The 141,434-nt window shown below is 50.8% G+C and overlaps 2 protein-coding genes across 2 annotated transcripts; one reads left to right on the top strand and one right to left on the bottom strand.

Moving 5' to 3' along the window:
- The first annotated feature begins 20,756 nt into the window (after positions 1–20,756).
- Positions 20,757–25,660, top strand: HSP90AA1 (heat shock protein 90 alpha family class A member 1). The gene is made up of 11 exons (XM_049769802.1): positions 20,757–20,923; positions 21,210–21,371; positions 21,517–21,883; positions 22,006–22,139; positions 22,575–22,892; positions 22,977–23,142; positions 23,243–23,433; positions 23,722–23,869; positions 23,991–24,259; positions 24,485–24,818; positions 24,931–25,660. Exons 2-11 carry the CDS (start codon positions 21,210–21,212, stop codon positions 25,038–25,040), a joined length of 2,199 nt encoding a protein of 732 aa, XP_049625759.1. The 5' UTR covers positions 20,757–20,923; the 3' UTR covers positions 25,041–25,660.
- A 21,891-nt stretch (positions 25,661–47,551) lies between these two features.
- DYNC1H1 (dynein cytoplasmic 1 heavy chain 1) lies at positions 47,552–125,212 on the bottom strand. The gene is made up of 78 exons (XM_049769915.1): positions 124,858–125,212; positions 109,019–109,106; positions 102,863–103,036; positions 101,655–101,910; positions 100,651–100,837; positions 99,352–99,623; positions 99,012–99,239; positions 95,009–96,085; positions 94,602–94,781; positions 93,514–93,663; positions 87,606–87,752; positions 86,426–86,566; positions 85,973–86,149; positions 85,754–85,864; positions 85,549–85,668; positions 84,447–84,686; positions 82,759–82,914; positions 82,513–82,626; positions 82,265–82,375; positions 81,953–82,162; positions 81,704–81,850; positions 81,455–81,621; positions 81,176–81,349; positions 80,600–80,765; positions 80,328–80,516; positions 80,048–80,242; positions 79,235–79,517; positions 78,594–78,694; positions 77,339–77,498; positions 76,829–77,072; positions 76,438–76,621; positions 76,028–76,240; positions 73,711–73,949; positions 73,390–73,546; positions 69,873–70,100; positions 69,157–69,387; positions 68,887–69,027; positions 68,551–68,784; positions 68,265–68,471; positions 67,828–67,949; positions 67,567–67,732; positions 64,670–64,833; positions 64,134–64,263; positions 63,303–63,436; positions 62,819–62,933; positions 61,856–62,017; positions 61,551–61,765; positions 61,250–61,454; positions 60,566–60,739; positions 60,364–60,483; positions 59,455–59,575; positions 58,357–58,552; positions 58,142–58,259; positions 57,850–58,065; positions 57,468–57,680; positions 57,163–57,290; positions 55,933–56,086; positions 54,339–54,485; positions 54,081–54,231; positions 53,634–53,887; positions 53,413–53,547; positions 53,050–53,144; positions 52,789–52,963; positions 52,626–52,701; positions 52,170–52,330; positions 51,964–52,075; positions 51,818–51,878; positions 51,580–51,703; positions 51,386–51,499; positions 50,774–50,944; positions 50,448–50,665; positions 50,265–50,368; positions 49,074–49,285; positions 48,840–48,993; positions 48,483–48,625; positions 48,214–48,382; positions 48,004–48,131; positions 47,552–47,915 (listed from the first exon to the last, which is right to left on the bottom strand). The coding sequence occupies exons 1-78, from the start codon at positions 125,120–125,122 to the stop codon at positions 47,787–47,789; spliced, it is 13,950 nt and encodes a 4,649-aa protein (XP_049625872.1). The 5' UTR covers positions 125,123–125,212; the 3' UTR covers positions 47,552–47,786.
- Positions 125,213–141,434: the final 16,222 nt, after the last annotated feature.

Raw genomic sequence — 141,434 nt, 5'->3', positions numbered from 1 at the left:
GCCTTTATTTTTTAGGTGTTTTAGGAATGAGAGGCTCTTGCTTGACTTCCCACCTAACTAGACTTGATCTCCAGCACCTCAAGGGTCCTCTGAACCCCACTAGGAGTTTTGCCTGTACACTCAGAGCCAGGTATAGTTTTGAGGATTGCAGGATGTAGCCTAAATAAGAAACAAAAATAAAATAAACCTAGGTGAAGGTCCAGAATGTGACTCAGTATTACCTCACTCATGTAAGCCTCTGCATTGATTTCGGGCACTGCTAAAAATATAAAATAGTGGTTTGGGAGCCAGAGCAGGTAGGGTATTTGCTTTGCCTGGGGCTGACTGGGGTTCAATCCCCAGAATCCCATATGGTCCCCTGAACCTACAGGAGTAAGCCCTGAATGCCGCCGGATGTTCAGGGATCCCAAAACCCAAAATAAATAGATTAATAAATAAAGTCTCCTTGGAAACCACTATAAAGCCAACACAGAGGGAGGGAAATGTCAGGAAGCTCAGGGGACCCTGAAATTGAGGGCCCTCTACCTGTGTGTGGGAAGAGGTGGCCCATGAGGCTGCTGAAATCTAGCCTGAAATCTGTCTCTTTTATGAAAATAAAATGTATTTGTTAACTTTAACAGCATTGTGCTCTCCAACCTCTCTCTTGTTGAATTTCTTGATAGATTGGCCCGGAGAGATAGCACAGTGGCGTTTGCCTTGCAAGCAGCCAATCCAGGACCAAAGGTGGTTGGTTCGAATCCCAGTGTCCCATATGGTCCCCCATGCCTGCCAGGAGCTATTTCTGAGCAGACAGCCAGGAGTAACCCCTGAGCACCGCCGGTTGTGGCCCAAAAACCAAAAAAAAAAAAAAAAAAAAGAATTTCTTCATAGAAATTTTACAAAATTCTTTATTTTGGGGGGTCACATTTGGCAGAGATTATTTCTTGCTCTTTCCTCTGTACTCAGGAATACTATTGGTGTTCTTTTTTTTTTTTTTTTTTTTTTTTTTTTTGGTTTTTGAGCCACACCCATTTGACGCTCAGGGGTTACTCCTGGCTATGCGCTCAGAAGTCGCTCCTGGCTTGGGGGACCATATGTGACACCGGGGGATCGAACCTCAGTCCGTCCTAGGCTAGTGCTGGCAAGGCAGACACCTTACCTTTAGCGCCACCGCCCGGCCCCACTATTGGTGTTCTTAAGAATCTTGTGTCGTATTGAGGATCGAATCTAGGTTTGTCTTGTTCTAGCAAGCACCTCGCCCTCTATAATATCCATCACAAGCTTAATAAATTATTTAATGCAGTGATTTCTTCTTCAGAGTCTCATGGATACAGGTCAGAGGAAGTTCGAAGTTGGAAATTGTTATCTTTGTAAAAACATAATCCTAAATTTGAAACTCTGTCCCTTATTTGTGGCCTGTCAACTAGTCCTACTTACTATTTTTCTTTTGCATGGTTTGACAGGTATTTAAATATTGTATTACTTGCCAGGCCCTATTCTTTATAAAGTAGGAATTTGGTTTTAAATTGTGGTTAAATGTCAGTGATGTGCATGGCTTACTTCTTGCACACAGTATTTACATCTGTATGTGTTTGAAGACCCTTATGGGCTGTCAAGAATACAATCCTGGCCAGCCAGGTGCTGTATAATGTTCTACCCATGTGCTCTCTGTCCCCAAAAGCAGCATCTAAATTTTTGATCTCCTTCTTAAAAGTCATTATTTTAAGAATGGAAAAATCCAATCATAGTTATTTTCAGTGTTATATTATTATAGGTCCAATTTTTTTTATAAAATTACTTTGAGATAAAGATTTGAAAAGTAGTTGATATTTGATTTTTGTCATACAATGTTCCAACACATCCCTTCAGCATTATTTTCTGACAATCATTTTCCCAGTTCCACTCTGTCATCCTACCACCCTTAACCTCCTTCCTCTATGACAGATACTTTTTCTGTTTCTCTTCCTCTAGATCTTTCTCACTCGTTCTTTCTTTTTTTTTTTTTTTTTTTTTTTTTTTGGTTTTTGGGCCACACCCTGTGACGCTCAGGGGTTACTCCTGGCTATGCGCTCAGAAGTTGCTCCTGGCTTCTTGGGGGACCATATGGGACGCCGGGGGATCGAACCGCGGTCCGTCCTAGGCTAGCGCAGGCAAGGCAGGCACCTTACCTCCAGCGCCACCGCCCGGCCCCCACTCGTTCTTTCTTACTCACTTTCTTAAACTCTCTTTCACTTTTCTTGCTCTTTCTCTCATGCTTTTTCTAGATCCTTCTCACTCTCCCTCTAGCTCTCTTCATGAGCACGCATGCATTCTCTCTCTAATTTCACTCATGACAATCTGACTCTCCACATATAAGCAAATGTCCTTACCTAATTTTTCCCAAAAGCTGCTCCCTTAGGGGATTATTCCCATCTGGTGGGCAAGGCCACCATTTTGTACTCAGCCCTCACAGATTAGGCCACCACATGGGACTCAGTGTGCAAGGCAAGCAAGCACCTTACTCTCAATAGCAGTGCTATTGCTCTTGCTTGATGGGCTTGAATCTCCTAGGGCTGGGCTCACCGCACCTCCTGCTCCTCCTCGGCCCCAATGTCAGGACAGGCCTATCTTTCCACACCTGGACTTCACATCAACACCTAGTCCTGTTCTTGACCTCATGATGTGCCTTGTCCTTTAAAATGACAAGCTTTGTGGGCCAGAGAGATAGCATGGAGGTAGGGCATTTGCCTTCCATGCATGGTGGTTTGAATCCCAGCATCCCATATGGTCCCCCGAGCCTGCTAGGAGCAATTTCTGAGCGTAGAGCCAGGAGTAGCCCCTGAGCGTTGCCGGGTGTGACCCAAAAACCAAAAAAAAAAAAAAAAAAAAAAAAAAAGAAGAAGAAGAAAGAAAGAAAGAAAGAAAGAAAGAAAGAAAGAAAGAAAGAAAGAAAGAAAGAAAGAAAGAAAGAAAGAAAGAAAGAAAGAAAGAAAGAAAGAAAGAAAGAAAGAGGGAGGGAGGGAGGGAGGGAGGGAGGGAGGGAGGGAGGGAGGGAGGGAGGGAGGGAGGGAGGGAGGGAGGAAGGAAGGAAGGAAGGAAGGAAGGAAGGAAGGAAGGAAGAAAGAAAGAAAGAAAGAAAGAAAGAAAGAAAGAAAGAAAGAAAGAAAGAAAGAAAGAAAGAAAGAAAGAAAGAAAGAAAGAAAGAAAGAAAGAAAGAAAGAAAGAAAGAAAGAAAGAAAGAAAGAAAGAAAGAAAGAGAAAAGTAAAATGACAAGCTTTGGCTAACCAGGTAGACAGGGGGGTGGTGAGGTATCTGGCTGCACTTGGGGTCAGTGGTAACAGAAAAAGTGTACTGCATAAGGGGTGGGTGTTCCACATGGTAGCACTGGGATTCGAACCTGCCCAACTTCACACCTGTGTTTTTCATGGTCATTCTATTCACGAATTTCTTTGGAATAAAAGAAAAATACAGCAGAGCGAGGAAGGGATCTTGAGACTCTTATCAGCATCTGAAGCTGAATCGTCATGCTCCAAGTCCAGTACATTGGAGAGATATAGGTCTGGAAATAAACGCTGATGCAGGAAAGAATCCACACACAGTTAAAGAGGTGAAATCAGTTCAGGAATTTCACATGAAAGCCTTCCACTCCTAAAAGCAGATAGCTCAGTGATGGAAAATCAAAACCAAAAATGAGGCTTTTTTCTGAGACCTGGGGTCTTTCTTGGAAGCACCAGACACACCAGTTCAGTGGAGAACTGGTGGTCTAAGGCACCAGTCCAAAAAGTGCTTCATACAAAGGAGCCCCCGACCAATGAGTAACAAACATGTATGGAATAGGGTGGAATCGGGTAATCCAACATCTCCCCTTGATATTCCCCAGAAATATGAGGTAAAAGAAAATAATTCCCCTCCCAAGGTTCTAAGAAAAGGATGGATTCCTTTAACTAAAAGATGAAAGAGCTGGCAATATTTTTCATAGTTTCAGGAAAAGTTGGAAACATAGAAAGAATAACTTTTGGCCTAAAAACAGAGTGTCCCTACCTGATGAAGGAGTAATACTTACCCACAAAGCTTTGTGCCATAAGACCAACTACCAGCTCCAGGAACACTAATTTGTCTAATCCCAAAGTCTTTCTTCATAGTCCCAGGAAAGGTTCCCCTCAATCAGTTTTCGTTGTCAGGCTTCAGTAATTGAAGATCTAGGTGTTAGTACATATCCTATGTCGAAATCAAGATATCTTGAGGCATCTCCTGGTTTCATCTCACCATTATGTCTCGAGTCAGGGAAATCTATCTTCAAAGCAAATCAAGTCGTTGCTGATTTCCAAGTCATAGTAAGGGTAGCCTGTGAGTCCACACTGAGGCAAATATGTACCAAGGCAGTTCCAAGGCCTGTTTTGGTAGAAGGTCAACTCCTGCTGCAGGTGAGGAAAACCAGGCCAGATCTAAAGATGAGACCCAAGGTTTAGGGGTGATTGGCTGATATCCAAGTGACAAAAGCCTAAGTCAAGTCACTATGGCAAATGTTCAGTGTAGAAGGCCCTCTGCAGCAATATTTCTGAGTTTTTATCCCTAATGTATCATCCTCATTGTATTTAGTATTTTTTCGATTTTAATGTGCCCATGCGAAAAGAACAGTGCCACAGGATACTATTAGTACCTAAGGGGAAAATAATAAAAATCAAGGAATCCCTATAACTTAGTTCTATCAAAAATACAAAACTCCAAGGGTACTATCTATACTATCTTCTAAGAATTGCTACTAGCAGATCTAAAAAGAAGGGGGAGGCTATAACTACATAATAAAATATACAATTAAGAATATACATGTTGAGGCTGGTCCGATGGCAGTGGTTTATCAGAACCTATTAACAGCATCACAAAAGTTGGTATTCTTTCTTTTGTATGAAGCACCAGTCCAAAAGGTGCTTCATACAAAGGTGCCCCCACTACTCAACTTGACTAGCTTTAGAAGAGAAAAAAAAAGAATAAACATGTTGAGGGGCTGGAGAGATAGCATGAAGGCAGGGCATTTGCTTTGCATGCAGAAGGACAGTGTTTTAAATCCCGGCATCCCATATGGTCCCCCGAGCCTGCCAAGAGCGATTTCTGAGCGTAGAGCCAGGAGGGACCCCTGAGCACTGCTGGGTGTGACCCAAAAACAAAAACAAAAAAAAAAAGAGAGAATATACATGTTGGAAAAATACACTTAAGTATACAAAGAAGATAAAAAAAAAAAGAAGTATACAAAGGAGGTATACATATCTCCTATAAGTCTTTTGAAATGGTCTGAGTAGAGGATAATTTCTGGATCACAACTTCAGCCAGCAACATGGTCTTGTGGAGTCTGAAAAAATGGCTCATAGCAGTCACGGATCAGGAAATGTCCTAGAGCTGAGGATCTTTAAAAAGGCAAAACCAGTTGTGAGCAACAGTCTATGATGAAAGTAAGTGGCAAAAAAGTGACCACTGAGAACACAGCATCCAACCAGAGCAATGATATAAAACAAGAGGCCTCCATGCAGGACGAGCCACTGGAGAGGACCATGAGCTGTGGAAAATACATTAGATAGGGGCTGGAGGATAGCATGGATGTAGGGCATTTGCCTTGCATGCAGAAGGACAGTGGTTCGAATCTCGGCATCCCATATGGTCCCAAGCCTACCAGGAACGATTTCTTTTTTTTGTTTTTGTTTTTGTTTTTTTTTTTTTTTGGTTTTTGGGTCACACCAGGCAGTGCTCAGGGGTTATTCCTGGCTCCAGGCTCAGAAATTGCTCCTGGCAGGCACAGGGGACCATATGGGATGCCGGGATTCGAACCAATGACCTCCTGCATGAAAGGCAAACGCTTTACCTCCATGCTATCTCTCCGGCCCACCAGGAACGATTTCTAAGCATAGAGCCAGGAGTAACCCCTGAGCATCACCGGGTGTGGCTCAAAAACCAAAAAACAAAAGAAAGAAAAAACACATTATCACAATGAACACTGTAATAGGAATACAACATAATATAGCACTTGTATCACAAAACTAGGGCATCCAAACTATCTTGCCATGGATCACTGTGAACAAAACATTAAAGGTTATTAAAACCATAATAGAATAGAAATTAAGACACTAAAGCATTCTGCTAATGAGCACTCAAGTGGAATTCTATGTCTTCCAAAGCATCCTGCAACTATTCTCCTATTGATAAAAACATTTAAACATTATTATAGACATCTCTAAAAGGTATTAAATTAGACATCTGCTAATTTAAATAGATGTATTAGTTGTAAAAGGTCTATTTGGGCCATTGAGGTGGCGCTAGAGGTAAGGTGTCTGCCTTGCAAGCGCTAGCCAAGGAAGGACCATGCGGTTCAATCCCCTGACATCCCATATGGTCCACCCAAGCCAGGGGCAATTTCTGAGCGCTTAGCCAGGAGTAACCCCTGAGCATCAAACGGGTGTGGCCCGAAAAACCAAAAAGAAAAAAAAAAGGTCTATTTGAAGTATATAAAAAAGAATAAAAGCTGCTGAAGCTGTTACAGATGAATTGGAGATTTCTGAAACTCCTTGATCATTAAATTTAAACCAATGTTGTCTATAAAAACCACCCCATAAGGTCTGAGAGATAGCACAGCAGTATACTTTAAAGCAACCTTGCAACATGCATTTATCTGTGGATGTCAAAGGCAAGGATAAATGAGTAAAGATCTTCAATGTCCGAGATTCATAGTGGCAGATAAAGCATTGAATTGTGAATTTTAGCTGGCCTTGTAAGTGTGTAGCAGTAATAGACTCATTATACTTTTTGTGTCTCTGCCAAGCTTGTTTTACAGTTTTTTTTTTTTTTTTTTTTTCAGGAAGAATCATCTTTATTTATGCCCTAGCCACCACAGGTGTGTGGCCTATGTCAACCTTTTAAGCATTCAGCTATATTTTGCTAGCCCTGCATCTTATCTCCTGTTAGCCATCTTCCCTTTGGGCTCCATGCGGCCCAAAGATCCAAAAGCCAGGAAGCCAAGCCGGGCCAAGAGAGAAACGGCAAAAGGCTGTTTTACAGTTTTTAAGTCAACAATATAATCACTATTTTCCACTATGTGTCTATTCTGCCTATCAACTTTGTTCAAATCTTATGAAGAGCCTCCATTAAGTGTAGACATAGTTCATGTAGATCCTGTTGATTGTCTCCTATAAACTGATTATTTATCTTTCCAATGGTCATCTTAAAGTCTTTTGGACTGGGGCCGGAGAGATAGCATGGAGGTAAGGCATTTGCCTTGCATGCAGAAGGTCTGTGGTTAGAATCCCAGCATCTCATATGATTCCCTGAACCTGCCAGGAACGATTTCTGAGCATAGAGCCAGGAGTGACCCCTGAGCGCTGCTGGGTGTGACTCAAAAAAAAAAAAAAACAACAACAAACAAACAAAAAGTCTTTTGGATTGACATACCTGTGTTGTCCTTCCCACAGGCTTTTATAATCTTACCAAACTCTCCTGCCATAATGCCTTTATGTCCCAATGGATTTGACCTGTTAATGTCCTCCTTATAATGGTTCTGGTAAAAGTAATCAGTCAAACTGGGAATATTATACAGACATTGTAGTACTGAGTTCATGTAACAAGTGTTTCCTAAATTATGAAGTCCAGTGAAAACAAGACCAATTCCTTCATCTACAGAACCAAGATTCTGGAATTGGTCATTTCCACACTCAATAGCCTCTGTCTCATTATGTGGTGTCAACTTATGGACACCATTACTTGTTGAGGTCGCAGTTGTTTTCTGCTCTTGTCCTTTTGAATAATATGTATTGGTTCTGAGGAAGGTATGCAATTTTTTTTTTTTTTGGTTTTTGGGTCACACCCAGCAGTGCTCAGGGGTTCCTCCTGGCTCCACACTCAGAAATCGCTCCTGGCAGGCTCAGGGGACCATATGGGATGCCGGGATTTAAACCACCGTATTCTGCATGCAAGGCAAATGCCTTACCTCCATGCTATCTCTCCGGCCCTGAGGTTTGCAATCTTATCCTGCATTGTGTCTGAGTTTTTTCATTTGTGAGAATCCTGCTTCTGACAAGGCATAACGGGACCAAAAGTTTCTTGCCAGGGTTGCAATCTGCAGAAACATTAGCACATCCTTTTTCTCAAATGAGATTACCAGCAATCCATTCATTATCCACTTTTACCCAAATAGGTGAATTAATTATTTTTGTACCTGAACATTTTTGGGGGGTTTTGAGTTTTGGGTCACACCCAGCAGAGCTCAGGGGTTCCTCCTGGCTCTACACTCATAAATTGCTCCTGGCAGGCTCGGGGGACCATATGGGATGCCAGGATTCAAACCACCGTCCTTCTGCACGCAAGGCAAATGCCTTGCCTCCATGCTATCTCTCCGGCCCTAAACATCTTTAAAGTATCTTTCTGCAGTAGGTTGGGGGAATTCGATCCTCTGCCTGCTGCCGTTCCCCTTCTAATGGAGCTTTCTTTCTGGTTTCAGTGACCTCTATAAATTTCTGCAGATTGGGAGGCTGAGGTCCTTGGAAAAGGCGCCTGTAGTAGAAGCAAAGTAGGGGGCCTAGGCCTCTGAGGGGTGCTCCAAGTTTTCAGCTCTCCCCACTTCACTGCTTGTTTTCCTGCTTGAAGGAGTCTCCATATCATTAGAACCAGCACCTCTAGCCCCTTCAGCAGACAGGTCTGAAGAGTGCAGGGTAATGATGGATAGATTAACTCACAAGCAGTCAGAGTTTCTTTGGAGTCAGCTTGCTTTATTCCAAGGCCCTAACTGCCATATGTTTTTCTTTACATGGCTTCTATGTTATAAGCTCTTTCTTCCAAGGAGCTTCTTGTCTGCTCCTCCTCTAGCTCTCTGCCTCTTTTTCTACCTTTCCTTCCCCCTAGCCAGACTTTTCCTTTTCTTTTCTTTTTTTTTTTTTTTTTTTTTTTTTTTTTGGTTTTTGGTTTTTGGGCCACACCCGGTGGTGCTCAGGGGTTACTCCTGGCAGTCTGCTCAGAAATAGCTCCTGGCAGGCACGGGGGACCATATGGGACACCAGGATTCGAACCAACCACTTTTGGTCCTGGATCAGCTGCTTGCAAGGCAAATCCAGGCCTGACTTTTTCTTTTCCTTCTTTAAAATACCTGCCCCAACCCCAGTGTGGGCGGGTCTCATTCCCCAAGTGGAATAGACATCAACAAAAAGCCCAGGCAAGGGAGGAGGGAATTGGCAACATTATTATTTTATGATCAAAACCTAACAGGGAAGCTGCTCTGAGCCTTGCTTTGACAATAAGAGTAGCAACCAGTTCCAAATAAGGCACTGGTTGTTGTGTAAATAAACCCATTCTAGAGGTCCAGACAGCTGAACAATAGCATCCATAGGAGAATGAAGGGTTGCAAACATTAAAAGCCACATTTTCTCTCCAAGAATGAACCTGACAAGATAGTACTTTTTGAACCAGTCCATGGAAATTCTAATTCCTGTTGGGCTTTTTGAGTTAAACACCTGTTGTTATTTAAGTCTGAGATTTCCTTCCAACATACTAAAAATGTTACTGAGTTGAGTTTGGAATTTCAAGGGAGGGATGGATCTAATTTATATCACTTAAAGGTTTTTGAAAGTCATTAAGAGCCCTTAGATTTTTCTGATAAACAGATCTTTTGTTGACACACTGAAGTGTGCTCCAGTACGAATCTCAGGTATTGAAATAGAGGCAAAGTCTGAATTTTTCTGTGGCTATTGTTAAATAAACACCCTGCAAGCAGCTAACAACAAATTCATAAATACATTCCAATCCTTTGTGAGTAGTAGCAGACACTAAAATGTCATCTATGTAATGCACCAAATATACCTGGGAAACTTTATGCATGTGGCATAAAATCAGATCAACAAAATATTGACACATGATGCCTTGAGAAAAAAGCATCCATTGAAATCGCTGCATAGGAGCCCTATTATTAAGAGAAGAAATTGAAAAAAGCAAAGCACTTTCTGTCTTTTGGGTGTATGGAAATTATAGTTTAAAAAGTCTTTTAAGGGGGGCCCGGAGAGATAGCACAGCGGCATTTGCCTTGCAAGCAGCCGATCCAGGACCAAAGGTGGTTAGTTTGAATCCTGGTGTCCCATATGGTCCCCATGCCTGCCAGGAGCTATTTCTGAGCAGACAGCCAGGAGTAACCCCTGAGCATCACCGGGTGTGGCCCAAAAACAAAAACAAAAAAAAGTCTTTTAAGAGGCCGGAGAGAGAGCATGGAGGTAGGGTGTTGCAAGAGTCCCGAACTCTATCCATGGCATCATTCATCCCTAGAACACCACCGGCTGTGGCAAAAAAGTAAAAATATTTTCAAAACTCCTTGCTCCTAGAATCCTAAGATTTCTTTGTAATTGCAAAATTAGTCAGCTTGGGGTGGGAAATCATGTTGAGATGTGGTGCGGGACGCCCTCGTGTGGCTACCTCTGGGCACTGCACCCATTGCCTTTCTCGGTCCTTTAGGGAGGCAAAGGGAGGAAAGAGATAAAATCCAGGGCTAGGTCTCTGCAGCCCTACTGGTTGCCTTCAACCACACACATATGTGCGAGCCTTTCCTGAACCATTTTCTATTGTTCCTTTTCATTCTTCCAGCTCTGATATATTAAATCCGTTAGTTAACTCTTTTATCTTTAGTTATTAAATCCTCATTAACCCCCTTCATGCATGCTGCTGGTGAGATAACCCACCTCCAGCCCAGCTCCTGTTTCCATCACAGGAAGGCGATGACTCCACAGCTGCAAACAGCCCACTGCTTGGAGAGCAGGGCTTGGGCTGCATCCCTGGTGTGTTGTAAACCTTCCCCCAACTTCCTATGTCTCTCACCTGATGGTCAGACCAGCCCACATTTAGGAAGGGTCTATGGAAGGTAACAAAGGGGTTGCCTCAGGGGCAAGGGGAGACTTTAGACTCAGTGCTTCTCAATTATTTTCTGCCACGCCCCCCTAAGAAGAAGAAAATATTTTTCGCACCCCCCATGCAACTGTAAATAGTATCTTTATTTTAAAAAAAAAACTTTAACCTGCAAAACAAAAACATATAAAATAATTTGAGCTGATTTTTTTGGGGGGGTTGGTTTTTGTGTCACACCTGGCAGCACTCAGGGGCTACTCCTAACTCTAGGCTCAGAAATGGCCCTCGGCAGGCTCGGGGGACCCTATCGAACCACTGTCCTTCTGCATGCAAGGCACACCCTACCTCCATGCTATTTCTCCGGCCCTTGAGCTGATTTTTTAATCAGAGGTGATGTCTGGATTAATGGCTACAATAAGCACGTTTTTCGAAGCGGGGTTTGAAGCAGGACACAGCAACTCTCAGCTTCAGAGACATACAGAGACATAAACACGGGGCTTAGCTTGTTATGACAGTGTTTGTCGAGGTCAAACGCGCCCCCACTATTTGAGAACCACTGCTTTAGAGGAAGATTCAGAGAGGGATTGAGGAGGGGATTCCAAGAAGCCTGAGCATCAAGAGGCCAGATGAGGAGATGAGAGGTTGGGTGCAGAGAGGCCGTTTAGCTTAGAGGTAACACAGGGTGGCTAGGGCCTTTCATAAAGCTGCATGTTTCTTTTTTTTTTTTTTTTTTTTTTTTTGGTTTTTGGGCCACACCCCAGGGGAGGGAAAAAAAAAAAAAGAAAAGAAAGCTGCATGTCTCCTAACTTCAACTGACTGCTTGTGGATTACTTCTTCTTAGTTATTCAGAACCTTCAGATCCGGCAGCTGGAAGGAGGTGCAGGCGCCTGGCCTGGCTGAGAAAGGCCTCTCCACACATCCAACCATCCAAAATTCTTATTAATTTAATTATTACTACAGTGTGTGAACTGCTCATGGTCCTTTCCAGTGGCTCGGCCCACATGTAGGTTTTTGTTTCTATCTCATCACTCTGGCTGCTGATGCTGTTGGAATCACTCAAGGCATTGGGCTGTGAGTCATTCTCAGAGAAGAAAGCAGGCACACCTCTATTCTGATGTGTTCTTGGTGATGGCCTTTTTGCCACTTCACTTCACCATAAGATGTTGCTCACAACTGATTTCAGCTTTTGAGAGATCCTCGGCTTTAGGACATTTCCTGATCTGTGGCTACTGTGAGCCGTTTTCTCAGACTCCACAGACTGAAGTTCTGACCCGGAATTTATACACTCATCAGACTATTTCTTAAGACTTATAAGGGATATGTATATCTCCTTTGTATTTCTCTCCAATCCCATCCTTTGTATACTTCTTTTTTTTTTTTTTTTTTTTTTTTTTTTGGTTTTTGGGCCACACCCAGTGTGCTCAGGGGTTACTCCTGGCAGTCTGCTCAGAAATAGCTCCTGGCAGGCACGGGGGACCATATGAGACACCGGGATTCGAACCAACCACCTTTGGTCCTGGATCGGCTGCTTGCAAGGCAAATGCCGCTGTGCTATCTCTCCGGGCCCCTTTGTATACTTCTTAAGTGTATTTCTTTAACATGTATATTCTTTACTATTTATTATGTAGTTACAGCTTTTCCCCTTTTCTTTAGATTTGCTAGTTAAAAAAAAAAACATTAGGGGCCACACCCAGCCATACTCAGGGGTTACTTCTGGCTCTGTTCTCAGAAATCACTCCTGGTGGGGCTGGAGAAATAGCACAGCGGTAGGATGATTGCTTTGCAAGTAGCAGATCCAGGATAGACAGTGATTCTAATCCCGGCATCCCATATGGTCCCCCGAGCCTGCCAGGAGTGATTTCTGAGCACAGAGCCAAGAGTAACCCTCAGCACTGCCGGGTGTGACCCAAAAACAAAAAAAGAAAAAAAAAAGAAAGAAAGAAAGAAAGAAAGAAAAAGGAACCAGAGAGTTAGCATGGAGATAGGGCATTTGCCTTGCATGCAGAAGGATGGTGGTTCGAATCCTGGCATCCCATATGGCTCCCCGAGCCTGTCAGGAGCAATTTTTGAGTATAGAGCCAGGAGTAACCTCTGAGCGTTGCTGGGTGTGACCCAAAAACAAAACAAAACAAAAAAGGCATCAGGGCCAGAGAGATAGCACAGCAGTAGGGCATTTGCCTTGCAAACGGCCAACCCAGGACCAATGGTGGTTCGAATCCTAGCATCCTGTATGCTTCTCTGAGCCTGCCAGGAGTGATTTCTGAGCAGAAAGCCAGGAGTAACCCCTGAGTTCTGCTAGTTGTGACTCAAAAAAAAAGAAATAAAAAAGAAAAAGAGGGGCTGGAGAGATAGCATGGAGGTAAGGCGTTTGCCTTTCATGCAGAAGGACAGTGGTTCGAATCCCGGCATCCCATATGATCCCCTGTGCCTGCCAGGGGTGATTTCTGAGCATAGAGCCAGGAGTAACCCCTGAGCACTGCCAGGTGTGACTCAAAAACCAAAAAAAGAAAAGAAATTGCCTCTGGCAGGCTTGGGGGATGCCAGGAATTGAACCTGGATCTGACCCAGGTTGGCCGCATGCAAGGCTAATGCCCTCCCACTGTGCTATTGCTCCAGCCATAGAATAATATTTTAGACAATAGTATAGATAGTATCCTTGGAGTTTTGCGTTATTTATAGAACTAATTTTGGGGATTGTTTGGTTTGTTGTTATTTTCCCCAATAGTATTCTGTGACACAGTTCATTTTGCATGGGCACATTAAAATCAGAAAATATTACATACTAAGAGGAGTTATTATCCATTAGGTATGAGAACTTAGTAATTTTCTGTTAGGGGGGATTTTCACCCTGAAAATTAGCCATAGTAACTTGACATAGGCTTTAGTCACTCTCAGCATCAAGAATAGTTCTGGAAATCAGAATCTCTTCCAACCCTGAAGAGGTATGGGACAGACTCCCTCCTACTAGGATGAGAGGCCCAAGGACACCTTCTGGCTCATCATATAGACTTGACTTTTGCATCATTACATCAGCCACACTGGGTATCCCTGATGTGAAAGGATGCAGATTGGCCCAGGGAAATTGGAGACTATCTGGAAATGACTGGAATTGCCTTGGTACATACTTGGGATATACTAACTTGACTATGGCTTGGAAATTAGCAACGTCTTGTTCTGAAGGTAGATTTCTCTGCCTAGCTACATAAAGGTGAGATGAAACCAGGAAATGTCTCAGGACAACCTAACTTTGACATAGGATAGGTGCTAACACTAATAGTTCCAATTACTGACATCTGATAGTGAAAACCATGATTGAGGAAAACCTTTCCTGGGACCTTGAAGAAAGACTTTGGAGTTAGAGAAATTCGTGTGCCTGGAGCCTATAATTGTTTTTATGACAGGAGCTTTGTGGGTAGGAACATCTTGATTTTTAGGCCAAAAGATTTTCTATTTGCTGCATCTATGCAAAATTGTGCCATTCCTTTGATCTTTAATTTAGAGGCATCTGCCCTTTCCTTAGAAAATTCCCTTTCCTGGGCCAGAGAGATAGCATGGAGGTAAGGTGTTTGCCTTGCATGCAAAAGGACAGTGGTTTGAATCCTGGCATCCCATATGGTCCCCGAGCCTGCCAGGAGCAATTTCTGAGCACAGAGCCAGGAGTAACCCCTGAGTGTGGCCAGGTATGACAAAGGAAGGAAGGAAGGAAGGAAGGAAGGAAGGAAGGAAGGAAGGAAGGAAGGAAGGAAGGAAGGAAGGAAGGAAGGAAGGAAGGAAGGAAGGAAGGAAGGAAGGAAGGAAGGAAGGAAGAAGACCCGGAGAGATAGCACAGTGGTGTTTGCCTTGCAAGCAGCCAATCCAGGACCTAAGGTGGTTGGTTCGGTTCGAATCCCGGTGTCCCATATGGTCCCCCATGCCTGCCAGGAGCTATTTCTGAGCAGACAGCCAGGAGTAACCCCTGAGCACGCTGGGTGTGGCCCAAAAACCAAAAAAAAGAAAAAAGAAAAAAGAAAAGAAAATTTCCTTTCCCTTGGAATGCGTATTACTTTATTTTACTCATATTTCTGCATTTTTCTATAAAGGCAATTGGGGGAAATGTGGGATTAATTAGATCCCATCCGGGACTCAGTGTATGCCTTGTTACACATTGGTTGGAAATATCTTTTGAATATAGTACCTTGGATTGGTGTTTAGACTATTTAATCTCCACATCTGGGTGTGGTCTGATTCTTCCTAATAAATACCCGGAGTCTCAGGAAAATGGTCTCTTGCATTTCTGGACTTCCTACTGAGCTTCCTGCTTCTTTGAAACTGAAGGCTTACGTGTTGGAACTCCTGACCCCGTTTTACCCTCTTGAGTGTGTGTGGATTATTTCCTACATCAATGTTTGCTTCCAGACCTGTGTCCCTCCAGTGTCCTGACTTTGGAACTTGAGGCCTGATTTAACAGGCTTGTGTTAAATGACTTTGGCTTAGTTTGAAGGAGGTTCTTTCAATTCCATGTTGTTGAGAGTTTTTATCATGAATGTGTGCTGAATGTTGTGAAATGCTTTATTTCCTTTCACTGATATTGTGCTTTATATAGATGGACTTCACTATTGTAAAACATCTGTGCATCTCCTAATCTATCCTACAGTCTGCTTTAAATATCAAGGTGATTTTAGCTTTATAGAAACCCTTAGTGTTTCTGTTTCTCTAATTTCCTAGAAGAGCCCAAAAATGATTGGTGGTAGGTCCCCTTTAAAGATTTGAAAGAATACACTAGAGAATCCGTCTGGATCTGGGCTTTTGTGTTTGTAAGCCTTTTGACTACGATTTTTCCCCTCAATTATGATAGGTCTGTTCAGGTATTACAGATCATCTTGGTTCAACCTTAGGACAACATAGTAGTTCAAAAATTATGAAATTCTTCCAGAAAACTCCTTTTCCGTGGCATAAGGATTCTCAAATAAATTCTCTGATTTTAATTCTCAAATTATCTGATTTTCCTTGAAATTATGTAGTATCTGCTGTGACACCCCCATTTCATTTCGATTCAGGGTTTTGGGTTTTTTGTTTTTGGTTTTTGGTTTTTGGTTTTTGGGTCATACCCGGTAGTGGTGGCAGAGGCACTCAGGGGTTACTCCTGGCTCTTCACTCAGAGATTGTTCCTGGCAGGCTCAGGGGACCATAAGGGATGCCGGGAATCGAACTGGGGTCCGTCCTGGCTTGGCTGCATGAAAGGCAAATGTCCTACCACTATGCTATAGCTCCGGCCCTTCTGATTCAGTTTGTTAAGATTCTCTCTCTTGGGGCCCGGCGAGATAGCACAGCGGCGTTTACCTTGCAAGCAGCCGATCCAGGACCAAAGGTGGTTGGTTCAAATCCCGGTGTCCCATATGGTCCCCCGTGCCTACCAGAAGCTATTTCTGAGCAGACAGCCAGGAGTAACCCCTGAGCACCGCCGGGTGTGGCCCAAAAACCAAAAAAAAAAAAAGATTCTCTCTCTTTTTTTGGGGGGGGGCCCACACCCGGCGTTGCTTAGGGGTTACTCCTGGCTGTCTGCTCAGAAATAGCTCCTGGCAGGCACGGGGGACCATATGGGACACCGGGATTCGAACCAACCACCTTTGGTCCTGGATCGGCTGTTTGCAAAGCAAATGCCACTGTGCTATCTCTCCGGGCCCAAGATTCTCTTTTTATTTATGAGTCTTGATAATGAATTATAATCTTGTGTATTATTCTAAAGAATCAAAATTTCCTTCCATTGATCTTTTTTTTCTTTGCATGTCAATTCATTAAGAGGTAAGGTATCTGCCTTGCCAGCGCTAGCCTAGGATGGACCTTGGTTCAATTCCCTGGCGTCCCATATGGTCCCCAAGCCAGGAGTGACTTCTGTGCATATAGCCAGGAGTAACCCCTGAGCGTCACCAGGTGTGGCCCAAAAACCAAAAAGAAAAAAAAAAGAAATCTACCCATGCTTCTATCTCTCTGGCTCCTTGCCTTCCACTCTTACCTCTTAGTAACACTTTTTGTATTCCCTAATACCTGAAGATATTTGTTTTTTTGTTTTTTTGTTTTTTTTTTTTGGTTTTTGGGCCACACCTGTTTGACGCTCAGGGGTTACTCCTGGCTATGTGCTCAGAAATCGCCCCTGGCTTGGGGGGACCATATGGGACGCCGGGGGATCGAACAGCGGTCCGTTCCTTGGCTAGCGCTTGTAAGGCAGACACCTTACCTCTAGCGCCACCTTCCCGGCCCTGAAGATATTTGTTAACCTCAATAAAAGTTCCCCTATGGGTTGAAATGTAAGTTGATACAGTTTTGAGCTTAGGCAGAATATTTCAAAATGGGCCCGGAGAGATAGCACAGCGGCGTTTGCCTTGCAAGCAGCCGATCCAGGACCAAACGTGGTTGGTTCGAATCCCGGTGTCCCTTATGGTCCCCCGTGCCTGCCAGGAGCTATTTCTGAGCAGACAGCCAGGAGTAACCCCTGAGCAACACCGGGTGTGGCCCAAAAACCAAAAAAAAAAAGAAAACAAAAAGAATATTTCAAAATGTTTAGCTCACAGGAGGGAGGAATGTTTAGTTTTCATATCCTTAATTCCAGCAGTTGTGCTTGAGTTTATTTATAGTTTGATACACAGCACAATCTTTCTGCCAAAGAAGACAAAATAAAAAACTAAAACAGGGGCCAGAGAGATAGCACAGAGGTAGAACCTTGCCTTGCATGCGGCCGATCTGTGAGGGACTCAGTTCAATTCCTGGCATCCCATATGGTCCCCCAGTCTACCAGGGGCGATTTCTGAGTACAGAGCCAGGAGTAAACCCTGAGCAACACTGGGTGTGGCCCCAAAACCAATCAATCAATTAATAAAGTTTTAAAAATTATTATTTTTTTTTCTTTGTTTTTGGGTCACACCCGGCAGTACTCAGGGGTTACTCCTGGTTCTACGCTCAGAAATTGCTCCTGACAGGGGGCCCTATGGAATGCTGGAATTCGAACCACTGACCTTCTGCGTGCAAGGCAAACGCCTTACCTCCATGCTATCTCTCCGGCCCCAAAGTTTTAAAAATTATTTTAAAAATAAATTTAAAAAAATCCTTAAAACCACTGAGTTTGGGGCCGGAGAGATAGCATGGAGGTAGGGCATTTGCCTTGCACGCAGAAGAATGGTAGTTTGAATCCCAGCATTCCATATGGTCCCCAGAGCCTGCCAGGAGCGATTTCTGAGTGCAGAGCCAGGAGTAACCCCTGAGCACTGCCGAGTATGACCCAAAAAATAAATAATAAATAAATAAAATAATTCAAGGATGTATTTGGTTTTTGGCCCACAACCAGATGGTACTCAGGGTTGCAAGGCAAAGCCCTACTATGCTATCACTCCAGCCTATATTTTCTTCCGTTTCTTCCATTTGTTTATCATCCTTTTATTTTGTGTGTGTGTGTGTGTGTGTGTGTGTGCGCGCGTGGTTTTTGGGTCACACCCGGCAGTGCTCAGGGGTTACTCCTGGCTCCATGCTCAGAAATTGCTGGGCCCGGAGAGATAGCACAGCGGCGTTTGCCTTGCAAGCAGCCGATCCAGGACCAAAGGTGGTTGGTTCGAATCCCGGTGTCCCATATGGTTCCCCGTGCCTGCCAGGAGCTATTTCTGAGCAGACAGCCAGGAGTAACCCCTGAGCAACACCGGGTGTGGCTCAAAAAACCAAAAAAAAAAAAAAAAAAGAAATTGCTCCTGGCAGGCACAGGGGACCATATGGGACGCTGGGATTCGAACGGATAACCTTCTGCATGAAAGGCAAACGCCTTACCTCCATGCTATCTCTCTGGCCCAATCCTTTTATTTTCTATTTAATTCTTGGTGGCGGTCAGTATTTTGCCTTCTATATCTCTGATATGGTCCTCTACATTTGAACTCGGTTATTATGGCTGACTATTGTATATTTTCACATTTTTGACTCCATCTGTATGGACTCTATAATAACCTGTGTCTTTCAGTTGATGGAATAGTTCTTTTAATGATTTCCCTCTTTCCTTGGCATTGCATGGAGTGTTGCTTTAATTTCCACATGGAAGAGACTTAAAGCTTTATTTGAGCTCACTGAATGGACGGGATTAGTGATCCTGCCTATGAACATATGAAGTCTTTTGTTTCTACATTAATTTTTAAAGATTGTGGATGCTGATTTTGAGATTCAGATTCCCAAAGGCCTGAGATCTGAACTATTACTTTCTAACCACTTCTGTGCCTTAAAAATGCCATTTTAGTGTTTCATATAGGGGAATAAAACAGTCAAGGAGGATGAAGGCAGAGGGAAGTTACGGATATTCAAGGCATATCAAAACCAGAATAATTGGATCAGAGGGGTGAGGTTGTAGCTCTGAAGCTATAGTGCTGCCATGAACAGTCTCCCAGGAACAGCCCCTGACACCCCATCCTTCGACCACCCTTTCTCCACCAGGACCCCCAGGTTTGCGGAGCAGGATGGGGATCAAAAACTGAGTTAGTGGCGAGGGGTGGGTTGGAAATAGGGCACACCAAGGAACCTTGGGCTACTTTCTCTAGTTTGTCTGAATTCCAAAGCACCAGGATTGACAGCATTTCTCATGGTGGGATTTCAGAACTAACACCGCTCGCTCCACCACTGGAGGGGGGAGTTTCCTTGGAGGTGGTAGGCCCCACAGTTTCACCGCTAGTCTCCAAAGCAAACACAGATGAAGGGGGGAGAAAAAGCTGATCCCCTGGTGTGTGTGTGGGGGGGGGGGGTCGAGGGGCCAGTAGGGCCAAGATAAGAGCTCAGAGAGGGCACGCCCCGGCCCCCCTCCCCCACCCACCCACCCCCGGCCAGGTAACAGCAAATCTGAAGCTAGTGGGGGTGGGATGTGTGGGGGTGGATGGAGCCGCAGCTGGAGGAAGAGTCCCAAGGACCTTCCATGTCCTTGGCTGGGGGTGGGGAGCTGCAGTGGGAGGAAGAAACCTCGGAACCTTCTAGATCTTCCCTCCGGCCCTGCCATGGAAGGGGAAGTGGGAGGGGAGAGCCACTGGCTGGGAGAGACCTAGGAACCTTCCAGACCCTGGGCAGCTGGAGAAGAGACCAAAGAACCTGGGCCACACCTGAGCTTGTTCCCAGGAGGGGTGCACGCCCCCCCCCCACCTTCTGAGGATGCTCTTACACTCTGGCCTCTGTGGCGAGTGAGAAGCCAGGCCATGAATTAAACACACTTTATTCTAGAGAAAGCCTCCAAGGGGTAGAAATGGAGGGGGTGGGCTGGCTGCTTGGCACCCCGCTGGGTGGGGAAGCTGAGCGCGGGGGTAGGGGGGGCTCTCTAAACCTCAGGCCGGCAGCCACTCGGAGCCCCTCAGAGAAGTGGCGCGGTTGGGGCTGTCTGTGGGGATCAGGAGGGTGCCCCGTGCAGAAGCGGGAGGCGTTTGGGTGTGCAGCAAAGGAGGGAAATGCATCCCCGACCCTAGACTCCAATGGAGCCCCTTATTCCCGGGGGTGGGGTGGGGAAGTTCTCCCTTCTGCAACGGGGAGGGCCGAGCTCCCACAAGGCGCCTTCAAGCCCTTTAATCAGACCACGAACTCCAGAGGGGGCAACAGGGGCCACCCAGGGTCCGGGCCTGGGAATCACACAAACAGTAAACACTACCGGGGGCGCGGGGTTCGAACCCCCAACTCGCCGGGTACGCGCCAATGACGCCAAGTCCCGGAGCCCGCCCGCAGCTTCCACAGAGATGCACCAGCTCCGCCCCCGGCGCGCAGAGGCGGGAGAGGGAGAAGAAAAAAAAAAAAAAGGAGAAACAGCCAAAAAAACGCGAGAACTCGCGAGATTTTGCGAGCCGCGCATGCGCTTGGGAGCCGACTGAAGCCAAAGAGGCGGGGCTCCAGGCCGTTCGTTCCCGGGCTTGGGCGGGGCGGCAGGACGCAGACGCAAGCGCGCGGCGGCGGCGGCGGTGGCGGCGGTTGGGGCGGAGCTTCCGGAAGGTTCGGGAGGCTTCTGGAAAAGGCTCCGCGCGCTGGGCGGGCCCGCTGCTATATAAGGGCGGCGCGGGGGCGGCCGGCCAGTTGCTCCGGCGTCCGGGTCCCGCGTGAGCTCGAACGATCGCAGACGGTGCTTTCGCCAAGGTGAGCGGCGCCTACCGGGCCTGCGGGGGAGGGAAGATGGGGTGCGGGGTGCGCCTGACTGTAGGCCTCAGGGGGGCCTGGGGCCTGGGTGCGGGGCTGGGGCTGGGTTTGGGGGCGGCGTGGCGGGGTCGTTTCCGAGGCGGCCGCGACCCCCGGGGGTTAGTGGCGTTGAGAAGGGGAATGAACGAGAAGGAGGGTCCCCTGCGGCTGCGGGGGGACGGGGGCGGTAAGGTGAGGTCATCCCTTTGTCTGGAGGGGCCCGGGCCTCATCTTGATCCCCCCGCAGATGCCGGAGGAGACGCAGATGCAAGAGCAGCACATGGAGGAGGAGGAGGTGGAGACGTTCGCCTTCCAGGCGGAGATCGCGCAGCTCATGTCCCTCATCATCAACACTTTCTACTCCAACAAAGAGATCTTCCTGCGGGAGCTCATCTCCAACTCGAGCGACGTGCGTGGAGGGGCTGGGCTGGGGTGGGGTGGGGTGGGGGGCGCTCAAAGTAGGCCAGGGTGGATGGAGGGAAGGGTCCTCACCGTCCCCCTTTGTTGCCACTTAACCCCCCTTTTTTTTCCTTCCCCCCCCCCCCCCGGAGTAGGCCCTGGATAAGATTCGCTACGAGAGCCTGACGGACCCCAGCAAGCTGGATTCGGGCAAGGAGCTGCACATCAACCTGCTCCCCAACAAGCAGGACCGCACGCTCACCATCGTGGACACGGGCATCGGCATGACCAAAGCCGACCTCATCAACAACCTGGGCACCATCGCCAAGTCGGGGACCAAGGCCTTCATGGAGGCGCTGCAGGCGGGCGCCGACATCTCCATGATCGGCCAGTTCGGCGTGGGCTTCTACTCGGCCTACTTGGTGGCCGAGAAGGTGACGGTCATCACCAAGCACAATGACGACGAGCAGTACGCCTGGGAGTCATCCGCCGGTGGCTCCTTCACAGTCCGGACTGACGTAGGTGCGTGCGCCAGGGCGGGAAATGGGGTGGGGTGGGGGTGGGTCCTGGCTCCCCCCAGCCCCAGGCCTTTTGTTGGCTTTGCATCTCAATGGAGAACCCCCCCACCTTCACTTCCGGCGCAGGTGAGCCAATTGGCCGTGGGACAAAGGTGATTCTGCATCTAAAAGAAGACCAGACCGAGTACCTGGAGGAGCGCAGGATAAAGGAGATTGTCAAGAAACACTCCCAGTTCATCGGCTACCCCATTACTCTATTCGTAAGTGCTGACGCTCCAGGGAGCTGGAAGAAAAGAGCTCGAGGTCGGTGGGGGGGGGGGGGTGGCTTCTGGGCTGATGTGAAATTCTGTCCTCTCCTCACTCTGGTTGCACCAGGGGCAGTTGACTAATGCATCAATATTTGATGCAGAGCTGTGAGCATCGACTTGATACAGCTTTGCCAGCTGTTGGCAGCTCAGTTTAGGTGAACACACACCCATCCACAACTTCGGGCATGTTAGTCCTAGAATAAACAGGTGATGGGTTATTTTTTGTTTGTATTTTATTTTTTGGGTAACCTGGCAGCACTCTGGTTACTCCTGGCTCTGTGTTCAGAAATCGCTCTTGGCATGCATGGGATGCCAGAAATCGAACCACATCCAACCTGTCCTGGATCGCTCTGATGTGTTTTTTATATGTTATCTTGTCTGTTGAAGGTGGAGAAGGAACGTGATAAGGAAGTCAGTGATGATGAGGCTGAGGAGAAGGAAGAGAAAGAAGAGGAGAAAGAGGAGGAGGAAAAGGAATCTGAGGACAAGCCTGAGATAGAAGATGTCGGTTCTGATGAAGAAGAGGAAGAAAAGAAGGAAGGGGACAAGAAGAAAAAGAAAATTAAGGAGAAGTACATTGACCATGAAGAACTGAACAAGACAAAGCCTATTTGGACCAGGAACCCAGATGATATCACTAATGAGGAATACGGGGAATTCTACAAGAGCCTGACCAACGACTGGGAGGACCACCTGGCAGTGAAGGTGAGGGACCCTCGGACCCCCCCACACACACCATACCCAGCTGTGTCCCCAGGTATGCATTAACTCAGGTTCATTCCGTTGCAGCACTTCTCAGTTGAAGGACAGCTGGAATTCCGAGCTCTTCTCTTCGTCCCCAGACGTGCGCCCTTTGACCTTTTCGAAAACCGAAAGAAAAAGAACAACATAAAGTTATATGTCCGCAGGGTCTTTATTATGGATAACTGTGAGGAGCTGATCCCAGAATATCTGAGTGAGTTCTGGGCTCCCAGCCCTACTGGTCATTTTGCTTTCAGGTTGTTGGGGATTTTTGTCTTCGGAACTGAAGTTGATGTTGACTTTCCTCTTTTCAGATTTCATTAGAGGTGTCGTGGATTCTGAGGATCTCCCTTTAAATATTTCCCGGGAGATGCTGCAACAAAGCAAAATATTGAAAGTTATTAGAAAGAACCTGGTCAAAAAATGCTTAGAGCTCTTCACTGAACTGGCAGAGGATAAGGAGAACTACAAGAAGTTTTATGAACAGTTCTCTAAAAATATTAAGGTTAGTAGAAATTGCCTTCTAATGGGTGGTTCAGAGAAGAGTTTGCTTTGCACCAAGCTGGCCTGGCCCAGGTTTAAACCTCTGCTTGATAGAGCTGCTGGGTGTGGCCTGGCAAGCACTGCCTGCCCCCCCCCACACACACACACACACACACACAATGGTTTTCTTTTTGGGCCCACCTGGAATGCCTGCATGAGACCAGAGTTGAGTCAGCTACTGTCCCTGGGGTTCCAGCCCCTTGTGGTTTTCTCAAAAGAACTGTCTTTAATACTGCTGTTCCCCCTCCAGCTTGGGATCCATGAAGATTCTCAGAACCGGAAGAAGCTTTCTGAGCTGCTTCGCTACTACACATCCGCCTCAGGAGATGAGATGGTTTCTCTCAAGGACTATTGCACCAGGATGAAGGAAAACCAGAAACACATCTACTACATCACAGGTAATGGGCTCCATTGGTACCTGCAGTGACTGGGGGAGGGGGGGCTCAGGCATGCCTCCTCCCCTCCTTAGCTGGAGGGAGTGGAGCCACACTCCAGCTGTGTGACTCGACCCCACACCAGGTGAAACTAAGGACCAAGTGGCCAACTCGGCTTTTGTGGAGCGCCTTCGGAAGCATGGCCTGGAGGTGATCTACATGATTGAGCCCATCGATGAATACTGCGTACAGCAGCTGAAAGAATTTGAAGGCAAGACACTGGTGTCTGTCACCAAGGAGGGCTTGGAGCTGCCAGAAGACGAAGAGGAGAAAAAGAAACAGGAGGAGAAAAAGACAAAGTTTGAAAATCTCTGCAAAATCATGAAGGACATCTTGGAGAAGAAAGTGGAAAAGGTAGGTGACTCCTCCTAGCCTGGTTCCGGTGCTGCTTGAACTCAACTGCACTCTTATACGGGTTTTCTCATACTGAGATTTGGGGTGCTGGAGAGCTCCTGAGGACTGAGTAAAGCTTGGTGCTAGGCCGGAGACCTAGGACTTGGCTTCCTTGGATTCACATCACAGTAATGCAGGAGCTCGGTCCTCATGCCCCACCCCATTAACCTGCTGCTGTGCCCACAGGTGGTTGTCTCCAACCGGCTGGTGACGTCCCCGTGCTGCATAGTCACGAGCACATACGGCTGGACGGCCAACATGGAGAGAATCATGAAGGCGCAGGCACTGAGGGACAACTCGACCATGGGCTACATGGCAGCCAAGAAGCACCTGGAAGTGAACCCTGATCACTCAATCATCGAAACCCTGCGGCAGAAGGCTGAAGCTGACCAGAATGATAAGTCGGTCAAGGACCTCGTGATCCTACTCTATGAGACGGCGCTGCTTTCCTCGGGTTTCAGCTTGGAGGACCCCCAGACCCATGCTAACAGGATCTACAGGATGATCAAGCTGGGGCTTGGTGAGCCAGGGGGAGGAGGTGGTGTGTGCCCGGGTTCTCAGATGGGGGCCTGGCCTGCACAACTTCCATGGCAGTTGACACCCTGTGAATAAAGAATCTGGCTTCTCTGCAGGTATCGACGAGGACGACCCTGCAGCTGATGAGAGCACTGCCACTGTCACCGAGGAGATGCCCCCACTTGAGGGGGACGATGACACCTCCCGCATGGAGGAGGTGGACTAAGGGGCCCCTATAGGTCCCCTGCCCCCCCCCCCCAGCCCTGGCTCAGTTTCCGTACCCTCCCCATTCATGACAACTTTCTTTATTTTTGTTAAGATTAAAAACAGCTGTATGGCATGGCCTAAACTACTGCTTAGGGAGGAGATAAGATTTCTTTCGACTTCTAAGTGTGATACTGTGACCTCTTAGCTTAGCAGCTAGAGCAAACCTAGTGAGTTTTGTGTTGGCTTCTTTTCCCAGAGCGTTATAAGATGTAAGTATGTGATCTAGTGTTCCTTTGTGTTCTAAAGCAGTGAGCGACCAAACAGATTCCTTAACTGACCAAACCTTCTGTGACTGAACTATGGAGATCTGTATCTTCATGTTAGAGGGATTCTTCTGACCAACCATAGACCTTTGTCACCTGTCCCTGTTGTTCAACTGCATGTCCCGGGCCTCTAGAAATGAGTGTTATTATTGCGCTGGCCCAGCCATAGAGCTTGTTTCCCAAAGAAAAAGACTGTTGAGCGCAACGCCACATCCCCAGGCATGTTGTAAAGCTGTTTGCAAGCAGCTCCACAATTGTTGATGGAAATACAGTGTCTTGCTTCAAGGGGCAACAATACAAAGGAATTAAATTAAAATGCTTCTGGCCTGTCATTTGTCTCTGGGGTAGTGGGACAGATATGGCCTGACCAGGCCTGAATCAGGGTTCTCGTGGGGTGGTGGGCACCATGTCGCCTAGGAGGTTTTCGGAAAGAAAGTATATGATGGGGGCTGGAGAGGTGGCGCTAGAGGTAAGGTGTCTGCCTTGCAAGTGCTAAGGAAGGACCACGATGCCCTGGCATTCCATATGGTTCCCCCAAGCCAGGGGCAATTTCTGAGTGCTTAGCCAGAAAACTGAGCATCAAATGGGTGTGGCCCCCAAAAAAGAAGAAAGTGTATGATGCATGTACGCAGTTTTTTCTTTTTTTTTTTTTTTTCTTTTTTTTGGGGGGGGTTTTGGGCCACACCCCAGCGGTGCTCAGGGGTTACTCCTGGCTGTCTGCTCAGAAATAGCTCCTGGCAGGCACAGGGGACCATATGGGACACAGGGATTCAAACCAACCACCTTTGGTCCTGGATCGGCTGCTTGCAAGGCAAACACCGCTGTGCTATCTCTCCGGGCCCTTTTTTTTTTTTTTTTTTTTTTAAGCACTGGGATTTACTGGAAATTACTTCCTTAGCAAATAGATGGTGAATATAGTTGAACCTTAAAATCCTGACCGGGTGAATTTTAACATTACTAAGGGTAACCGGTCAATACGCAAAACCCTGTTGGATTTGAGAAAAAGGGAACTTTAAATGGGGTATACCTAAGGTGCAGAGATTATCCTGGTACTCTGACCACCCTGTTAAAATGCTTTGAAGCATGGTGGGGAGGGCACTGACCTTCCACAGCCCACCTGGGTTCCATCCCTGGTACCCCACACAAGTCCCCTGAGCAGAGCCAGGAGTAAGCCTTGAGCACAGCTGCGTTGATTTGGAAGGTGAGGGAGAGCACAAGGACCGGCTTGTGCCCCCAAAACAACTGCCTGGTGGGCCCCCCAAATAAGTCTGGGGGCTGTTGATGTTGCTCAGCTGGAGATGACAGCCTCTGGATGAGGTCAGAGTTCAGTTCCCAGAACTACAGGGAAAATTTTGCTTTAAAATTAACGAGAGAGGACAAGGTTGGCTGAGTCTCTGGGGACAGCAGATGATGGGGTGTCTGGGAATCAGAGCCATAGTGCAGTGGGAAGGCTTAGCACACAGCAAAGCCAGGTTCGATCTCCAGCACCCTGTATGATCCTGAACACTGATGGGTTATGGTCCAGAAACAAAACCAAAAATTGTCCCCAACAGGATGGTAGTGAACCCCAAATAAAACAGGGTCTTTGCTGCCTTAGTGCTTTTCAGAGCTGAGGCACTTGCCTAGCACTACTAAGAGTGACCCATGAGCACTACTGTGTGGTCCCAGAGTTAACATTTTAGCTTCAATTTACATCTTTTTTAATTTTGAGTCACACCTGGCAGCACTCGGGTTCCTCCTGGGTCTGAGCTTTAGGAATCACTCCTGGTGGGCTCAGAGGACCATATATATGGATACCAAGGATCACATCTGGGTTGGCCATGTGCAAGGCAAATGCCCTACCTGCTGTGCTATTGCTTCAGTCCTTTTTGGTTTGTTTTGACTTTGGACACACCTACCTATGTTCTGGAACTACTAACTTCAGGCAAGACAGGTCCTTGTGGTGGAGTCAGCTCAGGACTACGGCCAGCTGCAAAGGTCAAAGCACGTCTCCATCATGAAGACCCCCATGCACGCAGCCCACTGAGCAACACAGCCCTAGATTACAAGTTTCCCCATTTTGTTTGTTTTGCTTTAGGGCTACACCCAGCAGTGTTCAGGGCTTACTCCTGGCTCTGCACTTATTCTTGGCAGTATGCTTGGGGACCTTATGGGACACCAGGGACTGAACCTGGATCAGCTGCATTCAAGGAAAATATCCTACCTACTGTACTGACCCCTCCTTAGCTGATGATTTCCAATTCCTCCTTGGCTCTTCATAACTGTGTTAGGAGATTTACAGAAGACACGGGAAGAAGAGGCTGATGATCATAGGTGTTGGCCGGAAGAGACTCAAATCGACCCAGGACTGACACGGGTTTGATCCTCTATGGCAGGGGTCTCAAACTCAATTTACCTGGGCCGCAGGAGGCAAAGTCGGGATGATCTTTGAGTGCAAAGTCAGTAGTAAGCTTTGAACATTGGGGGATGTGACCCAAACAACTAAAACAAAACAAAACAAAAAAAGATTCATCTAGGGCAGGGCCACAAAATGTACGGAGGGCCGCAAACGGCCTTCGGGCCTCGAGTTTGAGACCCCTGCATGGCATCCTTAGCCTCCAACTCCTACCAGGAGTAACCCCTGAGTGCTGCCAAGTGTGGCCCACCCCTCCAAAAAAAAAAAAAAAAACAACTAATCATGGGGCTGAAGTGATAGCACAGCGGTAAGGTATTGCCTTGCACATGGCTGCCCGGGATGGATGTGGGTTCAATGCCCGGCATCCCATATGGTCGCCAAGTTAGGAGTGATTTCTGAGCACAGAGCCAGGTAGAACCCCTGAGTACCGCCAATTGTGGCCCAAAACACAAAAAAGTAAAAAAAAAAAAAAAAAAAAAAAAAAAAAAAAAAAAAGGTCAGGAAAGGTCTCACTTATTCATAACATAAGGCTGTTGATGGTTTTTTGTTTTTGGTTTGGGTTTTGTTTTTGTGTTGATTTTATTTTTGACTGGTTGTTTGTTTTGTTTTTGTCACACCAGCAATGCTCAGGATTATATCTGACTGTGCTTGGGAAACTATTTGGGGTGCCTGGAATCAAACCCCGTCAGCCAAGTAGGCAAATGCCTTCCCCGATGCACTCTTCTGGTCTCCAACCCCTAGACAGTTAATCTGAAGATGTAGAACAGACAAAGGCACCCTTGGGACATGCTTTACAAAGACCCAATTTCTTTTTGGAATGATGAAGAAAGTATTGAAAACTGCAGAGGCTTGAGTACAAATGTCAAACCCCCAGCACTGTATATGGTCACCACACCCAGCTCCCTGAGCACCACCAGGTGTGCCCCCCCCCCCAAACAGGAAACAAAAAGCAATAGGGGCCCAGAGCGATAGAACAGCAGGGTGGGCTTGATCCCCAGGATCCCACATGGTCCCCAGAGCCTGCCTGCCAGGAGTAATTTCTGAGTGCAGAGACAGGAAGTAACCCCTGAGGGCCACCCAGTGTGACCGGAAAACCAAAAGAAAATAATAAAGGGGGCCGGAGCGGTGGTGACACAAATAGTATTCAAGGTGCCAGCCCGCCTCACTACTGTGGCCACTACCTTCCACTTCCCCCAAGTCCTGCCCCCATAAAGTGAGGCACCTGGACACTCATGCCCCTGCTCCCTTGAGTCGCCTTTTCTGCCCCGCTGCCCGACCTACCCTGCTCCTGAAGCCACCCATGAGTTCCATCTCCCTCAATGCTCCTAGCCCCAGGTCAGTGGGCTGAGTCAGGCAGGACTGTAAACAGCTGGATTTCTCAAATGCCATGGGGCTGACAATTTGTTCACATACTTTTGTAGGATTTGGGAAGCTTTAGGGCCCTTTCCTAAGTATCCAGGATTGACTCCAACCTTTAAAAGTGAAAGAGATTGTAGATTTTTCTCCCACAGGAAGGCCCTTCCCTTGCCTCCCCGGGAAGAAAGTTCCAGGAAACAAGTTTTAGTGATTCATATGTATTAATAGTACCCTTGAAACTGGAACAAAGATTCCAGGAGCCGATGAGCACAGCATATTCTGCCTGGAACACGCATCGTATTCCTAGGAAGGCACTTGCAGTACTCCAAATGCCTTCCAAGTACTAAAGAGAAAAAGGCTCCCTAGAGCAGCCCAGGAGCTGGCTGTTAGAACCCCAATTAAAGGGCCGGGAGAGATAGCACAGTGGCATTTGCCTTGCAAGCAGCCGATCCAGGACCAAAGGTGGTTGGTTTGAATCCCGGTGTCCCATACAGTCCCCCGGGCCTGCCAGGGCTGTTAGAACCCCAATTAAAGGACCGGGAGAGATAGCACAGCGGCATTTGCCTTGCAAGCAGCTAATCCAGGACCTAAGGTGGTTGGTTTGAATCCCCGTGTTCCATATAGTCCCCCATGCCTGCCAGGAGCTATTTCTGAGCAGACAGCCAGGAGTAACCCCTGAGCACCGCCGGGTGTGGCCCAAAAACCAAAAAAAAAAAAAAAGAAAAAAAAAAAAGAACCCCAATTAAAGATGTAACTGGGACCAAGAGTGAGAACAGAGGGGAAGAAGCTCACTGAGTGGGGGGACCCCTGGCACTGTGTGCTGCTCTGCACAGACCCAGGAGTAAACCATAGCACTTCTAGTTTCCGTTCCCTTCCCCTCCCAAATATCTGTTTTGTTTTATTTTAATGGATTATGCTTCCTTTTATCATTGACATAATTTTGTATTTGCATGTGTGGGAGCAAAGTATTGGGTCACTCCACCCAGTGGTACAAAGGACTACTAGCACTTCTTAGAGAGAGGGATGAGTGGGTAGCATAGCAGGTAGGGTTCTTACCTTGCATGACCCCAGGTTCAGTCTACAGCATCCCTTATGCTCTTCTGAGCACTGTCAAAAATGATTCCTGAATGCAGAGCTAGGAGTAAGCCCTGTGCACTACCGGTGTTCAATTGCACAATTGCAAACTCAGTGACCCAGGGAAGAGTTCTTGTGGCTGTTCTTCTCTGCACTGGAGGCCACTGTAGTCAGGTGTCACAGGGTCACAGAGAAGGGGACCTAAGCCCTCCCAGCTGAGCAGAGGTGATAGTCATGCTAAAGTGACATGATCTTGGAGAGAAGGAGCGAGCACAGGCTAAAACCAACCGTCTCAGGGCTCTGGATAGAAGACCAAAGGCAAAAGGAGCTGAAGAGATGGTCCAGGTAAGGGACATTCACACCGTGAATGTACTTCACTCTATTCTAATTCTGGGGACCCCCACACCAGGAACACCACCAGGAGTGACCCCTGAGTAAGCCCGGAGCGACTCCTGAGTAAGCCCTGAGCACCTGTCATGTGTGACCTAAAATTAAAATTTTAGTCTAGTTTGTTTAAAAAAAGAAAGGCTTTGGGGAGAAAAAATATGGGTAAGGCCTTTGTCTTGTATATGGCTGACCGGGTTCATTCCTATGAACACCATCAGGCATAAGCCCTGAGCATTGCTGGGTGTGGCCCAAAAACAAAACAAAAGAAACACAAAAATACAAAAGTGGGGCCGGCGAGGTGGCGCTAGAGGTAAGGTATCTGCCTTGCAAGCACTAGCCAAGGAAGGACCGCGGTTCGATCCCCCGGCGTCCCATATGGTCCCCCCAAGCCAGGGGCAATTTCTGAGCGCTTAGCCAGGAGTAACCCCTGAGCATCAAACGGGTGTGGCCGAAAAACCAAAACAAAAAACAAAAATACAAAAGCAAAATAAAAAAGAAAGAAGAGTCAAGAATAACCCCTGAGAGCCACTGGATGTGACCCAAAAAAACAAAAACAAAAACAAAAACACCTATAACAAAATAATTAATAGGCCAGTCAGCCTTAGGTGGTGCATGGGCAGAGGCTCGGTTCCAGCCCTGAAGGCGAGCTCAAAGGCCTTTGCTGAGAGCCAGGGAAGGCTGTAGGATAGATAGAAGGTGGGATCAGAAAGAACTGGAGGGCCCGGAGAGATAGCACAGCGGTGTTTGCCTTGCAAGCAGCCGATCCAGGACCAAAGGTGGTTGGTTCGAATCCCGGTGTCCCATATGGTCCCCCGTGCCTGCCAGGAGTTATTTCTGAGCAGACAGCCAGGAGTAACCCCTGAGCACTGCCGGGTGTGGCCCAAAAACCAAAAAAACAAAAAAACAAAAAAAAAAAAAAAAGAAAGAAAGAACTGGAACTTTGGGGGTTTAATGGGGCACACACAAAAGAGGTAGGTGGGCAGGACCATGAGGTGTGCATGGGCATTGGGTGAGGATGGGAAGGCAAGGGAGCAGTGGGCGGGACTGGGGATGTTGTGGGTGTTGCAAGTCAGCCCCTGAAGAGGTTGACTGATGGAGGGATGAAGCTCGCAGACAGTCAGGCTTGTGGAAATATTAGCTTTATTCGGTGGACAAGACTGAAGTCCAAAGCCTCAGCATCAGTTCCAGCCAAAAGCCCCTCGCCTTCCACAGACCCTTGTTTTTATCCCCCAGAATCAGGTGGGAGTAGAATCAGGTACCACCCTAGGGTGGGAGCAGAATGCCAGATCACACACAACAGTGGGTGGGGGCTGAGAAAGTATGGGGTGATGGGCGGGGCTATGATGGGAGGGACACGGGGACAGTGGCAGGGCCAGGGATGAGGGATGGTGGGCGGGGCCAGAAGGGATGGGGTGGGAGATGAGGAGGGGCTGTGCAGGCATGTGTGGGTGGGGCTGTGGCAGCATTGTGGGTGGGGCCTGGAGGTATGTGGGCGGGGCCTTGAGTGTGGGCGAGGCCTGTCAGTTGCTAAGAGGTGCCTATGACATCGCATAGTTGGGGTGTTTGACCAACCATGGGAACTCTGAGCAGCTTCACTCTAGGAGAAATGGATTTGCCGTTAAGCAGGTGAGTTGCTAGGCCACCTCCAAGCCTCTGCCTGGGGCCACCGCACCACTGGGCACCCAGCCTGCATGGTGACCCCACAGAGAGCCTGCACTGCTCTCCAGGGCCAATGGTGGCCATGGACTGTGTCTGTAGGTGCTTCCCCTGCAGCTAAGCAAGGGTGGGCTAAGTGGGGTCCTTCAGCAAGGAGAGGCCTGTGCGGAGGTCCCTGCCCCATGGAGCGAGGATGGGATCCCCAGTTCTGAAGTCCCTCGAAAGTTCTCTGAGGAGATGCACCCCAAACAAAGTCAGGCCTGCAGGCGGCTATGAGATTCTGGGGGACTAGGAGCTAGTATGGGGAGCATCATCTACTCCAGAAGGAGGACTGAGATGTTACGTGGGGCTTTGCCCAGACCCCTCTCCCCCAGAGTGGGGACTCCCCCCTGTAAGGACTCAGGAGACCCAGGAACAGATGAAACTTCGTGAGGTTCCCTGCAAAGCTCCCCAGATCCCAAAACTGTACTTTCTCTAGAATTTTTTTTATTTTTTTTTTAGAATCAGGAGAATGAATTGGAAGGCAGAAGAGGGTGACTGGAGAGATAGTCCAGTAGACAGGGCATTTGCCTTGCTGTGACTGACCCTGATTTAGTTCCCAGCACCCCACCCACATGATTCCCCCAAGCATTGCCAGGAGTGACCCCTGAACACCTCTGGGTGTGGTCCCCAAACCAAAAATAAATTAACTTAATTTCTTGGTCTGGCTAGAGTACAGAATGTAAAATACTTGCCTTACATGCAGCTGACCCAGGTTTAATGCTCAGCATCCCATATGGTCTCCTGAGCACCTCCAGGAGTGACCTCTGAACTCAGAGCACCGGAGGGTGTGGCCCCAAAACCAATAAATAAATTTATTTGTATCAGTAGCTATTTGCTTTGTACACCAATTGCATATTCTTCTATGCCTGGGATCAATAAAAATTTCTCAGGCTAAAGGGGTCATGAATTGAACAAGTGTAAGAAACTGGTCAGTTTATGGCCAGAGCAATAGCACAGAGGGGAGGACATTTGCCTTACTTGCACGTAGTCAACCAGGGTTTGATCCCTGGCATCCCATAGGGTCCTCTGAGCCTGCCAGAAGTGAGTTCTGAACACAGAGCCAGGAGAAACCCCTGAGCACTTTTTGGGTGTGACCCAAAAACCAAAAAGAATAAAAACTGCTCCAGAATGATATTTCAGGGGTTGCATATTCCAAGGAAGGGGCCAGAGCAATAGCACAGCAGGGAGGAAGTTTGCCTTATTTGTTTTGCCCAAGTTTGATCCCACCATCCTATAAGGTACCCCAATCCTTCCAGGAGTGAGTCCTGAGCTCAGAGTCAAAGACATAAGAATAATCCAAGGGACTAAGGGACCAACCAACAGAGAAAACGAGGTGGTGTGGGGTGGCAGAGGAAGGACAAACCCCTAAGCTTCATCTTCATCTGCCGGTTGGTCCTGGACACCACCTGTCAGTGAGCACTGAGCACTGTTGAGGGTAGCCCCAGGTAGCCTCTTCCTGGAGGGAGAGGAGGGAGCATGGAGCCCCCTGGCCTTCTCGGCTTCCCAGGCCATTTTCTTCCGATGCAGGAGGATGTGAGCTGCTGGCTGTTGGGGGAGCCCAGGTCCTCCGGAGAGGCTGCACAAGTACAAGGTAAGGGAAGGCTCCGATCAGCCACTCTGCTCCCTAAGTCCCCACAAAGGCAGAGTGCTCAGCTGGAGGCAGGACTAGGGGAGGGCTTTCCCCAGGCGCACGTGGTGGTGTCTGCTTGGCTCCCCATAAGTGTTTGCCCTAAAGACTGAGCCTGAGAGGCTGCTGGGTTACAGCACTTGCCTTCGATGCAGCTGAGCCCAGAGCCAGGGATCATTCCTGAGCATGGAGCCAGGAGTAGCCTCTGAGTACCCTGCCAGGTGCTGAACCAAAATAGCAAGAATACGGGCTAGAGTGATAGATATCACAGTGGGTAGGGTGTTTGCTTTTTTTTTTTTTTTTTTTAGGGTGTTTGCTTTGCTTGCAACCAACCTGGGACTGACCCAGGTTTGATCCTCAGCATCCCATTTGGTCCCCTGAGCCTGCCAGAATCAATTTGTTTAGCACAGAGCCAGGAGTAACCCCTGAGCACTGCCAAGTGTGGCCCAAAAACATAAATAAATAAATAAATAAATAAACAAATAAATAAGTAAAATTAAATGCAGGGCTGGGGCAATAATAGCACAGCAGTAGGGACTTGCCTTGCACAAGGCTTGCGAAGAGCCAGTGAGCCAGTAACTCTGAGCGCCGCCAGGTGTCGCCACAACCCCCAGTAGCACTAATAATAACAATAAATATTTAAAAATTGGAGCTGAAGAGATAGTACAGGGCTTCTAGTTCCATTGCTAACATTGCAATGAGCTGGGGCTGGTGAGGTGGCGCTAGAGGTAAGGTGTCTGCCTTGCAAGCACTAGCCAAGGAAGGACCATAGTTCGATCCCCCAGTGTCCCATATGATCCCCCCAAGCCAGGGGCAATTTCTGAGCGCTTAGCCAGGAGTAACCCCTGAGCATCAAACGGATATGGCCCAAAAAACCAAACAACAACAACAACAACATTGCAATGAGCTCTGAGCTCCACCAGGAATGATCCCTGAGCACCGCTGGGCATGGCCCCAACCTCTCCCTGCAAAAAAAAAAAAAAAAATGTAATCCTAAAAGCATTCAACAGACTGAGCAGGTACAGGATTGGAGCTGGCTTAGCAACAACATATGCTCCCCTGGGCACAAACCTGGAGCAAACCTCAAGCACTGAGCCAGGAGTAGCTCTGAGTATCACTGGGGGTCAGGGAGATACTCATGTATGCTAGAAGGTTGGGTTCTACCACTGCACCCCATGATCCTCTGAGATCTTGGGGTGTGATCCTCTGCAAGTCCCTAGCATTCAGTGGCCAGCCTGAACTCTGAGCCCCAAGTCTCAAGTGTCCAGGCAGAATCGCCAGAAGTGGCTGTGGAGCTGCCCTCTGTGCACTGTGTGTGTGTGGGGCTCTTCCAGGGAAGGGATCTGGGAAGGGAAGGAGCTGGAGAGAGGCTCGGAACAGGCCTCTGCACTACACAGCCCGGAGTACTCACCCTGTACTGCTGGGTGTGGCCCAAAAGCCAAAAAGGGAAATGGTGAGGCTGGAGGGAGAGCATAGCAGGGAAGGTGTTTGCATTGCCTGTGGCTGGCTGACCTGGGTTGGATCCCCAGCATTCCATGTGGTTCCCTAAACCAGCCAGGAGTGGTTCCTGAGCACAAAGACAGGAGTAACCTTCCAAGCTCTGCCAGGTGTGGCTTAAGAACCAAAAAAAGGAAAAAAAAATCCAGGCCAGGTGGGGGTAAAGAGGCAACAGTCTGGGGGTAAAGAGGCAACAGTCTGGGGCTCAGGCTCTGCAAGCAGGGACTTCCCAATCGATCCCAGGCACTGCGGGGCCCCAGAAAAGTTTGCTGAGTGTTGAGCAAATCTTCACAATGTTTCTTGGCAGCGGACATGCAGACCTGAGGAGTCCAGACTAACACCTGAGCCCTTGAAGTCCGTCTGCAGGTGGGTGACTTACCTCTGCCGGCCCTTCCTGGGCTCGGCTCAGCACCCTTTTCCCCTCTTTCAGCCCACCTGTGACTCCAAAGCTTCTAACACTGAGCTGGAACACTCTCCTGACCCTACTGAGTCCCTACCATGCACTCTGGGGCCAGACACAAAAGTTTGGCCTAGGTCTCTGAGATGGGGAAGCCAGCAGGTCCCAGGACCATGGGCATTTGGGACCAGCCTGGTGCTACCTCCTCCTTTTTTTTTTTTTTGGTTTTTGGGCCACACCTGGTGGTGCTCAGGGGTTACTCCTGGCTGTCTGCTCAGAAATAGCTCCTGGCAGGCACGGGGGACCATATGGGACACCGGGATTCGAACCAAGCACCTTTGGTCCTGGATCGGCTGCTTGCAAGGCAAACGCCGCTGTGCTATCTCTCCGGGCCCACCACCTCCTCCTTTTGTTTTCACTATTATTCTGGGGTCATCATAGCTCTGCTGCTCCCCACTCTCTGTGGGCCACCAGGATCACCTCAGCAGTGCAGGCACCCAGCAGCATTGGGGCTCAAACTCAGGGCTCAACCTCTGCTATACACTTCCACCTTAGCCTTGGCTCCTTAGGTATTGTCCAGGTGGGATGGCCTGAGTCCTTAGGAGGTTGGTTGTCCAGGCAGATGGAGGTTGTCCAGGCTGTCCAAGCCTGGAGAGATTGTCCAGGCAGGCTGGCCCAAGCTTGCAGGAGGTCATGGGCGAAAGGTTCTTTCCATTCTCTGCTCTCCCCTCTCAAGGCAGCACCAATGTGTGGTCCCCATGGTAGCCATTCTCCCAGGCCCCTCTCAACTTTTGGGTGCCCAGGACCCCAACTCATGGGGGATCCTGCCTCCATCCTTTCCCAACACCCTCCTCCCCTATGTGCTTCAAATCTCCTTGGAAGGGCCCCCAAATCCTGTGTGGTTACATTCATGATGACATCTGCAGAGACCCTAGTTTCACATGAGGTCTGTCAGAAGTTCTGGGGTGTAGAATCAAATAATTAAAGATTGAGCTGGATGGTGATGGATGGAGGTGGATTTCTCTTTGCCATCCCAGGCCACGTGGCTCCGCAACCCCCATTCAGCCGGCGGGTCCCAGGTTAGGTGAACGGCGGAATCAGACTCATCCAGAGACAGGCATCAGGAAGCATCAACTTTATTCATGCCCTATTCACCACATGTGTGTGTCCTATCTTATAACCTTTCAAGCATTGCTATTCTTAGCTAGCCCTGCATCTTAACTCCTTTCAGCCATCTTCCTTTGACCTCCATCCTGGTCAAAGACCAAAAGAGGCAGAGGCCCAGAAGCCAGAGAGCCCAGCAGGGCAGACTCCCTAATCCCCTGGCTCAAAGGCTTATCTACCTATTCCAAGACCCCTCCCAGGAATGGGCGGGGCCTTGCAGGTAAGGTCACACATAATATCTGGTTCCCAAGACCCCTCCCAGAAATGGGTGGGTCTCAGGTAGCTACACCTAAATCCAGGGTGGAGTTACACTGGGGTTCTGGGGGAGACACCTTTAGGGGCACCATAGTATGGGATTTTGGGAAGGACACTTGCTTTGTGAAAATATTGGCCTGTGGGTTTCTGCCCTGTGATCTGGTTTAACATTATCCATTCCCAGGGCTGGATAGATGGCTAGTGGGCTGAGACCTCCTTTGAGTGCGGGAAACCTGGGTCAGTCCCCAGCACTGTGTGGCCCTGAGCATTCCAGGAGAGTGGCCCCCAATCTATGAGACTGGAAGTAGCCTCTGAGCACGTCTGGGTGTCACTTCTGAGCCCAAAGGGATAAAATAGAGCTGCAGTGATAGTACAGTGGGAAGTGTGTTTGCCTTGCACACTGTCGACCTGGGTTCAATCTCCAGCATCCCACATGGTTTCCTGAGCACCCCCCAGGAGTGATCCTTAAGTGCAGAGCTAGGGATAACCCCCAAGCATTATTGGATGTGCCCAAAAAATAAAACCAAATAATATTAAAATGAGTTAAGTCACTTATTGTCCAAGGAGGCCTCTGGGGCTTGAGGGGCTATTAAAGTGTCAGTGTTGGGGTCACCAGTGGCCACTGGACTAGTGCAGCCACACACTGTGCCCAGTCATGGCCACACCCTCAGATGAGTACTCTGGGCTGTAGGAATGTGTGGCATTGGCTGGAGCTGGGCCAGGCTCCTAGACATGAACCTTCAGCTCCACAGGTCACTCTGCACTCTGCTTCCTGCCTCTTGCTGGACAAAGGCATCCTTGGGAAGTGAATTCACCTTGGGACATGTCAGTGAGTCACGGGCACATGACCACCTTCCAGCCCGCCAGCAGACATGGAGCGCCACTTGCATACCTTAGCAAACATGGAACGCTGCCTGCTTAGCCCAGCAAACATGGAGTGCCTTCTACATGCACAGCGACACTGCCTGCATGCCCAAGCAAACATGGAACACCACCTAAATACCTTAGCAAACATGATGCGCCACCTGTATACCCCAGCAAACATGGAGCGTTGCTTGCATAGCCCAGCAAACATGGAGCACCTTCTACATGCACAGCGACATGACATCACACTTGGTCCCTGAATTGAAGGTGCTGTGTGTGCCCTTGGGAGTAGGTGTGTGCAGTGTGACAGAGTAACCAGGCCAGGTGGACTTTGTTCTAAGCCTCAGTTTCTCCAGCTAACCAACTGCCTCTCTGCCATCTGTGAGTTCCCATAGGTTAGCTGTGGGGTGGGGAGAGAGAGGGAGAGAGGGGAGAGAGAAGGAAGAGGGGAGAGAGAGGAGAGGGGAGAAAGGGAGAGAGAAAGGAGAGAGAGAGAAGAGAGAGAGGGAGGGAGGAGAGGGGAGGGAGGGAGGGAGGGAGGGAGGAGAGGGGAGGGAGGGAGGGAGGGAGGAGAGCGGAGGAAGGTAGGAAGGAAGGGAGGAGAGAGGGGAGGGAGGAGAGAGGAGGAAGGAAGGGAGGAGAGAGGGGAGAGGGAGGGAGGAGAGAGGGGAGAGGGGAGAGGGAGTGGACAGGGGAGAGGGAGGGGGAGAGGGGGAGGGAGGGAGAGGGAGGGAGGGGAGAGAGGGGAGGGAGGGAAGGGGGAGGGGGAGGGGGAGGGAGGGGGAGAGAGGGGAGGGAGGGAAGGGAGGGGAGGGAGGGAAGGGAGAGGGGGAGGGAGGGGAGAAAGAGGGGAGGGAGGGGGAGAGAGGGGAGGAAGGGGGGAGAGAGAGGGGGAGAGAGAAGAGAGAGGAGAGAGAGGGGGAGAGAGGGAGAGGAGAGAGAGGGGGAGAGAGGGGGAAAGAGGAGAGGGGAGAGGGAGGGAGAGGGAGAGAGGGGGAGGGAAGGAAGAGGGAGAGGGGGAGGGAGGGGAGAGGGGGGGAGGGGAGAGAGGGGGGAGGGGAGATAGAGGGGAGGGAGGGGAGAGAGGGGAGGAAGGAAAGAGGGGAGGAAGGAGAGAGGGGAGGGAGGGGAGAGAGAGGGGGAGAGAGAGGAGAGAAGGGAGGGAGGGGGAGAGGGGGGAGAGAGAGGAGAGAGAGGGGAGAGAGAGAAGAGAGAGAGGAGAGAGAGAGAGCAGTTTGGCACAGAGCCACACCTAAGGGCTGTCCAGGGAGAGTATGGTGGGGTGTGGGGCCTTTGGCTGGTGTTTTAGGGGACATGAGAGATTGTGAATGAACAGCTTTTTGGCGGCACTATGAGTCCTCCCCAGACCCCATAACCCTGCTGCACTGCTGGTGAGGTGTAGAGAGCAACCTTTTGTAGGCTGACACCCAGCTATTAACCCAAAACAAAGGTGTTCCCCCAACTTCCTCTTTCCTTTAAACTTTTCCCTTTGATATGTAAAACCCACCTGGATAGGTGTTTTTGTCTCTCTCAACCTTCCCCTCCTGGTAAATTGGAACTGGTTTAATAAAGAGCAGTTCTGGCTTAGGACTCAGAGAGAGATACCACAAGGCTTGTAGCAAACTGACTCTCCATGACTCTCCTGACTGGCTTGGTTTATTAATTCTTCGCGTCTACAATACCTGCTTCGGACCCGTCTTCCTGGGGCGAAAACATGGCATGTAGTAATTAATTTCACAATGTGGGATTTATTTTATAACCTTCCAGAAAATTTAATACAAATTTAATAAAATTTAATACAATTATGCATATATATATATTCCCCCCCACACACACATCCAGCAGTGTTTAGCAGCACTCTCCTGACTCTGCTCAAGGGTCACTACTGGGGGCGGAGAAACCATAAAGAGTATTAGGATTGAACCAAGGTTAGTCACTCATGTGACAAACTCCATCTCCTGTCTGCCCTGTGCTCAGGCCCAGTCTAGATGCCCCCAGTTCACATTTGCCTGAACTATGCAATGTTAGTGAGAAAACAAACACCATGATATGCTTTAGATGTCTAAGCTCACATCGGCCTAATCACACTCTGAAATTTTAGTTAAAACAAATTAAAATGTACAGCATAATTGTTTATTGGTTCTCAAGTGTTTTACCTCTAAGTACTAACATTAAATGAGTGTGAAAAATTGTCAGTCATCTAGTCTAAATCCTAAATCTCAGCTTTCATAAATCCCTAAAACCGTTGTCATTCCAACTTTTCTATCAAAACTCTTTTTGCTGGTTTTCGGGCCACACCTGGCAATGCTCAGGGCTTACTTCTGGCTCTGTGTTCAGGAACTGGGTGGGCCCAGTGGACCCAATGGGATGCCAAGGATTGAGCCTGGTTCAGCCACATGCAAGGCAAACAACCTCCCCATGTGCTATCTTGGGTCCATATGACTCTGGAAACTCGAATCTCCTATCTCAGGGGTGGCCAACACGCGGCTCTCAAGCCACATGCAGCTCCCAGCCAAAATGAATGCGGCTCTTTGCCTCTTATCATTATTTTGTCTACTGTGGCTCTTTGCCAAGTTTGGATTTTGTTCTGCTGCTTCTGAGGAGGGACCTCTGAGGAGATATCTCCGAGCGCGCGTAGTCCTGCCCCCAGGCTGCATCATCCCGCCTCCCATCCCTCGGCAACAACTGCATGGGCCAGCGAGCGGGGCACCCGTGTGGCACATGTTGGGTCACATCTTGCCGTTAGTTCTTAATGTGGAGGACGCAGCACACCCTCTCCATCACTGCAGGATTTTCACCTCACTCAAAATGGCCAAATGCAATATGTGTTTAATAGTTTATTGTTAAAATTAGATGCTTTTGTGTGTTTGTCTGTTTTGGCAGGTCACTGCGTGGTGTGGCTCTCTGACTCTCACAGTTTAAAATTTTGGCTCTTTGTGTCGAACTTGTTCACCACCCCTGTCCTATCTCATCTGACCTGTGATATACCCTCTGCTACACCAACAGCTCCTTTCTTCCTTCGGCATGAATCTTGCCTCCACCTTATCCCTGCGCTCATTGTGGGGCCTAAAGAAACAGGGTGTGGTGTCCTGCTCCTTCATGTGCTGTTTCACTTTGGGGTGCTTCTTCACTGTGCAGTGGACATGGAAAAAAGACAACCCATGGGGTAGGCTCCAGAAGGCGGTGGGACAAGAGTGTCAGGGATAAGCAGCTCCTGAAGGTGAGGGGCATGGCCATGGATCTGTAACCCAAGGAGTAGCAGCTGGGGGAGCCCATGTCAACAGGGCTAGGATGAAGGGTGGGGAGGGGAGCCCCAGACCTCCTGGTCATACTCCCCAATTCCTCTGGTCTAGGCTGGCGGAAGCAGGGCAGATCAGAGGAATGTGGGGCCAGCAGGGACTCTGGGATTCACTTTGAGTTCATACAGGACTCATAGCTTAGCAGTGAGGACACAACCCAGGCATGGCCTGGTCAGAATTCCATTCACAGCTTGCCCAGCACGGCCCTGAGCTGTTGGGGTGTCTGTACCCCATTACCTCTGCCTCAGCAGACTGCCATAGACTGACCCTTGCACGGAGCCTCTGACTTGCCTGAGAACCAACGCGAGTGTCCCCCCCCCCCCCAGCATGTTTTGTGTGTGTGTGTGTGTGTGTGTGTGTGGTTTTTGGGTCACACCCGGCAGTGCTCAGCCTCTGACTTGCCTGAGAACCAACGCGAGTGTCCCCCCCACCCCCGAGCATGTTTTGTGTGTGTGTGTGTGTGTGTGGTTTTTGAGTCACACCCGGCAGTGCTCAGGGGTTATTTCTGGCTCCAGGATCAGAAATTGCTCCTGGCAGGCATGGGGGACCATATAGGACACCGGGATTCGAACCGATGATCTCCTGCATGAAAGGCAAACGCCTTACCTCCATGCCATCTCTCCAGCCCCTCCCCCTGAGCATGTTTAAGGTGCCCCCAAACCAATGGATTTTGTGTCTTGCTGGGTTTGTGTCTTGCTGGGAACTTTCAGGAGGTGCCCCCACCCCATGTCTTGGAACTGTTGTTTCAGATGAGAGCAGTGGCCCGGCTTCCTTCCTGCTCTGTATCAGCCAGGAAGCATCTGTCCTTCCGTCTGTCCATCCATCTGCCCACTCCCAGCCATGGCAGGGCCGAGGCATGGCCGCCCCCACTGCATCAGGGCCGCCTTCAGTGCCAACACCTGTGCTGGCAGCAGCCGAAGTAGCAGGGCTGCATTCTACAAGAGACCCTGGAGCAAACTCCGCCGAGTCAAGGTAATGGTAGGGTTGATGGGAGTGACCTGAGGGAGGATCCCCATGTGTCCCCCATGTGGTCCCCATGTGCTGTGCCAGCCTTAGAGGCCTTGAGTTCCCAGTTGTTGCTTCTAAGCTCTAGGGCCCATTCCTAACTTTTTTTTTCTCTTGGTTTTTGGGTCATACTCAGCAGCGCTCAGGGGTTACTCCTGGCTCTATGCTCAGAAATCGCTCCTGGCAGGCTCGGGGACCATATGGGATGTCGGGATTCGAACCACCATCCTTCTGCATGCAAGGCAAATGCTTTACCTCCATGCTATCTCTCTGGCCCCCATTCCTAATTTTTATAAAATCCCTCCACCCCCTTAACCCAGTCTTTTTATTATAAACTCCCCCCCCCCCAAAAAAAATGGAGATAAGTGAGGTCAGTGCATAAGGCACAGCTTTGTGTGTCTGACCCGAGTTTGATCCCTGGCATCCCGTATGGTTCCTGAATACTATGAGGAGTGATTCCTCAATCCAGAGCCAGGAGTAAACCCTGAGCATCGCCAGGTGTGGTGGCCCCAAAACCAACAAAAAGGTTGCTCTAGCTAGTGGCCTGGAATTTGCGGGAAGGTTCTGTAACATCTGGTGTATCCCTCTGTCCCATCTATGGGGTGTAGTAAATATACAAGTTGTGAGATCACCCCAGGCACGTGTTTTTCTTTTTCTTTTTTTTTTGGTTTTTGGGCCACACCCGGTGACGCTCAGGGGTTACTCCTGGCTATGTGCTCAGAGGTCGCTCCTGGCTTGGGGAACCATATGGGACGCCAGGGGATCGAACCACAGTCCCTCCTAGGCTAGTGCTGGCAAGGCAGACACCTTACCTCTAGCTAGCGCCACCAACCTGGCCCCTAGTTACGTGTTTCTAAACCCAGAGTGTGGAGTCTGAAAAAGCAGTGTAGCAGCAAAGAAGCCAAGCCAGAGGAGAGCCAATCTATGCCTGGGGTATTTCTGAGTACCAAACCAAAACTGACTTCTTTATTATACCAATATGTATCCACTGGGAGGGGGAAGGTCTAGAGTGAGACAAAAGTACCTATCCAGAGGGCTTTAACATATCAAAGGAAGAAGAGGGTTAAGGGGCCAGAGAGATAGCATGGAGGTAGGGCATTTGCCTTTCATACAGAAGGTCCTCAGTTTGAATCCTGGCATCCCAAATGGTCCCCTGTGCCTGCCAGGGGCAATTTAAGAGCGTGGAGCTAGGAGTAACCCCTGAGCACTGCTGGGTGTGACCCCCCCAAAAAAAAAAAAAAAAGAAGAGGTTTAAGGAAGAAGTTGGAGAAAGACCAGTTTGGGGTTGATAGCTGGGTATCATCTTACACTGGGGAAATTTTAAAGGACTTTGAGCAGGAAAGCCCCGCTTCTGTCCAGGAGGATGTAGGTTGTCTGGGACCTTCCACCCCAGATGTGTCAGGCTGCCTTGCTCAGCCCACCTGTCCCGGCTTGGCCTCTCCTTAATACCCTCTTTCAGGGGCTCTCATGAAGGCTCCTCCAGATAGTTTTTGTTTGTGCTACACCTGTTAGTGCTCAGAGATCACTCCTAGAGGGACTCTGAGAACAACATGACATACTGGGTTCTGGGGCTCAAACTGGGTCGGTCATAAGGCCAGCACCCTCCCCTCAGTACTGTCACCCCAGCCCTCTTGTTTGTTTTATCTCCAGGCCAGTCACATAAAGAACTTCGTTGAAGGTTTCTGGAGAGAGGTGAGTCCGGCTTGCTGAAGTCGGGAAAAGCCCCAGGTCTGGATCCAAGGATAGAGGCTTGGCTGTGTTGCCAGGTCGTGGTGTAGAAAACCCATGCATATTTTCACTTTTATTTTCTTCCTTATTTTGGGGGCCACACATGAGTGTTATGGGTTACTCCTGACTGGAGTTTCAGGAATCACTCCTGGTGGGGTTCAGGGACCTTTGGGGTGCTGGGGGATCAAACCGTGGTGGCTGTGTACAAGTGTCCTCCCATGATGCTATTGCTCAGTCCCATGTCACTTAATGTTCTGCTGTTCTCCTGGTGAGGCTGAGCTCAAACTCGGTTCCTGGGCAGAGTTGTGCTCCAGCCCTATCAGCTCTTTTTCCAGTAGCCCAATTGAAAAATGATCTATTTTGAATTTTGGCATCACCAACTCCTGGTGACTAGGATCAGGTCAAGGGGGGCTCGTGATGTTGGGACTCATACCGAGGTTGGATGTGGCTGACCAGCCACACCCTTTGGACTCATTTTGGCCCAGTTGATGCATCCAAAATTCAGGTGTTGGCTCGAGAACTGATGAGCCCAGAGGTGACGTGGGCCATCCATCTTGTCCCTGCTGTGCTATAGCTCAGGTGGTATTGAAGCATGGAGTGCCTGCTGATAAGTCCTGCCCTGAAACGGGGGCCAGGTGCCCATCTGGCAACTCTGATACCACTGACTCCTACCCCCCAAGTCCCATTCTGAGATCCTGGGTCCCGGAGAGTAGCCTGGTGATCTAACTTTTTTTTTGGGGGGGGGTATCATACCTAGCATGTTCAGGGGTTTCTCCTGGCCGTTCTCAGGGATTACTTCTGCTGTTAAGAGGAACCTATGGAGTGCTGGGATTGAATATGAGGTTGGCCATAAGCAAGGCCAGTGCTTTAGCCTCTGTACTATTTCTACCATCTGTTTGGGAGCCACAGAGTGATGCTCAGGGGTTACTCCTGGCTCTGTGCTCAGGACTCACTTCTTTAATGCCAGAGATTGAATCCGGGTTAACTGCGTGCAAGGCAAGCACCTTCCCTGCGTGTTGTCTCTCTGACCCAATCCCCGGTAGTTGTGACCCCAAGGTCTGAGCTGGGAGCTGAGTCATTCGATTTCAATTCTCTGGGGACGACAAGTTTATTCCCATGTGCCCCTGTGGGACCAAGAGTGTCGGGGAAGAGAAAGACAAGACCATGCTTGTCTCCAGGTGAGTGGATCAGGGTAACTGGGGCTCCCTTCGAGCTGCCCTTAGGCTGGCACATGGCCAGCCATATAAGGCATCGAGTGGAGAATTGTTGGCACCTGTACAGTCCTTCCGCTGACCCATCTCTGCACTGGAAGTGAGCACAGCTGCTCACCCAGAGTGACACGGGGTGCCTTAGAGCACTTTAGTCATTCTCTGCACAGAACACAGAAAAGCAGAGACAGGCAGTGTGGTGGGCAGCGGGGAAGGTGCTGCATACAGTCCCTCAGTCACCAGGCTTTGGTAGCAAAGGCAGTACTTCTCTAGGCTCTCGAACATACGACACCCAGATTTGCTGTGGGGACGGAGTGCTGTGGCCAGAGAGCTCGGCCTGGACCTCAACCCCTGGCAAGGGTGAATGCTCAGGATTTTGAGGTGCTGGGCATTTGAAGCAAAGGTTTGTAGGTAGAAGATGGGACTCTGCTATGTGCAGGGGACACACCTTACTGTGGGCTCACAGGGCCATGTGTCCTCAGTTTCTAGATGCTTCTGATGAGGAGGCAGACAATGTCTCGGGCCCTCTGCCTCGGAGCCCGGGGCCTCTCCGTGGAGCAAGTGGCATCCAGCCTTCTCCCAAGGCCAGGGGTGCAGAGGTGACCCCAGAGGAACTTGTTGGCTTCAGGCTCCCTGACCTGGTCCCCAGAGGTGACATGGCAGATGTGGACATGCAGCCAGTGGAGGCCTGGCCGGGCAGCTCTATGGACGTGGTCATGGCAGAGGAACGCATGGAACTGGATGTGGGCAGACACATGCAGTGCAGGGCAAGGGTGTCACCTCGAGTGTCAACCCGGGCACCTCGGCCCCTCAGGCTCGGGGGTGAGAAGGACAAGGTGTTCAGGCTGGCTCGTTCCAAGAGGAAGCTGGAGCTGCTGCTCGGGGAGCCCGAGAGAAGGAAGGGGAAGAAGCTGCGAGCCACCTAAGGGTAAGGCTTGGAGTGAGGGTGGCCCAACCTCCAGCAATCCCCTAGGCAGGGAACATTTTCTTTTGGTTGGTGCTCAGGAACTCTGCTGGCAGGCTTGGGGACCATCCAGTACTTGGGGTACTGAACCCGAGTTGGCCACATACAAAGCAAGAGCCTACTCCACTGTACCAGTGCTTCAGCCTTTTGGGGGCCAGGGGATGGCTCAGCTTCATCATGACCCAGGATCCCGGGGGACCACGAACTCAGTAGTGCAGGGGACTGAGTCAGAGCCAGCAGAATGAACCCCTGTGCTCAACTGAGCCAATGTTGATGAATTACATGAGTGCATGTGTGACCAAAATGTCTCCCTTTCCCAGAGCCGTACCGAGTTTAGCCACAGGGCTGTGAGAATGTAACTCCCTTTCCCCCTGGCAGACAAGACAATTCTAAAAGGATAGACAATTGAGCAGGCCTCCCCCTGCACCCGAGAGACTCCTTGCCCAGGCTGCAGGGTGCTCATGAGCTTCTACCTTTTCCAGGAGCTTTTGGATGCGGCTGCAGAACCAGGCCATCCCCTATCCAGCCTGATACCCCTTGACTGTGCTGAGGAATAAAGCAGCCCACGGGGCTTCTGGTTGCCATTCTATGCTTCTTGGTCCAACTCTTCCTGCTGGGTGTGGGGGTATGGAGGTGTGGGAGACATTCCAGGGGGCCAAATGCTCTGGGATGGGCATATGGGGCCATAGAGGCAAGAGGCTTCTTAGCACTTGCCTGTGCTCAGGCAACAGATGCTTTGAGTTCTTGTTACTGGTCCACAAGTTTAAAATGGGACCCAGGAGCCAGAGAGATAGCACGGAGGTAAGGTGCTTGCCTTGCATGCAGAAGGTGGTTCGAATCCCAGCATCCCATATGGTCTCCCGAGCCTGTCAGGAGCAACTTCTGAGCGTAGAGCCAGAAATAACCCCCGAACGCTGCCAGATGTGACCCAAAAGCCAAAAAAAAAAAAGGGGGGGACCCAAACTGCAAATTCTACCTGATGCTACCTATGCTACCTGGCCATCTACACTGATGGAATGTTCTAGAATGCAGGCCCTGTTTCAAGTCTGATAACTCCAAAGCCATGATTGGTGCCCAGGAAGCTGGTGCAAGGGACATGAGCTATGGTTCCCTTACCCATAGCTGGCACAACCACAGAAGGTACCAAGTCCTCCAGACACCCAGGAGAGGCATCCCAGTTTGCCCTGTGGAGTAGGGGGTGAGACAGAGCTGACATGAGCCCTACCTTTGAGACCCCCCACCCCAGGCTCCACAATCCCCCGAAGTTCTCAATCCACAGACACAGCAGCTCGGTGCTCACTCATGCTTAGTGTTTTATTCCCGGAACAGCCACACATGACCCTCAACTTTGCACTTATGCCTCTGCCTCTGTCCTTCCTTCCAAAGTCCCACTCGGTCCTTCTCTCTGACTGCAAACCGCCGACTTTCCTCTGACCATCCTGACCTGCCAAACCTCCGGGCACTAGGTCACCGTCCATAGGAGCTTTACCATGAGGGGTTGGAGGTGGGGTGGGGGCACGGGGCTCACTCTGTACACAGCACCGCCACACCGCGTTCATAGAAGCTGCGTGGGTCTTCCTTGGTGGCAATCTCGAAGTCGACAGTGAAGATGAGGTCCGCACGGGTGAAGTTTAGGTACACAGGTAGTGTCACCTATGGGGAGATGGTGTGTTGGACAGTGCTGGGTGCAGCACCTGTGGTGTGTGGGGTACAGGTGCAGGGGTATGGGGCCGGCACCTACCACGTTTGCCTTCTTCTCAGCATTGGTCTGCTTCACCCATCGCAGCTGTGTCAACGGTAGGACGGTGGAGATAGCGTTGGAGAGCGACAGCTTATTGTTCCCACATGTGGCACCCTGGAGCTTCAGACCTAAGGGGCACAAGGCCAAGCTGCTGTGCCTGCCCCTGCCAACACAGCAATGAGCCTGCTGCATAGGAGGCACCTGACTCACCTGTGACCCCGAAGCTGCATGCGTCCAGGGAGGCACCCTGAGACGTGGTCACGTTCACCTCCAGGCACAGCTCCTCCAAGGACCAGCTGTTGGCCTGGGCCACGTATTGCCGTGTGGCCGTAATGTAGGCCTCGGGCACGAACAGGCCACCCAGGCACACGTGGATATTCTGCGGGGAGGGTTAAGAGTGAGCCTGCGGGGGCCCCAGCCACCCTCCAGCCTGCAGGGGGGCTGTCACCATCCCAGCCCAAGGTTCGCCTGCTACCCACCTTCAGCTCCTTGGCGCCACCCGCAGCCGCAGCCTGCGAGATGCTCTGAAGCTGCTTGATCCTCTCGCTGAAGTCGGACACCCATTGGATGACTGTCATGCCAGCCGGCACCGTGTAGTGGGACCAGCTGCGGGGCAGGATCCCTGCGGGCGTCTGGGCCTCAGTTCCCGAAATCTCACCCAGGCGGGACCACCCCTGGCATGTGCCCCTCCTGCTGAGTTCAGTGTGCAGAGACTCGGGGCTCAGGTCAGCACACAGGAAAGGCAGCAGGCCCAGGCATGCCAGGCTTTAGAGGCGCTGGGTCCCCTGGGGCCCCAAGCAACGAGTCCCCCAAATGAGAGCCTGGTGAGGCATTACCTTTCACCAGCTCATTGATGAGCGTCCGCAGGTAGTTGGTTTGTTTCTTCTTTCCCTCACACACCTGTACCACGTCGGCCAGGTCCTGCCGCACGTCCTGCAGCAGCTTGGCACCCATCTTCACCTCCCGCTCGAAGAAGCGGAATAGTGGGTCCTGGAGCCATCAATGGGAGAAAGTCAGCCAGGCCCCAGAGTCAGGACTGCGGGGTGGGACAGAGCAGGGTGGCTGCACACCTTGATATTGTCCACTGTGCGCTTGAGGTGGCCAAGCGTCTGTGGGATGAGCTGCAGCCAGTTGCAGGCAGTAGTGTGCAGGGTCCGCATCCAGGTGGGACGGCCGTCAGCTGTGGAGTCGGTGCGCGTCTTCTTCTCCGTCTCAGCATAGGCCAGGTCATCCTCGTCTTCCAGCATCTGCATCTTCAGCATCTTACTGATCATGTCCACACCTGTGTGGAGCAGCGCTCAGTGTCCAGGGAGGACTCTGGGGCTCAGTCCTGCTAGCTCTGGGCCTGTGACCGCACATAGAAGCCACTGCAGGCCCTGAACCCCATTCTATAATGATCAACTGCCTGACCCTGAGTGAGCCTTAGGAAACACCCCAATATAAAGCACAAAAATGGGCAGAGAGAGGGGAGAGGGCGAGAAAAAGACAAAGGAGGGGGAGAGAGGAGCAGGGGAGGTGAGAAGAGGGGTGGAGATAGAGAGAGGTGAAAATGAGGCTTTAAATTAGAGGGAGGGAGGGAAGGAGGGAGAGAGAGAGGGAAAGGAAGAGAGGAGAGGGGTGGGGAAGGGGAGGGGACAGGAGAGGAGGGGAGGAAGGGAAAGAAGAGGGGAAGAAGGGAGAGGAGAGGGGGGGAGAGGGGAGAAGAGAGGGAGAGGAGAGGGAGAAGAGAGGGAGAAGAGAGGGAGAGGAGAGGGAAAAGAGAGGGAGAGGAGAGGGAGAAGAGAGGGAGAGGAGAGGGAGAAAGGGAGAAGAGAGGGAGAGGAGAAGGAGAGGAGAGGGGAAGAGAGGAGAAGAGAGGGGAAGAGAGAGGAGGAGAGGGGAGAGAGAAGAGAGGAGGAGGAAGGCCTTAAATCACTGCTTGACTCCAGTACTTTTTGGGGCCCCACAGAGGTGCAGGGCTGAAACTGGAACTGGGCTGTCTACAACTTAAGCTGGTGCATATTCTTCCCCACGCCCCCTTCCCTGGCACTCTTCACGTAAGGGAGACTAGGGTCTAAATGACGTTTTAGCCTCACTCAGGTGATCTTAGTCCAGCAGTTGGGTTCATCCCTGGAGGCCTGCGCCCAACCCTGCTGCAGCAGGGTCACACTGGACCACAGGGAATGGACCCTGAGGTTGGCCTGGAGAAGCCCCTAAAGAAAGAACACCCCCAAACTCCAGCCTAGCCAAGTCTCTCCCCCTCCCCCAGTGCGTTCACCCACCCTGCGTGGTGAGCAGGACCCGCTCAGCGTTGTTGGGCAGCCCCAGCCAGGAGGGCGTCTGGGCATCAGGCAGCAGCTCCACCCACTGCACAAACTCCTCGCGCCTGGAAAGCAGACGGGTGTCAGGTCACGGGTGTCATGGCAAGTCACGAGAGGGGGCGGCCACACGCCCAGAGACCCTACCTGATGCCATCGGGCATCTGAATGTCCTTGTGGCCATCCACTTTGCAGGCCAGCTTGAACTCGCTGTCAAAGCTCTTGGTGGTGAAGAGACGCTCCAGGAAGGTGTTGAGCAGCCGTTGGTCAAACTCGTTGTCCACGCGGCCACCATAGATGGACTGAGCCATTAGGGTCTTCAGGGCTGACCAGGGGATCTTATCCGGGGAGATGTTCTGCCTCCCCTGGGGGGGGGGAGGGAAGAACTCGTTGGCGCCTGTGCACCCAGTGGAAAGGGGCCCTAAGGGGCCTGAAGCCCACAACTCAGCAACCTGGCTGCACCGTTCACTCACCTTAGCGGTGTCGTCCAGCCACGTGTCCACCGTGTCGCAGGCCGACCGCAGATCAGACTCCCCAAACTCGTACTTCTTGGACCATCCCAGGGGTGCGTAGCGCAAACGCTCTTGAATGACAGCATGGAACCAGGCCAACAGGAAGTAGAGGCGGGCCCGCTCGTTGGGGGACTAAGGAAGCACAGGCGGGGAGTCAGAGCCACAGGAAGTGACCACGAAGGAATGATGGGACACCACGGCGCCAACAGTATATGTCACTTAAGACGGAGCACCAGTGACCCCAGACATACTCCAGTTACAAAGGGAAGGATGTGAGTGTCCAGAAATGAGGAGAAATCGCAGAGCATAAACTGCTGTAGACAAGACGTCTGTCCAGGAGCCACAGTGACAGGGCCTGAGGCACCCTGTATGCGGGATGGGGCTGGAGCTGCTCACCCTGCCTCATGCACACAGCTTGTTCTGGAGCCCCACCTGAGCTCCTCAGGGAGTTCAGCCCAAACAACAGGGGTAAACCCAGTCACCCATCCTGCCCCGAACCCTGAATCATTACTTGGGTGGACCCAAACTCAAGAAGGCAAAGTCAAATTCTAGTTGAGGTACACTCGACCCTACCTTGCATATCCGGGAGACAGGGATGCTGCTGAAAGTCCGAAGCATGTTGGCCTTCACCCCAGGGGGTGGCTCAAACACGAAGATGCGGCCTGCACGAAGCAGGTTCACAGGCACCTAGGGAGAGGCAGTATTCATGAGCACAGTGAGGAGGGAGTTTCAGGATTGCCCCTAGCATGCTCCCCACCCAGGCCCACCTTGGGGTTGATCTCCATGGTAAGGAAGAGCCGGAAGCAGGCATGTGGCTGCAGTGAGTGCAGTTTCTTCTCCAGCTGCATCAGCCACCCTGGTGCCAGGTGCACGTTCTTGAGCATCACCCACCTGCAGCAAGGACAAGAGCATCAGCAACTGGCCTGCACGTGGGAACCAGCTCCCCAAAGTGACCAGATTGTACCCTGGGCCCTGGCTCCCCACAGTAAATGACCCGCGTCCTACCTGCCCGATTTCACGGCTGTGTTGATGGCCTTGTCTGCCTGGTTGAAGCCCTCGGCTGAGCCTAGACCCAGAAAGCAGAGTGAGTGGCCCAACCCTAGCTGCCTGCCCAAGCCCAGGAGCCCAGCAGAACTTGGGGCCCTGCCCACCGATAGCGATGGAGGTGATCTGCGTGTTCTGCTCAGCTGCCAGGTCTTCCACGTGCCCGCTGGCGTCATACCCAGGCACCGAGCACATGAGGACAGGCGTGTTGGGCTTCACCTGCAAGCACAGATGTGGGCATGACTGAGCTGCGAGGCACACCAGTGCAAGGCAGGTGAACCCCGAGAAACTGGGCAGGGTTGGGTTACCCCACCTCCGTGTCCACGATGTGCGTCAGGTCCAGTGGCTGCTCCATGATGGACATGAAGGACTCGCCAAGATTGGTGGACACGAACACGTGAGCCATGGCCAGCAGGCGGTCAGGTCGGAAGGCCTGGATCAGCAGCAGGCGGTGGATGGCCTGTCCAATGGGCGCTGGAACAAGGCAGCCAGGTATAGGCCAGGTCAGAGCCATGGCCTGGAGCTGCTCTTAGGCTCCAAAAATCAGAACTACAGTGACACTCAGAGAGCTAGGGCCATTCTTGGGGACCCCAGACGCCTGTCAAGAAATACTGCCCACTGTATACGGGACTGTGATAGTTCCTGAGGTCACAGGAACTTGGTCCATCATCAGGAGCTTTCTTCTGTTTCTACTTCCCCATACCCCCTACCCATGTTCAGGGAAGACTCCTGCCTTGATGCCCAGACAGCCCCTGGGAGAACCACTCACTGGCAGGGGTGTCCTCATTCCAGAGGTATGGCACCGTCTGCTCCGGGGAGCTGCTCTCCAGCCAGATGCCGAATTGCTGTGGAGAGGAGAGCCAGTGTGTGCATGGGGCAGAGGCTAAGGACTGAGGGGTCAGAGTGGCCAGGGTGGGGGACCAGGCACTCACTTCATCTGCCTGGACCTTGGCGATCAGGTCTTTGAAGGCTGGGAGGCAACTCAACCTCACGACTGCCTCAGCTTGCTCCACGGTCAGGCCCTGGATCTTGGGGGTAGAGCCGGCACTCAGCACAATCTCCTTCCCACGCAGGAAGTGCTGGAACTCAGCATCATAGGTGGGCTCCCTGGGGAGAGAAGGGCAGGGCTGTCTGTACTGCCTCAGTGCTGCCCTAGTGCGGACAAGGGTAGGGCAGGGCAGGGAGGGGCTCACCCAATAGTGCCCTTGAGCTTGATCCTGGCCAGCAGCATGGCAAAGGTGATGTGGTCCTGGTGCAGCATGCCCCGTGCAACCCGGTTGAAGGCCACCTGGGGATGAGCAGGGGAAATGGTGGGTCCCAGGGCCAACTGGGGTCTTTGGGCCACACCTGACGGTGCTCAGACATCACTCCTGGCTCTGTACTGAGAAATTACTCCTGGCAGGCTCAGGGGACCATATGGGATGCTGGGGATCAAACCCAGGTTGGCCGTATGCAAGGCAAACGTTCCCCCCCACCACTGTGCTATTGCTCCGGCCCCCTCTCCAGAGATCTTGGGCAGGAAGTGTTAGGGGTTGTGGTGGTGGTGGGGTACCCACCTGGAAGAGGTCCTTGGTGATACTGCAGAGGCGCTGTGTGTGGTCTGTAACGCCCTTCAGGTTGGGATTCTCATACAGGACATTGTGGTAAATGTCCAGGAAGAACTGTAGCGAGTACTGGTACAGGAAGTGGATCTGTGGAGGGTGGAAGGTCATAAGGGTGGCAGAGCAGAGGGGCGGTAGGGGTGGCAGAATGGAGTGTAGTAGCCGGCTGGGCCCACCTGCTTCAGGGACTCCATGGTGAAGTAGATGCTGCTGCAGGCGGTGGATAGTGGCAGGTACTGCTGCGACACGGTCTCTACTTCCTGCATCACGATGTCTGTCTCCTCCACCTTGCGGGTTACCTCAGCAGCCTCCTTCTTGAGGTTCTCCAAGGTGGTGATGATGGTGTCATCATCCAGAATGCGGCCCTTGACCTCATTCAGGGCCTGGAGCAGTGACTTTTCCAGCTGGCGCAACCGCAGCTGAAACTCCCCTGAGGGATGGAACACACGCTCAGCACCACTCACTCAATGAAGAGACATCTCAAGGGAAAGACCCCTTACTATGTGAGCCGCTAGAGTTAGAAGGTGCCTTGGCTACCCTCAGCTCGGTTCCTGCCCACACCCTGGATCCTTAGCTTAGCTTCCGTCTGGCCTCAGGCCTCTGAGCCAGCCATGTAGACGTACCCTGCAGCTTGAGGAGGTCCGAGCGCTTCTCGTCCACATCAGGCCTCTCAGCTTTGAGCACCTCATTTAGACACTGGCTCTGCAGGCTGCTTCGGGTCACGGTGAAGTTGACAAAGGTGACGCGGGAGCAGAGGTCGGGCGGGAACTCCACCTGGGTGGGTGAGAGACAGAGAGACAGAGAATGAGTGAGAGACAGAGAGACACAGCTCAGCCCACTGCCAGCCACAAGAGCCCAGGCCACGTTGCACCCGTCCTTACAGTTGGGTCTCGGGTAGACAGGAAGATGACGAAAGACGGTGACAAATCTATGTCCTGGTCACCGAGGGTGATCAGGACTCTGCCTCCTGTGCGTCGGACCTCTCGGTTCAGGACGGGGTTCAGCACAGGGTCATAGCTCTCCACATCCTGCAAAGGGTTGGTGGAAGGTCAGGCAAGTGTCCCCTGCCAGGTGGACTCAGCCCCCTCCTCACAGATACAGGCTGTGCCTATGGTCACCATACTGCACAGAGTTCTAGGGGCTAGTGGGGACAGTGGGGGGGCACGGGCACCAGAAATAGCCCAGCTAGCAAATGTGTGCAGTCTGTTCTGGCGCTCTACTAGCTCTCTGGACCTGAATTCTTGGTTTTGCTGTTTTAGGGTCACACTACAGATCATAGGGTGCTCAGGGAACCATGGGGTGCTGGGGCTCTGTTGGAATAACCAGCTTTCATTCTATTCAGGATAATTCTTTTTTTTTTTTGTGTGTGTGTTTTTTGGGTCACACCCGGCAGTGCTAAGGGGTTACTCCTGGCTCCATGCTCAGAAATTGCTCCTGGCAGGCACGGGGGACCATATGGGACGCTGGGATTTGAACCGATGACCTCTTGCATGAAAGGCAAACGCCTTACCTCCATGCTATCTCTCCAGCCCCTCAGGATAATTCTTTGCTAGAAGTACCTCTGGATTGGTCCCTTACCTTACCTGTTCTCCACCCTATGAGGTGGTCTTTTCCCAATAAAGACCTTGGGCCTCAAGGAGAAGCTGCTTGTAGTTTCGGTTTCTACAGCTAGTCCCTGCCTACTGGTATCTTTTGCTAGAGAGCAGAAAGCTTGTGATGGAATTTTCCTGAACCTGTTTTATTCTCTCCAATTTTGTGTGAATTATTTCCTGTGTCTGCTTCCAGACATAGGAAGTGTCTGCCTTCCAGACCTACACCCTCCAATCCATCGGGATTGGGGCTTGACACTCCACTTCAGGGCTCAAAAAAGAGATGAGCAATAGATGGCATAGTGAATAGGGTGCTTGCCTTGCATGTGGTCAACCTGAGTTCAGTCACCAGCATCCCATTTGGTACCCCTGAACCTTCCAGGAGTGATTCTTTTTGTTTGTTTGTTTGTTTTTTGGGCCACACCCGTTTGACGCTCAGGGGTTACTCCTGGCTATGCGCTCAGAAATAGCCCCTGGGTTGGAGGGACCATATGGGACGCCAGGGGATCGAACCGAGGTCCGTCCTACGCTAGCGCTTGCAAGGTAGACACCTTACCTCTAGCGCCACCTTCCTGGCCCCATCCTGGAGTGATTCTTGAACAAAGAGTCAGGAGTAACCCCTGAGCATTGCCAGGTATGGCTCAAAATCCCTGCCCCTCAAAAAAAAAAAAAGAGAGAAAAAGAAAATAGAAAACTGGGACTGACTGCATGTTAGGTCCAGACCTGAGCCTGCAGTGTTTCTCCAAGGGGCCAGATGTAGCTCAGGCCACAGAGCACCAACCAGCCAGACATGAGGCCCTACATGGGTCCCAAGAACAGTTCGTGCCCAGCCTGGGAAGGAAAGCTGCACCTCCCACCCCAATCCGGAAGGGTTCATGACTCAGACCTGGACCAGCAGCGGGTTCCCAAAGCGTAGGGCGCTTTCCAGGTTCTTCCGGAAGGCATCGTCCAGGAAGCTGGTACGCGTGATCTTGCGGTCCTTGAACTCGTTCATGATGAACTCTGTGGCCTGGCCTGACGGGTCGATGATGAGCGGGTACCTGAGGGTCAGCAGGCCAGGAGGATAAATGGACAGCAGCAGAAGGGCGGCCAGACCTTCCCACCTTCCATATGGGCCACAGACAGCCAAAGCCTCCTCCTAGCACCCCACATATGTCCTGTGGAAGTCATTCCCTCTGCTGCTGCTCCTGCCCCTGCAGATGCCAGGGCTGGTGAGTTCAGTGGTGTCCACTAGGGATCTTATGTAGTAGCCCCTGCCATCACAGCTGCGAAGGAGTGGGAAAACTGAGGCATAGGAGAACATATCCTTTGTCTATTCCTAGTTCTTTGGCCAAATAAAATGCTTTGGTCTGTTTTTGGTGTTGTGCTTAGACTCATGGAAGGGCTTGTATTTTTGACCTATCACTCTGGCCCCAACAGTCTTAAACAGGCCAGAAGACAGAGAGCTAGCTCCAAGGCAGTTGCTTACACCGCCATGTGGAGACCTGGACTCCCCCAGCACTCACTCCCCAGAGTGGCCAATGCAGAGCCAGCACTGGCCCCCAGCACCACCAGGGTGGGCTTCAAACTAAAAAAGTTCACCCCAACAAGGGCAAAGATCCACATATAGCTTCAGCCATGCCGGAAGGGCTACTGTCCCCAGAGTGCTGAGTTTCACTCCTGAGCACTGTCCCCAAGACTCTGTCTCAATCTGTTCTGAGAGCACAGAGTGACACCCCCTCAACCCATCCCTGGGAACCCCATGAAGATCAGCTCCCCAACAAAACCCAAAGGGCAGTACAGCCAACCCGTTTGTTCCCCGGCTCCCCAGATGGTCCCCTGAGCCCACCAGCAGTGCTCCTGAGCACCACCAAAACCTCAAATAAATAAGCAAGCAAAGGGCAAAGGGGCCAGATAGGTTAGCGGTTGGGGTGCACACTCAGCACCCCCAGACAAGGCATGGAACTGTACCCCCCACTGACTGAACATCTGGGCCCTCTGGGCCTTACCTGGGCATCCCCCTCACTGATCTTCCTAAAGAGGTTTGGGGACAGACCAGGAGGGGAGAGGCTGGACATGCAGAACCCTGTTTCACCCTGGATCACTCAACCCCTGGGCACTGCTGGGGTGGCTGTACCTGTTGAAGCGCTTCAGCATGATGGCATTCTCGGTGCACAGATCATCAGCTGGCAGTGAGCTGGCCTGCCAGCGGAGGCGCTCGTCGGCATTGGACAGGTACTCGGTCCGGGCGATGTCTGTGCGGAACTAGGGGCGGCACAAGTGGGTGGGGTGGTGTGAGTGCCAGGGCTACCACCCAAGGACCTGGTACCTGGCTGTGTGTGTGGGGGGGCAGTACTCGGATGTGAGGGACCAGTACCTGAGTGTTGGGGGACCAATAGCTGGGTGTGGGGAACCAGTACCTGGGCTTTGGGGGGCCAGTACCTGGATGTTGGCCTGCTGCAGGTGATGGGACCAGGTGGTGAAGAGGTTCTGACGCATCTGCTGGTCAAAATAGCCAGCGTAGGCAATGAAGGCAGCTGAAAGCAGGCAGTCCCCGGCAATGGTGGACATCTGATTCTTGAAGGTCTCACTGGTTTTCTCCCAGCGTTCACGCTCAGCTGACAGGCTCTTGAGAAGGGCCGTGCTTCGGTTCACCTGGAGGGAGTCAGATGCCACGTGAGAGTTTGGTCAGCACCCAAGGCCACACTCAGGGCTACATGGAATGTGGAGATGGGGCAGGGGATGGAGGATCCTGGTGAGTATCTCAGGAGTGTAGGGAAGCACCAAGCAGGAGCATCAGCTAGCTCAGCATGGACGCCCTCACCTTGGCCTCCACGGCAGCCAGGTCAGCCTTGATGGCCTGGGCCTCAGAGATGAGCACGGCATACTCTTCCTTGTATCGGGCAATGCTGGCCTCCAGGTCTCGGATCATCTGCTCCACCTCATTGGCCTTCTGCTGGTTGTCCTTGGCATCGTCCTCTAGTTTCTGCAGCTCATTACGAAGTGGCTCCACGCGCTTCAGCATGTCGGCGTAGTTAAGCTGCGGGCGAAGACTGGAATCACTCAAGCTCTGCAGCCAATGGTCCTCCCTGGGTCACTGCCATCCATGCCCTTACCTGTGCGATGGCCCACTTGACCATGGGGCCGCAGGCCAGGGACGCCCGGTTGACAATCTCATAATTGTAACTGGGGTTGGACATGTAGTTCTTCTTCATTTTCTCCCTTATGGCATCACTGCAAGATGCATGGGGCAGGGCATAAGTGCACAGGTGCCCCCGTTGATCCCAGACCCATGCAGTAGCTGAGGCAAAAGGGTCCAGCACTGACTCACCTAATTTCCTCAGCTGAGAAGTTGACAATGGTGGGGATGAAGTTCTCCCGCATGATGATGGAGCGGATCTGCTTCCAGTCTGTGGTGCTTTCACCCAGCAGCAGGCAGATGGACTCAAGCGCCAGCTTCACAGCACCGGGAGGGTTGGCCATGGACCGCACCTCCACCAGGTGCTGCTTCTTGATGGACTTCACGGCTGCCAATGGAAGAGAGCTGATGGGACGAGGCCCAGCTGTGTGGAGCCACCACCTACCCACAGTTGTCTCAGCTTTTCTCCCTCTACCCCACAACTCTACTCGGTGGCTGACCTTGGGGAAAGTCCTCAAAGCTGGCTTTTCTTTTTTTTTTTTTTGGTTTTTTTTTTTTTTTTTTTTTTTTGGGGGGGGGTCACACCTGGCAGTGCTCAGGGGTTATTCCTGGCTCCAGGCTCAGAAATTGCTCCTGGCAGGCACAGGGGACCATATGGGGCGCCGGGATTCGAACCGATGACCTCCTGCATGAAAGGCAAACGCCTTACCTCCATGCTACCTCTCCGGCCCCAAAGCTGGCTTTTCACCCTCAACCCCGTGACACAGCTCCATGGCTGACCTAGGAGATCACCTGCAAGGACCCCTCATGTTCTAGGCCCAAACTGCAGCATCACATCAAAATTCCCATTCAAAAGGCGCCTCCTTCCATCCACCCTTATGTCTATCCCTTCATCTCCTGAGATTTAAGATCCTTTTCACTTGGGCCATGATAGCTCCAAGGGCGGGATCATATGCTCCACGTCCAGGGGGCCTGACCTCAGCAGTGACATTGCATGGTCTCCCAAGCTCGACAGCCCAAAAAGAGATGGGAATAGTCCCAAACCAACCAATAAGACACTTTTGTGACAAATAAAGCACAAGCCAAGCCAAGCCAGGGTGAACGGAGTCAGCAGAAAGTCAACCTCTTCTTTGAGGCTGCTGGACAAACAAGCTTTCACTCTCGCTCAATTCATTTCCATTATTCTCCAGCTATATCCAGGAGTGCCTGGGGCCAGGAGGAGGGAGGGGGAGTGCAGGGACCTGGGAAGTACCCAGCAGGGCAGAGGCAGGGCAAAGCAGGAGCACCTACCGTTCTGGGCCTCGATCACAGCAGGCTCCACCTTGTCCAGGTCCTCCTTGACGCTCATCTGCTTGTCAGCAATGACTTCCTGCTGCTTGTGCAGCTGCTCCTGGATCTCCTGGCTCATGACCTGAAGGGAAAGGTGCTAAGCTTTGCTGGACAGAGGATCCACAGTATGCCCTGAGACCCTTTAGACCAGACAACCTTATCTCTAGAGTCGAGGGAGAGAGAAAGCAAATGAGGAGAGAGGGAGGAGAGAAATCGAGAGAAAGGAGAAAGAGGGAATAAAGAAAGAACAAGACTGGCCTTGGGCCAGAGAGATAGCATGGAGGTAAGGCTTTTGCCTTTCATGCAGGTGATCAGTTCAAATCCGGCTTCCCATAGGTCCCCTGTGCCTGCCAGGAGCAATTTCTGAGCATGGAGCCAGGAGTTTCCCCTGAGCACTGCTGGGTGTGACCCAAAAACCACACACACACACACAAAAGTGTGGCCTCATCCCCCCATTCTTCCCAGGTAACTTGATCTTACCTGCAAGACCCCGCCCATTCCTGGGCGGGGTCTTGGAAAGGGTAGATAAGGCTTTGTGACCAGAGAGGATTTTTGCCAGCATGGAGAGGTATAAGGAAGAGACATGGCTGGACAAGTTAAGACGCAGGGCAAGCTAAGGATAGTATGCTTAAATGGTTGAGATTGACCACACATGTGGTGGATAAGGTATGAATAAAACTGATGCTTCCTAATGCCTGTCTCTGGATGAGTCTGATTCCGCAGTTCACCTAAACCTGGGACCTGCCAGCTGAATGGGGGTTGCGGAGCCACGTGGCCTGGGATGGCACAGAAAGGCACCTCCATGTGTTTTCCACCATCCAAAACCATTCCTAAGGGTTTAATGCAACACAAGAGCAAGCATGCACGCACCTTTTTCTTCTCGGCCTCCTGCTGGTCCTTGACCATCTTCTTGAGCTTGTCATTGGCTGCTGCATTCTTCACCTCCAGCTCTTGGCTTTTGATCCGCAGGTCTCGGCGTAGCTCCTCCACCTGTGAACAGCCATGTCAGCACAGCAGCCCCAGGGCCTTCAAGCACCCCCAGGCCCTCAGAGCCCTCGAGCTATGCTGGCACCTGGTCCACGGTCTCTTTGATCTTGCGCAGCCCCACGTTCAGGTGCACCTGCTGCTCTTCCAGCTCACTGCGCTTCTCGTGGAAGAGATCAGCGTAGTGGTTGATAAAGTCCAGGTAGTGGCGGGGAGTGATGGCCATGGTCCTGCCTCCGCGCTTGGCCAGCCGGGCATTTGCCTTAGGAGAACAGCAGAGCATGCCTATGTCATTGGCCCACATCTCTCACCAGCAGCAGGTGCAGTGGGGTGTGGGGGTCGGTGCTGGTCTCAACTCGATCCCAGGAGATAGCAGCCCTGACCCCTAAGTCCCCTGGCCTGGTTTCCTGACTCTGCCACTGGAGAAGCAGTCCACAGACCCCAGCTGCAGACATGGGTGAGGTGAGGGGCTCAGAGTGGGGTTTACAGAGCTGCTCCCCTGGACTTCCTCCATTAGAATTCCTCAGAAGGATCATTTCCAGGGCCAGTACCCTGGGGACACCTGTGGAGTTCCCAGGGCCCACAGAGCCTGCCTCCACAGGCTCCACAGGGAGCGAGAGACATGCACACCAGGGCCCTGCCTAGGCTCTGTGAGTGCTGCGGACAGGGCAGTGCAGTCTGGTGACAAGCTTGGTGATGGGAGGAGGGCCTAGTCTGCATCTCAGGGCTGGAGTTGATCCTTTTCCCCACTCTTACTCTCACGGTGACCCACCTGGTGGAGTGTCTGGTGCACGAACACACAGCTGTTGACTATGGCCTCTCGGTGTGTTGGCGGCTGTGGAAGCTTGTCATATACCACTGGCATGTAGTCAGGTGCAATGTAGCTGGGCTTCTCTAGGTCCATCTTGCTGGTGAACTCCCTACCCACCTGGTACAGGGCTTCTGTGGGCCAGTCCCCGAACCAGTTCAGCACACACCTGCAGAAATGCTAGGCTTAGAGCGGCCGCTGGCCCAGACAGGCCTGCTCCCTGCATGGTGCCCATGTCCCAACCAGCACCGAAGAGGGGCTGCACCTGTTGAAGAGGGCAGGGGATGTGGCTGCCCTGTCCTTGAGGCCCTCAGAGGACGGGTTCATGGTGAAGACCACATGGAGGTTACGGATAACCTGGCTGGTGAACCACTTGTATAGTTCCTCGTGCGAGTCCAGCATCAAGCCTTCCTTCTGGGCACCCTCCTTACACTGTGTCATCAGGGTGGCGTACTCATCCCCTTCAAACAGCCCAGGGACCTGGGGAGCAACACAACTTGTCACGACCTGGGGCCAGCCTGGACAAGCCACACCCCCCCTCCCCCACCATACCCACCGCCTTATCTATACCTCTCCATTGGCCAGCAGAGTATTCATACGCTCTAGGAAGCCCGAATCCAGCACATTGGACTCGTCCATGATGAAGGCAATCTTCTCGTTCTTGCAGCCGGAGCGCCGCAACACAGTCCTGAGATCCTCGTCAAAGTCCTCCCCCGTGTACTTCCTGTGCACCTAGAGAGGTATGGGGGGGGGGTGTTGGAGTAACTGGTTTTCACTCTGTTCAGGATAATTCTTTTTATCCTAGCTCTGTGCTCAGAACTCACTTCTAGCAGGCTCAAGGGACACTATGGCATTCCGAGATTCGAACCACCGTCCTTCTGCAGGCAAGGTAAACGCCCTACCTCCATGCTATCTCTCTGGCCCCAGGATGATAATTCTTTGCTTTTGTTTGTTACTCACAAACTGGAAGTATCTCTGGTCTTTTTGTTGTTGTTGTTGTTTTTTTTGGGGTCAAATCCAGTGGTGCTCAGGGGTTAATCCTGGCTCTGTGCTCAGAAATTGTTCCTGGCTCAGGAGACCATATGGGATGCCAGGGATCAAACCTCCATCCGTCTGTTCTGGGTCAGCCTCATGCAAGGCAAATGCCCTACTACTGTACTACCACTTCAGCCCCTGGAAATACCTCTGTATTTGGCCCTCTACCCCTACTTGTTCTCCACCCATGGGGTGGTCCTTCTCTTCCCAATTCTTCATTGGGAGAAACTGCTTGTGGTTTCAGTTCCACAGCTAGCCTGACTGCCTGTCGGTATCTTTTACCTGCTAGCAGATAGCTCATGGTGGAAGTTTTCCTGAACTGTTTTATCTGTACAACCTTGTGTGGATTATTTCCTGTGTTGGCGTTGTTTTCAGACCCACATTCCCCTATCTCTCTGGACTAGGAAATGAAACTTCAAATGGGTAAGGGGTGGGGGGCACGTGGCCACGAGGCCCAGTCCACAGGAAGTATGGCGGGACACACGGCCACAGACTCACCTTGATCTGGTATACGCTCAGCCCATTCATCCAGGCCACGAAGCGGGACAGCGTGGTCTTCCCCGCGCCACTAACACCGATCAGAAGCAAGTGGCCTTGAGGCTGTCGGAATATCCTGCAACAAGACCCAGAGGGGGCAGGTCAGGCTTCCAGGTTCCCTCCCTACTTCCAAGCAGGTCCCAGGCTTCTCAGTCTCAGGTCCCACCAACATTTTCTGAATGAGCCTGTGCATGTGACCAACCGTACACAGCGACCATCTGCTGAGCAGGTGTCCCAGCAGCGAGTCAGGCTGAGCTGAATTCAGCCCTGTTGCCCAAACCCTAGGTGTCCTGGTGGGGGACAGCAGTCAATGGGTGATGGACTTAGAGAAAGGGGCGCTGTGGGATGGTCATGCCGAAGAACAACATAAAGCCCATCATGACTGTCATGACCTGTGACTACACAGCACTGTAGGTGGACAGTGAGACTTGACTGCAGCTCCTACCGGTCGATCCTAAGCACGTGATCCAACACTTCATTGAACAGGACTAGAGGAACGTCGAGCTCCTCTTCATAGAAGACTTTCAGCCGTGCTTTGACATAGTCTCGCAACTCTTCTTGATCTACTGGGATGTAATCCTGTAAGAAAAGGGCACGAAAGCCTCTTAGTCTTCCTAAGAAGTTATGTTCCAGTAGTACAGGCCAAGAAAACAGGACCCAGTGAGAAGGACTCAAGAGCTTGGATCAAGGGGCGGAAGAAGGGCTCAATGGGTGAGTGAGGGGCTTTGCACTTGAGAACACCACCAGGTATGGTTCCCAAACAAAAGTGATTAGTTTAGTCAGAGACACGGGCTATGCACGGGGCATTATGGCAGCAGAATAAGAGAACTAAGGGGCTGGAGAGATAGCATGGAGGTAAGGTGTTTGCTTTGCATGCAGAAGGACAGTGGTTCGAATCCCGACATCCCATATGGTCCCCCGAGCCTGCCAGGAGCGATTTCTGAGCATAGAGCCAGGAGTAACCCCCGAGAGCTGCCGGGTGTGACCCAAAAACAAAAACAAATAAGAGAATAAGAGAACTAAGGCATGGGATACAGAGTATATGGAGGTGTACAGTGAGAATATGGGGTATACACACCCAGAGCACCAAGTTTACACAACAGAGAATACAGAAAAAAGATGGATGTATACGGAGTCCACAGCAGAGAATATGGGGTATACAGAGTTCACACAGCCCTCCCCACTGTACCATGATGACAGTCAAGCCTGTCAATGAGGGCTTGACTATACCAAGCACCAAGACCCAAATCTCCGTGGGAGGTGCTGTGAGGCTTACCTTAGACAGCCAGTTGCTGTAGAGGATGGGTCGGCTCATGGCCTTCTCCTTGTCTATGTTCGGGAAGTGCTTCAGGGCCACCATGTCAATGTTCTCGTCTGTCCAACGCCGCTCCTCATCCTCCACGAGCCTGTGGGAAGGAGAGCAGGTGGACACTGAGAGGCTGTAGTAGATACCCCAGGTACGGTGGGAACATTCTGAGAAAATGATCAAACGGAGCTAGGAAAAATGCCAGAAAATGCCTTGACTAAAAAGCTCAACCGTTTTCTAGATTTTTTTTTTCTCTGTAGTGCTGGGGATTGAACCTAGGACCTCACAAATGCCTAGACAAGGATTCCACCTATGTGTCTAGCCCAGATTGGCCAAATGTCTTGAAAGAGATACAGAGCAAAGACAACCTGTGGAAGCCTATAGGGACAGTGTTGGTCAGTGCTGGCAAGGAGGCTGTCCTCTCCCCTCTCACAGAGATACAGCCCCAGCAAGGTGACTTCCGCTCAGAGTGGTGGGTACCAGGCTGTTCTCCCCTCTGTCCTCACCTGTCCTGGAAGAGACGCAGCGCTTCATGTGCCCAGATGCGAATGAGGCCCTCGACTGGCAGAGTCTCCAGGGGCCTGAGTGCCTCGAAGATGCCCCTCACCCAACGCGTCATCTCTCGGGGGGAATAGATGTAGTGGGGCTGCGTGTCCTGTGTGAACCGCTCCTGTGGGCACAGACATGTAACCACTTATGACAGTCTGACATGGCAAGTGGCTCAAAAGGGACAGTCTGGATCCAGGGGAGAAAGTTGAAATAAAGTGAGAGCGCATGAGAGAGAGTGAGAACAAGGAAAACTGCAGGAAGTGTTGGGAGTAACCAGCTTTCAACCTATTCAGGATATTTCTTTGCAACTTCTTGTCCCTCCTGGATGGAAAAAACACCTCTGGATTGGCCGCTACCCCTACCTATTCTCCACCATGACCGTGGTCCTATTTGTTCCAATAAAGACCTCAAGTCAGAGACTTCTAGTTTTGGTCCCACAGCTAGCCTGCCTGCCTGCTGGTGCCTTTTTGCCTGCTTGCAGAGAACTTGGGTGGAAGTTCCTAAGCCTGTTTTTTTTCTTTCCTGGTCTTTGGGTCAAACCCGGCAGCACTCGGGTTATTCGTGGCTCTGCACTCAGAAATCTCTCCTGGCAAGCTCGAGAGACCATATGGGATGCCGGGATTCAAACCACCGTGCTTCTGCATGCAAGGCAAATGCCCTACTCCCATGCTATCTCTCTGGACTGAAAGCCTGTTTTCTCTCTCTAACCTGTGTGAATTATTTCCTGTGTTGGCGCTGCATCCAATCTGCATTTCCCAAAGCTTTCTCTACAGGGAAGGAGCCTAGCCCATGCTGGGAAGCACCTGGGATCCATCTTCCAAGTCACACACTATGTCACAGACTACATAAGTCACATTAATATTTTTTTTTGGTGGAGGTGGTGGTGAATGACATGTCTGGCTATGCCAAGGCCTTACACTTGATCTTATGCGCAGGGATCACTCCTGGTCATGTTCAGGAGGAATTTATGTGGTGCCAGGGATTGAGCCTGGACTGGCCACATGTAGTGCAAACACCTTAAATCCTGGTGTAATTCATTTTCCTTTTTCGTTTGTGGACAACAGCTGGTACTAGAGTGGTTGGAGTGGTCGGTGTTCAGAAAAGTGATGCAGTGCCAGGATCTAACCTGGGCCTCCTATGTACCTATGTACTAACCCAGCTCATTCATTGGGCTATAGCATAATAGATTTTTTTTTTTAGGGGGCCATCCCTAGCAGTGCTCAGGGCTTACTCCTGCACTTAGGGAGACATATCAGATGGGGTGCCAGGGACTGAATCCCAGTTGGCTGCATCAAGGCAAAAACCCTAGATATGGGCCCGGAGAGATAGCCCAGCGGCGTTTGCCTTGCAAGCAGCCGATCCAGGAACAAAGGTGGTTGGTTCGAATCCCGGTGTCCCATATGGTCCCCCATGCCTGCCAGGAGCTATTTCTGAGCAGAAAGCCAGGAGAAACCCTTGAGCACCATCGGGTGTGCCCCCCAAACCCCCCCAAAAAAACCCCTAGATATGGTGCTAGATATGGTCTCCAAAACACATTCCTGGGGCAGTAAGCAGGAACACATGTGACATGGACTCCATCCTGAAATGCCTAGGAAAGGTGGATGGCCCCTGGCACTATGGGAGGATCCCCTCAACACAAAAGGTGCTTCCTCCTTTGAGGGGACCTTTCTGATGATTTCAAGAGTAGAAACAAGGGAGCAAATGATATTTGAGGGCATCGAGATTTTGGGGGTTTTGTTTTGGTGCTCAGGGATCACTCCTGGCAGGGTTTAGGGAACCAGATGGGGTGTCGGGTCAATTATGTTCCAAGGCAAGTACCCTACCCACTGTATGATCATTCTGACCCCTGATGACAGGAAGATTCTGTGTAAAGAGGGTGAGATAAGAGCTTGCTTAACGTTAAACATAAACTAAATAGGGGCCGGGTAGGTGGCGCTGGAGGTAAGGTGTCTGCCTTGCAAGCGCTAGCCAAGGAAGGACCGCGGTTCGATCCCCCGGCGTCCCATATGGTCCCCCCAAGCCAGGGGCGATTTCTGAGCACATAGCCAGGAGTAACCCCTGAGCGTCAAGCGGGTGTGGCCCAAAAACCAAAAAAAAAAAAAAAAAAAAACATAAACTAAATAGAGGGTGGGTTGGAGCACATGTTCTGCATCCAAGAAGCAGAAGTTCTACCCTAGCACCTCGATATCCCAAACGCTGCAGGGAGGATCCCCAAGCATCAGGTGTGGTTGCAGAAAACCGGGGGAAAAAATGGCAGTTCTGAGCCAGAGTGAGAGCACAGTGGGGAGGTGAAAGCAGATTAACTCCATGTCTCTTTCCTGTCTGGCTTGGTTGATTAATAGATTTTTCACCACTACCCTGCTGATGGGTTACACCTTATTTTACCTCAAACAAAGTTTATCCCTGGTTTCTTTGTATCTATTTGTTTACAACTTGGTTTCACCCAAAACAAAGATTGTCTTACTTGTAAGCCTGGGTGGGTTTAATGCCAGACCCAGGGGTAATCTCTATACTCATTAAAAAAATGGTAGTTTTGGCAGGCAGCAAACTCCATACTAGGTAGAAGACTGCCAGACGACACGTGTTTCACCCTCTGCTTGGTCTGGATTGTTTCTTGTGTGACCCTGATTCAGGCTCGTTCACTTGGAAATAAGGTGCATGGGGTGATTTTACACCCTGCTTCTTCGAACCCATCTGCCTGGGGTTGGAGATACAGTATATGGGGTGATTTCACAACGTGGTAATTTATTATTATTATTATTATTATTCCTCATGGATCAGCTGTGTGCAAGGCAAATGCCCTATCGCCGTGCTCTCTCTCCAGCCCTTGGAAATTTATTTTAGATAGACGTACCTGAGACATGGTGTAGAACTCCACCATGGCGGCGGTGAGTGGCTCGGCGTAGGTGCGAAGGGACGGGATGAGCCGAAGCATGGCACGGTTGAAGGTGCCATAGATCTGCGTCAGCGAGGCAGGTCCCGGGTAGTCCACGTAGACGACAGGCACATGGCGCAGGAACCTACGTGAGCAGCGGTCAGTGTGCCCACGGGAGCCCCACAAGTTGCAAACCCAACTTCAGGGCTTGGGTCTGGGGCATGGGAGGCCACACAATACCTGTGTGAGAGAGGCTTCCTGCCGGGGTCCGTTGGAGGATTACAGGCTCCAACAAACTGGATCCTCTCGAGCTTCACCCAGGTTTGGTCAGAAGTTCGGTAGAAGCCGCCATGCTCCACCATCTGTGGGGAAGCAGAGAAAAGAGGTGAGACTAAGTGTGTGTGTGTATGGGGAGAAGGTAGGAGGGAGGGAGAGGGTAAAGTGTCAGTGTGTGTGAGACTCTCTCTCAGGTCAGTGTGAGTCTCTCACTCCTCCCCCTCCCTGCAGGATAAAGGAGATGACCCTCTTTGGGGCCCTGTCTGAAAAAAGGGGTAACTCTACTACCTCAAACCCCCCCCTTCCTGTTTGAGGAAGGCAATGACCCTTTGCTGGCGGGACCCTGAGGGTGACCCTCTGTTGGGAAGGATACTGTGAGGAGGGAGGTGAATCTGAGACACCTGTCTGATGAAGGAGATGACCCTCTGTGTCCCGTATTTGTCCATGTCAGGCAGGTTGATCTCGTCACAGAACAGCACCAGCCACTTGCCCAGCTGCACAGGAGCCAGCACCACACCATTGGGCGTGCGCCGGTACTCGCAGTAGTGGTCGAAGGTCTTCAGTAGGAGCTCGGGTGTGGTGGCACTGGAGAAGTTGAGACCCACGACCTTTGGGAGGAAGAAATGAGATTGGATGAGACTGTCCCACCTCTGTGCCCGGGAGCTCCGCACACAAGAAGCCCCTTACCTCCATGTCCGGCAAAGCCCGGAGGGCACTGAAGAGTGTCATGGTCTTGCCGGAGCCTGGTGGCCCACATAGCACCAGCGGCTTGTGCTCAGCCAGCCAGGTATAGAGGAGAGCCTCGTGGCGGACTGTGTCCAGGGTAGGTACCACCACGTCTGGGGCAGCCACCTTGTGGGTCTCCACTTCGATCTGAGGCACCTTGGCCTGCCACGGCACCCACTCACCGCTGATGGACACCTGCAGAGGAGATATCACATGCCTCAGATGTGCTCCTTCCCTTAGGCTTGGGGGAGAGATCCAGATTGCATTTTGGACAGCCCAGCCTGGGACAGCACTCACCTCGTAGTCGATGATGGGGACATTGGGGGCGGCGGGCAGTGGTACAGTGGTGATTCTCCGGATGTACTCCCCCAGCTCTGCTCGCATTTTCAGCCGACTATCCCCAGACAAAGACCAAAGGATGGCGTACACCAGATAGCGCTGTCGGAACAGGAGTGCAGGCCCTGGCTCTCAAGCTGATGGAGCGAACGGCTCCCAGGGCCCCTGTTCTGGCTGTTTGCACTCCCCCGACCCTCCCTCCAGCTGCCAGGAGCTCAGGGCCCTGCTGACCTGGATGTAGCGCTCCAGCTGCTCGATCTGCATGGGGAAGTCGGGGTGGTTGCTGTTGTACTGCGCCACGTTGCGGCAGGCCTGGTGCAGCATGGAGAAGAGGGAGCCCAGGCAGCGCAAGCGTGTCACATCCATGATGTGCTCCAGCTTGAAGGCGTGCTCTAGTGCCTTGGTGACCAGGCCGTTGGATGTGAAGTATGGCTGCATGATGGTGGCTGCGTCCCGCTGGATCTGCAGGCCAACAGGCAGGGGGTGGCATCATTTACTCTGTGACCCTCACAGCTCATGGGGCCAGGCTCTGAGAGCAGAGTGACTGGTGCCCATCCTTTCTTGGCAGCCCTCAGACACGAGGAGGAGAGGTAGGGGTAACTAGCACCAAGGCACAGAGTAGAGAGAAGGGGGCAGGGAACAGTAGCACAGTAGGGAGGATGTTTGCCTTGCAAGTGACTGACAAGGGTTTGATCCCCGGCACCCCATAGAGTCCTCTGAGCCTGCCAGGAGTGATTTCTTAGTGCAGAGACAGGAGAAACCCGAGTACTGACAGGTGTGCCCCCAAAGAAAACAGAAAAGAACAGAAAAACGAGATAAACTCGTCCTCCCTACCATTCCCAGGACCACTGACCTGGGTTTCCCTACTACCGCCCTCTTTCTGAATCTCTTTCTGAACTCTTGTGGCAGAGCCTGGGGCACAATCTGGCCCAGTAGGGCCCTCGCACCTGTAGCATGGGGGATGCTGCTTCCTCTCCCTCATCCTCTTTGCCCTTGCGCCGGCGCTGTGCCTCCTCCTCGCCCTCATCCAGGGGGATACTGCGCAGTCTGGCCAGGAAGTTGTTGAAGATCATGTCTGTGCTCAGCACGTCCTCGCTGAACCACACCATGCCGCAGCGTGACACAGTGGCCAGGGTGGCATACTTCAGGTCTTGCACCTCGAACATGATCCGTACCTGCAGGAATGGGGATAGTGATGGTCCCGTTGAGCCAGATTTCCCAGCAATGGCCTCAAGCTCCTACCCAGAAACTTTCGACAGTCAAACGGAGAGTCTGGGCTGGGGTGACCCAGAGGCTCAAGGCTATTAGTGTAGAGACCCCACATAGGTCCCAACCCAAGTCTCACACAGGTCCCCATATAGGATCCCACCCAGGCTCCCCACAGCACCATAGTGAGCTCAGTATCCTGACATTGCAGTGGACGGGAGCTGAGGGCCCTGCTGCTGCAAAGTTCACACCTTGGTAGATATTTGTCTTGGGGATATCATGGGTGCACCCAGCATGACACGACAGTCTTCAGCATGACTATAAGAAGACAACACCTGTGGTGTACCCCAAGACCCACCCATATCTGGGAGGAGTTTTGGGAACCGGATAATAGGTGTAACTACCTGCAAGACCTCCCATTTCTGGGAGGGGTCTGGAAAAGGATAGATAAACCTCTGAGCCAGGGGATTCGGGCTTTTTGCCGTTTCTCTCTTGGCCCGGCTTGGCTTCCTGGCTTTTGGATCTTTGGGCCGCATGGAGCCCAAAGGGAAGATGGCTAACAGGAGATAAGATGCAGGGCTAGCAAAATATAGCTGTGCTTAAAAGGTTGTCATAGGCCACACACCTGTGGTGGCAAGGGCATGAATAAAGATGATTCTTCCTGATGGCTGCGTGTGAGTGAGTAATTTCACCTGGGCCTGGAACTCGCCGGCTGCATGGAGGTTGCAGAGCCATGTGGGCTGGATGGCATCATCCACCATCCAGCCCCATCGTTAATTATTTAATGCAACATCTGGCGCTCCGAACTTTGACCTGAATCCTGGACCCAAGAAACCAGCAACAATGGTAATATTTCTGCTTTTCAGTTTAATTTTGGCTCTTGTCGGGTGCACTGAGCCCACAACCCTGGGCCACGTGCAACAATTTTCAAAGATGGCCAACACCCCACCTGGGGGTTCAAAGGCCATTAAAACAAGAGAGGTGAAAGCTTGCATCACCTCCAGCCCAGGCCCAAAACTAAAACTTTGTTACAATAAACAAAAACCTGGGCCTCTTCAAAGACTTATTAAAAGTCTAAATTGGAAACGGAGGAGAAAAAAGACTGTATTGAAAATGGACTGATTTTCTGAGAATGACCTTTGGCTTGAATTTAAATTTCGACTTTGAAAATTTCGGACTAGGGCCCGGAGAGATAGCACATCGGCGTTTGCCTTGCAAGCAGCCGATCCAGGACCAAAGGTGGTTGGTTCGAATCCTGGTGTCCCATATGGTCCCCTGTGCCTGCCAGGAGCTATTTCTGAGAAGACAGCCAGGAGTAACCCCTGAGCAACGCCGGGTGTGGCCCAAAAAGCAAAAAAAAAAAAAAAAAAAAAAAAAAAAGAAAATTTCGGACTAAACTTTTAGTTTAAATCACTTGGAACTTTAAACAACCAAAGCGCCCTGTGAAGGTGTGGCCGAAAACTTGCTTGCAAAGTGCGCCCAAAGAAAAAAAAAAGCTGCGAAAAGCTCCAAGCGGCTGGGCTCGGCTCGGCTGGAATCTCGGCTGGAATCGGCTTGGCTGGGCTCAGCTTTGCCCGGAAAAGCAAAAAACCTGGAATCCACCCTCCAGCGAACCGGCAGCGGGCGGCGGAACCGGCAACCTCATGGTCTACAAAACCGTCTGCGGGGCCTGAAACTAAAAGGAAGCCACGTGGTAAAATCAGCGTGGGACAAAACATCTGAACTTTAAAAGTTTACAGAAGCCACGTGGTGAGATCAGCGTGGGACAAACCAGCATCTAAAATCTAAAAATTTACAAAAGCCACATGGTAAAATCAACATGGTGAGATCAGCGTGGGACAAATTAATCATTTAAACTGTGATTTTAGGTGTAGAAACTAAGCAAATAGTCATATATTTCACTCATAGTTGGTAATGGAATAAGTTTTAGCTAGTTAGTGGTTAAAGAATAAAAATAAAGGAAGGTAAAACAGCTTAGCCCAACTAAAACATCTTATTTCTAACCACCTGCATCTTTGTCTTAGTCATTTTCTTTATAATTTAAATGTGTTTTGTTGTCTTTCAAAGTTAATATTTGTTATTGCAAAATGTTTTACTGTGTATTTTAATGTACTTAGCCTGTTTTTAAAATGTATGTTATGCATGTATGCTGAAGTACTTGTGTATAGGAAAAATATAGGAACAGTAAAGTTCCCCCAATATAGTTTAAAAATATAAAACATAAAAGTTCCGAAATAGTGCTTGGTAAAAAAGCATTAATAGAATTTTAGGTTACAGGTGTAAAGTATATTTTGCAAATAATATGTTTTTGAAAAGGGCTGGTATATTAATTTTCACTTTATTACGTTGGCGCATGAAAATATTTAAAAAAGGGGGAAATGTGGTGTACCCCAAGACCCACCCATATCTGGGAGGAGTTTTGGGAACCGGATAATAGGTGTAACTACCTGCAAGACCTCCCATTTCTGGGAGGGGTCTGGAAAAGGATAGATAAACCTCTGAGCCAGGGGATTCGGGCTTTTTGCCGTTTCTCTCTTGGCCCGGCTTGGCTTCCTGGCTTTTGGATCTTTGGGCCGCATGGAGCCCAAAGGGAAGATGGCTAACAGGAGATAAGATGCAGGGCTAGCAAAATATAGCTGTGCTTGAAAGGTTGTCATAGGCCACACACCTGTGGTGGCTAGGGCATGAATAAAGATGATTCTTCCTGATGGCTGCGTGTGAGTGAGTGATTTCACCTGGGCCTGGAACTCGCCGGCTGCATGGAGGTTGCAGAGCCATGTGGGCTGGATGGCATCCTCCACCATCCAGCCCCATCGTTAATTATTTAATGCAACAAACACCCAGAGCAGAGGCCTATCCTTAGATGGCACCAGAGTTGGGCCAGAGCACCGGGTCTCAGATAAAGCTCCTATTCGGGGCTGGATAATATAGTGAGGGCTCTGGCTTTGCACCTGACTAACCCAGCACTCCACATGGTCCCCAAACCCACCAGGAGTGATTCCAGAGTGCAGAGCCAGGAATAAGTCTTCCGTTTGCCAGGTGTGACCCAAACACACCTCCTTTATTCCCCAAGTAAGAAAGGCTCCTGTCAGCTGCTGAGGACCACTGTAACCTGCTTCACTCCCACACCACACAGCCCAAACTGCCCGCAATCCCTGTGCCTGGCCTCTCAGGACCCCATCTTGGTGCTCTCCAGGGAAAGCCACGGCTCTCGCTGCACCCCTCACCCCCCACCCATGCCTCCCCATAGCCACTCACATTAGGCGGGAGGCTGAGGCGTTCCCCATTGGGCAGTGTCAGGAGCTTGTTGTCATCCAGCACTGAGTTCAGGTTCTCCACCCACTCGGGATCCACATCACCGTCAAAGACTATCCACTGGCGCTTCTGTAGCTCCCCGCGCACATTGTCGATGATCCTGTGAGGGGCACATAGTGCTGGCTGGGACAGCCCAGCACGGGGGTGGGGTGGGGTGGGGTGGTGTGTGGGCAGGAAGGCAGCTACCCAGGCCCTGACGACCAGGTGGGGTGGTGTGTGGGCAGGAAGGCAGCTACCCAGGCCCTGACGACCGGAGGGACTTACTTTCGCAGGACATGTGTGAAGAGTCCATCTGTCCATTCACGGGTGTTGGGATCCAGAGTCCCATACAGGTGGTCTTTGCTGATGGCCTTAGGGTCAATGATGTGGGCCACACCCTCCACGCCCTCTAGCCGCTCCAGGGCCTTGAGCAGGACTCGCCAGGCCATGCTTTTGCCGCTGCCTGAGGGCCCAACCATCATGAGGCCATGGTTTATCTGAGTTATCTGGTAGAGCTGCAGCACCTGTAGGTGAGGGCAGAACGGTGATGTTTGGTCAAAGGATTCACTACATTGTACCAAACCCCCAAGAGAGGCTTCTGCCAGCTCCGTGCATGACACCACCCAGGTTTCACAGAAAACTGGTCAGAGGTTGATTCTAATGAACAGCAGAGAATACCTGGGGGAGAGAAGGGCTAAAGGTGATTCATCTTGAACCCTGGAGCCTAAGAGACAGCCCACGGTGGATGTAGCCTCAGGCCCCACAGCCTGTAATTATCTACAGGGTGCTTCCAGGACTGGGTCTAATGGGATGCCACAAAGATCCCTGCCTTGAGCCCCCCACACTGAGGGCCTTGTACAAGGGGTTTGTTTCTAGCCCTGTCAGTATTTCCAAAATACCCAGAGTCTCTCACTCTACTCTGATATTTTATTCCAGGGGGGTCACAGAAAAGATCAGAAAAGACAGAAAATAGGGGCTGGGGAGAGAGCATGGAGGTAAGGCATTTGCCTTTCATGCAGAAGGACGGTGGTTCGAATCCCAGAATTCCATATGGTCCCCCGAGCCTGCCAGGAGTGATTTCTGAGGGTAGAGCCAGGAGTAAACCCTGGGCGTTGCCAGGTCTGACCCAAAAACCAAAAACAAAAAGATAAAAAAGAAAAGACTGAGAAATAATGAATAGTAAGGAATTCCTTCCCCCAAAGTCCTAAACTTTTTATTTTTTTGGTTTTTGGGCCATACCCAGCTGAAGCCTCACCCCCCACCCATTCTTCCTAGGTAACTTGACCTTACCTGCAAGACCCCGCCCATTTCCTGGGAGGGGTCTTGGAAAGGGTAGATAAGGTTTTGACCAGAGGGGATGAGGCCCCCTTTTTAGTCTTTTGGTCTTTTGCCAGCATGGAGGTCAAAAGGAAGATGGCTGAAAGGAGTTAAGATGCAGGGCTAGCTAAGAATGGCTGAATGCTTAAAAGGTCATGATATAGGCCACACATGTGGTGGATAGGGCATGAATAAAGTTGATGCTTCCTGAAGCCTGCCTGTGAGTGAGGTCAATACCGGTCGCTTCCCTGGACCCCAGACCCACTGGTTGATGGGGGATGAAGCCACGTGGCCATGGCCTAAGAATAAAGGCCTCTATCCTTCTCCATCCAATCCCATCCTAAGGGCAAAATGCAACATCCAGCTCCATCACTAATTATTTAATGCAACACCCAGCAGTGCTCAGGGGTTACTCCTGGCTATCTGCTCAGAAATAGCTCCTGGCAGGCATGGGGGACCACATGGGATTCGAACCAACCACCTTAGATCCCGGATTGGCTGCTTGCAAGGCAAACAGGGCTGTGCTATCTCTCTGGCCCCAAAGTCCTAAACTTTCTATTGAAATGTTAATAACCACCTGGGGTCAGACCCACCCACACCTGAGAGGTCTGCAGTTTGGAATAAAGAATATAAGATGTTGCCTGGGGGGAAGGGGATGTGGAAAAGCAGCAAGGAAGCACGGGGAGCAGCTGAAAGGGAGACAAAGAGCTCCAGAGCTGAGTTAGGCAAACATGGCAAAGAGTCTGCACATGGTGAATAGGGCAATGGAATAAACTGAGCTGACTCTGATGAAACTTTAACTGACTGATTATTTCAACCCCTTTATCCTATGCCTTCAGATCCATGGCAGAAGGGGTTACAGGCCCCGTGCATGCCAAAAAAGGCCTCACCCCAACACTAGAAATTTAGACTTTATATTTTATAATTAAAACATTAAATTACACCCTATCCAAGAAACTTTTTGCCAATTTTATCTCTGTGGGTTTTTTGTTTTGTTTTGTGGTCATACCTGGTGGTTCACAGGGAGTTATTCCAGCCCCTCTGTGTGTTTATTGTTTTGTTTTGGGGCCAATCCCAGCAGGACTCAGGGGACCCCATGGGATACTGCGGATTGAACCCAGGCCTGTCAGGTAAAAAGGTCAGCGCCTCTCCCATTGCACTATCCCTCTGGCATTTCAAATTAACGATCTTAACTGGTCTTGGGGACAATCCTCATCCACCCGAGGAACACCTGCCACCTGTCTGCTTCCTGGTCTGCCCATGCCACAGCGATAGTCCTCCTCACCTTTTCCACCCACATGCCGCCAACCTCCTCCCCGTCGCCATAAGTCAGGTACATCTCCTGACACACTTTCTTCAGCTCCTCCCGAAGTGCAGTCATCTCTCCCCGGTGGTACTGGACCCCAGGAAACACATCTGACAGGAGGCTGAAGAGCAGCGGGATGTCCTCAGCTACCAGCTTGGGCACCATGGTCTCACAGACGCTCTGGATTAGGATCTGCATGGAGACAGGGACCGAGCTCCACAGGCAGCCACACACAGGCTCTGTGCCCAGAAGGTTCCTGATCCATGACGGCTTGTGAACAAGCAGTGAGAGCGGCACCCCACCCCACCAACTCCTGACCCCCAACCTATCACCCTGGGCGTTGGGATAAGGCAGCACAGCCGCAGTGGCAGGAAGACAGCCTTGCACACCTCTTGTTCAGGAAGGTTCTCTGCAATCTCCCCTTCATCGACTGCTTCTCCACGTTCTTCCTTCTCCCTCTTGATTCTCTGGATCCTCTCTCTCTTCACATTGCCGGCACTCACCAGCACACTCTTGAGCGCACGGAGGCCAAAGTCATAGTGGCTCTGGGATGACAGCTGCTCATCACAGAGCCTGCGGGCAAAGAGGGAAGGTTCTCATTCCGTCAGGAGCAGATGTCTGGCCCCCCATAGAAAACATACATGCCACACTCCTAGCTTGTGTCCTCCCAGCCCTGAAGATGAGGTCACTTCTGTTCAAGCACCGTAGGTGCTCAGTGCCAAGCACACCCAGGGGCCCTGTGTGGGGCTGTGGGGGAGCCAGAGGCGGCTGGACACTCACTTGAAGAAGGGCACAATCTTGTTGGCCAGCACCTCAGCTGTGCGGAAGCCCTGCGAGTACAGCATCACCTGCGCGATCAGTTGCCGATCTGGCTTGGTCATGGCCAGACTCCGGAAGAGCTTCTTGAGGTTGTCAGGGAGGTTGGATCGGCCAGCGTAGCCAGGGTTCATAGTGATGAAGATAGCCATGTCTGGGCTCACTTTCACCTGCTTGTTGAGCAGTTCACAGGTGATGGGCGCAGAGGCTACAGGTTGGGGAAAGAGGCTGATCATGCACAGACAGGGTTGCTTGCCCACTCAATGATGCTATGGATCAACTGCGGGTCAACAAAAGCCCATTTCCCTGTGAATGCAGGGAGGTGACAGCAGCTACCTGGCCTTTCCTCAGGACCCCTGACCCCACATACAAGAGTGCCAGCCTGAGTCCACTCGGGGGTCAGTGTACCATCCCAATATCCTCCCACAGACCTGGGCAGCCCCTCCCCACTCCAGAGGCCCCAGGCAGTCTCACTCTTGTCGTAGTTGGGGTTTGAGTGCTCGCGCAGCGCCTCCTGGATGCACTGAACCTGCTGAGACACGGCCGACAGCATCCGCTCCTCCAGCCGGTTAAACTCATCGAAGCAGCCCCAGGCACCCACCTGGCAGAGCCCCACGAAGATGCGCCCCATGGCCTGCAGAGGAAGAGTGGACCTGCTTTGTGCCCATCTTGGCACTTCATGCCCATCTTGGTGACCCCTGCTCCATCCAGTAGAGCCCAAGGGCCAGTGGTGGAAGCATCTCAGCCCCTCGGGGATTGGCACCTGACTCAACTGGGGTCTATGCATGGAGAACATGGACAAAGGGCAAAGGGCTCGATTCCTGGGGCTACCCATGTGGACCCGAGCACATTGGGTGGGCATGTGATCCCGGCACACAAGTGGGTGGTGAGGAGAGGAAAATGATCTCTGAGCCCAGCACACTGGGCATACCCCAGAGATCCCGAGTACTGCTTAAGATATTCTCAAAGCAAAAGTCCCATGACCCTTTTACTGACATTTCTGAGGCCAAACCAACAGTGCTCAGGAGGTCCCTCCTGGCTCCAGGGAGGGGGCATTGTGGCTCTCCAGCAGCTTTTCAGGAGACCCCAGGGCACTGCAGACCAAACCTGGGCCTCCTGTGTGAAACCAGAGTTTTCTTGCCTTCTCGTTTTTGAAGAGGGATTTATGGGTGATGAAAGGGACACAATACAGTGTATTCTACGCCTAGTTCTCAGGAGCGACCCCTGGCAGTGTTCAGGGTAAACTGGGTGACCTGGATGTGGTGCTGGGGGATTAGAGTAAGGATCTCTGAAGCGTATGTACTGTCCATCTCTCTGGCCCAATTTAAAGGGGCAGGTGGGCATGCAGGAGCTCAACCATGAGCCACACCACCTCTTCTGGCACTGCTGGGAGTGACAGCCACAAACCAAAAGGAAGACGACGAGGAGCCATGTCTCCCATTTGAACATCATCAGCATGTTTGAGTGAGCCCTAGACCAGTCTAGTCTGTTGCCACAGACCCAAACCGCTGATAGGAGGTGCTGGTGGTGGTCTTTCCTGGCAAAATTGGCCCCCTTAGGTCAATCTTCTGTCATTGTTGCTAAAACTGGATCTCCTCCCAGGAGTGTCACTCTGGACACCAGCCACGTGTGGTGGAGGGAGGGGTTCGGGCTTGACTATGTGCATGAAGTGCCCCAACTTCTGGGCTCTCTCTCTGGTACAGGAGGCAGAGCCCAAACGGTACCTCACCTGGAAATCAAAGGTCTCGTCACAGTTGAAAACCAAGACAAAGCGGCCAAGCTGATGGCCAAGGGCCTTGACAGACTCCGTCTTTCCAGTACCAGCAGGGCCTGTGGGCAGAAAGGGAACTGAGTGCCAAACCCCACCTCAGCCTGAAGAGAATTTGTAAAGCGACTAAAAGATAGGAACAGCTGCCAGAAATAAGTAGGTCTTTAGAATATACCAGTCAGAAACTAATTTGGTTTTTGGGTCACACCCAGTGGCGCTCAGGGATTACTACTGGCTCTATGCTCAGAAATCATTCTTGGCAGTCTTGGGGGACCATATGGGATACCAGGGATCGAATCCAGGTCAGCTGCATGCAAGGCAAACACCCTATCTGTTGTACTACCTCGGCCCCAAGAAATACATTTAAATCACCCCCTTTATTTTGTTACTTTCTTGGGGAAAAATCACATCTGGCTGTGTTCAGGGCTCACTTACTCCTGGGCTCTACACCAATGGTGTGTCTTGGAACAGATGGGATGCATTCAGGGAGATCAAACCCCCGTTGGCTAAATGCAAGGCAAGTGCCCTACTCATTGTTCTACCTCTATAACCCCAATAATGCCTAGGGTCTGGCTCTGCCCTTCAGGGTGTGGGTGACTCACCAAATGGGGAACCCCCCAGCCTGGCCTCCAGGGCTTGTGTCATGGTCAAATAACAACGGTCAGTGAGGGGCGTCTGCACCAGCTTGTCCTGGACGCCCAGGTACTCAAAGCCATAGTTGAACTTGGCGTTGGCCATCTGGATGGACAATTGCTGCAACACGTCAGTCTGCTTGGGGTCGAAGTAGAAGCGCATCTGGCTGAGCCACTCAAAGGACTTGGGGTTGTCGATCTTGCTCTTGATCAAGGAGCGGGTGACATCTCTCTGGTGAACCAGCTCTGTGATCTAGAGAGAACCGTGTGGGCATCATCAGACACGGAACCTGCTCTGGCATTCCCAAGTGACGGGAGGAAATGAAGGGTCCCTAGAGCCATTTACAGAGGCCCTGCAGGGAACATTCCAGAACCACTGACATATGAGGTAAGGGCAGAGTTGGCTGAAGCAAAGCAGAGAGAAAAAAAAGCCTGCAGTCTGCACGAAGGCAGTGAGAGGAATATGTGGTGCCAGAGCGAGGCCTATGTCCAGAGTGTGGGCAAAGACCAGGCTCAGGGCCCCGCAGTCCATGAGCTGCCTGGCACTGCCTCAAGTACCTCGCTAGTCAGAGAAAATGAGTGACAGCCTGACCTGAGCTTGTCTTCTCCCTCTTCCCACCAGGAAGTCCTGGGAGGCCTGTACTCCCTCCAAATCCTCTCTTGGGATGGTCAGCAACCCCCTGCATCAGGCGTCTATATGTCTCCTGCACCCCCAAACACCCACTGGCAATTTCCTAAGCGGCAGTTCCTGTTCCCAAAGGACACAGCAGGCCCAGGGCTTACCAAGTGCTCCAGCTTCCGTCTCCGCAGTGGTGGCTGCTCCATAAGCACAGAGTCAGCCAACACATTGAGAGTGACCTCCACATTGCTGAGCACTGAGTGCAGAGCTGCTGCATCCCCACTGCCTCCGATGCTGTTGAGGGCAGTTTCCACATTCTCTGACCAAGCGATTTGAGCTGACAGGACCACCAGCTGGGCCTGACACACAAGAAACAAGACCCCGGTGAGCTCAGCATGTGACTGGTGGCCATTGGGACCCAGGCCCACTATTGCCACACACTACCTGGTACTTATCGATCCATGTGATGTAAGTACTTGGGTCAATTGACGTAGCTTTGCCAAAGATCTCCACCTCTGTGACCGATTCGGCCAGAAGCTTAGCCAGTGTGACTCTCATCTCCTTTTCGACCAGTGTGAGCCACTCGTTGATTTTGGGGTGCTCGGTGATGGACACAGGGGTTTTAAACATCACCTGCAAGAAAGGAAGTGGAGTCAGGGTTTGAAGCTGAGCACAGCCTAGAGCCAGCTGGCCGTGACGGTGGCAGATGTAAGTACCTCCTCGCCTTCTCGAGATGAGATGCCCAGGACGACAGAGTTATCCTCGTTTAGGATAATGCTTGACACGCCAGCAAACATCTTCTTGAAGTGCTTCTGTAGCTTTGCAACATTCTTGCTGTTTCCGATGATTTCCAGCAAATCTTCATCACCCACAAAATAGAACCTAGAATCAGAATGGCGCCAGAGATACAGGGATGTCAGAGCCTGCATATACAGAAGTGGAGGGGAAGCTTGCAGGTGCTGGGAAGATCAGCACAAGAACATCCCACGCTTCTCCCACTCAATGAAGGTACAGATTTAGCTCTTAAAGACCTGCTCAGGGGCTGGAGTGATAGTACAGCAGGGAGGGCGCCTGTCTTGCATTCATTTGACCCAGGTTTGATCCCCAGCATCCCATATGGTCTCCCAAGCATCTCTAGGATTTAATTCCTAAGTGAATGCAGAGCCAGAAATAATCCTTGAGCACTGCTGAGTGTGGTCCAAAAATTCAACTAACAAACCAAACAAAAAATCCATTTAACTCACACTCTAGCCAACTACTTATGAAAGAGGTCAAGCTACTTAAGATCCTACCTGGGGAATGACGACCGCTCTCTTTCCAGGTACTCTCCCAAAGCTTTCTGGATCTTTCCGAGCAGATCCGCCAACCTTTCCAGCGATCGCTGTACCCCCTGAATGTTCAGAACATCCATCACGAGGGGGGACTTGGACACTTTCTTCATCAGTGCCAGGAACTCCATGCTGATGCTGGGGGGGTGACACAGCAATGGTCAGGATGCAGAACGCCCTTCCTACTCTGGGTACCATCCCAAAGGCCCACCCAATCCCACGCCGCTCCACTCTGTGCCACACCTCTGGAAGCGCTGGGTCTCCACAGGCAGGAGGTGCTTGATGTCAGCACTGCCTGTGAAGATGCCTTCCAGGTAGACCCAGCGGCGCTGCACATCAATCCACACGTCAAACAGTGCCATGATGCGGTTCAGCTTGTCCTCCCAGCTCAGGGCGTCCTCCTCAAACACCTGGGGAATGGGAGAGGAGGTGGGTGTTGGGGTCCATTTGGGCACACAAGATGCAGGGCCCTGACCCCAGGCGATTTGGTACCTTGTAGTAGGGGGACAGCTTCATGGCCGACACGCTATTGATGTGCTCCTTGACCTTGTTGAAGAGGTCGTCCCAGCCGCGGATGAGGCGGCACTTGTTCTGGTAGTTGACCAGGTCCAGCTCGTATGTGTTCCACACTTCCCGGATCTGTGCACGATAGCCCATTAGTCAGTGCCGGGAGCCTCCCCCAAAGCCCCACTGCCCCTGGCCTGAGGGACCCAAGGACCTCCCACACTGTGTGGCGCTCGCCTGCTTCAGAAACTCCTCCAGCGCCATCTCGCCCTGCGCCACCAACAGCACATCCTTGACTATGGCCTCGTTCTTCTGCAGGTCCACGTCCCAGATTTGACCCAGAGTGAGTTCGGACACCACCCAGTTCACGTGTAGCCTCTTCATCAGCTGCTTCCAGTGCCGGTCCTTCAGGGCCTCTGACTTGAGCTCAATCACCAGCATGTTGATCTATTGGGGGGGGGGGGGGATAGGGCAGTGGCAGTAGTGAGCAGGCATCTGGCTGGGCATCACCCTCATCCCCACCGCCCACGGGCAGCCGGTGGACCTGACCTTCAGATAGGTCTTCAGGAGTCGCTGCACAAACTCATAGGAAGCATACTGTCGAAGACGTGCTGGGAAATTCTTCAGCTGGTTTAGGAGCCCATCTAGGTTCTGCCGCAGCTGTCAACATGCAGAGGGAGGGCACTCATGAGCACAATGGTGAGGGCATGAGGGGTTCCCAGTATGGCTCCTGGTCTAATTCCACCAGGAAAGTAGGTGTAGACACTCCCCACGAGCTGTACCACCAGCTAGTGTACCTTCCTGGGTTGCACGGACACCCATGGCTGTTCCTTCATCTGGTCAATCTGTTCCCAGACCTTGGAAAGCTCTGACCAAACGCCTTTGAGATCTTGCAGCTCTTCTAGGGCCACCTTGGGGGGAGAGGAGCAGGTCAACACGGGGGCAGAACATCTGCCCAAAGCACATGGCCCCAGGCAGGCCTTCCTGGATGTGACACCCCGTCAGCCCTCCTGGACACAACCCTCTCAACCCCTGCAACTCACCTGGACGCGTTCCTCGCTGCCACCCAGGAGACCTGAGTCAGTGAGCTCCAGTGCCTCCTTGGCCTTGGCGCACTTCTCACGGTCGTCCTTCAGGCGCCCGAACTTGCCCTCATAGATGGTGAGGGCCTGCAGTGCCTCCTCTGGCCGCAGGTTGCCCTGCAAGCAGAAGGCATGGTTGGCCCACATCCTACTCTAGCTTCCAGTCGAGAGAAGCAGAGAGAGAGCAGCACCTCTGTCTACCCTCCCCCACCTCTGAAGAAGAAACTTCAGAAGTGGGAGCACAAGAGATTCCTGGCGGGAGTAACAAATTCAGCAGTTGTGGTGTAATGACTGAGGCAGAACTCGGGCTCCCCCTGGAGGGTAGTAGTGGGAGGGTAGTAGTGGCAGAATATGTCTTTGCAAGGGGCAGTGCCAGGAGCAAGGCCAGCAGCACAAGGAGCAAGGCTCCAGCACAGTGGAGCAGTCATGAGGGCAGCGCAAGCATGTTACACACAGAACTGCAAGACACGAATGTGGGGGACAAAACGGTGCCACTGCCCAGCCCACTGGATACTACCCAGTACATGGGTGGGAAGGATTGCTGCTTCAGCAAGTGGTGCAACTCAAGCCAGTAGTGGTGGCATCAGGAAGAGAAGAGCCTGAGACGGGGACTCTTGGACAATACTGAGTGTAAGGCAGGATTGAGTGCAGAGCACGCATGGAGGTAAAGTCTGGATGCTGGAAGCCTGGGCAAGATGCCCAACCCACCCAGAGCACCAAACTGATGAGCAGACTGAGCAGCCCGACCCATGCTTAGACTTTCCCAAAGGACCGAGAATTCAGCTAAGAGGTCAAATAGGTGCCCTGCGTGCCTGAGGCCCATCATTCTGCAGCATCTACACACAAACACACAAAGAGACACAGGCCCCTATGGGGCCAGAGTAATAGCAGAGCAAGTAGGGTGTTTGCCTTGCATGTGGCCAACCTGAGTTCCATCCCAGTTACTCTATATCCCTATATCCCTGAGCCTGCCAGGAGTGATTCCTTAAGCATAGAGCCAGTAGTAACTCAAGGGCGATTGGGTGTGGCCCAAAAATCAATAACAAGGAAAAAAACCCCAAACATTCCACAATCCCCCCCAAAATAAATAAATAAATAAATAAATAAATAAATAAATAAATAAATAAATAAATAAAAAGAAAGACCACAAAAAACATTGTTAACTCTGAGACCCTGATAATTCCAACAAATGCCAAGTTGAAGAAACTGAGCTGCATCTACGTGGTATGAACAAAGAGAATCCAAGCTCCAAGCAGCCAGAGAAGCAGCTGCCACTGCCTGCCTGCCTGTGCCTGCCACTGGCTCACCTGCCAGCCTCCTTCCTGGCCACTGCATTGCTCCTCCCCATCTGGCCATGTCACCATATGGATCAGACGGCCTCTCCCCGTGTACCCCTACTCAGTTCCCCACTCTCTGCCGCTGTTTCAAAGGTTCAGACACGCTAGCAAGGTTAGGAGTCAGAGGCTGGGGCGCTGGCCTGAGTGAGAAACAGCAAAAGACGGGTGGGCGGCACTGACCCGCCAGATGTCACCATGAGCCTGCATGATTCTGGGGCAATCTGGTCCCACCTGACTCTCGGGTGTACCACAGGCCACCTGCTCTTAGTCCCAGAGGAATGTGACCAGTCCCAGGGCCATGCAGGCACACACCGTGACAGGCTTGGTCTTCTCCCAGTCAGTGAGCAGGTCAGTGGTACGGCTCTCCACGGCACGGTCCTCCTGCACGATCTTCATCTGCAGGTTGGCCACCTGCTGCTGGATGGCCGAGTCCTTCCGCCTCATGATGTCGTTGAAGGCGCCCCACTCGCCCTCGATGTTGTCGATGTAGAGCCAAGAAGGTGGGAATTGGAACCGCTGCTTTTCGAGAAGGCGCTGCCCATTTCGGTAGAGCTGCAGTAGGCAGGAAGAGACACCGCGCTTGATCCCTTCCAATCAGGACAACGGGGTTGTCTTTCCACATGGCCAAGCCTGATTTGAACCCTGACACCTTGTGATCTCTTCCAAGCCCGGCAGGAGTGAGCCCTGAGTGCAAAGCCAGGAGAAAACCCCAAGCATCGCTGGGTGTGGCCCCAAAACAAAATATAGGGACAGAACTGAGGAGAGGAACCCCTCACTCTGATCACACACCCGCTGTTCTCAGAACCCTGCCCTCAGGAGTCAGGGCAAGAACTAAAGTGAAAGGATATGGAGAGAAAAGTCAGCTCAGAGTCAGGTACAGAGCAAGTTTCATAGATGACATTGCCTCTGCAGGCCTGGGGTAACCAGGCTCCCCAGCCATACTACACAACCAGGGTGGCAGGTATGTGTGTGTTGGGGACTGAACTCAGGTCCTGAGAAGGAAGGGGAAAAAAAAGGGAGGGAGAGAAAGAAAGAAAGAGAGAGAAAGAGCGGAGAGAGAAGAGAGAAAGAAGAAGGGAGAGGGGAGGAGGGAGGAGAGAGAGAGAATCTGAGACAACTCCAGCCCTTTATGACCTTGGTTAAAAATGCAGATTCCTAGGGATGGGGGCAAAAAAATGCAGATTCCTGGATGCCAATCTCTGTGCTGAACAGTTGGCAGGGATAGGGTCCCCCCAAAAGTAAAGCAGCAGGGAGAAAGAACAGGGCTAAGGCACTAGCCTTGCTTGCAGCAGATTCCAGTTCAAATTCTAGCACAGCCAGGAATGACCACTGGGTACAGCCCAACCCCCATGCACTGATGGGCCCAGAAGGAGGAAGGTTACCTGGACTAGGTCACAGCAGCCTGAGAACTCACCTCAACTTGCTTCTCAAACTGCTTGATCTTCCGTTTTAGTGACTGCACATAAGTGATGAAGGTCACTGCATCAGAAGTGCTAGCCGTGTCCACTGAGTGTTGCTCCAGCTCTTGACGGGACTGTGGGGAGAGCCACGGTGTCAAGGAGGGACGAGGGGCCCGAAACAAGTGAGGGAGATGGAGGCAGGAGCTAGCCAGGCCTCACCTTGGAGATCTGGGAGTGGAATTCTGTCATGTTGGTCCCCAGCATCTGCCCGAACTTGCTGAGCACCTCCTTATGCCAGGAGTCGTACTTGAGGTTCACTTTGGACTGTACCTGCAAAGAGAACAGACACCAGAGATTACCATCATCCTTCTGGCCCCGAGTCTGGGGTGGCCCCACAGCATCCCTGTCCAAGTCAGGAAGCAGCAGGGACACATGTACCTTGCCGTAGTCTATGACCACGGGCCCAAACTCCTTCTTGGTCTCGGCATTGTCGAAGGTGCCCCGGGCCTTCCGTATCTGAACCAGCAGGGCCTGCCATTTGTTGAGATCCTCCCCTAGTCGGTTGTAGATGTTTTCGGCCTGCATGTCCCACAGACACTGGTACTGTAGCCAGACCTAGGTAGAAGAAAACAGCCAAGCAAGTCTTAATGTCCCCTGTGTAGAAAACCAGACTGGCTGAGGCCCCTCTCCAGGGCAGGACTCAGGGGCTCTCATTGCCTTAAAAAACCGCCACTGCATATTCTCACATGGGTCATCACGGGAAACCAGTACAACCAAGTATTCTCAAACATGACAGCTTATGCCCAACAAGTGCAGTGAAGGGACTGCAGGACCTTTTACACCACAAACACTGGGTGACATCCAGGTGGCATGTCCTGGTGGCGACCTCACCTTGACATACTGCTCGACCTCAGTCACAATGCCCATGACGGCAGAGTAAGACTCTTCCAGAGCCACAGGGCCGTCAGGCATGCGCGTCAGAGCGTTCCGGTAGAATTTTTCCTCTTCTGTCAGCTCATAGTGAACACCAACCTGGTCAAACAGAACCAGAAGAACTCAGTAAGAGCCAATGAGGAGCAAGTTTATGAAAGCTGGCAAGAGGGGGCACACACAGGGAGTGGGAAGGGCAGTGCTCTGCTGGCAGCACCACATCTGAGCATAGCCTGCCAATACGGCCCATGAACAAGTGCTTCTTTCTTGGTGACAGAAGAAATGTTTCCCAGGATGGTCTCAAGCCTCTACAAGAAGCTGCCAAGTCACCAATCTGACTAACTCCAGGGATGCTAGGATTAGGGCTAACATCACCAGAATTTGCTCCCTCAATCTTGTACTTCGGGCAGACATGGCAGCAACACAAAAGCAACCGTATTAGCAACAGTGGCTTGAATTCCTGGACCACATGGCAACATTCGCAGCCGTGGAACAACTTTGTTTAATACTGTCACTTCCATAGGGACAGCAGTTTTGGCGCCAATGTGTAGCTTAAGTCACTCAATGTTCAGAAGTAAATGAAATAAGAGGATGGTCAGCTATCAACAAGAGCTTACAAATAAACCTTTTGCCAATGACTTCATGACTTCATTAGAGATAAAATAATTTTCACAAATTTGTCACTGTAATGCTTCTTTTAATTTTTCTCCTTCTCCTCCCCTTTTCTATTTATTTTATTTTTTGGGTCACACCTGGCAATGCTCAGGGTCTACTCCTGGCTCTGTGAAATTGCTCCTGGCAGGTACATGGGACCATATGGGATGCCGAGATTTGAGCAACATCCATTCTGGGTCAACTTCGTGGAAGGCAATTGTCCTATAGCTGTGCTCTCTGCCGCCGCCCCCCCCCCCCCCCAACAATTTTGCTCTCACTTATCTGGAAATAAATGTATTACAATCAGCTATACCAACTATGTGATATGTGTTAAACTAAAAAAAAAAGAAGCTACAAAAAGCAGAGTGAGGTCACTCTGGCAGACGATCAGGGGCTAACTGAGCTTGCCTCGGGCTGCACATCTTATGTGGTGGCCAAATTTCACAGGACAAAGTGGGGGCATGAGAGGAGGGAGAGTGGGGCTCACCTGGTAGCGTTGGCTCTGAATGCGGGGCAGGGCCAGCACCACCATCTTCCAGGCAAACATCTCCTGGTAGAGCTTGTAGCGGCACTCCTCAATGGGCGGGTTCAGGTAGATGACCTGGTTGGTGATCCGCAGCTCATGCACCACATTCTGCAACACAAGACAGGCAGGTGTCCCAGGGAGCTCGCTGAGCCTTGATCTCACAGCAGCACACATCACCTTTGGCATTTTGGGGCTGTGGTCCATGACCTTTCTTTTTTTTTTTTTTTTTGTGGTTTTTGGGTCACACCTGGCAGTGCTCAAGGGTTATTCCTGGCTCCAGGCTCAGAAATTACTCCGGCAGGCACGGGGGACCATATGGGGCGCCGGGATTCAAACCAATGACCTCCTGCATGAAAGGCAAATGCCTTACCTCCATGCTATCTCTCCGACCCCGGTCCATGACCTTTCACAGAATTTGAGGACAAAGCCTTCCCAACTGCTGATGGTGGAAACCCCCACCTCCAGCCTGATTCCTGTCTCCCAGAAGATGCTACCACCGCTATTGCTATTGCTGATATGTTCTTGATGGTCACCTTTTTTTTTTTTTTTTTTTTTGGGACACACCCGGCGGTGCTCAGGGGTTACTCCTGGCTGTCTGCTCAGAAATAGCTCCTGGCAGGCACAGGGGACCATATGGGACACCGGGATTCGAACCAACCACCTTTGGTCCTGGATCGGCTGCTTGCAAGGCAAACGCCGCTGTGCTATCTCTCCAGGACAGATGGTCACCTTTTTACCACTTTCCTTCACCATAGACTGTTGCTCACAATTGGTTTCAGCTTTTGAGAGATTCTCAGCTCTAAGACATCTCCTAATTGTTAATTACTGAGAGCTGATTTTTTTTTTGAGAGCTGATTTTTTTAGACTCCACAAGATCATATTGCTAGTAAGAATTCTTAAAAGATAATATAGATCCTCGATGGCGAACCTATGGCACATGTGCCAGCGGTGGCACACAAAGGTCTTGCAGCTGGCACGTGGGAAGGTCTGCAATTAAGATATTCAGGGGCTGGAGAGATAGCATGGAGGTAGGATGTTTGCCTTGCATGCAAAGGATGGTGGTTTGAACCCCAGCATCCCATATGGTCCCCTGAGCCTGCAAGGAGCGATTTCTTTTTTTTTTCTTCTTTTCCTTTTTGTGTATCTTTATTTAAACAGCTAGATTACAAATATAATTGTAGTTGGGTTTCAGTCATGCAAAGAACCCCCCCCCCCCCTTCACCAGTGCAACATTCCCATCACCAATGTCCCAGATCTCTCTCCTCCCCACCCCACCCCAGCCTATACTCTAGACTGGCTTCTACTTCCCTCGTTCATTCACATTGTTATGATAGTTCTCAATGTAGTTATTTCTCTACAACACTCATCACTATTTGTGGTGAGCTTCTTGTACTGAGCTGGACCTTCCAGCCCTCCTCTTTTGTCTCTGAGAATTACCTCTTTTGTCTCTGAGAATTACTGCAAAACTGTCTTTTATTTTTCTTAAAACCCATAGCTGAGTGAGACTATTCTACATTTTTCTCTCTCCCTCTGACTTATTTAACTTAGCATAATAGATTCCATGTACATCCATGTATAGGACCTTGAAGAAAGACTTTAGTGTGCCAGGTCTATGGCAGGATGCTTCGTGGGTAGGGACATGCTTTTTTTTTTTTTTTTTTTTTTGGGTCACACCTGGCAGTGCTCAGGGGTTATTCCTGGCTCCAGGCTCAGAAATTGCTCCTGGCAGGCACGGGGGACCATATGGGGCGCCAGGATTCGAACCAATGACCTCCTGCATGAAAGGCTAATGCCTTACCTCCATGCTATCTCTCCGGCCCCGGGACATGCTTTTTTTAGGCCAAAAAATTTTTCCAATTTTTGCTGTGCCTATGCAAAATATTGCCAATTCTTCTATTTTTTTGTTATAAGTATTAGCCCTTTTCTCAGAACCTGCATTTTTCTATAAAGTCAATTAGGGGGAGACGTTGTATTAACTGGGTCTTTCCCTCTTCAGTATATGCTTGTTACTCATTGGTTGAAAACACCTTTGAATTGGATTCATGCCTTAGACCACTTTGTTTGCTCCACCCCAGGGTGTGTTCTGGCACATTCTAATAAAGACAATGGGTCTCAGGAAAAATCTCTCTTGTTTTTCTTTCTTTCCACTGCTAAGCTACGCTTCTTAGGAGCAGAAGGACTGTTTTATCCCCTTAATCATGTGTAGGTTATTTCCTGCAGTGTCTCCCCAGTATCCTAGACTTGTGGAACAATGCAACTATATCAACCCTCTGTTCCCCAAGAAAGTCACTGGAGGATGTTGAGGGGCAAGAAGCTCAGGGCCAAGTCAGGCAGGCACATGCCACAAGACAGGCTAACAAAGGGGGTGGGTGGTACTGCCCAGTCCTGTTATGAAGGAAGAAATCACAACACATCAGCTCCAGGGCAGTGCCAGTGGGAACACAGGCCTGCTTTCTAGCTCTCAGAGGGTCCTTTCTATTCTGGAGCCTTCCATCCAAAGAAGTGTCTGGCTGTTGAAATAATCGATTTTTACTCTATTCAAGATAATTCTTTGCTGCTGCTTGTCATTCATGAACTGGAAGTACCCCTGGATTGTTCTCTTACCCCCCTACCAGTTTTCTACCCAAGGGGTGGTCCTTCTCTTCCCAGTAAAGACCCTGGATCTTAGGTAGAAGCTGCTTAAGGTTTCTGTTTCCACAACTAGATCATCTGCCCTACTGGGATCTTTTGCTAGTGAGCAGAAAGTTTGTGATGGAAGTTTCCTGAACCTGTTTATTGTTTTCAACCTTTTGTGGATTTTTTTCCTGTGTCACTGTTTGCTTCCAGACCTGTGCTTCCCAGTATCTTGAGATTGGGATATGAGGCTTATGCTTCATCTGGCAGCCTTAGAGGCCTCTCATGGGGACACTGAGCCACCTATGGCAGGTACCTACTTTGTTTTTGTTTTTGGGCCACACCCGGTGACGCTCAGGGCTTACTCCTGGCTATGCACTCAGAAGTCGCTCCTGGCTTGGGGGACCATATGGGATGCCTGGGGATCGAACCGCGGTCCGTCCTAGGCTAGTGCAGGCAAGACAGGCACCTTACTTCTAGCGCCACCGCCTGGCCATTTTTTTTTTTTTTTTTTGCAGGTGCCTACACTTTGTACATCACAATCTTACTATCTGTCTGACACACATCTCTCTCCCTCCTCTCTCTCTCCCTTCTTCCCTCCCTCCCTCCCCCTCTGTCTTTCCTTCTTTCTTTCTTGGGTTTTGGTTTTGCACTCAGAAATCAGCAGGCTTGGGTTTTGTTTTTAATCGCCCCCCCTTCCTCTCCCTCTCCCCATCTTCTCTCCTCTCCTCTCCTCTCCTCTCCTCTCCTCTCCTTTCCTTCCCTTCCCTCCCTCCCTCCCTCCCTCCCTTCCTTTTCTTTTCTTTCATTTTGGCTCTGCATTCAGAAATCGGCAGGCTTGTTGTTTTTTATTTTATAATCTCCTCTCCTCTTCCTCCCCCCTCCCTCCCTCCCTTCCTCTTTCTCTGAATATCTGTAAAGTTTAAACAAAAGGTAAAAACTGGATAGGGGAATTATAGTTTCCCCCAAATTAAACATTTTTCCAGCACAGGTCTTTTCGGCATGTAAGACTTTTTTTTGGGGGGTGGGGGGGTTTGGTCACACCTGGCGGTCTCAGGGGTTACTCCTGGCTCTGTACTCAGAAATCACTCCTGGGCCAGAGCGGTGGCGCAAGCGGTAAGGCGCTTGCCTTGCATGCGCTAACCTAGGACGGACCACATTTGATCCTCCGGTGTCCCATATGGTCCCCCAAGCCAGGAACGATTTCTGAGCACGTAGATAGGAGTAACCCCTGTCACGGGGTGTAACCCAAAACCCAAAAATAAATAAATAAATAAATAAATAAATAAATAAATAAATAAATAAATAAATAAATAAATAGGGCCCGGAGAGATAGCACAGTGGCGTTTGCCTTGCAAGCAGTCGATCCAGGACCAAAGGTGGTTGGTTCGAATCCCGGTGTCCCATATGGTCCCCGTGCCTGCCAGGAGCTATTTCTGAGCAGACAGCCAGGAGTAACCCCTGAGTACCACCGGGTGTGGCCCAAAAACCAATAAATAAATAAATAAATGAATGAATAAATAAATAAATAAATCACTCCTGGTAGGCTAAAGGAACCATATGGGATGCCAGGGATCGAACCATGGTCAGTCTGGGTCTGTCGCATGCAAGGCAAATGTCCTACCACTGAGCTATCATTCCAGTTCCTCTATTCTTATTTTATTTTTATTTATTTTGTTTGTTTGTTTTGGTCACACCCAGCAGTATCTCAAGGTTACTCCTGGCACTGCACTCAAAAGTCACTCCTGGCAGGCTCAGGGAACCATATGAGATGCTGAAAATCAAACCACTGCCTGTCCTGGGTTGGCCACACGCCCTACCCCTGTGCTATCACTCCGGCCTACCTCTATTCTTTTTTTTTTGGTTTTTGGGCCACACCCTGTGACGCTCAGGGGTTACTCCTGGCTATGCGCTCAGAAGTTGCTCCTGGCTTCTTGGGGGACCATATGGGACGCCGGGGGATCGAACTGCGGTCCGTCCTAGGCAGCGCAGGCAAGGCAGGCACCTTACCTCCAGCGCCACCGCCCGGCCCCGTATTCTTTTTTTTTTTTTTAAATAATAACTTTAGTTATACTAACTACGTTAACTATATGATGCATTCTCTTTAAATAAAGTAAAAAAAAAAAAAAAAAACCCAGAATAAAACAAAAGGTCCTTCATCAATCGAAATAAACAGAATTGCCTCGAAAGCTGGCTGAACTAGGAAACTGGCTCCTAGGAAAAATGCCCTGTTGTTCTGTTTCTGGGTCACACCTCGCTGTGCTCAGAGCTCGCTCTGGGGGCATGGGGAGGGGGGAAGACACATTTCTGGGACCTTATGGGATCCAAGGGGTCAGACCCAGGTCAGGAGTATGCAACACAGAACCCCACCTGCTGGACTGTCTCCCATAGTTGACTGCTTCCAACACAAGGAAGAAACAGGTGCTGGGACAGTTGTCTGTCACCCCACCACCACCAATTCCTCTGGGAGCCTGAGGGACACTCTTAGGACCAAACGAGATGAAGCCACAGGCCAGCCGGCCTGACTGGAGCAGATCATGTTCTACTCCCCACATGGCTACTTTCACGGCAGCTGGCAAAGCAGACTTTATCTCAATGGAGAATTTTTCTGTAATTTTTTAAATAAAAATAAGATTTGGGCTGGAACGATGGCCCAGCTAGGAGGGAGTTTGCCTTGTATGCAGCCAATCCAAGTTTAATCCCCAACATCCCTTTTGGTCGCAAATCCACCAAGAATGATTCTGAGCTCAGAGCCAGGAGTGATCCCTGAGCAGAGCCAAAAAACAAAACAAACAACTCCCCGCCCCCCCAAAAAAAATTCTAGTCTTCAGGTGGGCTATAGACAAAGGAGGAAATGTCTCCGATTCTACCCCAGCCCGTCTCACCTCCGCCTCGTGTCCTGGCTGCTCTGGACATCCCTCACCCTCTCACCCAGCTAAGCATGTGTCCTCTTTCAACCTGCTGCATTCCTCTTGATGAGGGGGCCTGAGAGCCTACATCATTGCCTGGTGCCAGTGTGAGGGATATACCTACATGCACCAAGGGGAGAGCCAAGCTGGGTCCCCCAGGATACAGGGGTGTCAGCTGACCCTGTTAGTCCATGGCTCTAGAGCTGCTCATGTACTGAGGGGCTAGGGACCACTACTGCCCTCCCTGCAATTCTCAGGGGCTACAATGTGTTGGGGATTGAAATCAAGGCCTGGCAATGTCTGGCCATGCCTGGGGACCCTGAGGGATCTTCCCAGCCCACACTCACTTTGATCTTGGGCTCTCCGCCAGGCTTGTGACTGACTTGCGGGGCGTCTGTGTCCATGTCCACTTCAGCCTTGTCTTCGGCTTGTCCCAATAGCACCTGGGTCCAAGCCCTCAGGCCTGCCTGCAGGCGCACACCTAGGATCCGCTCAATCTGCAGGGAAAGAGAAGCAAAAGCACGTCAGAGCCACTGGCTCAGGGAACCAGGCCTTGGCCAGAGACACTCTCAGCCTACCTAGACCACAACTACTGAGGCCTGAATCTAAGGAAAATGATAAGACAGAGCAAGTTCTGAAGGCTCAGAGACAAAAGCGAGAAACAGCAACTGGAGAGGACTCCATCCTTGTGGCCAGAAAAAAAATCCCTGTTCCAGAACCAGACGAAGACTCTTTTTGGAGGAATCTGAGCCTCAGCCAGCGGACAATGTCCCCAAAACGGCTGAGAAGACCTCAGGGCCTTTGTGTGGACTGGGAAGATGGGTACTGTGCCTCTGAGGATGCTGCTAGGATCACAGTTAAGCACCAGCCCTGCCTGTGAGACTGAATCCTGCTAGTAGCATTACATACTGGGATTCTGGGCGAGAAACAAGACTACACCAGTAATTTCTAGGGGAAAATGCTTTTCAAATAACAAACCCATCAACCTAAGAAGCAGGCAGGGACCATCTCGGTGGTGGTGAGGGTACAAGACCTTGTATGTCCTGATCAAAGGTCAGCAGTACTATAACAGTTAGCTGAGAGACAATATGGAAGTGACTGGGGTGGGAAGAGATGGGATGGGAGGATGGGCCACGCCCGGCCATAGTGTTGGGGATTTAAACAGCCACATGCAAGGCAAGCACCTTCATTTCTGGACTAGGAAAGGGGATGGAGGAGAGAGAAGAGCAAGGATAGGCAATGGAGAGGGAAGAAAAGGGAGGTAGGGAAAAAAATGGGGAAAGGGAGAAGGGGAGGGAAAAGAAGAGGGAGGGAGGGGAAAAGGGAAGAAGCAGGGGAGAAGGGAGAAGAGGAGGGAAGAATGGGGAAAGGAAGTGGGATGGAGGGGTGGAAGAACAGAGAGAGGGGAAAGAGGGGGCGGCAGAGCCTGGCGCACCTCCATGTCTAGCTTATTGACCCAGATGGGCAGGTTGGAGTAGGAATGCAGGTTCAGGTCATCCACGGCCTTCTGCACCCGGTTCAGGATCTCAGAGAAAGTCTTGTGGTCATACATGCAGGTCTCCAGTGAGCGCACCTCTAGGTCGATCTTCTCTTCGATGATGAGCAGGTCGTCCACCTATGGAGACAGGTGGATGCCACAGTGTTACGGTACCTACAGTCATGGGAGGAGGGCCCAAAGTCCCACTACCCCACTGCCCTGCAGCTATAAACTCTTCCAGCGCCATCGGAGCACCAATTGGGATAGGCTGGGGACAGAACTTGGGTCAGCCAGCCACGTGCAAAGCCAAATGCCCTCCCTGCAGCGTTCCCTCACATGCAGGGTCCCCTGTCCCCTGCACACACCTTTTCCTGGAAGTTGAAGACGTTCTCAGCCAGGCGCTGCACATAGGGGTCAAGCTTGTAGGACTCCCAGACAAGCGCGATACCCTCGGCAATGAGCGCCTGCACCTCCTTCTTGAGGCCGGCCACCAGCAGTGAGATGCTACTGCGCTCCTCTACCTTCTCACAAGTGCGCTCGTAGGTGCGGACACTCTCAATGAGTGAGATGGCAAATGGGTACAGTTGGTTGGCCTGGTGTGCCTTGTTGACGATGGCTAGAGGCACTCGGAAGCCCAGCCACTTGAGGTTGCGAACTTCTTTGGACAGTGTGATGATCTCGGGCAGGAAGTTGACTTTGAGACGCAGGACGGTACCCGTGCGGCCACGCACACGCGCGCTCTCAATGGTGAAGATACGGCCTGACACACCCAGATTGCGCTGCTGCACCTTGCGTGCCCAATCATCGAAGATCTCCTGTGTATTGAGCTTCATGCGGAAGCTGTCGCCGTCCTGCTTGAGCTTCTGGCCCTCCACGTGGTTCTCCCAGCCCTTGCCCAGCACGTCTTCCACACGCTTCATGTAGGCTGTCAGCTGCCGGTCGATCTGCTTGGCCCAGATGATGGAGCCTGACACGGGCGGCAGGTCCCGCACGTGGCTCATCTTACAGGCCTGGCTCTGCGGGTACTGGACCTTGAACTTGTCGTGCAGTGACTCGATGTCGTCCTTTACGCGCTGAATCAGCTGCGTCTGGTACTCGCGGATGGCTCCCCGGATGTGTGGCCGGACGAAGAGCGCGTTGAAGCGCGAGAAGATGCGGAACATCTCATTGGCATTCTTGGCGGTACCCAGCTGGTCACGCAGCCGTGCCGTGATGCGGGTCTCCACGCGGTCGATGCGCTCATCGTAGCGCTTCATGGCCGCCTCCCAGGCCTCAGTGCCTTCCTTGGACACGTCCAGCCCGTCCACCTCCTTGACGTTCTCGTATGCCAGGTTCACCTCCTCGATGGCATTGGCATCAGCTGCATCGAACAGCACCTCAGCCACCTTCATGTCCTGCGGCTCTGGCACCTCACCCTGGTTCTGCTGCGCCACCGCTGTGACCTGCAGGGTGTGGGGAGAGGTGGCACATGAGTCTCCGGTGCCCACTGGCTCATAGGTCTTCTTGAGAGTATGTGAGCGAGTCCCTGTCTTCCTGGGGGGGTAGGTGGGCAAATTGGGCCATACCCATCAGAGAGCAGGGACCAAGTGACTTTGGAGCTTTATTTTTTTGGTTTTTGGGCCACACCTGGTGGTGCTCAGGGATTACTTCTGGCTCTATGCTCAGCCCCTTGCTGGGCTCAGGAGACCCTATAGGATGCCGGATATTGAAGCTAGGCCAGCCATGTGCAAGGCGAATGCCCTCCCCACTATATTATCTTTCTGTCCCCAATGCTTTCAATCTTATCTCCTTTAGGAGGGGTGAGCTCAGAGCCAGTGCACACATATATATTACATGTGGACTCTCAGTTCCAATCCTATATTTCACGGTGCCCCAGCACCACCAGGAGTGACCCCTAAGCACTAATGAGTGTGGCTTGTCACCAAGAACCAAAGGTTTAAAAAAATTTTTTTTTGTGGGGCCAGAGTGTTAGTACAGCAAGGAGGGTATCTGCCTTGCAAATGATCCAGGTTCAATCCCTGGCATCCCATAGGGTTTCCTGAGCCTACCAGAGTGATTTCTGAGCACAGAGTCAGGAGTAACACCTGCGCAGGGCAGTAAGTGGCCAGTTAGATACCAGAGACAGGTGGCACACAGACACAGCCCAGCAAGTACCAGTGTAAACATTACTATAATTTGCAGAAAAAAGATGAAAACAATCTCATACTCTTCTAACAGTGCTCATAGAACTTGACAGTTATTAAAACCCAGTATCCAGGGTAACAGCAAAGTGAACCACTGCCAGGAATCCAAGCACCCTGCTCCTGCTCCAGGTAGCACTGAGGGAGAAACCTTGCCAGCTCAGAGTGAAGGAATGTTGGTCCCAGTGCCCACTGGGTTGCCCCCACCCCAGCTCAGAGACTGAATCTTTCACAATGGGAGCAGAAGAACAGTAAATTGGAAGGAGAGTCTGAAAATGAGTGAGATGGCCAGGGTCAATGTCCATACAGGACTCTCATCCCCAGGCAGAAATGAATGAACTCTGGCCAGAGAGAAAGCACACAGGGTAGGGCGTGTGCCTTACACATGGCTGACCAGGGTTCAATCTCCAGCACCCATATGATCCTTTCAATAAAGCCAGGAGTAATTCCTGATTGCAGGGCCAGGAGTAAGCCCTGAGCACCTATGGATAGGTCCCCAAGCCGAGAATTAAATAAGACTTTTCAGGTGGCTGAGCCATGGATTAGAAGGTGGGTTTGTTTGTTTTTTATTTTGGGCCATACCTGGCAGTGATCAGGGGTTACTCCTGGCTCTGTGCTCAGAAATCATTCTGGGTAGGGTTAGGGGACCATGTGGGATGCCGGGGATCGAATCTGGGTTGGCTATGTACAAGGCAAGCACCCTACCCACTGTGCTATTATTCTTACCCCTGGTTTAGAAGTTTTGGTCTAAAGCCCAGTAGGTCAGGAGGGAGAGGGATGAAACATTTGGATTAAGATTTGTCTGACTCGGAGAGATAGCACAACAGAGTTTGCCTTGCAAGCAGCCGATCCAGGGCCAGAGGTGGTTGGTTCGAATCCCGGTGTCCCATATGGTCCCCCCCGTGCCTGCCAGGAGCTATTACTGAGCAGACAGCCAGAAGTAACCCCTGTGTACCGCCAGGTGTGGCCCAAAAACAAAAACAAAAAAAAAGATTTGTCTGAGACAGAGCACAAAACTGGGTCACTAATGGGATCTCAGAAAGGAATGGCAATACAAAGGAGCAAGACCAAAGAGCCAGGGGCCAGAGTGGTGGGGCAGCAGTAAGGCATTTGCCTTGCACACGCTGACCTAGCATGGACTGCAGCTCAATCCCATGGCATCCCATATGAACCCTCGAGCCAGGAGGGATTTCTGAGTGCATAGCCAGGAGTCACACCTGAGCATCACAGGGTGTGATCTCCCAAATAAAACCAAAACCAGAGAGCCGGTACATGTGACAATTGTTCCAAAGTCTGATCCCCACCACCACGGGGTCCTCTAAATACCTCAGGTGGGGCTGGAGTGATAGCACAGCACAGTGTGTTGCACAGGGCTAACCCAGGTTTGATCCCCAATATCCCATAAGGTCTCCTGAGTCTGCCAATAGCAATTTTTGAGCGCAGAGCCAGGAGTAACCCGAGCACCAACAAGTGTGGCCCCAAAACAACAAAACAAAAACAAAAAACAAAAAAAACACAAAAAACCTTCCAAAAAAGCCATCTCAGGTGTGTCCTGCACCCCATCATATCCTTAGGACACATCTGAGAATTGCTAAGAGGGGCCTTTTGAGCACCACCTGAGAGTCAGTCCATCTCCCAAACCACAGCTTTAATTAATTCCAGCCATAGAAAAGGAAGCGAAGGGGCCATTGAGGTGGCGCTAGAGGTAAGGTGTCTCTGCCTTGCAAGCGCTAGCCAAGGAAGGACCGAGGTTCGATCCCCCAGCATCCCATATGGTCCCCCCAAGCCAGGGTCAATTTCTGAGTGTGTAGCCAGGAGTAACCCTTGAGTATCAAACGGGTGTGGCCCGAAAAACCAAAAAAAAAAAAAAGGAAGCGAAGGGATGGAGAGATGGCACATGGCTAAAGCACCTGCTTGGCACACAGTGCACTGTGTTCGATCCCTGGTGCCTGTCTGATGTGAACCTGGAGCACAGAGCTGGGAAAGAATCCCGAGCATCTCCAGGTGTGGCCCCAAAAATGAGGGTGGGAGCAGGAAGACTGACCAAAGAGTGAGCAATAACTCTGCCTGTAGAAACTTAGGGGTGTCCTGCCCAAATCTACCCCCATCCCATCCCTGGCATCTATGGGAGAACTAACTGCTCACAAAGTGAGGAAGAGAAAGGGGGACCCTGGAGGGTAGGACCCACCTGTGGCCTGAGCACCCTCACGATCACGGCCCTGAGCTGCTCATGCTGCCGACGGAACTTCCGCATCTGATCCAGGCGGGCCTGGAGCTTCCGGTGTGCTGGGTTAATCCTCCAGACCATTTTCAGGTTCTCCTCACGCTTCCGCTTGACAATGTCCCTCAGCAGCACCTGCAGCTTCTCGTACTCATCATCCCATGTCTGGAAGACCTCGAAACATGCCACCATGACCTAAAGAGGAGAAGAGAGAGAGAAGAGAGAGAGAAGAGAGGAGACTCATGACTTCAGTACTCAGCACTATGCCCACAGTCTGGTCCCCGGCGCTAGCCGACACAATACTCACTTTCTCGAATTCCTCATAGGCCACATGCATCAGCTTCCTGGTGCCTAAGACTTTGAGCAACTGAGAGCTCAAGTCTCTGGAAATGGCCTCCACCAGACGAAGTGCCCGCTGGATGGGATACTTGGTGTTCCGGATCTTCCGCAAGTGGGTGAAGATGGCCACGAGAGCCTGCCTGATCTTGTCCAGCTCAGTGGCAGACAGCAAATCATTGAGCGGGAAATCTTTCATCAGAGGGTTGTAGTCATTCACTGTTTCCAAAGCCTGTTTCAGACCTAGACAGGCAGGCAGACTGTTGTCATGTCAAATAATACAACCAAGACCAACTAAAAGGGAATGCTTATTATCTTTTTGGTTTTTGAGGCACACCTGGCAATGGTTAGGGGTTACTTCTGGCTCTGCACTCAGGGATCATTCCTGGTGGTACTCAGGAAACCTTATGGGATGCTGGGCATCGAACCTGGGTTGGTCATGTGCAAGGAAAATGCCCTCCCTGCTGAGCTATGATTTCTGCCCTCAGGTTTACTCTTGACACTGTACTTCAGAAATCAATTCCAGCGGGCTGGAGGACCAGGCAGGGTGCGGGGGATTGAACCAGGGTGGCCATATGCCAGACTAGCCCAGTGCCTTTTCCACTGACCTATCACTCTAGTCCCTATCTTGAACACTTTTCAGTATAGCAACACAGGCAGAGAACAGGGATGGGCTGGATTAAAAAAAGAAAAGGGGGGGCCGGGAAGGTGGCGCTACAGGTTAGGTGTCTGCCTTGCAAGCGGATGGACCGCGGTTCGATCCCCCGGTGTCCCATATGGTCCTCCCAAGCCAGGGGTGATTTCTGAGCACATAGCCAGGAGTAACCCCTGAGCGTCAAACGGGTGTGGCCCAAAAACCAAAAAAAAAAAAAAAAAAAAAAAAAAAAAAAGAAAAGGGAAGTGAGCACTGTTCCCTCCACAACCCTGTGGGCAAAAGGACTTCTGTTCAGCTAAGCTATCTTCCTCCCAGGCTTCTCCCACACAAGAAACTTGACTCTAGAAGGGTTGCTCGGAGCCCTGAGTGCTGGAGAGACCTTTTGGGGTGCTCAGTCAATCTGCAAATAAGGCTCAGACCCCCTAGCCCAAGTCCTGAAGGGGGAGGGAGCTAGATGGGAGAAAACTGTTCATAACTGGAACTATGGGAGAAGGAGAGGCAGCAGGAGAGATAGAGTACCTGGTGCACCTACTAATGCCCATCTGCATCCTCACTTACTGTCCCTAAGCCCTGTCAATAATGGCCGTACCACCAGGCCATCCCTCGGGTGCTCACCAGTGTCCGTGTCAAAGCTGACAGTGGCATGGAAGCGCTTGCCATGCTTCAGGATATCCAGGGTGAGCAGGACCTCCGGGCTCTCCCGTTTCTCCTGAATTCGGTATAGTGCGCGCTCCAAGTTCAGCCAGAAACTAATTTCCTGTAAGGCCGTTCCTGAGGCTGGATCTCGGTCAAGTTTGGTCACCTTCAGAGACACAACACACCAGAGTCTTCACTATTTACACAGGGGAAGGTATAAAGTATAAACTCAAGCAATGTACTACAATTCAAGGTCTCCCAGGTAGACGTCTTTCAATGAAGTGACAGGAAAAGAGGTTTAATCAGGCACCAAAAGCTAATATGAGGGGCTGGAGCAATGGCATAGCAGGGAGGGCGCTTCTCTTGCACGAAGCCAATCCAGCTTTGATCCCTGGCATCCCACATGGTCTCCTAGGCACTGCCAGGAGTGATTACTGAGTGCAGAGCCAGGAAGAACCCCAAAGTGCCGCTGGATATAGCCCCCCAAAAAAGAAAAGAAAAGTTGAGTTGAGACATGCTCCCATTACAGGGTATCCTCTAACCCAAACTTTTTAAATAGGGGGCCAAGTTCACTGTCCCTCAGACCATTCGAGGGCCAGACTATAATAAAAAAAAAACTATGAACAAATTCCTATGCACCCTGCATATATTTTGAAGTGAAGAAACAAAACGGGAACAAATACAATATGTAGCCCACCGGCTGTAGTTTGAGGACCACTGCTCCAACCATAACCTTGACCAGAAAGAGAGCAATATATTATTAGGAAACTACATTTAGCCTACTCTTACTATTATCTTTCAATTAACATCTCCAAATGCACTTTTAACTTGTATACAACACAAATCTTCTCCTGGGCTGGTCCTAGGCCTGCTTTTGCTCAGTAACAGAGCTGTGCTGGAGCCTACAACACCAGCCTGGCCACGTGATGGTCAACTTCACTCCCCAGCCAATGGGGCACTGAAGGCACTGCACACTTACTTACCTTCTGAATCTCCCGGATCCAGCGGTTGACCCCAGATTGCAGCTGGTTGAGGAAGGTGGGGTCTTCGACCTTGTCACCAAAGTCCGTGACCTTGGGCTTCTCCCCCCGCTCATAGCACTGCTTGGCGACGTTGGTGATAATGGGGTGGATGGGCAGGCTGATCTCTGGGATCTCGATGTTCTGCTGAAGGTGCAGGAGTCCCATTTCCAATTCTGCAATCTTCTTCTCCACTGATGGGGCCATTTTGTCACCGTCCCTACAAGGACAAACCAGACACTTCTGCTCTCTGAATGCACTCTGGGCCACCCGCTGCCCCACCACTTCCGGCGTGTCCAATCAGAAGTCATGACTGATTGTACTGATGTGACAAATTTCATCGCCCTGGCTGACTGGCTCGAAGACCCTCTAACCCAGGGGTCTCAAACTCAATTTACCTGGGGGCCGCAGGAGGCAAAGTTGGGGTGAGGCAGGGCCGCATAAGGGATTTCGCTTACCGAATATTCGCAATAAAATATCGCATTAGTAAGAAAAAATATTCGCAATAAAAAAATCGCATTAGTAAGAAAAAAGATCGCAAAAAATCTCATTAAACATTTGCATACCCTGAACAGAACTGCTCGGGTATGAGAATGTTTTTTTCTTACTAATGCGATTTTTACTGCGATTATTCAGTAAGTGAATAATCGCGAATATTGCGATATTTGAAGACCGGCCGCGGGCCACAAAATGTACGGAGGGCCGCAAACGGCCCGCAGGCCACGAGTTTGAGACCCCTGCTCTAACCCATCAATTCGGACCCTCTTCTGTAAGATGACACCCAACTATGAACCCAAAACAAAGGCATTCTCCCAATTTCCTCTTTCCTTTAAACCTAACCCTTGGTATGTCAAAGTCCACCTGGATCACTTGGCCTTCCCCTTCTGGTGAATGGATATTGATTTAATAAAAAAAGAGTCAGTTTGGCTCTGGCAGGCAGAGATACAACAAGATACAGACTGGTTTTATGACTTTCCTGACTGGCTTGGTTTATTAATCCTTCATTGCTACCCTACCTGCATCAAACCAGACTGCCAGGGGTTAGAAATACAGTGTGGGGGTGATTTCACAAGTGTGGAATTTATTTTACACTATTTCACAGTACCCGTGACATCTAGTTAAGTGATAGCAGAATGAAGCGTAGCATGCAAAGAAAGCCATGGCATTCTTACCTATCTGCCTTGCCAGACTCTCGGATATAGGACTTGAAAAAAGGAGCCACCGCATTGCTAATGAAGGAGTGCAGAGTCTCATATGGGGAGTCTTCGCTAAGCGTGAGGACTCGAAGCTGAGAAGACACGGGCTTGTCTGCGTCGATGACTGGAGTCCGTTTAATGAAGGCCAGGCTGCAGGAGAGAAGGAAAGAGGTGAAAGTCAGGCCGACCCTTCTCCTGGATCTCTGCACCAGACTAGATTCCTGGGACCGGACATGGTTAATGGTAGAGCACATGGCTAGTACGTGTGAAGACCCAGGTTTGAAAAAAGGGTAAAAATTGTGGCTTTATGTTGCATACAAGTTAAAAACACACTTGAAGATTTTAATTATAAAATAATAGAGCATGAGACCGGAGAGATAGCATGGAGGTAAGGCATTTGCCTTTCATGCAGAAGGGTCATTGGTTCAAATCCCGGCATCCCATATGGTCCCTGAGCCTGCCAGCAGCGATTTCTGAGCATAGAGCCAGAAGTAACCCCTGAGTTGCCGGGTGTGCCCCCCCCAAAAAATAGAGCAGACTAAATGCAGCTTCCTAATAATATATTGCTGCTCTTTCTGATCAAGGTTATGGTTAGAGCACACAGGCCATCAAACCAAGAAAATTAAGTGGTCTAGACTATGGACTGAGTTTAGAACCCAGGGTAGTTTCACTAAGATTGACCTCAATTGGAAGTCAGGAGGCCCTTAAACCTGATCTCAAAAGTTCGGACACTCATTTCCAGCACTAAATCACTATTAGTTTAGACAGAGTAAAGTGACAAGTAGGGGATTCAGAATGTCCTCGGTGTGGTCTCCAGCTTCCATGCCACTGGCCACCCTTCCAAGAGACACCCTCCAGCTAGATCAGGGGTCTCAAACTCAATTTACCTGGGGGCCACAGGAGGCAAAGTTGGGGTGAGGCAGGGCCGCATAAGGGATTTCACAAAAAAAGTCCTCAAACGTCATTATTAACAGTTTTAATTATTTCTTCTGAACATGAATAGAACACTGAGTGAAGATCATGAACAGTTCTTCTGAACATAGCATCTTTTGCCTATTCCTTGCTGCCAGAGACTTGACAGCGCTTCTTCTCCAAATCTGAACCACATTTGGCTTTAGAGAGGAAACAGTTGAGACTCTCAGTATGGCTTAAAGATGATCATCATTAGGTCTAGACCTGTACTTTGACTTATTGAAGTTCAATGTGGAGAATAACTTTTCACACAAATATGTGCTCCCCAAAAGGCACATGGTACGCTTGAACATTTGGGAAAGCTCAGGGAAGCTGGGGGCAATTCTCTCAAAAACTGCCCATGCATGTCTGCTTTTCCACTAATATCCCTGAACTTGGCTTTGAGATCAGAGTTGCATTGCAGGTCAATGAGCTCCATTTGAAGCACAGGAGGGGCATCTTGCACATCAAAGGAAAAGGGGTCCCCAAAAATTTGGAAAGTGGCTCTGTGCTTTTTGAAGTCTGCAAATCTGTGATCAATTCCTTCTCTAGCTTAAAAATAGCATCAACATATTTCTCACCACTGAATGGTATGCCTGCATCCACAAGTTCCTTGCATGCTGGGATATGGCAAAGGTTTGTCTGAGAGAGCTGGGATTTCCATAACACAAGTTTTATGGAGAATGCTCTCACGTTGTCATAGGCAGCACTGATAAGCTGCCCCGGGCCTTGTAATATCTTATTTAGTACATTCAGCTTATGTGTGATGTCAACGAGAGAAGCTAAGTCCATGAGCCATTTGTGATCACTCAACTCAGAAACAGCATTCCCATCCTTCTCCATGAAGGCTTTCACTTCTTCTCTCAACTCAAAAAATCTTTTCAGGACATTTCCCCTGCTGAGCCAATGTACCTCGGTGAAATAGAGCACAGGTTTGATCCCTATATGGTCCTCTGAGCCTACCAGGAGTGATTTCTGAGTGCAGAGTCAGGAGTAGCTCCTGCGTACCGGAGGGTGCGCCCCCTCCCCCCAAAAAACAAAGAGGCCAGTTAAGTTTGGAAGCTCTGTTTACACAGATCATGTGCTTTTTATGGCTTTGCTTACTTAATGTGTATACATCTGCTGAAGTTTCAAATAAAACTCAAACCCCAACCCCACTACCATGAGGTCTTCCTGAGTTCAAAGCAAGGTCCCTCACCAATCCCCGAGTTTTACTGCTCCACTAAGACTCTGTCCATGGATTACAGGTAACTAGACAGTTCCCAGAAAGACAGATTTCTTGGGAAGAGATCCAGGTTTTATTTCTGGCACACCTACAACTGTATTTGATACAGAACAAGGGCTCAAATATGGTTCAAATACCCAAGAAAATTTGGCAGGGTTGGGGCTATAGCACAGAGAGGAGAATGTTCACCTTGCATGCAGCAGACCCAAGTTCGATCCCTGGAATCCCATAGGGTCCCCCAAGCACCGCCAGGAGTGATTTCTGAGCACAGAGCCAGGAGTAAGTTCTGAGCACTGCTGGGTGTGGCCCCAAAACAAAAAGAAAGGTGTGGGGGGGTAAAATGTTTTAAATTATCTTTATTTAAACACCGTGATTACAAATATGATTGTAGTTGTATGATTACAGTCATATAAAGAACACCCCCCTTCACCAGTGTGCAAGATTCCCACCACCAATTTCCCAGATCTCCCTCCTCCCCACCCCACCCACACCTGTACTCAAGAAAGGCATTCTATTTCCTTCATTCATTCACATTGTTATGATAGTTTTCAGTGTAGTTATTTCTCTAACTGCACTCATCACTCTATGTGTTGAGCTTCATGTCATGAGCTGTACCTACATGGGAAGATGGGGGGAAATAAGGGCTGGGACTGAGGCAGTAAAAGATTAGATATGAGCTTTGTAGGGCAGTATCAAGGTCACAATACAAGTTGGATATTATGCATATATAAACTATATGTATGACTGTCCCAACTTAAACCAGTGCTAGAACGACCCACTCTCCTCCCAAAGTGCATTCCATTACTGTAGAAAGAGGTAGGGGGAAAGCCTGACGACCCCTATAGAGCCCACCTGGACTGGTGCCCAGGGAAGGCCTGGAGTCAGGGGGAAAAAGAGAGGGACGGATGGGGGCTTGCCAAGCATCCCAGCACTCCCCAGGCTAGGGAGAAGGCCTCCAGCATGGGGACTCCCCAAACCCCATACCTGGGAAGAGCTGGTCTCCAGAATCAAAGGGGAAACCGGAAGCCAGATATTTGCCCACCCTCCTCCTCATGCACCTCCGGGGAGGGGGGGGTAAATTTGGTATTCAAGTTTTCTAGTTCTCAAACGAGTAAGTTGTCAACTTGTCTACAAGATCTCACATGATTCTATCCCATCAATGACAGGGCCCAGGAAAGGCTCAAAGGGCAAGAGATCAAGCTTTTCAAGTGGGAACCCGGAACTTAGTCCCCACATTGCACCATCCTGGGTACCAGCAAACATAGCGTCCTCAAACACGCACCATCACCAAAGATGCTCATTGGCACATGGATGAACAGTTTGGTACAGGACTGCATGGGGACTCAAGCACCAATAGGGATGGACCCTGAAAAGTAAGCAGGAGGCCATCTCCAAGCAAGGCAGGAAGTTGCTCCAGAAAAGAAAACAAGAAAAGTCAGGGATGCCCCCTGAAGTAACATAGAGGTACAGGTCACACCAGCTGCTGCTCGAGTTGCACAACCCAAATGTCATGTGGAGAAAGAGTGAACAAAGTCATCTCCAAACACTCCATGAGCACTGGTCTCTGAGCCCAAACCCCACAGCATCGAGATGGAAAGGTGAATGCATGAAGCCCAATTGGAGAATTGCAGATCAGGGCCCAAGGTCTTGCTTGGGTCCAAAGCATGGAAAGACTCTCTAGGGGCCATGGAGAAGTGGGAGAGAGGAGGGAGAGGGAAGGAGGGAGGAAAAGAGAGAGAGAGAAAAAGAGAGAGAGAGGGGCCCGGAGAGATGGCACAGCGGTGTTTGCCTTGTAAACAGCCGATCCAGGACCAAAGGTGGTTGGTTCGAATCCCGGTGTCCCATATGATCCCCCGTGCCTGCCAGGAGCTATTTCTGAGCAGACAGCCAGAAGTAACCCCTGAGCAATGCCGGGTGTGGGCCCCCCCCCCAAAAAAAAAAAGAGAGAGAGAGAGAACAAGTAGAGACAGTGGAGAGAGACAGAGACAGAGAGAAGGTGCCTGGGAAGAGAATTGGGCAGGGGGAAACAACTGGTTATTGGTGGTGGAAAATATGCCCTGGTGAAAGTGTTGGACACTGTGACTGAAACTCAACCACAAATAACTTTGTCACTAGATCTTATAGGGATTCAATAAAAAAATGTATTAATCTGGGGCCGGAGAGATAGCATGGAGGTAAGGCGTTTGCCTTTCATGCAGAAGGTCATCGGTTTGAATCCCGGCATCCCATATGGTCCCCCATGCCTGCCAGGAGCAATTTCTGAGCATGGAGCCAGGAGTAACCCCTGAGCACTGCCGGGTGTGACTCAAAAACCACCCACCCACACACACACACACACACACACACACACACACACACACACACAAAGTATTAATTAAAAAAAAAAGAAAATACAGCTGGAGCATTGGCGCAGAGCAATAATGCATTAGCCTTGCCGGCGCTAGCCTAGCCTAGGAGAGACTGCGGTTTGACACCCAAACCCCCACCCGCTTCGTCCCATATGGTCCCCCAAGCCAGGAGCAATTTCTGAGCACATAGCCAGGAGTAACCTAAGCGTCACCGGGTGTGGCCTCCCCCCCCAAAAAAAGTTAAAAAAATAAAAGGGGGTGGGGATAAAAAAAAAAAAAGTAAGAAAAATAAGAAATGTCCTTCCTTAGAAACACTCCAAGTATTTGGAAGTAAAGGAAGAGATGTGATGGCCATAGTCAACTCTAAATGGTCTGAGGAACCAAAGGTAACAGAAACAGAGCAGATCCCAACTGTGACTCTTACATAAGCTTTGAAGTACTCAGAAGAGAAAGGGTTAAAGGGCCAATGAGGGAGGGGCCGGCACAAAGAACTGAGGGACACAGTGGGCCCAGGATGGCGAGATTCCAGCCAAGGCACCACGGAACCCCCATGAACACAGAGCTGGAAGTAGCCCCCAAGTTCGACCACCAGGTGGAGCCCTACAAGAGCACAAAATAACAATTCTGATGAGAATCAATGAAAACACTGTATTTAAGGGTGTGGGTGTCGGCTGGGTAGACAGTAGACACAGCCTCCCAGCAGCTAAAACTCAAGTCACATAACTAACTAGAAACGGTGATCTGAGGCCCAAAATGAAGTTCAGAAACCTGCATGCAGACACCCCAGCTCAAGCTCTAGTCCATATACGGTCCCTGAGGTAAGCACTGAAAACATCCAGTCATCACACCCACAGACACAACCAGCTGTTTTATTTTTCGGGATTTATCCCCTCACCACCACCATTTTGGGATTCTACCCAGCACTGCTTAAAGTTTACTCCTGGTGGTGCCAAGATCTGATTACAGAGTTAACCATATGCGCAGCAAGACTGTTGCCCACTGTGCTTTCTCTCTGATCCTGGGACTCATGTTTCAAGAAAAGGAAAAAGAGGAAAAAAAACCTGGGTTGGAGATATAGTACAGTGCTTATCAGCTATAGAACACAAGGTATGTTAAGTTTCACTCAAATGGATCTAACAATATGACACTTAAAATAAAAATATTTTGGGGGACCCGGAGAGATAGCACAACGGCGTTTGCCTTGCAAGCAGCTGATCCAGAACCAAAGGTAGTTGGTTCGAATCCCGGTGTCCCATATGGTCCCCCGTGCCTGCCAGGAGCTATTTCTGAGCAGACAGCCAGGAGTAACCCCTGAGCAATGCCGGGTGTGGCCCAAAAACCAAAAAAAAAAAAAAAAAAATTGGGGGGGAGATTAAAGTGATAGCATAGTGGTAGGGTGTTCGCCTTGCACGTGGTTGACCCGGGACAGAGCTAGGTTCAATACTCAGCATTCCTTATGGTTCCCCAAGCCTGCAAGGAGCGATTTCTGAGCAAAGAGCCAGGAGTAACCCCTGAGTGGCCCAAAATCTACCCCCAAAAAAAAAGAAAAAAAAAAGAAAGACAGGTATCGGTAAGTTATCTGGGTTCCGGTCCCTTCACCCTGCTTACCTATTGGACTTGATTCCATAGTGGATGTCGATGTTGATGTTGTAAGAGATGAACTCTTTCTCTTCCTCGCCTTCATCGCCAACATCCTCTGCAAATTATAACAGACATTCCATTAAGTCAAGTCAAGGATCCAGTTTTTTGGAGGACAATGACCCCCTCCCACCAATGGGCTGGCATCCATGAACATTTCCCCACTCTCGGGGCCTGGTTTTCCCACATCCACTTGGAGACTGGAGCGCCTTTTCCAGATCACAGCCAGTCTCACTGCTGGGTGGGGTCTGGGGAAGGCACATCAGGGCCAACATGAGGCCGAGCAAGTGGCTGCCCACGAAGCCAGGACCAAAGGACCTGTGTGAGTGGAACAGACTAGGGCCCCAGGCCTCACCCCAGGTTTGTCCCAATTCCAGGCACAGGGGTCTCGGTTCATCCCCTGCCCACCTGTATTTCCCTGCCAGATGTCTGCTTTGTTTGCCTCACAGGGAACTTGATAATGCTCGCAGCAACTCAAGTGAGGCTGGCACAAATACTAGTGCTCTCAAGGACAGAGTGGAAGTGAAGTGATTTGCCCTGAGTTAGGCAGGACAGGATCCACATGGGGACTTGGGATATTCCAGGCTGATTACCAACCCATGGACTGAGCCTCCCCATCAAGGCTCCAGGAATTGGCCCCATGAGGAAAAGAGCAACTTCCTGATGGTGCTAAGAAAACAGAACAGTCAGAGCAAAAGAAAAGGGGTCCAGATCTCATACCACAGACAAATGGCCAGGCAAAAAGCACTAGAGGCCAGAAATAGTACAGCTGATATGGCAGGTCCACGCCCCCCATTAGATTACACCTTATCTTACCCAAAACAAAGATCATCCCTGGTTCCTTTGTATCTGTTCATAACTTGGTTTTACCCCAAAACAGAGATTGTCTTATAAGTAAACCTGGTGGGACAAGCTCAGGATAGCCTGAGCTATCTGTCCTTATCCCCCACCTGGTGTGGTATCTGTACTTAATAAAAATGATAGTTCTGGCAGGCAGTTTGCTCTCCATACAAGGTAGAAAAAAAACTGCCAGACTACATGTGTTTCACCGTCATCCTGGTTTGGATTATTTCATGCATGACCCTGCTTCAGACTCTTTCAACCTATGCTGGAAACACAGAACTAGAAATATGGCACGTGGGTGATTTTACACTCCGTCACCCCAGATGGTTCCCCAAGCCCACCAGGAGTGATCCCTAGTACAGAGTGATGAGTAACTCCAAGAAACATCAGGTCTGTCTCTGGAAAAACAAAACAAAACAGAACAAAACAAAAATACAAGGTTAAAATCCTTCATATACATTCAGAATATCACTGGCAGGGGCCAGAGCAATAGCACAGTGGGATAGGGCATCCGCCTTGTAAGCAGCCAACCTGGGTCGATCCCCAGCATACTCTATGATCCCAAGCCTGCCAGAGTGATTCCTGTAACAGACCCAGAAGTAACCCTTGAGTGCCATTGGATGTGACCCCAAAACAAAACAAATAAAAACGAACATCACAGGCAGAACTTGCCAACATCTGGACCTCAGAGGAGTCTTCAGAGGCCAGAGCTACAGTACAGCCTTAGAAGGCTTGCCTTGCACACACTGATCTAGGTTGGAGACCTGGCATCCCACAGGGTCCCAAGCACCAGCAGGAGCAATCCCCAAGCACCACTGGGTTTGTCACTTGTCTACAAAAAAGGACACATTAATTAAGCGATGAGAAGATGTTCCCACTCCAGCAAATACAATCAATGTACTCAAGACTGGAGGGCAGATGTGCTTGTCTGTCCATCCAACCCTATCCAGCCTTATCTAGCCTCACCGTGGGATGCTTCCTGGCAGCAGTTGAACTTACATCCTGGAAGTGCAGGGTTCCTGCTGGGGGCAACTCCTGAGCACAGAGCCTGAGCAGTATCAATCCCCAAACTTACAAGTGAAAATGTGTGCTGCACCCAGGGATACTTAGGGCTTACTCCTGGCTCTACATCCTCGGTGCTCTTGGTGGTGCTCAGGGGACCATATGAGATGCCAGGATTTGAACCTGGGTCAGCTGCAAGTAAAGCAAATGCTTCGTTCCAGTCCATAAAAGTAAAGTTTTAGAACATGATGTGGTGGTAGAGCATTTGCCTTGCATGCAGAATGGTGGTTCGAATCCCGGCATCCCATATGGTTCCCTGAGCCTGCCAGAAGTGATTTCTGAGCGTAGAGCCAAGAGTAACCCCCTGGGTGCTGCCCGGTGTGACCCAACCCCCCCCCCCAAAAAAAGAAGTAGGGTTAGAAGTAGAGTGTTTGCCTTGCACGTGGCCAACCCAAACGGACCTGGGTTCAATCCCCAGCATCCAATATGGCCTCCGAGCCTGCAAGGAGTGATTTCTGAGAGGACAACCAAGAGTAACCTGAGTGCCCTCAGGTGTGGCACCTAAACCAATAAATAAATAAATAAATAAATAAATAAATAAATAAATAAAGACTTGAAACACCTAGTGTTTCTGGGAGGGATGGGGTAAAAAGGAAACTTCTTTCACTAGTGCAAATGTGGTCTGGATCAGCCTCTATGGAGAACAGTACCAAGATTTTTCAAGACAGTAAGAATAGGGGCTGGAGCAATAGCACAGAGGATAAGAAGCTGGCCTTGCAGGCAGTCAACCTGAGTTCGATCCCCAGCTTCTCCTATGTCTTCTGAGCACTGACAGGAGTGATTCCTGGATACAGAGCCAAGAATGACCCAAAAGCAAAAAAAAAAAAAGTAAGAATAGTTGCCATATAATCCTGTGATACTCACTTATTAGCTTCGACCCCCAAAACGGTAATTCCTTACATTATTATATGCACACCTATACTTATTCACCGCCAACACTCAATACAATGGCCAGGATGTAGAAAAACAATGACAACAAAAGGATAAATAAAGAAATGTCAGTCTATGTATACAAGGAAATACTCTGCAGCTGTTAAGAGGAAATACTGGGGCCAGAGAGATAGTACAGGAATTTAAGAGCTCGCTTTGCACATGGCTGAGACTGGTTCCTTGAGCACAAAGCTTGGAGCAGTCCTGAGCAATGCCAGGTGTGGCCTCAACCCCCCTTTCTCAGCTCAAAGGCAGGCAGGAAGGAGGCATCTGTCATTACAAATAAACCCTCAGTTTGGTTCATGCTCTGAGTCCAGATCTGAAGAGGGAAGCCTCCTCCTCCCAGGGGACCTGGGGGCCAGGCCCAGACAGCCACACGAAAAAGCAACAGCCTTACAAGGTTTCTGTAGTTTCATCAACAGAGGAGATTAACAAACATGAGCAGAACTGAAAATGAGACTCAACACTGCAGATGTCTAAGAAAGGGAAATACCCCAGTGAGACTCAGTGCTAATTCGTTGGGTGTCTAACTGCTCGTATACAGATCCATAGGGACAGCTCTGCTCAGCTTGACTGCTCCTTCAAGTAATGCAGGGGCAGCAAAAACCATAGGCTGAGCTAAGTCATCCATCTAGTTGGTCTCCACCCTGGGTTCTGATTCCCAGGACATAAAAAGGACAGCAGAGGAGGTCAGAGAAAAGGGGTCCTGTAGGCACTAAACACCACAGAAGCTTGGTGCAAAGGTCTGAATAAAGGTATTTGCTTTATTAGTTTCATTCATGTCTTTGGTTTGGGGGCCATACCTAGTATGGATGGAACTCGGGTCAGCCGAATGCAAGGAAAGCACCTTCCTCTCAGAACTAAGGCTCCAGCTCCTCACTGCCAGGAAGGATCCCAGAGCACAGCTGGGCGTGGCCCCAAGACAGAAAAAAAAAAAAACTGACAACACACACAAATTTCGGAAATTGAATTTCTGAAATAGTGAAAGACAGTCAAGCCACTTCCCTGGGCAGTGCCACTGTTTTGTCTGTGACACACAGCACAGATGGGGATGGGCCCAGGACACACTTTCTCTCAGGTGCTGCTGTAAAACCATTAAGTCCTGAAAGGCAACCTCCAACCAAAGAAACGAAAAGGAAAGTGATCTCAACTGTTTCCTCTCCCCAAGCAACTCCAAGGGAAACACGATGGCCAGGCGGGAAGGACCAAGGCAGGGCCGAGCAGTGTTCCCAGTGTGAGTCACCAACGCTGCCTGCCATGCAGCGGCTGCCCTGGCACACCCAGGAACAAGCCTCGCAGGCACCAGAGGCTCAAAGGTAGAACCTACTAGACCCAAGACTGAGTCCCTCCAGGACAGAGCCCCGTGGAGGACACCACGAACCAGACACACAAAATTCTGGGGCCTGGAGCAGTATTAATGCAGGGAGGCCCTTGCCCAGCACACAGCTGACCCAGGTTCAATCCTCAGCATCCTATAATGTCCTCTGAGCACCATCAGGAGTGATTCCTGAGCCCATAGTGATAGCACAGCGGTAGGGTGCTTGCCTTACACATGTCAAACCCCTGGTTTGATCCCAGCATTGCATATGGTCCCCCGAGTTTCCCAGGAGCAAATTTCTGAGTGCAGAGCCAGGAGAAATCTCTGAGCACCGCCGGGTGAGACCCCCCACCCCCCCCGCCAAAAAAACCAAAGGAGTAATTCCTGAGAGCAGAGCCAGACGAAACCCCATGAGCATTGCTGTGTGTGATCCCAAAACCAAAATCCAAAACTGGAGCCAGAGATATAGCATGGAGGGAAGGCGTTTGCCTTTCATGCAGAAGGTCAGTGGTTCGAATCCCGGTGTCCCATATGGTCCCCTGAGCCTGCCAGGAGCAATTTCTGAGCGTAGAGCCAGGAGTAACCCCTGAGCACTGCCGGGTGTGTGTGACCCGAAAACCAAAACCAAAACCAAAAAAAAAACAAAAAACAAAAGCATGAAACTAAAGTCATAGATGGGTTAAGCACTGCCCCCCATGCTATCAGCCCTAGTTTGATTTCTGGCATCATATGGTGCCCTAGTGCCATCAAACATAACCCCAGAGCACTGAGTTGAGGAATAGCTCCTGAACACCACTGGATGTGGCCTCAACAGCCCACCAAAAGATCAAGTGAAAAATGAGTTGAGGGAGCTTAGGGAGCTTGAGTGATAGCACAGCAGGTGGGGCGGTTGCCTGGCACATGGTTAGATACCGACATCCAACCTAGTCCCCTAATCTACAGCAGAAAGGATCCCTCAGAAGAGAGCCAGGAGTAAGCTCTGAGCAATGCTAGTTGCAACCTAAAATAAAACAAAAGGAAGAAAAGAGGGCCAGAGCGATAAAACAGTGGTTTGGAGGCCACACCTGGTGTTTGCCAGAGGGCATTTGGGTTGCATACAGCTGACCTAGGTTCGATCCCCAGCATCCCATATGGGTCCCCTGAGCCTGCCAGGAGTGATTTTTGGTATGGTCTTTGTTGTTGTTGTTGTTGTTGTTGTTTTTTATTTTTGGGCCACACCCGGCGGTGCTCAGGGGCTACTCCTGGCAGGCATGGGGAACCATATGGGACACCGGGATTCGAACCAACCACCTTTGGTCCTGGATCGGCTGCTTGCAAGGCAAACACCGCTGTGCTATCTCTCCGGGCCCTGTTGTTGTTGTTTTTTGTTTTGTTTTGTTTTGGGTCACACCTTTTGGTGATCAGGGGTTACTCCTGGCTATGCGCTCAGAAATCACTACTGGCTTGGGGGGGGCCATATGGGATGCCGGTGGATCGAACCGAGGTCTGTCCTATGTCAACTGCATGCAGGGCAAATGCCCCACTGCTGCGCCACCACTCTGGCCTTTTTTTTTTTTTTTTTTTTTTTGGCCAGGAGTGATTTTTGAGTGCAGAGCCAGGAATAATCCCTGAACACTGGCCAGTATAGCCCCAAAACAAAGAACAAAAAAAAGGGGGGGGGCGTGGGGGAAGGAGTTGGAAGCCAGAGAGATGGTCCAGAAGTTAAGGTGAAGCACAAGCCCTGTACACAGCTGACCCTGGTTTGATCCCCCAACACCAAACAGGTGAGTCCCCTAAACTACGCTGGAGCACAGACCCTGAACACTACTGGGTCAGGTTCCAAAATGAAACAAAACATGAAGAAGGAGGCAACAGTGAAGCATCACTCAAAACGGCAGACCCGCCACACAACTTGGCCTGTTTCAGCAGTAGACACCTGGGAGACACTGGGGGGTCTCTTCCAGCCATTCCAACCGTTCAAAGTTCAGCATTGCACTGCAAGGCAGAGCAAGAATATGCGGGCTGGGCCCAGCAGGCCAGGGATGGGGACGAGGCTGCTGGGCTCTGGCTGACTTCCGCAGCCTATCTTTTTTTTTTTTTTTTTGGGGGGGCCACACCCGTTTGATGCTCAGGGGCTACTCCTGGCTATGCGCTCAGAAGTCGCTCCTGGCTTGGGGGGACCATATGGGACGCCGGGGGATCGAACCGCGGTCCGTCCTACGCTAGCTCTTGCAAGGCAGACACCTTACCTCTAGCGCCACCTTCCTGGCCCCAGCAGCCAATTTTTTAAAAGCAGCTCCAGAGGCCCAGGAAGCATCTCCAATCTGAGCAGACTTCCTGTCCTGGGGGGTGGGGAGTCCTCCAGTAGGCCAAAGCCTGCTCTCCCAGCATCTGCCTGTCTGCCTGCCTATCAAGGAAGCCAGTCATTTTCTCTGGCCCACACACTCTTCCAAATTATGAGGTTTCCCTTCCTGGACGCATTTCCCTGCCTTCCCTTTAAGAGAGGCCCAAGTACACCAGGCTCACTCTCTCATCTGTCTCCCTCATCTCCCTCATCTTCTCTCCTCTGTTCTCCCCTCCGTCACCTTCTAATCTTGCATCTCTGGCTTCCCCTGCCACCTATGGCAAGAGACACTACACAGATTCCCTGGCCCCAGCGCAGAAGGGCTGAACTGAATTGAGAAGAGGAGCTGGGAGATGAAAGAACCAAAGACTCAGTGCTGGGGACTGTGTTGGCCAGGGCAGAACCCAGGTCTCTGGCATCACAGGGCAGTGCCTGTGCCCAGCACTCTCTCTCGGGCAAGCCTGGACACTCAGAAAGGCTAATTCTAATTCAGAAGAAACCACTGACATCAAGTGTCACAACACTCCTGGGTTATTGGGTAACAAACTGAGCAGAGAATCCGATGTTTGCTTGGGCTTCAAACTCTCCCAAAAATACTCTGGGCCTGGCTCCTCCGGCCTGGGCTCTCCAGCGAACTTGTACCCTACTCTGCTGCCTCTCTTCTGAACACAAATTTCCTCTCTTCAGGGGCTGGAGAAATAGTGCAGCAAGTTTAAAGCGCTTGTCTTGCATGTAGCTGACCCAGGTCCAATCCCTGGCACCCCATCTAACTCCTAAGCACAGAGCCAGGAGTGATTGCTGAGCAGAGCATGGTATGACCCAAAAAAAAACAAACAAACAAAAAAAAAAAACAAAAAAAAACACCCCAATATTTTCTTTCGCTCCCCGCAAATTGTTCTAAGTTTTGCTCTGTTTGGTGCCAGAACAATAGAATATTGGGGAGGGCACTTGCCCTCCAACTGGCTGACCCCAGTCAGATCCCCAGCGTCTCATATGGCACCCTGAACACTGCCAGGAGTGACTCCTGAGTGCAGAGCCAGGAATAAACTCTGATCACCACTTGGGCTTCCTCCCACCCACCCCCCCAAAAAAAATCAAACTATCTTCCTTCAATTTAAAAAAGAAAAAGAAAATATCTTAAAAGTCCTGGACCAGAGATGGTACAAGGATCCGAGCACAGCCAACTTGTGTTCTATCCCTGATACTGCATATGGTGCCCCAAACACCACCAGGAGTGTTCCCTGAGTATAGAGGCAGAAATGAAGCCCTGCGTACTGTGGCATATGGCCCTAAACCCCAAAATAATTTTTTTAAACCTCATTTCACTATTTTCACCAATAATTAGACGATGTAGCATTTTATAAATCTCTCAGGCGCTAGGATATACCACAGTGGTAGGGCATTTACCTTGCATGCACCCAATCTGAGACCTACCCAGGTTTAATCCCTGGCATCCCCTATGGTTCATGGAAGCTACCAGGAGTAAACCGAGGGCTACCAGGTATGACCCAAAAGCAAAAACAAAAAAATGATAAATCTCTCAGTGTTTCAGACCTGATATTCCACCATGCCAACAAACCCACCCGATCTAACTTTCCAAGAAGTGCTGGGCCAGCAAAAACGTGCAAGAGCTCAGGTGCCTGCCTTGCCTGCACCAACTCTGGGTTCAATCCCTGGCACCCAGTGGTCCCCATGCACTGCCAAGAACAACCCCTAGGCAGCTGCTGCCCCCTTAGCCTTGCCAATATATAAGGAATAAAAGGCCTTGCCTTCCCTCTGCTGGAGGCTGCACTCACGACAGACCCATTCCCTGTCCAGGACACTGCCAGTTGTTGCCTTCCAGAGGATTTAAGGACTGGGCAATGTGGGAGGGAGGCTCCCAGCCATCACCATGAATCCTGGCAAGCTAAGCAGGATCAGGCCATGAGTACAGCTCTACTTCCATTTGGTAGGAATCAGAGCTGAGTTCGGGTCATGCCTGGGGACATGGGGTACTGGGGACCATGTAGTACTAGCTCAGGATCAAACCCAGGACTCCTGTTTATAGGGTGCATGCTCTGGCCCAAATCACTTCCCTGCACTCATTAACAATTTTCAGTCAGCAATCTATGACGTTTCTACATCCAACAGAAAAGATCCAGACTCTCCAAAAGTAATTTTTGTTTTGGGTGGGGGATTGGTTTTTGGGTCACACCTGGCCACGCTCAGGGGTTACTCCTGGCTCTCTGCTCAGAAATTGCTCCTGGCATGCATGGGGGACCATAAAGGATTCCGGGATTCAAACCACCATTGGTCCTGGGTCGGTTGCTTGCAAGGCTAACGCCCTACGGCTGCGCTATCTCTCTGGCCCCAATTTTTGTTGTGTTGTTGTTGTTGTTTGTTTCGGCTCGGTGCTTACTGCTGGCTCTGCTCAGAGATCAGTGCTCAGAGAACCATATGGGATGTTGAGACTGAACCCGTCAGGCACGTGGAAGGCAAACATCTCCCAGCCTGCTGTCCTATCGATCCAGACCCCCAGAATAATTTTTTTTTGTTTTTGGGCCACACCTACTGAGTGACATTCAGGGGTTACTACTGGCTCTACGCTCAAGAATCATGCCTGACAGGTTCATGGAATCCCATGGGATGCCAGAGACTGAACCCAGATCATCCATGTGCAAGGCAAATACCCTAGCCACATGCTGTCCTATCACTCCAGCCTCCCAAGGTAAATGATTTTTTTTTGTTTTTTTTTGTTTGTTTGTTTGTTTTGTTTTTGGGCCACACCCGGCGGTGCTCAGAGTTCACTCCTGGCTGCTCAGAAATAGCTCCTGGCAGGCACGGGGGGACCCTATGGGACACCAGGATTCGAACCAACCACCTTTGGTCCTGGATCGGCTGCTTGCAAGGCAAACACCGCTGTGCTATCACTCCGGGCCCGGGTAAATGTTTTTGACTCCACAACAACATTGCCTAAGAAATCTGGCATGTGACTGGCTCTCGCTCAGCAAGCACTTTACTTTCTGTTGTAGTCCTGGAAGCTAAAGTGAACCTCCAAACCACGAGGCTTAGAGGCACTAGCAAGGCAAGTCAGACTCTGTCACTGACCAAGGCGGCCACTCTTCCTTGTGGAACACAACCCGCCTTCACCCCAGTCAGTTCCAATGCCACAAGCAGGGTGCACAGACAAGCCTTAGAACTGGAAGTTGTCAGGTAAAGAGTTCTCCAGGGCCACACTTACCTGTAAGGTGCCTAGAACAACCTGGAGGCTTCCAGCCCTGTCAAAGTGGAGTTTTCTACTGGCCACAAATAAAGAACTCTTAGGTTTTGGGGTTTTTTTTGGCAGGGGAGGGGAGCCACTCCCGATGGTACTAGGGATCATGCCTGGCAGTGCTTAAGGGACCATATGGACTGCCAGATATTCAATTCAGGTCAGCTATGTACAAGGCAAGTGCCCTCCCCACAATGCTATGGCTCTGCCCCAGAACTCTTTATATACATTAATAGTCACAATGCTCTCAGCCCTGGCCCCAGCTTTGACCCAACTGACACCCCATTTCTCCAACTCCTGAGTCCCTCAATGTGACTTCCAGCCTTTCCCTATATTCAAACAATGCTGTGCTTCAACAACAGCCACAAATGTTCAAGGCATGCCAGGGTAGTTAAAATAGGGTGAAATGAGGGGCTGGAGTGGTAGCACAGTGGGAGGGAATTTGCCTTGCATGCGGCTGACCTAAGACACAGGTTTGATCCCCGGCATCTTATATGGTTCCCCAAGACAGGAGCAATTACTGGGCGCAGAGCTGGGAGCAAGTCCTGAGCGCTGCTAGGTGTGGTCCAAAAACAAAATAATAGGGTGAAATGGGGCTGGATTGATAGCACAGCATGGAGAATGTTTGCCTTGCATATGGCCAAACCAGGTTTGATTCCCAGTTTCCCCAGTGGTCTCCCCCAAGCAATGCCAGGAGCAATTCCTGAACATAGAGCCAGGAGGAAACCTGAGCATTTTCTGATGTGGCCCCCAAACAAAGACAAACAAAAAAAAAGACCAAAATAAGACCAAGGCGATTAATTTGGACCCAAGCACTGCCAGATGTGCCCAAGAAAAATACTTTAAAAAACCAAAACATCGGCCGGAGAGTTGGTACAAGCGGTAAGGTGTCTGTCTGCCTGTCCTTGCCCACGTTAAGCCTCGGACAGACTGCGATTCGATCCTCTGGTGTCCCATATGGTCCCCCAAGCCAGGAGCGATTTCTGAGCACATAGCCAGGAGTAACCCCTGAGTGTCACCAGGTGTGGCCCAAATACCAAAAAAAAAAAAAAAAAAAAGCCAAAACATAGGGCTGGAGAACTAGCACAGAGGCAGGGCATTTGCCTTGTGCATAGTCAACCCAGGATGAAATGGTGTTTCGAATCTCAGCATCCCATATGGTCCCCCAAGCCTGCCAGGAGCGATTTCTGAGCATAGAGCCAGGAGTGACCCCTGAGCACTGCCAGGTGTGACCCCCCCCAAAAAAAAAGAAATTGGGGGCAAGGGAGTTCAAGTGTCAGGAGCACCTGATTTATATGTGGGAGCTCTGGGTTTGATACCCAGCACTGCATGGTCCTAGGAATGACCCCTGAGCACTGCCTGGTTTGACTGCCTTAAAAATAAAAAGAATTGGGGGCCGGGCGGTGGCGCTGGAGGTAAGGTGCCTGCCTTTCCTGCGCTAGCCTAGGACGGACTGCGGTTCGATCCCCCGGCGTCCCATATGGTCCCCCAAGAAGCCAGGAGCAACTTCTGAGCGCATAGCCAGGAGTAACCCCTGAGCGTCACAGGGTGTGGCCCAAAAACCAAAAAAAAATAAAAAATAAAAATAAAAAAATAAAAAGAATTGGGGCCAGAGATTAATGCAAGTGGTAAGATGTCTGCCTTGCCCGAGCTAGCCTAGGACAGACTGCAGTTTGATCCCCCCTGTCCCATATGGTCCTCCAAGCCAGGAGCAATTTCTGAGTGCATAGCCAGGAGTAACCCCTGAGCGTCACCGAATGTGGCCCAAACCCCCCGCAAAATTTTTAGAGAGATAGCATAGCGGTAGGGCATTTGCCTTGCACGCAACTGATTCAGGACTGACGGTGGTTCGAATTCCGGCATTCCATACAGTCCACGTGCCTGCCAAGAGTGGTTCTTTGTGCAGAGCCAGGAGTAACCCCATGCACCGCCAGGAGTGACTCAAAACCAAAACCAAAACAAACCAAAAAAAAAAAAAAAAAAAAAAAAAAAACAACCAAAATCAGTCCTGTAACATCATTTGTGATTTTTATCAGGCCTGACCAACTTGTATCCATATTCTAATCTATTTCTCTTTCCCTGTCCTAAACCTGGCACACCCAAATTAGGTCTGTTCCGACCTAATGCTAGCATGGTGGGGTGTCTGAGATAGACAGAGCCCCAGGAGCCCAGATCCCTCAGACCGCTGTAAGGGACTATCAGTTACTCAAAACAAACAAACAAACAAAACCCACACATACTTCAGGGCCTCATATGGTGCCAAGGTAGCGCAGGCTGTGTCCCCCCAAACCAAAAATATCTCAGGGGCTGGGGTGATAGCACAGCGGGGATGGCATTTGCCTTGCACAAAGTAGACTGGGATTCAATCCATGGCGTTCCATATGGTCCCCAAACCTGCCAGGACTAATTTCTGAGAGCTGCTGGGTGTGGCCTCAAAAGAGAAAACACACACACAAACACACAACACAAAATAAAACAAAATTTCAAAATGTGAGAGGGGCCGGAGCAGTGGAGGAAGCTTTTGCCTTGCCCACACTAGCCTAGGACGGACCTCAATTCGATCCCCTGGTGTCCCATATGGTCCCCCAATCCTGCCAAGAGCAATTTCTGAGCGCATAGCCAGGACCAAAAAAGAAAAGAGAGAGAGAGAGAGAGAGAGAGAGAGAGAGAGAGAGAGAGAGAGAGAGAGGAAGAGAGAGAGAGACCAAAAAGAAAAGAGACCAAAAAGAAAAAGAGAGAGACGGAGGTGGCGCTAGAGGTAAGGTGTCTGCCTTGCAAGCACTAGCCAAGGATCAGGACCGCGGTTCGATCCCCCGGCGTCCCATATGGTCCCCCCAAGCCAGGGGCAATTTCTGAACGCTTAGCCAGGAGTAACCCCTGAGCATCAAACGGGTGTGGCCCGAAAAACCAAAAAAAAAAAGAAAAAGAGAGAGAACAGGGTAAGGCACCTCTCATTTGATTTCTGTATCATAAGATTTCCCTGGGGCTGGAGGGATAGCACAGCAGTAGGGTATTTGCCTTGTAGGTGGCTAACCTGGAATGGACCCGGGTTTGATTCAGGAGTGATTTCTGAGCAGAGCCAGGACTAACCCCTGAGCACCACTGGGTATGGCCCCAAACCCCCCCCAAAAAAGTTCCCCCACCCCACCAGTGGGCAACATAGCCAGTTAGCAGTGGTCAGGGCTTGTTGCAGGAGTCCCCAGCTTCAAGTTCCCTGATACTTCAAGGGTTCCTTTAAACATAGGAATGAGGCAGGATTTCAATTTTAAGTCTTCGCATCTGCAGCCAACTTTTAAAAGTGCAAGTCACTGTGGACAAGACATGGGTGCTGGGACAGTGACTCTGCAAGAAGAAGTAAATGGGGTCTGGATCCCATCTGAAGGCAAAGTATGATGTGATTTCAGCCAGGGTAAAATGGAAGGTGGACAGCGGACTACCGATGAACTCTCCAGAAACAGGCAACATAATCTTAAACTATTTTTCCTTAAAACAAAACTAAGACAGTAAAGTGGGTAGGGCGCTGCCTTACATGTGGCTGATCCTGGATCAATCCCTGGCACCCAACATGGCCTCCAAGGACCCCCGCCCCCCAATTGTGATTCCTGAGCACATAGCCAAGGGTAAGCCCTGAGCAGTGTCTGGTGAGGCCCAAACCTTCGCCATGAGACCCCAGGTGAAAATAGGTTTTTGTTTTATTTTTTGGTTTTTGGACCACACCCAATGACACTCAGGGGTTTATCCTGGCTATGTACTCAGAAATCGCTCCTGACTTGGGGTACCATATAGGACGCCGGGAGATCGAACTCGGTCCGTACATGGTCAGAAGCGTGCAAGGCAAACGACCTACTGCTGCGCCACTGCTCCAGCCCCTGGAACTGGAAACAATTTCTTCCTACACATAAACTGCCTGGTTCAAATGGAACAAATCCAAACACTCGTGAGCACTGATGCTTATGCTCCAAAGACTGAGAAAGAACCAGGTAGATCCCATGCTGCTGAGAGGGGAACATCCAGACATAGAGATGCAAGGAGACCCTTATCTGCTCCACCCACAACATCCAGAGATGCTCTGGGAAAAGTGGTTAGAAATTCAATTAAAAATATGGGGCCTGAGGCGGAGAGATAGCACAGCAGTAGGGCATTTGCCTTGCCAGGGATTGAACCGACCCAGGACCAACGGTGGTTGAACCCTAGCGTCCCATATGGTCCCCCAGCCTGCCAGAAGCGATTTCTGAGCACAGAGCCAGGAGTAACCATAGCGCCGCCGGGCGTGGCCCCAAAACAAAACTAAACAATGGGGCCTAGGTGCCAGAGCGGTGGTGCAGCGGTAGGGCGTTTGCCTTACATGTGGTTGACCTAGGACAGACCATGGTTTGATCCCTTGGCGTCCCATATGGTCCAAGCCAGGAACAAGATTTGTGAGTGCACAGCCAGGAATAACCCCCTGAGCATCACTGGGTGTGGCCCAAAAACCAAAAATAAATAAAAAAAAATAAAAATAAAATAAAAAAATATGAGAATTGGGCCCGGAGAGATAGCACAGCGGCATTTGCCTTGCAAGCAGCCGATCCAGGAACAAAGGTGGTTGGTTCGAATCCCGGTGTCCCATATGGTCCCCGTGCCTGCCAGGAGCTATTTCTGAGCAGACAGCCAGGAGTAACCCCTGAGCACTGCCGGGTGTGGCCAAAAATCAAAAAAAAAAAAAAAAAAAAAAGGGGGCCCGGCGTTTGCCTTGCAAGCAGCCGATCCAGGACCAAAGGTGGTTGGTTCGAATCCCAGTGTCCCATATGGTCCCCCGTGCCTGCCAGGAGTTATTTCTGAGCAGACAGCCAGGAGTAACCCCTGAGCACTGCCGGGTGTGGCCCAAAAACAAAAAAAGAAAAAAGAAAAGAGAATTAGCACAGTGGGGAAGGCATTTGCCTCGCATGCGGCTTACCCCAGGACTGACCCGGGTTCATCCCATATGGTCCCAAGCCTGCCAGGAACAATTTCTGAGCGCAGAGCCAGGAATAATCCCTGAGTGCTACTGGATGTGGCCCAAAAACAGAAAAGGAGAAACAAAAAGAAATAAATTCAATTACAAAAAGTTTCCATCTTAGCGAAATAATATCACTCAACATAACAAAGCCCCATACTTGCTTCATCACCTCGTTCCCTGTGGATGGAAGAGGAAAGAAAAGGATTGAGCCCGCAGCGGCGTAGCCTTGCCACCCCCGTAGCCTTGCTAGTCCGGTAGCCTTGCCAGGCCGGTCAGTGGCTACAAAGGAGCATCTTGGGCAAAGGGAAAAATCATTGAAAAGAAACAAACTAACAATAGAAAGGAAAAATAAGTGGGTGGCGTTACTTCAGCCGGGCAGAGCTCTGAAAGTGACAGATGCAAGGCTAGTAGTAGGCAGGCAGGGCACCGCCCCGCATCCCCGCTGGACCACCGGGTAGCATCCCTGCATCCTCACATCCTTGCATCCCCCTCCTCCCACCGCTGGACCACGCCACACCCAGGGGCCGCCGTCAGCCAGCGCCCAGCAAGCAGGCGGGGATGGACTCCCAGCGCACACTCGCCTCCGGGGGAGAGGTCCCCCCACAGCCAACCACCGGCACCGGCCCCTAACCCGAGTGTCCCCCAGAACCACGCGGGAAGCGGCCTGGGCTCTCAAACCCCCTTACACCACCAATCGGGGTGGGGGGCTCCCCCTCCCGCAGTATCTGCGGATGACCTTGGGGGAGAGCTCCGCAGGGAAGCTCGATTTCCTCGCGGGGTTCAGAAGGAAGAGAGCCCCGCCCGGGTGAAGTGGGTGGAGTGGGGTGGGGTGGGGTGGGCCCGGCCCCCCCAATCCCAATCCCAACCCCGAAGGCCAAGATCAGGTCCCACCCCGGGGCCCGGAAGGGCCGCGAAGTGGAAAGGGCGGCGCCCCCGTGACCCCTGCGGCGGAGGGCTGCGAGCTGCGGCCTCCGCCCCGACCCGATCCGATCCAGCCCGGGAAGCGCCGCCACCGTCTCCGCCCCGCTCGCCATCTTGGCCGGGCCTGACGTTTGGACAAAGCGCAGCGGCCCCACCCCGCGCGGACCGGCCCGGCCGGGCGCACCTTTGAGCGTGGAGCGCTCCACCAGCACCGTGTGCACCTGCGGGTCGGCCAGGAACTTGCGCATCTGCTCCAGCGCGCTCTTCTCCTCCAGCGCCGCCTCCAGCGCGGCCGGCGCGTCGCCGCCGTCCTCCAGCAGCAGCGGCACCAGCTTGCGCAGGTGCTTCTGCAGCACCGCCACGTCCGCCACGTTCTGCACCGCCGACACCTCCAGGCCGCCGGGGCCGTCGTCGCCGCCGCCTCCGCCGCCGCCGCCGGGCTCCGACATGGCGAGCGAGCGAGAGAGAAGAAGCGAGAGGGAGAGTGGAGAGAACCGGGAGGGAGCTCGAGACACCGCGCCCGCTACGAGTCCGCGGCCGACTGAGGCTGCAGCAGCGTCTACTCCGCCCTCTACAGGCAGTGCCGGCTTCTTACGCGCGACGTCGCGCGTGCGCGAACCCCCGCCGCGTGGCCTTTTGGGAGTTGTAGTCCAGGCAGCCCCCTCCTGTACTCTATGTCTGTCACCAGCACTACCATAACTTCAACGCGCTGTGCAAACCGACAGCCTTCCAAAGCGCTTCAACTGCGCGGGCGGGTGTAGGAAGTGGTCCAGAGGGGCCGGAGCGGTGGCACAAGCTTTAAGGCGTCTGTCTGCTTTGCCCGCGCTAGCCGAGGACGGCTACTTCGATCCTCCGGCGTCCCGTATCGTTCTCCCCACCCAAGTCAGGAGGGACTTCTGAGCGCATAGCCAGGAATAATTCCTGAGCGTCACCGGGTGTGGGCCCCCCCCCCAAATATGGTTCAGGACTCTCCGTCTGTCATATTCATTGCTGTGGTGTCGCTGTCGGTCCCGGGAACTGCGTGGATTTTGGGACTCCAGCGATATCCAATGAATGAGTGAATGAATGAATGATATTGATGACTGTTTTTGTTTTGTCTTGGCTTTTGGGTCACACCTGGCAGCACTCAGGGGTTACTACTGGCTCTATGCTCAGAAATCGCTCCTGGCAGGCCCAGGGGACCATATGGGACGCCGGGATTCGAACCACTGACCTTCTGCATGCAAGGCAAACGCCTTACCTCTATGCTATCTCTCCGGCCCCTGATGACTGCTTTTGTAACCGCTTGGCTGGTGACTAACATTGCTGGAAACACTTCACCTATGTTCTCTTTTTTTTGTTTGATTGTTTGTTTTTTGGATTTTTGGGACACACCCGGCGATACTCAAGAGTTTTTTACTCCTGGCTCTGCAATTAGGAATCACTCCAGGCTGTGCTCAAGGGATCATATGGAATACTGGAGATTGAACCCAGGTTGGAGGAGTGCAAGGCAAACCTCCTTCCCTCTGTGCTATCACCCCGGCCCAACCTGTGTCCTCCTGTGGAATGAATGACAACTTGTGTTAAGTGTTAAGCCAAAATCACACTAGTTCTATTCCCTGTATACAAGGAGTGTAAGGACTTTTTTTTCCCCTAGGCGCAGTGGTCGGCAACTTGCGGCTCGAGAGCCACATATGGCTCTTTACACTTTTTAATCTGGCTCTTCTGTGTGCCAGGCTGCTTGCTGCTCCAGGAGTCAGGACTCTGCTCCTAGCCTCTGTCAGTGCCTGCCCTGTATGGCTCTCAAAATAAAGGTGGGTAAGGAGCCAAGCAACTTAGCATGGGGGTCACCTTGGCAGGTGCTGGGGCACCCCTAACTAAGGCTTCTTAAAACAGCCCTGCCAGGATCTCCGGCTTGCAGAGATGGTATAAGGATCTGAATGAATCTAGGTTGCCCACAATACTTTTCTGGGAAGTGCTCAGGGCTCACTCCTCACTCTGTTCAGGGATGATCATTCCTGGTGGAACTGGGGGCGAGGGAAATCCTATGTGATGTCAGGGAATGAACCCAGCTATGCAGTGTGCAAGGCAAGTGTCTCAGTCCCTATACTATCTCTCCCACCCTAACTCCCCACGTTGTTTTTATTATTTTGGGGTTGGGTGGGTTGATGTTAAAGATGCTGGCTTAGGGAGCATTAATTGACCTTTCAGAGTTGAAACTCCTGACTTTGCTTCTGAAATTGGAGGAGGTGGTTTTCGCCCAAAAGTGCAGAGTCAGGGAGTGATGCACTGATTGGTGGAAGGCTGGTGGAATGTTTTAGCTCCCCCAAATCATCTTCCGGAAACTGCGAAACGTGGAAAATGCTTTTCCGTGCTCGCTTCTCAGATTTCAGAAGTCCAGCGGCCACATTCACGCTGTACCCCAGTTGGGGGTGTTTCCCCCCCCCCCCCCCCGCAAGCCTAAAGAAGTTTCCAGTAAAAGCAGAAAGCCAACTTTTAAAGTATTCCTGATGAAGTCCACTAAAAAGGATTTAAATAAAAAGTGAAAGAAAAAATAGGAACATGCAGCCCAGCCGAGGCAGCTGAGCTGCTGCTGGGGGTGGCGCAGTGAGTCAGCACGGCCGGAAGCACCGCGGCCCCGCAGCCCGCCTGGGCCCGGGCCAGCGTGCCAGTGTGTACAGGACCTCGGAGCTACCCAGAGCGGCCGGGGGTGGGGGGGCGCTTCCTGGGGAAAGGGGCTGCTTTCTATGGAGACAGGGACCCGAGGAATCTGCACACTCACTCCCCAACGATCCCTGTGGGAACTCTGAGCATTTCCCGGGAGCTGCTGTGCTGGGAATTTGGAATCTCGATAGGGCTGGGGAGGCGCACCCCAATCTTCTTACGCTGCCTCCCAGCCCCCCATTCTCCAAGCTGATCTGGGTGGAGGTCAGGGCCGGGAGTAAGCCCTGAGCACTGCTGGGTGTGGCCAAAAAGGAAAGCAGTAAAAAATAAAAAAGATGAGCTGAGTGCTTGGAGGAGACCCCTATGGGGCTCCCAAACCATCCCTAAAAGAATAACTACAACATGGGATTTTAGGTTGGGGGGGTGTCTCTTCCCTCCCCCTCCCAATACTCTCAGGTCCTGCTTCTGGGACCAGCCTCATCTCTCTCAGATCTTCCCCACACCCCCTTCTTACATCCTGCCTTTATGCTTCCTCCCAGGATCTGAAGCCATCAGCTCTGCCTGGTTAGTGACCCTGTCCCTGAAGAAGGGGGAGCTGGTGGGAGCAACACTTGGGGGGTGGAGGTCACAGATCACATTGGGGAGTTTGAATTCCCACCCAGCGATGCTCAGGGCTCATTCCTGGTTCTGCACTCAGGAACCACTCCTGGAAGGTTTACTACGGGACCCTATGGGATCCTGGGGATTGAACTTGGGTCAGCTGCAAGACAGGCATCCTGGCCACTGTACTATCTTTCTGGCCCCCACAAGTCACATTTTGAATGTCGACCCACCTGGGTGCTTTTACCAAGCCACACACCTGGGGAAGGAGAGCTCAGACCATCTCATCCCCCTGTGGCTCAACTTGGACACACAGGTCTGTGGTCAGGGGTCACTCCTGCTGGGCACAAACCCAGGTCCTCTCCACTGTCCATGTCTGGGCTCAGAAAGCTCCAACAAAGTTCTTTCCAAGGGGCTGGAGCAATAATACAGTGGGTAGGTTGTTTGCCTTGCATGCTGCTGATCTGGATTTGATCCTGGCATTCTATATGGTTCTCCAGAGCCTGCCACCTGTAATTTCTGAGCACTGAGCTAAGAGTAACCCCCATTCACTGCCAGGTGTGGCCCCCCAAAAAAAGTTCCTTTGGGGATTGGAGCAATAGCACAGATGTAGGACATTTGCCTTGCAAGAATCCAATCTGGGACAGTCCCGGTTTGATTTCCAGCATCCCATGTGGTCCCCCAAGCCTGCCAGGAGTCAGCCCTTGAGCACAGAGCCAAGAGTAACCCCTAGTAACCTATTAATACACTAGGTGTGGACCCCCAAGAAATAAATAATAAATAAAATAAAAAAGTTCCTTTGGAGGCACCTCCTTCTGTCTCCTATCCCTTCCTGAGGTGCAAGTGGGCTTAGACTAGCTGCTCTAATTGGGGGGTTCTGGGAAGAAAGGTACAGAGTGATGTCCAGTGCCCCCTACTGGTAGAGCGTGCTGGGGCGATGAGTGGGGAACTATGCCCAGAGGGGAACGCCTTGGTTTCTGAGCAAGGTCACAGCAGTGTTGTAAGGCAGGCTGCATGCAGCCTGTGACCCCTAGACATCAGAGCAGGAACAATGCACAGTATCTCACCCACTCCCTGTGGGCTCCAACACCTCCCAGTTCTGAATTTAGTCCCTCCCACAAGGTGGAGGCTTCCCAAATACCCAAATAACCCCACATCTCTCTTTTGCAGATCCCTTTGAAAAGGTCCAGTCTGTTCAGACTCATCATTTATTTTGATGATTTGTGGGTACTCAGGAGGCCATAGGGATGCTGGGATCTCAATGGGGTCACTGGCACCTGCCCACTGCATTGTTTCTCTGGCCTTCACACTCCCGCCTGTAGGACCAAGATAAGACTAGAGAGAGTAAGAGAGGTCACAGATGCAGGCACTGTCCCTGGACACTGCTCTTGGGGACCCTAATGCCTCAGTGTGTGTCCCTACAAACACTTCTTCCCGGTATCAGCGTGCTGTAACAAGGAAAGGGGGAGAGGAAGGAGAAAGAAAGACACAAAGCCCCTAGCCTCCCTTTGGAACTTCCAGGCACCCCAGAGGACCATCAAGATACCCACCATGTGGGCCTCCCACACCACACCCAGCCTGTTTGCTGGCTCCCATGATGCTGGGGATCAGACCTAGATAGGCACCCTAACCCCTGTGCTATTTTTAACTCCACAGTCTGTCTTTTTCTAGGGTAGGAGCTGATACCCAGCAGTGGTCAGGGGTTACTCCTGGAGGACTCAGGAACCTATAAGGAATGCCGAGGATCAAACCAGATTGGCTGAATGCAAGGCAAAAGCCCTCCCTGTTGTGCTATAGCCCCAACCCCTTTTTGAAAACTTTTTTAAAATGTTGTTTCTTGACACCTGAGCAAACAGTACAGTGGGCAGGGCACTTGCTTTGCAGGTGACTGACTCAGGTTTGATATCCAGCACCCCATATGAGCTCCACCAGGAGTGATCACTGAGCACTGCTGGGTATGGCCAAATATTTTTTGGTTAATGTTATTTTATTTGGTTCCAGGGTCACACCAGGAGCTTGGGGGCTCCTGGAGATCAGAACTTAGTAGACCATGACATGGGAGGACAAACCTAGACTTCCCTGCATCAAAACCTGTGCCCAGGGGGCCGGGAAGGTGGCGCTAGAGATAAGGTGTCTGCCTTGTAAGCGCTACCAAGGAACGGACCGCGGTTCGATCCCCCGGCGTCCCATATGGTCCCCCCAAGCCAGGGGCGATTTCTGAGCACATAGCCAGGAGTAACCCCTGAGCGTCAAACGGGTGTGGCCCAAAAACCAAAAAAAAAAAAAAAAAAAAAAAACCTGTGCCCAGGTCCTGTGCCCATTCCTCACTCTATTAATTCACTTATTCATCTCTTTCTTAGGATTCTAGGCTACACCCAGTGGTGCTCAGGGATCACTCCTGGCCTTGTGCTCAGGGATCACTCCTGGTGGAACTCAGGAGCCTAGATGGGGTGCACATACCCCCTCCTGAAACACTGCTATTCTGTGCCACAACACACAGGTGAATCCAACACACTCATTGTGCCACCCAGCATGCTCACAGCCAAATGGACGGACATCTGCTCATAGCAGTGCCAAGTAGTAAAGGCAAGGGAGAGGAAAGGCATTCTTTACAAAAAAGGGGCTGCTAGAGAGAGGACAGTGCTGAGGCACTTGCCAATCTGTATTTGATACCCAGCACTGCACATTGTCCTGAGTGTCTTGAAGTGCAGAGCCAACAGTGTGGCCTTAAACACAAAAATAATACTTGTAAGAGGACACCCAGATATTAACCCAAAACAAAGGTGTTTCCCCATCTACGTCTTTCCTTTAAACCTCTGCCATTGATATGTAAAAGCCCACCTGGACTTTACTTCAGTCTACTCGACCTGGGTTTAATTTTGTACTGGGTTTAATAAATAAAGAGAAGTTCTGGCTTGGGGCTCAGCGAGGGAGATAACACAATGAGAAGCCAACTAACTCATGACTCTCTTGACTGGCTTGGTTTATTAATTCTTTGCGGCTACCCTACCTGCATCAGATCCGTATACCTGGGGGTAAAAACATGGTGCGTGGGAGTGATTTCATAATGCGTGGGGATTTATTTTACAAATACTAAACTTTTTAGTCACCTGCATATCCTTGGGGGCTCTTCACAGTCAGAACTCCAGTGTCAGTGCTGGAGGTTCTCAGGGGCTCATTAAGTTCTGGGAAGGAAAATGGGGTGGGACCTCCAGAAGGCAAAGGGCTTGCTCACTCCAGTCCTTCCTTTGATCTCCCTCCACAATCCTAACACACGTCATTTCAGTACTTAGGGGAAAAAATTAAATAAAATCAAGAGAGAGAAGCTCCCCAGGATGGAGCATGGAGAGAGAGAAGAGAGAAGAGAGAAAATAAGAGAGAAGAGAGAGAAAGGAGAGGATAGGGGAGAGAGAGAGAGAGAGAGAGAGAGAGAGAGAGAGAGAGAGAGAGAGAGAGAGAGAGAGAGAGAGAGAGAGAGAAGTCTACAGCATGTTCAGAGGTTCATAGCCAGGCTTCTCAGCCTAATTCCAGACTCTTCATCCTGCATTGGGAAGGGTCATTTCACCCCCCTTTTGGTTAGAGCCTGGGAAGATGTCTTCAGTGGCAGGATAAGAACACAGGGCCTCAGGATGGAGTGACAGCACAGCAGGAGGTGCACCTGCCATGGACATGGCTGACCTGAGCTCATTCCAGATGTCCCTAATCCTGCCAGGAGTGATCTGAGTCAGCCCTGAGCACTCTGGGTTTGGTCCACAATCTGAAACAACAAACCTGGGATGGGTCCCCTGCCAAATAGGGAGCCAAAGGAGGAGTAGTCCCATGGCAAGTTGGGGTGTGCTGTGTCTCCATGAAGCAGAATAGCTCAGCAATGCATATTAGGTGCAGCGAAAGAAGAGACATTTGAGTTGCCATCAGGACATGCCGCAGATGCCACATGGATGGGACATGGGCACTGAGAGTGGGGGTGGCCAAAGTGCCTTCTGGGCAGCAGGAGGCTGCAGGGAGATTCACACACAAGCCCCTGTGACCCAGCAGCTCTGCCATCTGTGAGCATGTGTGAGCGCAGCAGCTAGGAGCATCCCCAGTGTATTTTGGTGAGAGACCCAATGAGTCAGCACATGGGTGAAGGCTGAAGCCCCCCTAGTAACCCCTGCGACCAAAATGTGAGCCCCTCTTTTCCTAGAGTGTTTGCTTTGCTCAGGGGCGCCTTGGGTTTGATCCCTGACATCCCATATAGGTCCCAGAGCCTGTCAGAAGTGATTTCTGAGTGCAGAACCAGGAGTAATGCTGCTAGATGAGGCCCAAACCCTCCCCCAAATGAAACAAACAAAAAACATTTCAGTTAAAACAAGTCATCAGGGGGCTTGAGAGGTAGCACAGCCGTAGGGCATTTGCCTTGCATTCGGCCAACCCTGGATGGACTCCGGTTCGATTCTCAGCATCTCATATGGTCCCCCGAGCCTGCCAGGAGAGATTTCTGAGTGCAGAGCCAGTAGTAACCCCTGATCACCGCCGGACCCAAAAACAAACAAGAAAGTCATCAGAGTGCATATGGGGGTCTGGAGTGATAGCACAGTGGGTACAGCATTTGCCTTGCATGTGGCCGACCCGGCATTCTTTATGGTCTCCCGAGCCTGCCAGGAGCTCTAAGCACAGAGCTAGGAGTAAACTCTGAGTGCCTGCGAGTATGGCCCATAAACAAAACAAAAATGTTCCTTTGGGGTCAGAGTGCTAGAACAGTGAATAGGGCATTTTCCTTGCGTGAGACTGACTTGGGTTCGTTCTCTGGCATCCCATATGGTCCCCTGAGCCTTCCAGGAGTGACTTCTGAATGTAGAGCTAGAGCCAGAAGTAATCCTTGAGCACTGCTCGATGTGGCCCAAAAATGAAAAAATAAAAAGAGAGGGTTGGAGAGATAGCATGGAGGTAAAGCATTGCCTTTCATGCAGAAGGTCATTGGTTCAAATCCCGGCATCCCATATGGTCCCCCGAACCAGCCAGGAGCGATTTCTGAGCATGGAGCCAGGAGTAAACTGTGAGCGCTGCCGGGTGTGACCCAAAAACAAAACAAAACAAACAAAAAAACAAAACAAAACAAAAAAAAGATGGTCTAGTGCAGTGTTTTTCAACCTTTTTGTAAAAGGGCACATTTTTTTCATGAAAAAAAATATCATGAGGCACACCACTGTTAGAAAATGTTAAAAAAATTTAACTCTGGGGCTGGAGAGATAGCATGGAGGTAAGGCATTTGCCTTTCATGCAGAAGGTTGATAGTTTGAATTCTGGCATCCCATATGGTCCCCTGAGCCTGCAAGGAGCGATTTCTAAGCATAGAGCCAGGAGTAACACCCCTGAGCACTGCTGGGTGTGATCCAAAAACCAAAAAAAAAAAAAAAAAATCAACTCTGTGCCTATATTGACTATATAAAGTAATTCTCTTGAATAGGAATCAGATAAACACAAAGAAATTATTTTATAATTACTTTATTATGAAATAATAAAGTATTTTATATTTCTGTGTACTTAATGCGAAACTTGGGCCTGTTTGGCTGAACACAAAGCTGATATTTTGGCAGGAATCAAAGAAAGACACACACATAGCTCTTCGTCAACAGCTCTCAGTCTCTCTGTCTTTAGTTTTTATAGTCCATAACATGCACTTCGGCTCACAAATAGACCAATCATGCTGAAGCCACATGTTATGGATGAAATTGGAATTTTTCCCACGGCACACCAGACAATATCTCATGGCACACTATTGTGCCATGACACAGTGGTTGAAAAAATGCTGGTCAGGGACCAGAGAGATAGCATGGAGGTAACGCATTTGCCTAGCATTTAGGTCAGTGGTTCGAATCCCAGCATCCCATATGGTCCCCCGAGCCTTCCAGGAGTGATTTCTGAGCATAGAGCCAGGAGTAACACCCCTGAGCACTGCCGGGTGTCACCCAAAAACCAAAAGAAAAAAAAAAGAAAAGAAAAAACGCTGGTCTAGTGACTAATACTTTATACTCCCAGGCTTTAATCAATTTTGTTACTAGTGGTCAGTCCCCAATACAGCAGACAATAAGTTTTAAAGTAGTTTCCAGAACGCTGGAACTTGTACTAACCTGGGCAGCTGTGTGAGGATCATTTGGAATGTGGCAGCCAGGAAAATTGGCTCAGTACATCAGGATACCGGGAGGAAACCCACAGCTAGGCCATCCTTATATTTAGTAAGGGAGCATTTCTGAGTAGATCCACTATGGCTCCTGCTTGTCTTTTGGGTTTGTTCTGGGGGCCCTAGAAATGCCCATGTGCACCCCATAGGACTCTACCCTGTTCTGGGGCTTGACAGCAGGGGTTTGGCCCTAAACTCCACTAATTATTTGCTTCATAGACAGATTGGTGAGTAGTTGATTTGGAGGGAAGAAGTTAAAAGCAAATGATCCCACACCGCACTAAGGGTGGATTGTCAAGCTACTTGGCTAGATGTGAAAACACATTGCCATATCCCTTCCCACCAGAGGGAGTGCAGTATGTGATAAACAAAACCACGGGTCAGGATGAAGCGGTGGTGTAAGTGGTAAGGTGTTTGCCTTGCACATGCTAACCTAGGACGGACCGTTGTTCGATCCCCTGGTATCCCAGATGCTCTCCCAAGCCAGGAGCGATTTCTGAGCGCATAGCCAGGAGTAACCCCTGAGTATCACCGGATGTGACCCTAAAACAAACAAACAAAACAAAACAAAAAAAGGAGCCGGTGTGGTGGTGCAAGGGGTAAAGCATCTGCCTTGCCCACACTAGCCTAGGATGGACCGTGGTTCAATCCCCCGGCATCCCATATGGTCGCCCAAGTCAGGAGCGATTTCTGAGCGCATAGCCAGGAGTAACCTGAGCGTCACCGGGTGTGGCACAAAAACCAAAAACCAAACAAACCACAGGTCAATGACAAGGGTCTCAGAACCAGCAGAGAACAGAATACCAGAAATGGGTTGCAAACACCAAACCACACACATCTAAAAACAACTGAAGTTCAGATAGAATAGTGGGGAAGCCACTTGCCTTGCTCACTACTGACCCTGGCTCACCACTTAACCCTAGCACTGCATAGGGACCTGTTCGTAGTAAGCTCTGATCACCAACAAGTGTGGTTCCAGAGTCCCCCCCCTCAAATAACCCAAAAAGAAAAAAAAAACCCAAACTATAAAACCCTGGGACTTGGCTAGGGCCAGAGTGATAGCACAGTGGCTAGGGTGTTTGCTTTGCATGAGCCTTATCTGGGTTCGATCCCCAGCATTCCATATGGTCTCCTGAACTGCCAGGAATAATTTCTTTTCTTTTCTTTTTTTTTTTTTTTTGTTTTTCGGGCCACACCCTTTTGATGCTCAGGGGTCACTCCTGGCTACACGCTCAGAAATTACCCCTGGCTTGGGGGGACCATATGGGATGCCGGGGGATTGAACCGCGGTCCTTTCCTTGGCTAGCGCTTGCAAGGCAGACACCTTACCTCTAGCGCCACCTCGCTGGCCCCAGGAATAATTTCTGAGCACAGAGCCAGGATTAATTCCTGAGCGCCACTGGATGTGGCTCCAAAACAGAAACTACAAAAAAGTGGACATGGTAGTGGCTCAGTGGTAGAGCTCTTGAGTTTGGCCCACCATCATCCCACGTGGGACCACATGGGACTCTTTGAGATCTCAGAGCAGGACAAGATTTCTTGAAACACAACCAAAGGCAAATGTCCTGCAACTAAAGTGTGTGTCCCAGTCATCAAAACAACAAAGGGGAAGAGACAGAATAAAGAAGGTAGTTGGAGTGGGGCTAGGAGGTGGTCAGTGGGGATGGGGTGGGTGCAAGCCCACATTTGGCAGGCTCTACGTGGGAAATACAAATAAACCAGTGAGTGGTTGAAGTGGTGAAATCTATCTGCTTAATATGCTACAATGGGGGGGGGGGTCAGAGCGATAGTACAGCCATCAGAGCACACAACTTGTACACAGGTTCGATGCCCAACATCCCATATGTTCCCCTGAAGACCAGCAGGAGTGATTCCTGAGTGCAGAACTAGGAGCATCGCTGAGATTTACTCAAAAAAAAAAAAAAAAAAAGCAAAACAACAACAAAACAAAAAAAGTTATTTGGGGGCTGGAGGAATAATATAGACGCAGTGGTCAGCAACCTTTTTTTTTTTTTTCAACTGAGCCAAATCTCTCCAAAACCATGATTGAAATTTATTTTGAGGGCCAGGAGAGATAGCACAGCGGCGTTTGCCTTGCAAGCAGCCGATCCAGGACCAAAGGTGGTTGGTTTGAATCTTGGTGTCCCACATGGTCCCCCGTGCCTGCCAGGAGCTATTTCTGAGCAGACAGCCAGGAGTTAACCCCTGAGCACCACCGGGTGTGCCCCCCACCCCCGCCAAAAAAAAAAAAAAAAAAAAAGGAAATTTATTTTGAGAGCTAGTGCGCACTGACAGAGGCTAGGAGCAGAGTCTTGATTCCTGGTGTGGCCGCCAGGCACACAGAGGAGCCAAATTAAAAGTGTAAAGAGCCACCAGTGGCTCGCGAGATGCAGGTTGCCTTCACTGAATAGGGCATTGATCTGTCTGTGGCTGCCATGATGCAAGTTCATGCCCAGGCACCACATATGACATACCTGTTCAAATCACCCCAAATGCTGCGCATTTTAAACGGAGAAGTTTCAAAGGGTTGAAGTCCATGCTCTGCTTGCAAGAGGCCCAGGTTAGAGTCTGGCTCTCCCACAGCACTGTCGGGAATAATCCTGAGCTGGGTGCAGCTACTGGTATACCCCAGCCACCTCCGCGAAATGAATCAATCAGAACTCCAGAAATCCTTGCACTTCTTTTATGCTCATAAGTCTATTCCGCGGTTGTGACATTATTTTCTTCTGTTGTTTTTGTGGCACCCCCTTACCCCGCTGCTTGCTGAGTAACATCAGCTTAGTTGGGTGTTTTTTGGGGACCAGTAGCACCGCTGAGTGTTTCTTGGGAACCAGCTAAACCCAGTCACTACTGATGTTTTTAATTTTTTGATTCTGGGATCACACACCAGTGTAGTTAGGGGGTCACTGCTAGTGGTGTTCCGGGGACCATGTGCAATGCAGTGTTGGGGTTGCACCGGGACCTGCCTTGCTTGCTGCCCTATCACTTGGGGCCCCGGGGGCTGGAGATTTGATTCAACAACGCAGCCGTCACAGTTGACATAGAGCCCACTTCTCACTCGGACTAGACATGACGTGACCGCCAAGCCGCGCCGCTGGGCAGTCGAGAGGTCCGAGCCCAGCTGGAGCCCGACACCTAGCGGGGCCCTTCCCTGCCGCACGTCAAACAGCAGCTCAGCGGCGCCGCCATCACTCACGTCACGTGAGCGGGCTCAGTCACGTGAGCCCTCGGACCTATCCCCGGGAGACCTGCTGGGAACGCGTTCGGGATTGGCTCATTTCTGGAAGGAGGTGGAGCCTCAAAGCTAGTGAGGTGTGATTGGCAGGTCTTCCGGCCAGCTTGAATGTCGCATCCGGGCGCCTCTCTAGTCCCACAATGCACCGAGGGGAAGGGCAGTGCGTCTCGGCGCGCGCCGCTTGCGTCATCACTGTGAACCGCCCTCGAGAGCTTCTTTGCAGCTCCCTGGAACCCTTGGCTGGCTCCGATTCCCGTAGAATGTGACCAATCTAAGCGTTATCCTCTCAGCTCCTGTTTTAAGACCCTGGCCCTGCACCTCCCTCTTTTTGGGGTCCCAACCTGCAGTGCTCAGGGTTTACTCCAGGCTCTGTGCTCAGGAAGTGCTGGTTAAGGGGATTGTGGAGACCAAATAGGATCCCAGGGATTGAACCCGGGACCGCTGCGTGCCAAGCTACCCGCTGCACTTCGGGTTTCCTGCGCCCTTCTTTGTAGCTCTCGTTCTCTCTTGCTGGCCTGACTCATTGCACCAATCTCCACCGCCAGCTCTTTCCTGGGCTGCGACCCTAAGCAGTTATGGCCAAGCAGACAAGTGGGGGTGCCTTTGTGCACGTGGGGTGTGTGAAGTGAAAGCTTGTAGCCGATGCGGGTGCTGATGACCTTGATCTGTTCGTGTCCTTTGATAGGGCCTGGGAGAGGTCAAAGGTACGTGCAATTAGCCTTATTTCTCCTGACTTCCCTTAGCACGCGCCATGACTCAGCTCCAAGGGAATACTGCGTGTGTCCCCCCCACCCCCACCCCTTTTGCAGGCATCACACACTCCCCTAGAGCCTGAGCGTTCCTCTCTCCGTTCTTCCTGCCATCACACATTGTGCCCATACATCAGCCAACGGGGAGGTTGAACACAGCGTCAGGCACTGTGGACAGTGGCCCAGACATGTAGCTTTTTGTTCTAGCTGGAGCAACAGCGAGGCTGGAGGTTTGGAGGGTTAGTCTAGGCTCTGGGAGAAATGAATCAGGGCAATCTAGACCCTCACGGTGCCTCAGCCCTGACCCTTGAGGCCTCAGGTTCTGCTTCTGTAATATAGGGGCTCTGGAATAAGGCTAGTGATGGCAATTCTGAGAAGCATGCATTGTTAAAAATCTTCCCTAGAATGGCCAGAGAGATAGCACAGTGGTAGGGCGTTTGTTATGCACAAGGCCAACCCATATGGTGCCCTGAGCCAGACAGGAGCCATTTCTGAGCTCAGAGCCAGGAGTGACCCCTAAGAACCGCTGGGTGTGGCACTCCCCCCAAAAAATCTTCCCGGGAAAACACAGAGGACGAGTGGGTTCTGGGGAGTGGAGCTGTGTGGGAGGCTGGTGGGAGGGCAGGAGAAGTGCAGAAACACTGTTTTCCAAATTTGCTTTATTTTTGAGCACGTGGTGCTGCTGGGGATTGAAGCAAGGGCTCTGGCCCCTGGGTCAGCCATGCAAGGCAAGCTCCCTTCCCATTGTACTTTGGCCTTTCCATTTTTTCCCCATTGGACAGGGTAAGAAAATGAAGTTGATTTCATACATGCAAGTGCTGTACCTTAGCCACAGTGCTGCCTTTGGAGTTTTTAAGCTGGGCCTTCTGCACTGAGTGGTTACACACCAGGAGAGAACAGTGTAGTATGTGGGGCCTGGATCCTCATCCCAGATAACAGGACATGTCCACATGCTGAGTTTGTTTCATCACCCAGATGTTTGGGGACTGCAAGGGCTTTATGGGCAGCAGAATGAGGATTTAGGACTGGCTGATGTGTGTGGGTTGGTCTTGAGTAAATCACTTAATTCCTCTCAAAATTTAGTTACTTACTTTCTTTTTTAGGGGGCCACACCCAGTGGCAATCAGGTTAATCTTAGCGCTGTGCTCAGAAATCACTCCTCATTCTTGGCCCCAAAGTATAGAGAGGTGAATGAAACTGAGTGGAAGAGGAGAAACACAAGTATGAAAGGATGGCAACCAGGGTCAAGTGGTCTCAGAACTAAATATCCAAGCCAAAGGCAAGAACAATGGAATCAAGAGACCCAAACTTTTAACGATCTACACTTAAAATGAGCTCGTCATACTGGCAGGCTGGAGTCGATAGAGGGAATGGTATCGGAAGCACTTGAGGAATATTAGTAGTGGTATGGCCCTGATTCATTGTATGTCTGAAACTCAACTATGAAGGACTTTGAAAATCACAATAGTTTAAATTAAAAAATGAATCTTTGTACCACACAATATCTAAATAAAATAAAATAAATCACATAAAAAGAAAATATGGGGCCGGAGAGATAGCATGGAGGTAAGGCGTTTGCCTTTCATGCAGAGGTCATCGGTTCGAATCCCGGCATCCCATATGGTCCCCCGTGCCTGCCAGGAGCAATTTCTGAGCCTGGAGCCAGGAATAACCCCTGAGCACTGCTGGGTGTGATCCAAAAACCAAAAAAAAAAAAAAAAAAAAAAAAAAAAAACAAAACCAAAAACAAAACAAAAAAAGAAAATAAAAAAGGAAACCATCCTGGCAGGCTGGGAGGACTATATGGATATATGGATGCTGGGATTGAACCCAGGTCAGCTGTATGCAAGGCAAACCTCTACCCTCTGTGCTATTTCCACCCCTCCCCCTCAACAATTTAATTTTATTTGAAGGGTTTTGGTGTTTTTTTAAAGACTGGTTTTTAGGCCACACCTGACAGTGCTCAGGGGTTACTCCTGGTGTGCTTGGGGGACCATAATGGGATGCCAGGGGTTGAACCTGTTGTGTGCAAGGCAAGTATCATACATGTGCATGTGTGTGTATGTACAAGTGGGGGTACATCTAGTTTTTTCTGCCAGCACATGGTATCATATTAAATATTGCACAGAGATGTTATAGTTCTCTCAGGCATATTAGTTTGGAACTTGTTTTTAAATTTTATTTCATGTAAACATTAAAATGTTTTAATGTTTTGGGGGGGTCGCATACAGTGGTGCTCAGGGGTTACACCTGGCTCTGCACTCAGGAATCACTTCTGGTGGTGTTCTGGGGACCATATGGAATGCCAGGGAATGAACAAATGTGGTCACATGCAAGACTGTGCATTTATTCTGGTCCAAAGTGGTGTCTATAAAAAATACGGTGTTTCTGTATTTTTTAGGTCACACTCAGCAACGATCAGAGGACCAAATGGGATGCCAGAGATTGAACCCAAGTTGGGGGTCGGCCACGAGCAAGGTAAATACCCTCTTTGTTGCCCAACAAGCAAAGACTGATCCAAAACGGTGTGGTGGGAAGGAGCTTATCATGGCTGTGACTATGCGATCAGTGCCAGGAGGCTATCTCAGGGAATGACCTGATACTTAAATGCTGCCAAAAAGGGACTGGAGGGACCGGAGAGATAGCATGAAGGTAAGGCGTTTGGAAGGTAAGGCATTTGCCTTTCATGCAGAAGGTCATCAGTTAGAATCCGGCTTCCCATATGGTCCCCTGTGCCTGCCAGGAGCAATTTCTGAGCATGGAGCCAGGAGTTTCCCCTAAGCACTGCCAAGTGTGACCCAAAAAACACACACACACACCCAAAAAAAAAAAAAAAAAAAAGGGACTAGAGAGAGTTGGACACACATGGAAATCCACGGTCTGTGCGTGACTATCTGATTCATCAGCCAAGTCTGTCAGCTCAATCTTCTACAGAAGCGCTGCAGCATTTGCCTTGCATACAGCCAACCCTGGTTCAATCCCCATAAGGTCCCTGGAGCCTGCCAGGAGCAATTTCTGAGCACAGAGCCAGGAGTAAACCCTGAATACTGCCGGGTGTGGAGAGATTGCACAGCGGTGTTTGCCTTGCAAGCAGCTGATCCAGGACCAAAGGGGTTGGTTTGGATCCCGGTGTCCTATATGCTCCCCCGTGCCTGCCAGGAGCTATTTCTGAGCAGACAGCCAGGAGTAACCCCTGAGCACCACCGGGTGTGGCCCAAAAAAAACAAAACAAAACAAAACAAAAAACCCCTAACCTTGGCTCAGCCTTCCCCAAAAGTTCTGGGTGTTTCTACAGGGTGATGTGAAGTCAGGGTCATTGCTTGGGTTAAAATCTGGTTCCTCCTGGGGTCGGAGAGAAAGCATGAAGGTAGGGC

This window comes from Suncus etruscus, chromosome 3, assembly GCF_024139225.1.
Source record: "Suncus etruscus isolate mSunEtr1 chromosome 3, mSunEtr1.pri.cur, whole genome shotgun sequence".
Classification (NCBI taxonomy): Eukaryota; Metazoa; Chordata; class Mammalia; order Eulipotyphla; family Soricidae; genus Suncus; species Suncus etruscus.
The sequence above is the reverse complement of the archived record's forward strand: the minus strand, read 5'-3'. Positions and strand labels throughout refer to the sequence as shown.

Excerpts from the sequence above, each read along its gene's own strand:
- DYNC1H1 (XM_049769915.1), bottom strand. The coding sequence starts at position 125,122 with ATGTCGGAGCCCGGCGGCGGCGGCGGAGGCGGCGGCGACGACGGCCCC. Across the intron at positions 52,331-52,625 it reads GAATGAGGACACCCCTGCCA|CGCCCATTGGACAGGCCATC; the intron begins GTGAGTGGTTCT and ends GCCTTGTTCCAG. Across the intron at positions 48,994-49,073 it reads GCACAGTGGACAATATCAAG|GACCCACTATTCCGCTTCTT; the intron begins GTGTGCAGCCAC and ends TGATGGCTCCAG.
- HSP90AA1 (XM_049769802.1), top strand. The coding sequence starts at position 21,210 with ATGCCGGAGGAGACGCAGATGCAAGAGCAGCACATGGAGGAGGAGGAG. Across the intron at positions 23,143-23,242 it reads GCTGATCCCAGAATATCTGA|ATTTCATTAGAGGTGTCGTG; the intron begins GTGAGTTCTGGG and ends TCCTCTTTTCAG. Across the intron at positions 24,260-24,484 it reads TGGAGAAGAAAGTGGAAAAG|GTGGTTGTCTCCAACCGGCT; the intron begins GTAGGTGACTCC and ends CTGTGCCCACAG.